Source organism: Erithacus rubecula (assembly GCF_903797595.1).
Source record: "Erithacus rubecula genome assembly, chromosome: 3".
NCBI lineage: Eukaryota > Metazoa > Chordata > Aves > Passeriformes > Muscicapidae > Erithacus > Erithacus rubecula.
Genome location: NC_136689.1, coordinates 69,268,140 through 69,396,950, shown reverse-complemented (window position 1 = coordinate 69,396,950; position 128,811 = coordinate 69,268,140). Strand labels below are relative to the sequence as shown.

Genomic DNA, 128,811 nt, shown 5'->3' with positions numbered 1-128,811 from the left:
TGCTTAAGCTGTCAGTCACAGACAGATCTTGAACTGAATGAGGTAAGTTCCCTCTGTTTCCCTGAAAGCAATGAAGCTGAAGTTTTTTATACCAGTAAAGGATTTGGTTCTTAAGTTTCAGTGTTTTCCAAATCCAAAGTAATTTTAACCACTTTAATAATTTATTGTCATAACCTATTTTTCATTAATCTGACTATGCTTTTGTTCCTCTTGGGGTTGGTGTGTACAGCATAGCTCTACTGCCAAAAACAACCATGTGAAATTAGCACTTTCTTACTCAGCAGATCCCTTTCCTGTGAGAAGTCAGAAAGAGTGCTGCTTAACTTACCATGAAAAGTACTAAAATCTCTCTTTCGCCCCTTCCCTGCTTTCCGCCCAGCACAGTCAGTGGAGCCAGGGGGAAGCAAACAGGTCAGGATTTTTGGCTCTTGTAAATATGTGACAGTCAACCGAGCTCCAGGGCCACCTGGGCAGCCTGTGGGTCTCTGGGTTGTGACCAGCACGACCCTCCTGTTGCCAGCAGTGAAGCTGTAGCTGCCAGCAGAGCCACTGCCACTGATGGCAAGTGAAAATAACATGATTTCCCACTTCCAGCTGATGTTCTCAGCTCAACAGAGACAGACAATTACGTGTTTAATATTAATCTTAGGCATAAGGATTGTAGGACAATGGCCACTAGAATTCTAGGGACTGGAAAACAGATGAAGCTATTGGTTGATGTGCTGTAAATCATCTCTGGTGTGAGCACTTCTGTGCTAATTCTGAGGAATTTGTTTCACTAAAATAGATTCTGGAATTAGACTGGGGGCCCAAAAATCAAGTAAGATTTGGGGATGATTTCTAAAGAAACTTATTGTTAATACAGAGACCAATAAATTAACATTACCATAAGTTCTCTTGAGAAAGACAATACATTTTGAGGTAATACTCCCCCAGTGTATCCAAATTATTTTTTCAACTTTTCCAGATAAGTCCTTTCTAAAACTCCCACTGCAAATTCAAGATTAGTTTTCCCAAGAAAGCATACGAAATACATTGTAAAAATAGGAACTCTCAAAAGAACTTTGAATTTTTCTTTGCCATTGGACATCACTTATTACAAGGATGTTCTTCAAATTTAGACAGTCTCTAACATATGACTAAGTCTGAAGTCACTTTGTCTGCCAAAAGGTAAAGGGCGAATGAGTTATCAGGGCAGCTGGATCATCAGAATTCATTCTCTTTGGACCTAATGCAGTAAAAAATATCCTGTCTTCCAAACAACTGAAGTCCCAAAAGGCCACAAATCCTTGCTTTGCAACAGGCCAACTTATCCAACACAAAGGTCAGCATCATTAAGCAGAATAAACAAACCAATCCTAGAGCCAGAAATGACAGATCTGCCTGGGAGGGGAAGGAGTCATGCAGCTGTCTCTATGGGCCTCCTTCATTCCCACACTTGCACAGTCCCAAATTCTCTGCACACACACTTGCTCTCCTGTGTTTCACTCCATCCACATGTGTGCACACATATGCACAATGGGTGCATGCATGGAACCAGGTAAAAATCCCCTCAAAACTTGGGAATCCATGAGATGGGCTAAACCCCATTCTCTTTGCTCTGCTTGCAAAGGCCCAGGATGTGTTCCCACCAGCCCTGGTGCTGGCACACAGCACTCTCAGCTCGGGATCATGCTCCAGCCCACACCTGCACCTTCCCTTGCTGCCCTGGAGCCAGCAGCCACCAATCCTCCTGCAGCAACTAGCACACACAGCAGCACAAACTGAGAGGGGATGCTTCTCTCTTTTTGTGATGTTTACCCATGGCCCCCTCTACCTATTTACAGCCCAAAAATCTCTCAAGCAATTAATTTTCTAGGAACCAAGGAAGTAACTTGGGCCCTTTGAAGCCAAGTATTCTTCACAGATGAGAGCACAGCTGTTTGCATGCTTATTTCCTTCTGTCACCACGCTGGAAATACATCCTGTGCTTAGAGTCATACTAACCTCTAATGGATTTGGTGAGGATACAGGCTTTAAAAAACTACAGGCATTAACAGCAGGCTGTGAATGCAGAAGGGAGACCTGCTTTCTCCTGCCTGTGTCTAAGGGGGCCCAAGCTCAGCTCCAACACAAGGTGACAGTGCTCTTGTCCCTAGCTGAGTGACGCCTGTCACACGCTGTCCCCAGATGCTGAGCAGTGGCCTTGGAGCTACGAGCTCCAGATGCCACAGCAGAGCTCAGCAGCAAACAAGACCCTGCTGGCTGTGGAGAGACTCCCACCATGCAGGACCAGCCACTGGAGTTTTCTGTCACTTTTTAAAATTACTTTTATAAGATTTCAGTATGGAAGAGATCAGGTGAAGCCCCATTCTAGGCTGCTGTGCATGAAATTTAAAATACCCACATTAATGCAGAAATAAACCAACTAAAACATCTAAAGCCAAATGCTGTAAATAAGTAGCTATGCAGTATGAGGAGAGGACAAATCTCAGCTGGGATGTGACTGATTCAGGTTTTGTTCTCATTTCTACCCTTGACCTGTTTGGTGACTTTGAGTAAGTCGTTGCTTCCTTTCTATTTCTTTCTGGGTCAGGGACTGCCTGTCATTTTGTGTTCATAGCAGCTGGCATGAAAAGCCCCAGCCATAGTGAAGACTTCTGGACACTACTTCAAATAAAACAAATATCTAAATACCTGTTAAAAAAATAACACAGAGAAGTCTTTTTCTTTCCTTGTTAAAAAGGTACTATGTTGGAATAAGTGAAAATTTCAGATGCTTTATTAAGCAAATAAATATATACATAACTGCATTTACACTGAACACATATATTCAACTATGTTCCTAATAAAAATCTAGAAAACTATTTCAACTCTACTAGATGACATTGCACCTTTGTATCTCTAAGATATTAAAGTTTTATCATCTCACTTCTAATAGATTTGCTATATTTTACCAGTAAGATTTATTTCCTAGCTTTGCATAAAACTCAACTCCAAATGCATTTTTAAAAGCCATCATTATCACAAGCACATGGCACAGAACTGTATTTATGTTACGATTGTATTTTATGTTAGAATGAAACCTCCTATTTTTCAGTCTGTATTTGAAGTTAACATTTCTCTACCCTAATCAATCTGCTTCTCAGGAGCCAGTACTGAAATAAGGTTCTTTTCTAGTGTTTTAGGCATCTGTTCTGCCTTTTCTTACCTCTCTCTCCTCACTTACACGTATAAATGTCCATTTATAAGCTTCCAGTTGAAATAGATGCCAAACATAATCCAATTGCATAAATTCACAACATAAACTGCAAAAAGCACATCACTGCATGCCTCAAGAATTCACAGCCTCTCTTAAAATGTCTGACAGAATCCCTGAAATCATGCTGGAAAGATTCAGTATTTTATTCCCATGGATGTGCAGCAAGGTTTTTGTTCTCGCTGTCGGCACTTGTTTTTTCATGTAAGTGTTGAAGTACAACTTGCAAGGGCAAAGAGTTCAAGGTCATTTATTTTCTAGTCTCAGTGAGCAAGGAATTGATGCCCTAACTGCTAAGCAGAAGTAAGGGTCAGGGAAATAGAAGATAGTAGTGCTACAGATCACATTAAGAACAAACAAGCAATGAAAACATTGAAAAATAATAATAAAATATAAGCAATGGGAGAAAAGGGAATGGGAAGCCTTGAAAACCTGTTTTGGGCTAAAGCCATTGAGTTCTCTGAAAGTTTTGAGGTTTTATAAGGTCGGAAGTGTCACACTGTTTTGGATGGTAGGTCAGGCCCTGGTTCAAAAATCAGAAAGCAATAACATATTGATTGATTTTGATTGTTAATGTACAGACATCAACCGAGATGAGGTATTGGTTGTATAATCTGACACATTCTGACAGGTGGAACACACATCTAAAATGTTTAAGTTTTGAAAGAGGGAACCAGATAGCAGCATTAAATGACAGAAATTTTAAACATTGAGGATAAGTGAAAAAATTATATTTCTTTCCTTCAGATGGTATGATATTTATTTTTTATAAATGATAAAGTTCAAAGACCCTTACTTATTTGACAGTGTTTTTCATCACAAGAACAAAAGGTAAGAGCAGCAGTTTTGGATGACTTATTCAATGAGATCATTAAAAATTCCTATCTTACACAATTTAATTTTTAAAAATATAAATAAGAAATTTATATTTGGATACAGAATAGTATTAGTATTTTCAAATGCTGCTGGATTGAAAAGTGGCTGCTTTTTGTTTGTCAGTTCAAGTATCCCTCTGGAAACAGTTGCAATATTTGAATTGTAATTCTAGTTGGCAGCAAAAACTGGTCACCATGTCAGAACTGTTCTGACAGAGCAAATGACTGAAGGAGGAAACCTGCAGGGAAGTAACTTTATTTTTTTATAGAAATGTTGGCTGAGCTTGCATCAGTGGGGTCCCATGGGTTCCCCTGACCACCATCCCCATCTTTAATAAGTAACAAGCTACCTCCAGTGATAAACACTTAGCCACCCATCACTGCTGCATCACTTCTGGACCACTGATGTATGTGCTGCTTCTGCCACCAGTAAAAGTCCACAATTTGTCATCTCAAAAGCCTGTCCTTTGCTAATGCATTTTTGGAAATGTCTGCTCAAAGTGGAAGGTTTTTGGTTTGTTTTTTTGTTTGTTTTTTGCAAGAGGTGCACAAGCAGCACACTGTTTGGACTCTGGTTTCTTGCAGTAGAGTCCCCAGTTTCTTGATCATTGTTTTCCAAGTCTCCACAGGAAAAGGTGATGAGGGTGCCAGTGCCCAGCCTGCATGGCCAAGCTCTTCTTTCTCCCTTGAAGACCCTCTGAGGTATGGCAGCAGAACTGTAGCAGGCTTGCAAGGACAATTCTAAAGCCACAGACCAAGGCATCCACTGGATGAGACATCACTGCCCTCCCACAGACATCCTGAGCCCTGGCCCCCAGTGACAACTTCATTCTTTTCATCTCTCAGTAACAGAATAAATAGTCCCTCCACAAAGGTGCTGTGAAGAGCAACAAAATTACACGACTGAAACATTCAAGTACAATTGTAAGGCACAGGCAAATCACTTATACCCTTATTCAAGAAAGGCTTTGAAATTCTTTTGAGGAATGCAGGGATGATTGAGGCAAAGAAAGGCCCTCTAAGGTAAGCCTGCTCCCTGATGGATAGAGGAATATGCACAGCTAATTTAATCTTAGCACCCCAGAAAGAATGTGAATCTGTGCCCTGGCGAGTGGGCAAGAAGGGGGAGAAGCAGGGTGGATGTATGGGTCACAGAAATTTCTGTCGCAATACCATCCTCATCAAAGACAATGCACAGTGGCAAATGATGCAGATGAACAACTCCCTGAGCTCTCACAGGGCTTTACAAACTCCACCAAAAAGAAACTTTTTACAAGTGAACCACTTATTTCATTTAAATATGTAGCCTGTATAATCAGAGTCTTTGAAGTAGGGATGAGACAGATGATCGGGATTTGCCTTTTGATCTTTCCAAATTGTTTTAGCAAGTAACAACTGTGCCTGAAGTCTTTTCTGGGAAACTTTATTAGCAACGATGTTTACAACAATCTTAGAAACCAAGGTTCTCTTAGTACTGCTGCTAAATAATCTTTCAGAAACTGAAATCTTACAAAGCAAACTTAGGGTCTGCAAATAATATCACGAATTTTATGCAAATTCAGTTAAATCCCCAATCAAATCAGCTACAATTCTATTCAATGCTTTGTACATACTCACATTAAAAACATTCACAGGACCTGCTGGATTTACACAGATCTCAGTCTTTTCTCTATTCATCTACTTGTACCCAACTCAAGTCAATGATCTTGCAAGAGAACTTTTAGCTCAGAGAATAGTTCAGCTGTGAAGCAAAAAAGGACTGACTTTATCAGTAAACCAGAGACCCCTCACACTTACAAAAGAGCAGCACAAGCTGCCTAGTTATAAGCTACAGCTGTTCTAATGATTAGTACAAGTGCAATGATTTTTACCAAGGCAAATTGAAGAGGCTTCCCCTCCTTGGTATCTGTTGTAAAGGACTCACTTTTCACATTCTACACAACTCCTGAAATTAACAGGAACATTCACAGCCACTGCTTTTGGACAGCCCATATGCAGAAAGACACTGTGGTTTGAATAAAGGAAACAGATTTGTTTTACCTTTTGTTTTTTGCTCTGAAGACAAGGAAAATAAAATTGCTTCAGGCAATCTTCCTAGCCCACACTTATGCAGCAAAAAAAGGGAAAATAGCCCACTTGTAAAACCACAGTTATCTACATTTTATTGAGGAAAGCCTAAAATACATTAACTGCAGTAACTGGAGTGTAGGAATTATTTTGTTTTTTCCAAGCAATTTCTGGGTCAAAGAGGAAAAAAAGAACAGTCATGGGTTCCTCCTCCAAAACAGCCTGACAAATTCAATAGATTTTAATGAAAATATATATGAATATGACTGCAGTCTTCTTACAGCTGAAAAGTGAAATTATATATAGGAATAATGAAAGTAATGTTAAACTATGAGCTAACAATTCCACTGGGATACTTTGGTGATGTCAAATACACTGAAATTTGCTAAGCAATCATACACCTGAAAATGAAGTAATTTTCTATTCGTTGAACATATGAAACTGGTCACAGTTAAGAGGGAAAAATAAAATAATGGTGTACACAATTACACTTGGCCCTCTAGCACTGCACCATTTCACCTTACTGCCAGAAGCAGATGGGCAATTATACAAAAGAATTTGAAATACAAAAGGCTTGTGGACAGGGGACTTGCTGGTGCTTTTCAAGCTTCCGACTCTTGAGAAGCATTTCAGCTTTTATTTAACAACTGAAGCTGTAAGAAGTTACAATCACTTCTCTAAAGTCAAATGGCAGCAGCATTCAGCAGAGAGCAGCTCTCTGACTTTACCTTGCTTTTATTCCCTCTGTTATGTTTTAATGGTTTATTATCACTCTAAATCACAATGTGTTTGGTTTTTTCTTTTCTCTTATCCTCTGAAATGGATTTTAAGCATCAATCCATTAGGAAAAGGCAAATCATAGAGGCTGGAAGAAGTGAGGTAGTGTTGTGGGCTCAAGTGTAAAAAAACCCCCCTTACCTAAGTGCATCTCACATTGCAAGTGTAGAAAAGTATGCTTCTGAAAATACACATATTGATTAGCTCAAAAGTGAAACTTTGGGAAGACATTTGTGTAGTCCGAATTTTTCAGCTTCATTTGGTGCCTACTTTGGCACCTGCAGTGAAGTGCTTTTCCTGATGTCCATCCCACAAAGAGGTGCTTCAGACAATCACTGAAGGAGCTGCTCAGTGTAGTGTGGCTGTCAGGCAAAAGTTTTCTTCCATGAGTCTGCATGAATTCCTTGGGCCAGACTTGTGCATGCATGCTGCCCCATACTTTAACACATACACCTGAAGGACATCAGAAAATGCATAAATGACTAGCCAAAAAGCATCTTTTCTCTTTCAGGAAGAAAACTTGCAGCTAAGGAAAATAAGGGTTCAACCAGTTCCACTTATGAGAAAACAAAGATAAAAAATGAGTACACAATACCTACCAAGGGACTGTACGAACCAAGAACCAGCTTAATGGAAATGAATGGCTCGAAGCAGCAAAATTAAAAGAACAAACAACGCTAGTAAATAGTGGAGAAAATTACCAACAGACACAGTGGATTTTCCATTTCTGGTGCTGTTCAGAGCTTTTGTAGAAGAAACTGTCTAATAAATGCCACAAGCACCAAAAAAATCAAGGAAACTGGGTGACTTAAAACTGCATGCCACCTTTGGAATGTATTTTGGGGACAAATTCTACCGTTCTTTTTACAAAAAGTGTTTTCAATGAGCCCCTCTGGAACAGCACCCATACAGAGAGTTTCTAGTACACCATTTCACAGTAATGGCCACACTGGTATCTTCTTGTCAAAGAGATCCATTAAAGCAGACACCAATCTGACAGAACAAGAAGCTGAGAAAGAAACTAAACTTGTTAATGTAAACTACATGTACATTCTCTACAAAAACTGCCATTCTCTTGCTTCATAATTATCTTCTTCAAATCTTGTAACAGTGATTTAATAGCAAAACACCTCAATCTTCCATACACATCTATGTCACATTTCAGATGTGTCATCCACTGTTCAAAGCAAAACTGAGTATCTCCTTTTAATTATTGTACTATTTTCTGTAAAAAGGGCTTGAACTTTAAAGCTCTGGTTGAGCAGACTCAAGAAGCAAATTTAGCTGCAAAACTTAAATTAGGTACATGCTTAAGTGCGCAGCTGAATCAGTTTCTCATAATACTTTCTTCCTCCATATCAGAGTTCATGCAATAACTTTGCTGGTCACTGACAATACAGCACTTAGACATAGGAGACAATTGTTAAACAGCTTTCCCTCCTATTAGCTTTTGAAATGAATACTTTATTAATTCATACAAGACAGTAAAAATAATAAAAATAATCAACAACTTTTAATAAAAATTAGAAGGGTTGAAACCCAAATCTTATTAAAAAGCCAAACTTAAAAACCAAACTAAAGAAATACTATATTTGCACACACTTTAAAAGGAAGAGATTACAATTTTCTTTTTGATATCAACAGGCACTCTTCATTCATCATCTGCAAAAAACTAGGTTAGGTCTCCACAGGCCACAGTCAGAGTTATTAAGTAAGTAAACATGCCACTGCTTCTGTGCCATCCTTTTATTTCCTTGCTTCTTCAGTCTCCTCTGACTCTCTCTCTTGATGCTCTCTTTCCCACCTCAACTCTTTCAACTCTTGTCTGTACTTCCGTTCAATGAACCGTTTCTGATGGGCCATCTGGGGAAAGTTATCTGACACAAGGAGAAATATTTTACATTAATAAATAAACTGGTAACAGAGAAAGCCTCAGCTCATTTTGGTTTTGATGTTATTAAAGGTAGAGGGGAACAATGTTGTTCCCATTTTTACTCATTTATGTCTTGTAATACCTAGTAAACCAGGACTATGTTATAACACTTTGGTTTCTTCATGATTTCTTTACATCTGTTTCTCCTGCTATAAAGCACTGCCAAATTTAATACACTCAAAAAAATAAAATATAAAATCCTGTATATATAATATAAAAAGCAACATGGTCAGGTATTACCTGGATTTTACATTCTGTTCCCTTAGCAACAGGTGGTCAATACTGAAAAATGGATGTGGAACTACTGTCAATGCTGTCAGGGTTTTTTGCCTTGTTCTCACTCCAAAAAGTATGAGCCACGGGTTTCAAGCATTGTACAGATGTTTCCATTATTTTTATTATTGTTTTAGACCATGCAGAATCAACTATATGCCCCACACTACAGCAGGGATCCTAACGGGAAAGTAATAGTGCAGCAAGATGGAATGCAGTTAGGTCTGTTGCTGAAAAAGTTAATGCTTGGCTATGTACCAGAAGAAGCCTTAGTGTAGTCTAAGAGCATGGATGAGTGAAGACTGCCTAAAACAGACTGGACAAGGTTGAGGTGATATAGAAATAGCTGGGGAGATGGATGCTTCTGCTTTCAGGCATTTGTCCATTGGCTGATGTGTAGGTACACATTAGAACTGAGGCTGTAAAAGCAGCTTATATAATTGAAGAGAATTGCTCTCACTTTAGTGCACTGCTCAGAGAATGTGATGTTTTCTGCATGACCAGGGTGCTGACATTCACATGTGTGCTGTGAGATCTGTGAGATCTGCACCCTCCAGCCAGTCAGAAAGCAAAGGGCTGGTAGAGTATGTGACAGGCTGCAGTTGGTGGTAAATCCTGCTGGGATCACACAGAGCTCTGGGATCAGCACTGGCTACCTACCCAGTCTGAGATGAATGCAAAAGGTTACTACACTGACCTTTAAAGTCATAAACAAATTTGGTAGAGGTCTCAGCAAAGGACTGCTCTCTTTCTCTCTCTCTCTGGCTATTCAGAGAGAATTCAGCTGAGGCTTCTCAGGGACGAGTACCTTGGCACCAAGCTATTTTCTCTTTGGCACCAAGCTTTTCCCTCCTTTTTCTGGGTCTCAGGCAGCATGGATTCTCAGCTAGACATTATGGTGCAGAAGCCACATAAACTGCAGGAGTTTGTGGTGGAATAGAATAACTTTCTACTGCCTTGTTTTATTGGTCAGTGAAATTTGTGTCCTTTATTACATATACCACAGGAATAAAAGGTTTATTCATCAGTTATTTACAACTTGGGCATAAGAGAGTGTATTTATTTAAACCAGAAAGCAATCTAAACAAAATTGGTTTTAAATTGCTGTTGTTTTTTAAAACACTAGTGCTTTGTTTAATGGAGTTCTGGGATATTTTGTTGCTCATGTGCCCCATAAAATGAAAACCAGATTTTCAGCACTGTGCCTATAACATGATTCTTTAGTAATTCAGCTCGGTAGCAACCTGTTCTAATATGTTTAGGATGGTAAGAAGGAAACTCATGTAATAAATTCATCACAGCTATCATATAAATAGTTATATGAAAACTACTGACTTCAGGTTAACTACTTATGCATTAAGAAAACCAACAAACATACCAAACCAAACAACTGCACTGAACAACCATATACATAATAGAACAGGGGCTCTTAAAGGTTGTGTAACCTCCATCCCAAAAGACAAAACTTGACTGGCAAGGCACAGAGAAACTAACTTGAAAGTTGGCTCTGTTTTGAATTGAAGGGCATCAGGAGCACAGACCTCTAGAGTTCTGTGGTATTTAAACAAATACATATGTCAGAAGAGAACTGTGAAGTCCTTGGATTGATAGCCAATGAAACTCAGAGCTCTCTTGAGTGGTGATACTGCCACAAGAAAATTCACTCAAAGAAAATTTCAGTAACATCTTGCAGATACTCAGCAGAGAAGTTACATATTTTTACTTGTCAAATTTACTGGTGGTGAGAAGTATATGCTTAGCAGATGGATATAAAAACATATTTGAACTGCACAGATTCTGAAATTTTTAAGCTCTTGAATTTCCAGATGCAGAGATAGCAGATTAAAAACCTTTGACATCTGAAGAACTGCATATATTTTCTTTGAATGAAAAGCCAAAAATGTACTACCCATGTTCTTCTCAATAGAGAATTTCTGCTGCACAAAATGCTTGTAATCTATTTGCTTACAGGTCACCCACACCTGGCACTTGAACCCAATTGACTGAAGTTATTTCATATAAGAAGCTTGCCCACATCATTCATATCTGAGTCTACATTTCAATGAAGGACTGCTCCCATGCCAGATATGCAGCACGTAATTTAGGCAGATGTATACACATATCCCTGAATCTGCAGCTGATATTAGCCCTTCTTGACAGAAAAATAATGATTTAAATTGTTGGGGATCTGCCTCTTAGATTTTAACGTAGTGTACTGATAATCTGAGACAAAATTTTATTTTCGCAGGTCGCACTTTCCTCCTCCCCTAAATTAAAGGGTGAAACAACCTGAGCAATGGAAACTATGCAGTCTTATCCCACTGCATCCATAAGCATGAAAAACCTCAATGAAACTTTACTGCACAGGGTTCCCTTGAAGTTGCATCCTCTGTAGCTGATCAGCTCCTGTTAACAAATACCTGTTGGGATGGTATTAACTTCAACTGCTACAAAACTGTCTTGAAAGTACTAAGAAGAAAACTTGCTGCTTAGAAACTTACAGCACTTAGTATATGTGTTCTGTTCAAAACTTATCCCCCACAAAATCTGCACCTTGCCTCACTAAACAACAAGGAAATAAACTACGAATTCTTAGTTGCCCAAATATCTTACATTTTTCAAGTGCGTCCATTGCAGCTCCCATTTCTGCTTGCTGAATACTGTGAAAGCCAAACAAAAACATGTTACATGAGATCTAAGCTGTACAGAATAAACTAAAGTTTCTGACAAAGTGGAGCACTAGTTACTGTTTTGGAATGAAACTTTCTGAATCACCAGCAGCTAGTAATTCCCAGAGTGTATGATATATCAGCCTTTCCATAAATATGTGAGCAATAGTACTACTGCTCCCATAGAATATTTCTTAACTTAGATCAATAACAAAAATGAAATATTCCAGTCCATTCTTCACTAAAGTATTTGCTTTTACTTGAGGGAAAAAAAGGAATACAACCACATGATGCGTGAATGATTAAAAAAATCAAGGATTTTTTATAACTACCACCAGATTTGGTAGCATAAAATGAGGTTTTTGAGCTTCATGGTTGAAGTTTTTGATCCCTTAAAACCATTCCAAAATGCCTAGAAGTAGTAACCTCAAAAAAAACCAACCAAACAAAAAAGCATTATAGTGCAGCACTCTTAACTTGCCAGTGTAAGGTGCACAGCAATCCAGTAGCAAATGCCTAGATAAAGACACTATTTCCTTGGAGCTGTTCTGCTGTTTCTAGTCTAAGAGCCACAAATAGATGGTCATTGCCAGCAACCTTGAAGACAAGTTCACCAAAAAAAACTTAAAGTCCAGAATTATGGCAGCACAGAACCCTTCAGGTATTCCTGAAGCAGAGAAGTTTGAAGAAGGCTCTAGTTTTCCTTTTCTAAGACAGGCAATACAGTGATCTATCTCCATGGCTAATCATTTTGGACACCATCACACCCTAACACCATGTGATTAATTTTTTACTATACCTTGGACCTTTACCACATCCTATTCTTTCCCCTTTGAAGTAAACAGCAACTGTGTATGTCCTGGCATGAGAAGGTCCCACTGTCTGCAAGGTCCTGAAAGAAAAGATATTCAAGCAGGGAGTATTAAATCTGTTTGTGGCACATAACTCACCAAGCTTTCAGTCTGGTCAATACATACAGTGCAATTAATGCAAAATACAGAGCAAGGGTTGAAGGATGTCTTTGTAGATCACATTAACCCAGAGATTACTGGAAAAGTATTTATATTGATCATGTTTATTACTCCAGGTTCACTCAGGAGCACCACATGAAAATTAAAACTTTATTTAACCTATAAGTAAAAATGCAAACTGAAACGTGAAGTGTTCAAACACTGAAAACACTTTTAATAAAGTAATAAATTATGTATAGCTGTGCATTTGCAAATAAACACACACATACAATTATGTGTGCACTAGAAGTTTATCCCTGAGAGTTTTGCAGGTAGCAAGGTTTTACAAGGACTCTGTATTACACGTGGTAGCTCTCTACACTGAATTATCACAGTACAAAGAAATTTTACATCAGCTTTGAAAAACAAAACAAAACAAACTTTCCATTTGACCTGAAGTCTAGGACATACCTCAACAACCATCTAAAAGGGAAAAGGTAATTCCCTAGATGTGCAAAGAACTGCTTCTTTGGCAGTTTCTTACTGCTGTCCCAAATCCCTCTCCACTTTCAGATCAAGTTCTGTCCACTACTTTGTTTCTTTTTAGAGGGAGCACGAATTTCGCATCAATTTTTAAACTATCTAACTAAAGTACTCTATCTCTCTGTGCACTGACAAGAGCAAATAAAACCCATCCTGAATTTAAAAGCAATAGTACTGACTGCAGTGAAACAGATAACCCCAAGAAAAGGAATTTAACAAGATAATAGGAAGATAACAGAGTATTACTAGGTCTGAGCTGTACTATAAAAATCAATTTATCATCACAGCAAAACAAAACAAACATTTGGTACTAAGTGTTTTTTTAAAAAATGGGAAATTGTTTTTTACTGAATTCATCCCCCCACCCAAGACAAAGCCCTGAACCCTCCCACAGAGACACAGAGGAATCAGAGCTGTTGAGCACTGGCTGCAGTGTTAAGGGGATGGCACTTCCCAAGTTCAGTGTGTGTCACTGTCACTGAACTGCTGCATTGCATTGGAAGCCTTACTTTAGTATCTGTGACAAATGCACTTACACTCTCACTCTTCGTATCTTTTTGATATAATAATCCCAACAACATAAACCTTGAATTTTCCTCCTTTCCCTCTTGCTTTGGGGCTAACATTGCACCCTTTCCTACATTAATTGAATGGATATGGATGCAACATACAGCCTAAGGTTTATTATTTATTATCTTTTTGAAGCAGCTATTCCACTATTTAGAATCTGTAAGTGAAAAGGGAGTTCTATCCCATCCAGCTTCAGGTATCTAACCAAGGTACAAGTACTGCCCTGAGTTCTTTGTCATTGAGCACAGGAACATTTGTGACCTGAACTGCACAGCAAAAATGTCCAAAACTTGTGCTTCCCTTCAGTGCCTGCCTGTGGATGAGAAACAGTGCCTATAATTAGGAGGTGTAACATAAGGCACTCTTATGTTTGCATAATAATACCAAGAAACTTAATCTGCTACTGAGAATAGAATGGAGATATCCTGACCTCATAAGAAAACAGCCATTTGTTTAACTCTTTCTTCAACAATACTGCCTTTCCTTACATTAAAAGAAAAACAAATATAGAATTATGCCAATTAAATATTCCAAAATAAAAATTATGTTTTTCCCTTACAACTGTAAAGGTAAAATGCTTAGTAACTCTTCCTTGTAATGGCTTAAAACACCTAAACCTTAGAAGACAGTATTTTCCATCTTCAAAGAGAGTAGAGGGCATGGATAATGACAATGAAAACAAACCATGGGACAAATGTAGGGTGACTGATCACATCTTGCTCAATACATAAGGAAGATTTATAATTAGCTGGCATCCATAAGATGCCGGTTCTTACTTGTAAAGAGGAATGTCCGGCTCTTTTCCTTCTGTCCTGAGAGTCAAGCAGCACTGCTGAAGCTGAGATTTAGGATCATTCCAATCTTGATTTAAAATAAACTCCTGTAGGAAGTCCACAAAGATGCTTTTATGATTGAGAGATTGTAGTAAGAGTTGCAAATGCCGCAATGTGTTAAAACACAGTGGCAGGAAAGGGAAATTGACTGAAAATTGACTGATCTTACCTTTAGCCGTGGAAAAAAGCAAACATTCATGAAAGTGTGAACATATTCCAAATCTTTATCAATGTACAGGGCAGCAATAAAGGCTGGGGGGGGGGCAAAAAGAAACTGTCACTCATCCAAGGAGAGCATTATTGGCTTGCACTTTTAGAAACAAGTATCTCTGAGTCCTTTAAAGCCACATTCAATCATGTTTCAGAGCAGTGATGGGGAAATTATCCTGCATACTTGGGGAAAAAAAACCATCAAGTTGACCAAAAGATTAAGTGATTTACCCAAATCCACCCAGTCATTTAAAGTGCTAGAAACAACACTCTGCTCCTAATCTCACATTTTAACCAGGAGACCACAAATACCTACAAATAAATCACTACTGGGTACCATAAAATAATTTAGATATAAATCACTCCTGTTTGTGTGCTATTTCCACTTGTTTACAGGATTTTGCAAAAGCCAAGTGGTCTGAATGGCTTGCAAAATATATCAAAATATACAAGATAGAGATTAACCTTCTTTGCAGAATATTTATCACTGTTTCCATTTCATGGGAAAGAAGGTAGCACAAACTTCCAATAATTGATTAGAAATAGTTTCATTTCCCTGTAGCCTTCCCTCTTATGGAGTGACCATTTAAAAACCTGCTCAAGTGCAGACAAATGAACCACAGAAATATTCACCTGCTGAAGGAACTATTTTGTCTTCCAACAGTGTCAAGAACATACTAATTAAACACTGAAACTGCAAGAGTATAAGCTTTAACTTGGAAGACATGCTTTTGACCTGGTCATCTCAGCCCTGTGATTTCTAAGCTTTCAACTTTCTATCTGCAATTATGCCCTCTTCAAGTTTTTATACAGACTTCAAAAATCTAGGTAGTCTTCAAAAATCTGGCTTTCAGAGGTATAGGTATAATTCATTTGGAAACCTGAACATACACTTTTAATAGAAATTTAGGGGATTTCTAATGGCTTTCTTAAACAAGCCCCAAGGAAAATAGAGTCATTAAGTACTAATTATAACCAAATCAACTCACATTCCAAGAGATCAGCCAAAGTCTTAGTTCGAAGAGTTACAGGTCTTTTTGTCTTGTCATTAGTGATGGCAAACTCTTGCATGCCCAGCTCTTCTGCCACCTTGGCCTGTGTCCTGTTGTTCACCAAAGAGCTTCTCAACAGCTGCAAAAGAAAAAAATTTCATTCCATAATAACAACTGCCAATAACAAACTACAAAACCTAGGAGAGCTGGGGAGAAAAAGTTACTTCTATCCTTGAGGTTTCTCACTTCTCTCAGTTTACTGACATTTTGATTCAGGATGCCTCAAGTGATTCATACACATTCTGTCATTCTTTCTACCACTGATTTTTCTTTCTGTTTCAATTCTTCTCACCAATCTTTACTTATCCCATGGACACATTACTCCTGTATATATGTCATGCATTAAAAATGCTTGTTTGTGTGCTTCCTTGCAATTATATACCATCTCTTCATGAGTCCTGTACTTTCTCAGCTAATCTGTAGCTTTCTAGTTTAAGTAATACACAGTTGTATACATTTTCCCACATGAAGTGTAAGTAAACAATATTCTGGAGTCCATGGAACAGTCCCCAGTGTCCACCAAATAATAAATTAATAGGTGGTGACTGAAACAAATACACAGTAAAGCAAGATAGTTCAGTGTTTCAGAATGAGCAGATGAGGAAGCTGTTCCATTCCTTTGGCCAGAGAAGAAAATACACAGATGGACAGCCTGGATATACTATTTGCTCTGCTATAAGCTCTGCAAAATGCCAGTGCATCCCAGACACAGATCTGCCCTAACATGTTCCATATATGACAATGTCAAGGATGTGCAATGCAAATACTTAACCTTGGCTCCAGACAGATTACTCAAACATAGAGCTCTAACAAAGACATAGAGCTGGAGTATTTTGGAATTTTAGGGAGAACTTCTGAACCTTTGGCAAGGTCAGCGTTTTTCCTGCTTATTTGATTTTTTGCTTTAAACAGAAGAGAGTTAAAGAAATTAGATCTACTATAAGAGGTAGGGGTGAGGAGTAAAGAATGTCTCTCTTTTCCACAGTTTATGTGCAATCTAGAGTTGAGACTCTACACACACATTTTTTTTTCTCTCTTTGTCTCACATATCACATTTGCTCAGCTTATTAGATACAAGTTATATGCTACCTGGCTCCAGCATGTCAACTGAGCTTATGAAAAATCAAGATTTATTTGCTGCACTTGATACTTCATCTCTCACAACAGATAAATAAAGAACAGTATGTTCATAATTTGTTTGTCAATGATGTATGAAGCAGATACCCACAACCTGATCTTTGTAAACTAGGCAAAATGCAGATAGCATTATTACCTGCCTCCTTAACCTCTGTTTTAAATAATTTACTATTTATTACCACTATATATTATTCCTTCCCAAAATTTGTTCTTTTCACATCCTTAAGATAAATAAACTATACTTTCCCCAACAATATCCTAAGTACCCTAACTACAATATCCTAATATGCAACCTATGAGACAGAAGCACAGAGTCCCATGAGAAAAATCTGTTTCTTGTAATGGGAGAAGAAGGATTTCTTTTGTTGCGTTTGCAGACTATTTATTTTGATGGGATCCATAATCATGATTAGTAGTATCATAAAACAAAGAGCAACATATGCACCACCAAGTGAACTAGAGAGAGAGAAAAAAAATGCAGTTATTCTCTTAGCACTGTGGTTATCAACTTCCTCTGTATCAGAATTTGCCTCCACTACAAGTGTGATCAGGCAAGAAACTCAATTCCTCTTAATGACAGAGAGAAGACACAGTTTCTGTGCCTTGCCAGCAGCTTTTTTAGAATTAGTCTCTACACTGGTAACACACAGCCTGTATCACTGCAGATGCTGTGACATATGATAAGCTCAAGTGAAGCTTGACTCTAATTACATAGTAGATTTTTTCTTAATTCTTCCACCTTCACCCAGCATACCACTATTCATAACTGTACCAGAAGAATGTATCCATAACCCAGTACTGGAGAAGCTGTACCTTCTAACATCCAACAAAATGTCAACCTCTTTTCTGGTACATTATTTGGCTATCTCCAAGTAAATAGACGAGACTATGTTCTCTTTTTTTTTTTTTTTTTTTTTCCTTAAATATAGTCTATTTACAGACATCTCTCCACAAGTAATCCGTCCACCCTGGGAAGCCACTGCATTGCCAGTCAAGTGGAACCTTTGACCAAAACTGCCCTCAACACAACAGACACCATTTAGTTGATGTTCTACTATTACTTCAAATTTAACAATGTTCACAGATGACAGGAGAAAGAGCTTAGTGTTTGCTGTTTCTCTTGAGATTCCACTTTAGCACTCTACTTTCTCATGTCTTATTTCATGTGTCATCAAATTTAAGAACATTTTAAGATAATTTTCTTTTTGTCTACATGCACATCTTCAGAGTTCAAATTCTATTTCAGGCCATTGCCTGCTTCTTCTTATCTTTACATGGTTTCAGCATCCACTCCACTCTAACTTTGCAGTTTTGCCTAAAAACTGAAGTGTGCTTGTACTTGTACTTTCCAAGTCACTAATCATTACATTATGTGACAAAAAGAAATCTCTGAGCATTTACACCCATTAACAGCAACATTTCATATACTCCTGGCCAAAGAGTTCTTGCAAGAGTTATAAAACTATGGATGCCTATATTCTTAAAAGTCATGTACAAAGCAAAAAACCCACCCGGCCTTACATCCTGTCTCCTGAATGGTGCAGAAGAATCCATACAAATGTAACTGAAACTTATGAAAAGGTGAAGAAAAACTCAAGTTACTTTTAGCAACAGCATGTAATTTTTTTTCTCTTGTAAACAGGTTTAGCTGAAAAGATTCAAGAATCATATTCTTGGTAACACATTGCCTGCTAGAGACTTAGCATGGTCACTCCTTTATTGAACTGAGGAAAGCACTCTAGAATTAGGCCACTTCCTACCTAAGTAGAAAACTTGACTCACATTCCCTGATACATGTATTGCTTTGCTGTTCAAGTAAACTAAAAAAATTTAGTAAGCCCAAGAAAATTTGTTATTTGCAAACAAAGCCACAGCTCTCCAGCTGCAGGGCTAAATGAGTCAATCAGGAAAAAACTACTCATACTATCATGCTGTGTGTAAAGTACAGTAAATTGTTGAAAGATCCCCAAACATAGCTGTTCAAAGCCCAAATAAGAAAGGCTAAAATGCTATAGCAATCAACAGATGACTACAACTATAGGAAAATGTAATTCAAAAGGTACCCCAGGAACTCCAGATTGAAGACAAGAGGAAAACCAGACCAAAATAAATTGTAAAAACTTATCATCAGGATGCATAACCCTGCCTGTATGCATGTTCAACAGATTACAAACCAGGAATAAAAAAAGACACGTGATGCATCTATTTAAATAAATGGTTTAAGACAGCCATCTTTAAAGAATAACTAGTTTTAGTCCTCAATTTCATTGCTGACATCTTCAAAATTTTTGATCCATTTTACAGACTGAACAGAAATTATTGCAGTGGGCTCATAAATCACCATTTTCTATTCATTGCAGTGCTCATGACTTAAAATTAACAAAGCTTTATTAAGAACAGTGGTTGCTGAGGCTTCTTTTATTAATCAAACTCAGAACAATTCACTAACTGTTCTGATAATTTCAGTCTCCATCCCACTCTTGCACTTATGGAGAATATGATTGATGGCAGTCTCACCGTTAAGTGCCCTTCATGATGATCAGGGAAATGTATGAATAAATACTCTGTGGCTACCAACTGCATTATAGAGTCACCCAGGAATTCCATCCTCTGGTTGTGGCCTCTGAAAAATGAGACATCAATGCAGCAAAATCAATAAGCACTCATGAGGAAAAAACCAAAACCAGCATGCACACACAAATTAAAATGAAGAGTGATCTGAAAGTGAGCATTGCTCATTTCCAAACACATTTAAGACAATTTTTCAGTGTTAATCAGGTGAGATGAAAACACAGCTCATTACCGTAGTAACACCAACTTACAGGCAAAAAGCAAATCAGGATAACTTCAAATAAACACAATCATTAGATTACAGACCACAGACTAAATGAAGGAGAAGAGCAGCTGACATCAAACCTGTAATGGGATAAGATCTTTATCTCAAACTTGTTTTAAGAAAATGAACTAATGAATACAATGACTTCAACAGAGAAAAATGTCAATTTGCAAGAAAGAAAAGGATCAGGGCTTAAACTCATACAAGATCCTGGAAAGGGTAACCACTGATATGAAGTTTAACAAGGGCAAGTGGCAGATTCTCTTCCTGGGACAACCCCAATTGTGTGTATAGACTGGGGAAATGAGAGGCTGGAGAGCAGCCCCACAGAAAGGAACCTGGGGGTCCTGGTCAGTGTCAAGTTCCATGAGCCAGCAGTGCCCTGGCAGCCAGGAGGGCCAACCCTGTCCTAAAGGGCATCAGGGACAGCATCACCAGCCAGGCAAGGGAGGGGATTGTCCTGCTCTGCTCTGAGTTAGCCTCACCTTGAATATTGTCTGCAGTTTTGGGCTCCACAACATAAAGACAACATTAAACTGTTAGAGGGTGTCTAAAGGTGAGCAACTGATGGTGAAAGGTCTTGAGGGGAAGCCAAGAGGAGCAGTGACCAAGAGGTCACTTTGTCTGTTCAGCCTGGAGGGGACTGAGGGGAGACCTCATTACAGAAGGGAATGGTGGGGCATTCTGATCTCTTCACTTTCATGACCAGAGACAGGCCTTAAGGAAACAGCATGAAGCTGAGTCAGGGGAGGCTTTTCACCCAGAGGGTGGTTTAACACTCAAAAGGCGCCCCAGGGTAGTGGTCACAGCACCAAGCCTGCCTGAGTTCAGGACGTGTGTGGACAACACTCTTAGGCACATGGTGTGATTCCTGGGGTGTCATATGCAGGGCCACAAGCTCGACTTGATGATCCTGATGGGAGCCTACCAACTCAGAATATTCTATAGCACTGTTTGCTTGAAAACAGGGCCTGGCAGCTTTGCAAGCAACAGAACACAAAGGTTGTGCTTGGACCACAGAGCATAATTTTACTTCTTTTCTCTGCCCAAATGTACCCTCCAGGTATGTTGTGTCTCAGGAGTGATGTACAAACATCAGTCCTGCAGAAAGCTGAAAATAAACACCAGGATAGATCTCTAACACCTTCTACAATCTCTTCCAAGGTATTTGCTACTGACTACTGTCGGAGCCAGGCAGGCTTGTGACCATAGCTGCTCTGTTCCAGGAAATAGAGGTAACACAGTTTGTTTACAAACCAGACAATCTGGAATACTCGTTAGGGCCAGCAGAGCTACATGAGGACTCTTTCTCTGTACTCACAGAGTCAGATGGTTAAAGCCTACTGTCCTCAGAGTGAATGCACGTGCCAGAAGCCGAACGTGAGTAAAGATGACTCCAATTGCCTCCTCAAACTCCGTAAGCTTTTGAAGAACTGGAGAGGTCTCAATGAGTTGCCTGTCAGTATTGGACTCCTGCAGCTGCAAGAAAAATGAAGTGTAAGTAATGATGAACTCAGACTGCTGCAGAAATTTTCAGAGAAAAGCAAGCCTTCTCCAAATCAAGGGCAAGGAATACAATGAGCAAGTTCCATGGACAGCTGAACTGAGAAAACCAAGTTTCCTCTGCCTTTTGGTCTTGGATAATCACCACTCAAAGAAGAGATGAGCTCTGATGTATGCTTTTTTAATAGCTGAGGCATTGAAACACATCACTTGCATGTCTCTACATGTGGAGGAATTGTAGCACAATACAAACTTTCAAAAACATGTACAATGGTACATTTCTGCTTTTTCTAACATTATCACATTGTTCGCAACTGAGCAACAGATTCAAAAATTATTAGAATAGGACTGGCAGACTGACAGCATGTCAAGTTGAGAAAAAATCCAAATCAATCTCTCCCAATTTCCTTAAGAATCAAAAATCAAGAATAAATACTTTGAATATGAAATTCAAAAGGGCACACTGACACAAGAAAATTAAAAATATTGCTTTGGGTCAATATCTTTTCTTATCAGTTTTTTGTCTGATGTCTTTGATGTAATGACACTGTTAAATGCCATTTCTGTGGAGCTGGGAAATGGCTTAAGCATTTCCTCCACCCATGCTGAGCATCTCTTGGGTATGGTAATGCCTTAGAGGAGGAATTATCCAGAAGAGGATTCCTAAAAGAAAAGTAAGAATAACCACAGCTTTTTAAACTGGCATTGAGATACTTTTTGGTTTGCTGTCTGCCCCTTTTCTATTAATTGATTACATTCATTTTGTCTTTTTTCTGTAGTGAGTGTTCAGCTCACACTTTTATAGAGCTGCATATCCTTGCACCAAAATCCCAGCTTGAGTGGTAACTGTCATTTTGGAGTTCAGCTGCATGTGAAGCTGAGACTGCTTTTTGCTTCCTCATGCACAGCCCCTTCTATTTACCTACACAGAATTTCTTCTGCTTTTCTAAACTCCACAGTGAGTCACCCTTGCATTCTCACAACCAGAGTGCAACTCTTAAGTCTACTGTTACCTCTGCTACCTGAAATAATTTGGTACTGTCAACAAACTGCCACCTCACTGCTCATCCTGTTCCCTAGGCTGTCAATGAGAACAGCCTGTACTTTAGTAAAGGTCCCGAGGGAAATCTGCCAGTGATCACCATTCCTTGCAAGACATGGTCATTTCACTCCTATTCTCCATTTCTTATGTTTCAGCCATTCCTTTAAATCTTGTAGGGACTGACATTTTACACTGGAGTTGCTTTTTCTTTATTGCTTCTTAAAAAAAAAGATAAAAATTTTAAAAGCCTTTGCTGACTTTCCAACAGCCTCTGAGGAAACCCAGCAGACAGTACCATCTGCATTATCACATGCTGTTTTGTCTCCTAAAATTTCTCATACATCTGTGAGGCAGAACTCATCTTTACATATTGACTCTTTCTAGAAAGTCCATATGCATCCAGATGACCATTAATTATTTTTCAGAACCATTTCTACAGACTTGGCTACTGCCAACTACACAGAACTGAGGATCTGTAACTCTGTTATCTTACCCAGAGCTATTTCTTTTTTTTAATTGATTGGGATCTCATCTGGCATGTTGTTACAGTGATTTTTAGGAATTTTTAAACATGCCATTCTTCAGGCTCAAAGGCCAGAATGAGTTGCCTGCATCTCACCTACTGACAAAACCCCCTAGGATGGTTCTGGGATGTGGAATAAAACAATTTTCATCACACAAGTCAAGGCAGTAATAAGAAATTATAAGCTTCCTACCAACTGTTGTCAATTTCTAAGCAGAGTGCATGCTTTCTCTGTGAAAGCAGGGATGAAAAGATTAAAATAAAGTAGGAGAAAAGAAAAAAAATCAGAGTCAGAACAATCTTCTTTGGAGCTATGTGTGCCACCACACAAGACAGCTAGTGCTGTATCTCAAAATGTTACCTCTCCTATTAAGAATATTTTGTATTTACACTCAGAGGGATGCAGTTGCAAAAATTCTTCACATACACTGATTGGTTGCTGAAGATTTTGGCTGTGCACTCAGTGTTGCTCTTGCAGCACCCCTGCACACTCCTGCTTGCACTAAAGACAAGGAACTACAGTGCAAAGAGGCTCTGAGATTTGCTTTATGTCTGCCCATGAAGGGGGGGATGGACTGGGACATCAGTCTCCCAACTTCCAGCCTCATAAACTGACAGCTTGTGAACTTGTATCCTTTGATACACATAGAATAAAATAAAAACTTTCAGGGCATTCAATTAATGTGTTTTCCTATTATTGAAGTTTCAGTCCTAATTTCAGGTAAAGAAAGTATGTTCATAGATTGTTTTTGCTCCCTTTTTCTGCAACTTAGAGAAGACAAACAAAAAGCTGTCAAAACATTACCTCTCACTGGATTTATTTTATAGGCACAATTATACAACAAACATGAGGCCAGGAAAGGTAAATTATTAATTCTCAGAGAGGCAGAAACTCACTACTTATTGTAAAAAAAAACAAAACAGCCAAACAAATCACAAACCAAACACAAAGGAAAACATATATATATTCCTTTGGCTACTCTTTAGCACAATTTCTGAGATGACATCACAATGGAAACCTATGGAAAAGCATCCCTGAAAATGAAACAGAACTGTGAAATTTATTACAGAAAGGGATACACTTACTTGGAGTGGGTGTAGTGGATAATTAAGCCATACATCCCGCAGGTCCTGCAAACATTGAGAGATGCCTTTAATGCTCAAGGGAGTCATTTAACAAATTCCACAGTACTAAATAAAATGTCATTACTTGAAATACTGAACTATTTCAGATGCTGACTCTGCTTATTGCAAATTCAATAGTGCTGGCAAACTAATTTTTAAAATCGTGTATTTGCTGTTCAAACTGCCTGTAGTTCTCCCAATTAGCTTGTGTCAAAGAGGTGGAAAAATCCTTGAACCACATAAAAAGTGGTTAAAGGAGGAGGAAGATTTGTTTAAGCCTCAGGACTAACTTTATTTGCAAGTACTCCTCAGTAGCAAGTTTGACTTCTCTAAAGGCAAGGACTGAAAAAGAAAAAAAAAACACATTTATTTTCTTCTCTTTCATAAAGGCTTCCTTCACTACAGCCACCGAGCAGCCCATAAACACTGAGTTACAACAGGCTTCCAAATACTTTTATTTCTAATAAGCTCTGTCATTTCACAGACTTAGAGGAAGGAAAACAATATAGAATTCATCCTCTCACCACTGCCACGTGTGCTGTCCCAGTGATAAAAGTACCTACTTTCCTTTATACAGCCTGATCTATTCTTGCACACTCTAATTGTGCAATTGGGTAAATGCTGAATGAAACATCCTCCTTTTTTTCCCCAACTGTATGTTTGAAGTTTATAGGGTAGGATGATTTAACTGATGAAACAGAATGGTTGCTTGACATGTGCATCATTCCCTCAGAGCCTGATGCCTAGATTCACAACACCCATTTCTGTTTTCAGTGCAGTACTTTGAATGGAAGCCATCACGTTTTCCACACCATCCACCTTCCCTACCTGAGCCAAGCAACCTAAAGCACACCTGAGAAAACACCATAATTGGTTTTTTTTTGCCTGGATCAGTACAGCTTGCTGTCCTAATTGAATTTTCAGGAACTAGATAAAATAGTATTTCTGCTTATTTGTGATCTGTAAGTAAAATAATGGACAGGAAAGCACATGAAGTCATTTTTGAACTGGAAATTAAATCAAGTAAGTACATAAATACCTTTTCATTGAAGAGCAAACGTCCAAATAATTGTTTTGCTTCTTCTAGGCTTCCTTCTAGATAAACAGCTCCTACATGAGGGGACCAAGATGTCAAAGGCCAATAATGCAATTAGTACTTAGAAAATTACAAAGCATGAGAAAGTCAAAGATCTTGGACTTCTTCATCTCCAATACAATCATTTTTAAAAGTATGCTTTCTGTAGCAACACCTGTTTTTCAGAGAAATTTAAAGCACCTTAAACACCAGCATAAATGAACAGTCATAAAATGCAAAGAAAAACCTGAAATAACCATTTCAGTGATAGAAAATGATATTTCCAAAGAGCAATATTTAAACAAATTAACCCAGTTGCAATGTATTTTCAAAAGTTCTTTTCAGTAAACATCTAATTATACAACTGTGCTGGTTTCAGCAGGAATAGAGTTAATTTTCCTCCCAGTGACTAGTACAGGGATATGTTTTCCATTTTTTGATGAACACAGGGTTGATAATACAGAGATGTTTTTGTTATTGCTGAGCAGGGCTCACACAGAGTCAAGGCCTTTTCTGCTTTTGGTACTGCCACACTGGAGAGGAGACTAAGGGGCACTTGGGAGGCTGGGAGGAGACAGAGTCAGGATAGGTGACCTAAACTGACCAGAGAGATACTCCAGACTGTATGCCATCATGTTCAGAATACAAATTGCAGGGAAGAAGGAGGAAAGGGGTATCCTTGGAGTGATGGTGTTTGTCTGCCCAAGTCACTGTTATGAGTGACAGGGCCCTGCTCTACTGTAGATGGCTGAATACCTGTCTGCCCATGAGAAGCAGTGAAATGATTTCTTGTTTGGCTTTGCTTGTGTGCACTGCTTTTGCTTTCCCTATGAAACTATTTTCATCCCAGCCCATGAGCTTTTTTCAGCTTTTACCCTTCCAATTCTCTCCTCAATCCCACTTGTGGAGGAGTGAGTGAGTGGCTGTGTAGGGCTTGGCTGCTGGTTAGAGATAAACCACAACAACATTTGCAGATAGGGAAAACCATGAAACACATTTCAATATTTAGCAAATAATCACCACTTATTCTATACTTCCAACAAGATTACACTTGGCATATAAACAATGTATCAGGATATTGCAAAGCTCAAGGTCTTCCTTGAGCTTCCTTCCTTATTGGTTATAATTTACAATAATTTATTGTCTGAACTGGAAACAGCATCTCTGCATTTCTCAGTTTCTGAAGATTGTTTTTTTTTAAACTTCACACACAGCCCTCACTAGCCCTCTCCAACAAGCTTTGTAAAACTTGTGTTAACGTGCTATTAACATATTATTATAATGTATATATAACATATTATATATTTGGGTGTACCCTATATACTCTATATCTGCATAGACCCTTCTTAAATTTAGTATCAGCATTTTGTCCTTTAATATGCTTTACAGGGGAGCTTCTGAAAATCTCAAACTTGTTATGGTAAGCATAAAATCAAATGGAATACACAGCTACATCAAGAACACAGAGAAGAGAGTGCATGTTTCCAGACACAGGAAGAACATGATTTGCCTTGCTTTTCCTTCCCCTTTCCCTTTGATTCCTCACTAGGTCAACTACTTTCTTTGAAGTTTGGGGGTTTATAAGAGTAATTTTGCAGAGAAATATTAAGAGAGCACAAAAATTTAAACAATACCTAGGCAGCCTGGTCATACTTCTGGTTTTGGTTTTTTTTTTTCCATCACAGGGACTTTATCATGAAGCACCATATTTGGAAAAGAGCCTCAAGTAGGAGTTCCAGACCCTAGATATACTTTTATAGTTCCTTAACAAGCTCCCAGATTTTAGCTACAGCATTGACAAAATCTTATTGCTCAATTAACTTTCTGAACAGCTTTGTATTGGAGGTTAAATAGCAAGCCTGCTGTCTCAGCAAATCTCAATGCTTGCCAAATAGTTCTCATCACTACATCCTAGACAAGCTGAAGCCTATGAACAAAGACAGATACATATCTAGTGCTCCTCTTCTGTTTGCTTTTTATTTTTAAATTAAAGATCAAAGCGTTCATGGAAAGCAAAGCAGAGTTAAAAAGAAAACTCTTATTTTTTGATAAGAGGAAATGCAATCTGGCCCAAGGCAGAATGCACAGAACTGTTGACATCTAAGCCAACTATGATCTATTTTTCAAAGCAGGACAAAATGCTTTAGGAGTTTGTGTAGTACATAAAGACCTGCATCAGGGCTAAACCATTCCCATAGCTAGTAATGTGTACAGTACATCTCAATGAATATGAAGTCAAACCAGTGAGATTAACTTGCTTTGTGCAGTCAAACAAGTAAAGGTTCATAAAAATATGCTATTTGAAGGAGAGCTTGTGCAGCTGTAACCAATGAGATTTCCACCCTTCTGCTTGGTATCTGTGGTCAGGCCCTGATTTCCTCTGCAATATAAACCTATAGACCAGTGCAGCATCTTAGTGCCCAACAGCAAACTTGACACAACTCTCTATCACCTTTAGCTAGAGGGCAGCTTTATTAAACCAGCCATGGCATATTGCCATGCTTTTTACCTGTAAGAAAAATGCAAAGACTAAAAGGTATTTACTTTGTAAATTCATAGAAGGCTACCAGGGCACAGAGGAAGTAGTCTGGTGACTCAGTTGGGAGTGCCTGATGCATCCAGAAAGCAAGCTGCAGTTTGAAACTCTGGGCTGAGGCTGCAGGTCTGTTCAAGCACTACTGGAAACAGTGAACCTCTTATCTTCTGCCAGGCCATGGTGACTGAACTGCTCTCCTCAGACAGGGGGCAGGTGTCAGGCCATGTTACAGGAGAAGTGGAGTTCTGCAGTGACATGAAACAGCTTCACCTTCAGTGTGTGGGAGCCAGGAAACGGAAGATGAGATTTTCATGGTTGTATGTGCAGGAGAGGGGAAGGGACAAAGATGATGTAAGAAGCTCTGCTATTGCCTACTCCTACTAGCACTACTCAGCAGGCCCACATCTCCTCCACCACAGTTAACACAGCACACAGACACATCCAAAATGTAACTGTGTGCACACACAAATGCAAACATGTTACCTATTAGGGCTTCAAAGCAGTTGGCCATGGCATGGCGGAGATCTGACTCCCTGCAAAGGTCTGGGCCATGAGCATACAGCATGAATCGTTCCAGCTCCAGCTTCTGCAAAATATGTACAAAGAGTTAAAACCATGGCTGTAGAAGTAAAAGAGTACCTGTTCAGTCACCAAAGTTCAATTACACTGTCATCATTTAGCTACTAGGACTGAAAGAACTTTGAAGCTTTTCTCCATAGTTTCAGTTTAGACACAGGTAAAATTTAAAAATTTCCTTTGTTTATCAGAGGTAAATAACTGGAGTGTGATACCATGGAAAAATTAGAATTATCAAACCAAAAGAAGCTAAAGCAGAACAGTGAGGAACAAGAACTCTGGTGACACAATCCATTGAACATCTGGCTTTTTCCTCTAAGACCATCAACAGGTGGTAGCCTCTGGACACTGCAATATAAGGCTCACATTTTAATCTGCAGTGCCACCTAGCTTCCTCCTTCCTTTCAAATATGCATCATTGACACTCATATGTTGCCTAAACCATAGTTCTGCTTGCCAGTCAAAATCTCAGGTAGTAAGTCAGATATTTTCTATAATATATGATAATTCTGCTATAGAAATGCAGGCAAGAGCTCCTAGATACTCTTTACATATTCATCTTTTTGACACAAAACCATTATTGGGATTTTCAAATAAGAGATTTGTGCATCTTGCAAAGTCTGTATGAGAATAGGCTCTTCTCAGCTGGGTGTAAGTTTCTACTGATTAATTTCTTGTTAACTTTCAACTTCATCCTCCCAGAGTATATTTAAGAGGCAAAGCTGGAGAATAAATTGTTTGAGATGCATGGTTTGGACATGTTTCAATTGCCAAAAAGAGATTTCCATTTTCAATGAATGGCAGCCTGTTCACTGCTCCAAAACACAGTGAATTATGACTTATAGTGTTCCATCCTACTTTATAATGCACAGTGAGCACTTGCTAGAGTCAACATAAAAATATTGTTTTGTATAGAATTTAAACTTCTTATACTCATCATTTGATCCTTAATTATGAACAGCATTCCACAAGTTCAAGAGACATTGAGAAGCTGAGAATTATATTAAGCAAACTGAATGCAACATGACACTGCAGGGGATGAAACCAGGAACGTCATATAAGACACATGAGAGGAATAAAAGGTACATTGGAAAATTTGGAATATACAGATATCTAATATTCACAGCTGTATCTACAGTTTTTAAAATACTGCAATAAAAACATTTCAAAAATTGTCCTTGCAAAATGACAAAAGCTGTGAAAAGACTTGAGGAATATTTCAGCTTTCCTGAGGCAGGTTTAAAACTAGTATAATGAATTAAAATGTCAGGCAATACCATATTTGTAAACCAAGCCCTAATATGAAATGTTTCAATCAATTCATGCTTACCTAAATTAATAAAGAAAGATGTGGAAGAAAATGATTGTGTTCACTGTCTACCCTATGCCTCTCTTGAGAGCTGAGCAAAAAGATCCTGCAGTTTTTGCCAAAATCCCAAGACTGGATATACTTGTTTAGGGCACTGTGTGATTACAGAGAGGAAAGATTAAAAGAGCAACTTGAAAATTATCAGCAGTACACACAGGACAGTGTGTGCACATGTGTGGCATAATCAATTACATCAGTAAGTCTCAGACTGTTTCTTAAAAAAAAAAGCTGACAAAATCAAGAATGAATAAGGGAATATCTATCCATTTATAAATAGAGATTGAATCAACTTTCTGTATTGTAATACTATGCACCAGTATTATATATAGAAATATAAAAAGCTCTGTCATTCACAGAACTAAATGAAATAAAATTCTAAGGCACTTTAATTTTTCCTAGGAGATAACATAACTCTTCTCCAAAACACTGTTTAACATACTTCTGACTACTCTGACAGTCTACAGTGGACCTTTAGGGGTTATGGAGTAGATGAAATTTTTCCATCTCCACATTGCCATATTTTCCCTATATGTTCTACCAGAAACACGTTTATAAATTGGAGTCTTTGTCTTCACTTTATTACTTGTGCAAATTAATGGCAAGTATAGGAATACCCTCAACAAAAGCTAAAAACTTATCTTTATGCCTGCAAAAATCACTTTTCCCAAAGAAAATGCCTTGGAGAAAACACAAAGTTGTCCTTTATCTTTAAAATCTACTTTCAAACTGAAAAGGGTTCCTGCATCCCAAATCTTACACACAAAACACAGCAAAAAAGGTGATGTTCAAAGCAAGCAGCTCCCTCAAGCAGCAGTCCAGGCACACAGTATTCTCCCCAGGGATGTCAAACACAGACACAGAGAGCTGTACCTTAGCCAGCATGGCCAGGTGCTGGTTCTGCACAATGGCAGTGCGGTACGTAGCTAGTCCTCCTTCCTCCAGAGTGGGAAACAGGTAGTATAAGTGGACACTGGCAAAACAAAAAGCAAACCAGGTGCTGTTAGCATTTTATTAATACATAGATGCACCTGTGGAGAACTGTGCCCTTCTCTCAGACCCTAGTGGGTAATACAAGTCCCTTCCCATAGTGGAACTCAGTTTGAAGTAAGGTAAAGACAGAAACATTCAAACAACGCCCAATCCTACATGCAGGATAGCACTGGCAGCAGAGGAGCAAGAGTGCTGTTTCCCAGCCTACAGCTCCTTCATCTCAGGCTTCTGTCTGTCAGCAGCAGCAGAGGGTTCAGCAGAGCTGACACCTAGAGGAAGCTGAGGAATAAAGCACAAGGGGAGCCCCAGCCTTGAGAAATGCCGTGCTGTGGGTACACACTGCTTTCAGGTGAGGCTGCTGCCAACGGGATATCTATCTGTTTATACATGCTTCTTAAAGTACTTTAACAGATGTTAATGAAAACAAAGAACAGAACTCAACAGCCTGGATTTATCAAATGTGTGAAGTCATTATACTACAAACCACAAAAAAATGAAAAAGAGGTAAAAATCGTAGGATTTTAACAGCCTTTAATGATACTTGGCATCATGCTAGCAAGGTACTGCAAAAAAACAAACAAAATAAAACAAGTAATTCACTGATCCCATCAAGATCTGAGTAATGAATAAATGATTTTGGATACTTTCATGTATGACTGTCAAACCCATGTTGAAAATAGTTAACACATAGATGGCTTTCAACATTCCATAATTGAAGCACTGTATGGCACTAATTATTAAAATATTTTATTAAGCCAATACACCGGGAGAAAAATGCAGATGGATGCAAGATTATTTAAGGACAAAAACTGCTATAAAACTTAGAGGCAATCTTAATTCACAACAGCAGGCACCTGAAGTTAAAAAGGTAGGAAAAAAAATCAGACTTAAATAGGTGCTTGCATGCTCTATTGAACAGAAATGGAGCTTATTTTTTTTTCTGAATCGAGACAAAAGTTAGCTCAGAAAGTGAACTGATGGTTGATGAACAATGACAATGAAAAATGCAAGACATTTTAATCAGCAAGTCTTCCATCTTGTCAGCCTGTACTGCTGTATGAAAAGGCCATGAGTTTTAAGGGCAGTGGAGACCTTTATAGGCTAATAGTTTTTAATATCATGTGGCTAATGGCTAGTAAAGAGATATAAAAGCAGTTTCATTGTTCATGTAACAAACTATCTTAAAGAGCAAATTAGCAATAAACAAGACTACACCTCTATTAAAAACAGTAGAACAAAGCAGATGAATATGGATTATAATCCTTATACTGTGCAGCCTGTTTGCCTCTACAAAGGTAAGGTAGAACAATGGAGATAACTAATTATGTGCCTGTATTTTTCACTGATTTCAGAAAACTCAAGCCAGAACTGGAGCAATTTTTGATGAACCATGGGGTTCTTCAATTACTTTTGAATAAATTGCATTTGTGCTTAACTATTTAAGCTGTTATGGAAGCTACAGCCCTAATTACTGGAAATACAAGAACAACAACATTCAACATCACCTATAAATGCCTCTCCCTTGCAACTAGACAAAAAGAACTCGTGGAAACAAAATAGCATGCCAGGAAAAGCATATTTCCTTTAAAAAAAGGGTACAAAGTTCAACTTGTCTGTAGCTGAATAATCTCTAACCCAAATCAATTTGAAATCGCACTCCATGAAACAGAAACTCTAGCTTTTTATTTTGCAACCTTTCTTGTTTCATCACAACCACTGAAAGGATTATCAAGAGAGCTGTCTGCAGGTGTGCAGGTCTAAATATCAGGCAGGACTGCAAACATACACAGTGAAAGTAGACACTGAAAAGTTCAATAAACACAATATTACAATAATAACATACAAAGGTGAGAACTGTTGAAGAATTCCCCATTTACCTTGTTAAGAACTCCACCACAGCATCTCCCAGAAATTCTAAACGCTCATTGTGGTTAATCCTGAAAAAGGCATTTTAAAGTTCACCGTAACCTAAGTAATACATGCTGGTTATTTACACAACACAATTAAAACAGAAAAAAAACCAGAGTTGATTGCTAATTAGTCAATCATCTTTGCAGCTCCCCACCGTCTCCTTTCCAAAACAGAGTAACAATTATACAAATTGTGAATCTCAGGACTGACACCAACACCTTTGAAATTTCTGTATGTTCTGTTCTGAGCCATTGTCATAGCTTCACAAAATGGGGAAAGGAAACAGGACTGCTGCCTGGCACTGAAGTCAGGTTTCTCTGTCCATCAGAGGGCACCAGGTGATTGAAACAAACAGCCTGTTCCAAGCCTTGTGTATGATACTAGGGGAGCTGTCTGTAATTACCATCAACTACTGCCGGGTAGGACCATCCTGCAGCAGATCACTGGTATGGCAGAGGGAGTCAGAACTTGGATTTTTCACTGCACCTTTAAATGCCTTGCTTTCTGTAACTTCCTCTGAGCTCCAAAGAAAAAATGGCTGTACCAGGAGATGCATCCAAAGATGCCATTAAGTTATTAGAATCTTTTATTTACTGTTTTCTTTCATCACTGGTCCTGATTTACCTTGTTTTTGCATAAAGTTTCATTTCCTTAAGCTGTCTGCCTGCTTATAGTCAAAAGACTAAAAGGGCAAGCAGCTGAAGAAAAATGTGAGCTTGTCTTCAAATACAAATTTCTGCTCTAGACATCAAAGCAAGTAAGCAGCAACATTTATTTCACACATGATTGCAACAGAATCAAGGCTATTGCCACAGGATTTTATTTTTTTAATCCAGAAGATCCTTGTCAAGTTTTTGGTAGCTTTTATTGTGATTTTCACTCCCCCAACAATTATATAATTAGTGCAATTTCTGAAATAGGAGGCCTTTGTTAAGGCCTGAAAAAATTCAAGCACTTCTGCTGTATAAAGCAGTAATGTGTGACCAAATCTACAACAACTCTGTGTAGCAACATAACTGGAAATACACCTCTCTCAGAAAGGGCACTTTATATTTTTGTGTTATTTCACAAGAATTAAGGCTATTTAGCCTTATGTTATCTTTAGAAGACTCAAATAAGCTCGAAGAGAAAAACCCATGGTCTAGCTGAAACAGCACTTAGGGAACAGTGCAAGAATAATTTAGGCAGAATTAAATTTCTCCCATTCCCAAGCTTCTCCTAAAATGATGGCTCTTGAGGTTTGGCTAAAGCACTAGCTGACTAAAATACACACTGCCATCTAGTTCATGCACTTAAGATATTTTATATGCAACTGTTTCTTGCATTAGCCTTATGCACTTTGCGTATTCAAATTCAGCTAAATATGGTGCCTGTGGCTGTAAACCACATCTTAAACTACATTTATATGCACAGAATTCTTAGCGGTCATTTACGAATTATTGCATTACAACATTAATGGGTTTTGCATCTGTCTTTAAATTGGAACAGTAAATCAGCAAAGCCCATGTTCAGCACCAAATTTCTGTTAACAAGGTGCCATGCTAGGAAGATAGTACTGTGAGAAAATGTGATGAAGCACCCAATTTATGGCACTGATAACAACAACAACAAATCTTATTTTTTATTCTGCAGAAAGCAAAAATGTAGCCTTTTAGTCCTCCTCATTTCAGGGATTAACAAAAATGATAGAATTATCTGTTAAAACCCTCCTCAGATGTTTTCTGCAGGCATGACCAAACATTTACTATGTCACTGCTAATGGAGGCTCAGCACACCTTCATAATATAAAAGTCAATTCAAAATGACTTTTCACTTCAACTATTTGCCAAAGCTGCTGCTGCCAGTAAGTCGGTTGTTTCTATTAAATATCTCCCTCTGCAGCAGCTTCCCTACTTGCAAACAACTATTTTCATTACCTGGAAGGAGCTGGATCATCCTGTCCCAAACGGGACATAATATTTATCAGGGTGTTTATCCCTAGAAACATAAACAATGCACTATTAAGTAAACAGCCACTAATTCACTTTGAATAAATGCAGTAAACAATTACTCAAAATGTTACTTTGCAATTGCTGTACACAAGATTATCCTGTTATTTACAGGGTTTATTGCATCAAGTGTAATCCTTAGCAGTGCTCAGTGCCTAACTGACCACATCCCCATTACAACAGTATTGAATTTTTGCATTCAGGGAGCCAGATAAATACCACCTTTGCATGAGAAGGACATTCTAAACATTACATAAGCAACAAACAATTTACTTCATTATTACTGATTATACTTTAAAGAGGTGAGGAATATTTAGCAGGAGACACACCACATGGTCACATTAGTCAGACACATTTACAAAATATATTCCAGTTTGTTCACCATGTTGAGCAGCAAATTAAGAAAACAGAACTTGCCAAAAATCTAAGCAAGTACATCCTCCCATTTATTACCCTTGCTTGTTCTCAGCTCTTTACTTATTGACTAATTTGCAAAATCCAGTCTTTACGAAAAACTTCTCCGGTGTCTGCATATAACTGAAATCCTCTACTGAAGGCACCTCTCCAAAGAACAATGGCCAAGGAAATGATGATGGAACAAAGGGTGTTCTGACTCATTAAGTGTGAGGTAAGAGAAAAATGATAGTGTTGCAAATAGCATACCTTTCTTTCTCATGTGGATATGGTGAACTTTTCTATCTCCATACTTGGGCTGTCGAATCCCACAGTTGGATAAGGAATTTCTGGCATGATCTGGGTTCATCCCAAAGTTTAAATGATGGCTTGGGTGAGTCATTGCAAGCTATAGTGTATCACATAGAGGAAAAAAAAGTATTAAATGCATTCTTACAAATGAAAGCAAAACATTTTAGACCGGTAGCTACTAAGTTATTTTTCAGTTCGAAGAAAGGTTACAAAGTGATGTAGTCAATCAGAAACTTGGATCCAGCAATTTAAATGTAGGGTAAACTATTTCAGATGTCAGAAAAAAGCAGCATTTATGCTCAATCATCAATTCAACTAATTAACTTTCATCATTTTTTTCTTTAAAGAAAAATTAGTTTAGAAGAAAAAAAACCATGAACTGTCAATTTGCCTTAAGACTTTTGCTTACCAGCTTTGCTGACCTGATTTCAATACATTTGCTTATTTAAAAATATCTTCACTCTAACACTGATCTATAAATATTCATATTAAACATATAAGCAATTAAAAGAGTTTCTCAACCATGCATATTTACATTACTTAAATACCCATAAAACTCTCCTAGCTCAAAAAATGAAACAACAAAAAGTACCTTATTCCTGGCAGAGTTAATCACAGAAATCTCTCATGGCTATAGAGGACTCACTCTTCAAAAAGAAGAGCAATGACAGTATTGGCCCTCTGTTTTACCTTTGTACCACCAAGGATTACCAAAAGCTTACTCTGCTGCTGACACCACCACTGCAGCAATGGCAGCAGCAAATAGAACTGCAGCTTGTTTTTCAGAACTCCATCCTGCAAACTCACACATTTTCTCCCTTTTTGCACATACAGAGATCAAAATATTGTGCTTGTATAAAAAGTCTGTACACACAAAAGTCATTTATAAAAAAGAGCAAACACTGGAAAATGCAAGCTGAAGAAAGTTACTTCTGACTGCTGCTGCAGACTGAGCAAAGATATCCAGTAATTCATTCAAACATTGTCTGTTGCTTTCTAAACATAAAACTTAAGAGTAAAATTATATTTAATCAACATTAAGAAATTTCTCCAAGTCCTTTTCAATTCCTTCATAGTATTACTAAGTTTGTTATAATTGCACATTCTCAAATTCTGCTCCATCTGGAGAAGATGACACATTACAGCTTTTCTGAATAGATAACTTGGTGTAATCTTTTTTTAACCTGCTTGTACTTTAAAAAGAATACACCACAATAAAAATGGGTAACAATCAAGGCAGAATTATACATCTAACATTACCTATGCTCAAGCAGATGACTGATACTGTATACATTTTTAAAAAGCTCTTTGTCTTATGGAAAATGTTTGTAGGTTTTAAATAAATGAGTGTAGGGACAAAGCATTACAAAGCACATTTGTTATGAACAAACAGGACTAATGCTTAAACCGTTGATTTTTATGCTTTCATCTGTTTTTGATTAACTTGTTGGTTTGTGTGTTTAGCCTCAACACTTTGAAAGTTTCTGTCACTGCATTTTTATCTTTAACATTAAAAAACCAGCCTGCCAACAACCAAATCCTAGAAGATGCTCAATGTCTAATATAACTTGCAGTAGGAAAAGGCCTAGAAAACAAATTCTAGAAACCAGAAAAGCTGTGAGAAAAGATATTTCCTTAAAATAATTTGGGAGTAAAATCTCTAAAGAAATACAAAAACCGCCATGTTTTGAACTTAGTCCAGTCATTGGAGAGAGATGACACTCACTACAGAAAAATTCTGAACAGAGGTTCCCATTTTCCTTCAGCAAATTCATAAAAAGTCTAAGAGGAAAGGGGACACCACACCAAGCATCAGCCTCAGAGGTAATCAGTTCCAAACATGCACTAACATAAAAGGCTGATTATGTGACATGGATGCATCTAAAAAAAGTAAGAAATTCTCCTCTCCAGTTCCTGCTTGCTAATAAAAAAATTTAATCACTTTCAGAACTCAAGATCTGAACACAACTTTACAGTCTTCTATTCACCAGCTACAAATGCAAAAAAAGGGCAATGTTTTAATTATTGTGTTTGGAACAACTGGCTATAAAAACAAAAAGAAGGGCACATACACTCATCTGCAGAATAACACTGCATTCTCTAAAAATGCCTGAAAAAAGGAATTTACCAGAAATGAGTACTTGACAGGCTTTTCAATGACTGCATTTTTGTCTTGCTACACATTACAAGCAAATTCAGATCTACCATGGGAGCAAAGGTAGGTGTAATATCTATGTGACAGTAACTATCTCTTTTTGGGAAAGCAAACTTTTGAAAGGTCTGCAGCACAAGTAATGAGGTCCATCCAAGCTGTGGCAATGCCATGCATTCCAGCACTATGGATGAACTCAGTAATATCATGAAGAGAAACCAGCAAGAAGTTGGGGTTTTCGTCTCACACCTTACCTGCAGTAAGCACCTATCTCGGAAAGTGTAGCCTATCAATTTGTCCAAGTGCATCAGACACTGATGGTAGCGCACATGGTGGGTCAGGACAGGAAGCATCATTGCATGCTGAGAAAAATGCAATAAGCAAAGTCATTCAACTTCAGTGTACAGAGAACTCAGTCGACTAAGCTAAAAAGACAAACACATCTCAGTTGTTGCAACATTTAGTTTACTGTTTTGGTTTAAATGAGGAAAAAAAAAAAATTGTAGTTTCCCATCCTTCACTTATCAAACACTTAATTGACCATATGTTTTTATCTCCACAGCCCTGCCCAGATAAAAGGAATAAATACATAAACCCAGTCTTCAACACAAGCAACTTCAATGAGGTAAAAAATGTCTGGCCACCAGTAACAGCAAATTTCAAGAAGCTATGACTGTGCTATATGTTTGTATCTCTTCATTTAACACCTACTTCAAAAATGAAGAAATACCACTTCCCCTCTGCCTCATTACATTAAGGAAGAAACACTTTAGACAACTTGCAGCCAGCTTTCACCAAACAACAGTAGCTACTCAATTTTCAAGCACGGTTGTGCCTTGCTTCACTTCCTTTTGAGGAAGAAGGATGGCATTTTTGAAATGCCTGGCATATTTAATGTGCTAAAAAATATCAGAAAAGTTACTTTTGTCTATAAAACAGACAATGTTTTCCTGTTGGGGAAAATGTCAATGAAATTGAAAAAAAATCTACTCTATTTTGTAACAATGGCAGACCCCTTCTCTCAGTGTTTCAAAGAAGGAATTCTACCCTAACATTGACTTTTGACACGTCTGGGTTGAAATAAGCAAGTAGCAGTATATTAGTAGAGTAGTATAGCAAGTATAATATCAACATCAAAATTCTTGCATAAAAATGAAAAGAGAAACAGGAGAAATGCAGGATTTAAAGACTTTTATGTATGGACCATTTGTGAACTATTTTTCCCTAATCGTTCCTATTCTGACATGAAATGAATATATTCAAAATAAAGGTGTGTTTTAAGGGCATTAAAATCTGAAGGCTGTCACAATTAATTCAGAAAGAGGATTGTGTATGATTAGAGGAAATGAGTGTATAGCATGGAGAGAAGCAAGAAAAACAAGCACACAAAGTAGATGATGTATAATTTACAGAACAAATCATGTCACAGGATTTCTGCAGCTAGCAGGGCAAGGCAGAGACTCTCTCAAGTGCCCTCAGACAGCGCCATCATCCCTCAGGACAGCAGGTGCTTCTGACCTGAAGGTACTAAGGGGAAGCAAATGAGCTGAAATATTCTGGAAGGCATGAAATGCTGAACACTCTACATTGCTGTTGAGGGCTCACAGGCAACAGTGGTGTGGGCAAAGAGGTGGAACAGAGGTGGTGTCTTCTCAGCATGGCCAGATCCTGCCACACTTAATCCTGTGTACTGAGTGCTGCTCAGCTCAGTGGCCAAGTACTGCACTTGACATACTGGGTAAATTCCAGTGAGCCTGTCAGAACTCAGACACTTTACACTTTTTTTGAACGTTTCACTCACCATTTTCCCTCCCTTTTCAAGCAGTTCATTTCCAAGACAGCAATGACCACTGTCATTAAGGCTACATGAAACTCAGACCAACTATAAGCCATCACAAGTGACTTAAAAGAGTTTCAATCTTCTAAACTGCAATGCCTTTAAAAACAGTAATTTTAAATCACAGCACTTGAGCTCTGCCCCCAGAGCTTATTTATGCGTATTTAGTTTTGGTCTTCTTTAATCTGGGAAAAAGGATGTAGCAACAGTGGCAATCTTTCATTTTACAGACACACAGTTGCCTATTCCTGGCCTCTCAAAGAAATCAAATCAAAGGACCTTCATACCAGAACTGGCTGATTTAGATGCAGATGGGCACAAATATTGTGAAATAGCTTTACTTTTATCATTCTTTGGTGTTTTGCTGCCCTTCAACAAACTGAAACAGGAATATCCAAGACATTAGGAGATGAATCACAAGAGATAATATGAATAACACAGAAGAGTATTGAAGTGCCTAAATTGGAAATTTACACTGTTTACTTAGCTGTAAAAATAGATAACAGTTCACAACAAAAATACAGGAAAGGGCTGTAATTTTCCTCAGCTATGTGAGAAGATACTGTGCCACTATTCTCCTTCTACTTCAGAAGCAATAGTAGAATCACAAAAAAGTTTCAGACAGAAGAAAAGCAATTTCTAGCATTTCTCCCACTCCAGAATTTCCCCCTTTGGCCTGACCAGAATTCTAAGATTACAACAGAATTTCTACCTATACCTTTGCCTAGCGACCTCCCTAATTTATTCACCAATAAAGCTAATTACTAATTTGCATGTACTTAACTCTTAAATAACATCTCCAAAACAACAGCTAAAAAAATAATGCAAGTGTATCTCTAGTATAATTATTTGACTGTCACAACTACTCAAATTTTATTAATACAAAATTAAGCAAAAATTGCATTTTAATTAAATAAAAATTGCATTTTTATCATATCACAAAGCTCTCGTTACTGTCAACTGCTTCAGAAAAGGATCTGACAGAGATATGCTCTTTGGAGATGTCAAGCATATGAAACAGAGTATCTGAAAGACAGATTCTGAACAGTATCTGAAAGACAATCTTTGTATTGAGGCTAACCTGTTTTAATCCAAAATTTAGTTGTGGCGGGATTTTAGGTGTTTCTTTTACTTTCTTTCAAGTAAAAAGATATGTCTTCATGTTTTACTGTAAAATTCGGAGTGTTTTTAAATGCTATCTAAATTTTAAAACATATTAAAATATCTAAAACCAAACCAGCTGATGGATTAAGAGTTACACATTAGAATGAACATTTGGCAAACCTCCAGCCTCAAGCTGACCATTCCTAACCTCTCTCCCCTGCACTAATCAACTTCCGGCAGAAAATTTTAAATTACCTTTTTTGTTTGTATAGAAGGGGTAGAATAGTTTCCTAGCTCAATAGATACTACTGAGGTATTCACTTCCATTTGGTTCTTCAGCCCAGAACAAACCCTTGCACAGGTAAATGGCAGCTATAAAGAAAGCAAATACATCTCTCTGGTTCAGTCACCTGGCAGACGTCAGAGCGTATCCCTGTTTTCCAGAATCCCTGGCTGCTCAGCTCCACAGTCACTTCACGTCTCATTGTGTTCTTCTGGCGAATTTTCTGCAGTGCTTCCTAAGCAGGGAGAGACCAGAGCTCCTGTGAAGAACCTGCTGCAGCAAAGCACAGCAATGCACACACCAGCATGTTCACAATACCCACGTAAGGTTCAGCTTTGGTGAGCAGTTTCTAAAGCTGATACAGATCTGATAACTCTCAGCCACAGACTGCAGATGTGCTGGAATACAGCGTAGACAAGGAATTTTGGTAGACAAGGAGAGAACAGAAGTGACTACTTTGCAACAGTTCCTGTTCAGCTATGTCACTATACCCAGTCCAGGACAGGGGTCAGCATTCACCAGTCCTAGAGACTATGCTGATTGAGATCTACCAATTTTATTTCAATAAAAAAATGTAAGAATATGTTTTACCTTTACCAATGGCTATTTGGTAGTGTGCAAACAATTTGTCTCTAGAAACCATGAAAGGGTCAGAATCATTAAAAGCTTTTGACAGTATAATAAAAGAACATATTTTCTGCAAAAATGAAATGAAAAAAAAAAAAACAAAAAATAAATGGGTCCTGGATTAGAATCTCTTGGTTCCAATACTACAAAGCCCTGGGGTGTGCAAGCTCCCCACACAGCATGAACTAACCATAAAGACTCCCCTCAGTGCTCTACCTTCTTCAGACTACAAAGCTCTTCAAAGCTGCACCTTATCCTGCCTCTCCTCTTGCTTTTCATCACCAGGGCATTTGCTCAAAGCTGTCTCTTCCCAGCTCCCAGTTTGAAGCCTGTGAGCATTATCTGGGCAGGAACAGGCTCTGTTTCCTGATTTGCAGAGACTCACAGAGCAGTTCCAACAGGTGCATCTGTCCAGACATAGATACATCAAACCTCAGACACCTCAATACAGAGGTGTCTAGGGTAGGACGCTAGTTAGCCCTGGCTCCTTTTATATTCAGTGAAGGGGATAAATGGCTTCAAAAATGCATTTCTCCCTCCACTGACTTCAAAGTGTGCCTTCAGGTCCTAATTTATGCACCTGCTGTAAATGCTCAAAGTTGGGTTAGAGGAACCAAGCCTCAGGCATGACCTTGTCACAAATAATATCATTGTACAACCTCACAGTGGTGGATGACTGATGGCAGAGGGAACAGAGATGCTGCCAGCACTGTACCCCTTGTGCATTGCTGAGGGTGTGTCATTGAGTTTTTCCTGAGAAAGGTGCTACACCTGGCTGTATTTCAGTCTGACTGGCTCAGAAGCACTCCGTAATATATGATTCATAATTTTTAAAAGCTGATGTACCAGTCATGTACAATCCTACAGCTCCTTCTGATTTACTGACAACTCCACTGGCAAATATATAGATTATCCTCACATAAAGTTTCTGCTTCAGCCCTATATGCTGCCCTCTTGGCAAACCACTTGTAAAACTCGTTATCCTTGATAATACAGTCTAGAAACAAAAATCAGCAGTCCACAGCAAGTGCTAAATAACAAAGCAATGTTTTATCTTCTGGAGAAAAATTTGATTACAGCTTCACAAACAATCCACTACAATTTTACAAATGAGCAGTCCATTACCCCCTAATAAAAATATGTCCATAAAAAAATGATCTTCTTACTCTGTATGCAGCTGTGGCAAAGAAAATCTTCTCCTGTAGGGACAAATCTTTTTCTTCTTCTATGACTGTGGCACAGCTCAGTCACAAACTTGTGAGTTCTCGTATTTGTTTTTTTTTCTATTTACAACTAAGGAAGCCAAAGGCTTATTTAATATCAGAATAAATAAAATGTTTACAAACACTCTTGCTTGCACAACAGCATACTATGATTTGTAACAATTAAAAAAATCAGGTGCAATGTCATACGTATCAAACACTTACTGCAACTGAAAGTAATTCCAAAAGTGCAATTTCTGAAACTTCCCAAAAAAACCAGTGAAGTTTCAGGAATCACACTCCATGATTCTCATGGGTCCTTCCCAACTCAGGGTATTCTATGATTTTATGAATAATTAGTGTTTCTAATCAATAAATAAAAATACAACACCGCTTAATCAAATACCATCCTGCACTCAAGAGGTTAATTTTTCCTCTATGTATTCTTTACCCAGGTTGTCAAATTAAGAGTGCCTGATAGACAGGCACCAGACAAATTCAAAGCTTCAGTCAGTGGGTTTGCAGAAATAGATAAGTTGGTTTAGGCTAGATTTAGGAGTCTTTGTTTTCCTGCTTTTAATTCCCTATTGGCTGAGCATTTGCACTTAGGAAATGCTTATTGCTCATCAATTTGTGGGGAAAAAACAAAAAGAGAAAAATATCTTGTCTATCATATAACAACCAGATGATTTCAAGTCAAAGATCCTAAGTAATGTCACTATATCACCTAATAAATTACCGTTTATAGACACAAGTGTGGCAGTTTTTATCTCAGAAGAAAAATGTTTAAAATTATGAGCCAGTTAAAAGTACATTATGAAATAAAAAGTCCTTCTCTATGCTAATTCTTAAAATCATTAATGGCAACAGCTACAAAGAAGTTATGGTTCCATAACAATAATTTCTATAATTGGGTAAAAAACTTGCAGCAGTTTGACAGCTGAAAAAAACCAGAAACCTCCATTCAATAACAAGCACAGATAAAAATAAAATCTGCGTTAAGAGTCTGGAAAGAATATCATTATAAAGGATTTATATTGTTTCCCTAAACAGGGCAGTCCATCCCAAATTATTCCATCCCAAATTCTAATGCTCAAATATCAGTCATAGGAAGGTGCAGATTACCTCTCTTTGTGATAACTTCTGTTTATCAGCCTGTTTGACTTTGGGACTGTTAGCCAGTAGGTGACGCAGCTTCACGTAACTCTTCCACAGCTTTTGGTATCTGAAGGACAAAACCAGAAAACAAATATTTTGGTCAATGAACAGAATTCTCTCCCTGTTTGTCATCAGGAACACACCAACTGCTAATAACGCACACAAGGTACACAAGTAATGTCTACAAGCACCTCTTTGCTAATCTCAAAGCATTTTCTAAGAGGTGAAAGTGCGTGGGCAGCTGCTACATCAGGGTGGGTCAAGTAGCAGAGAGAAGGCATTACTGTGCAGAGTGAGGCAAAGAACAGCAAAGATCAGCACAGACCCCAGGTCTCCCAAACACCCACTCATCCTCTCCAAATGGGCACTTCTGCATGCTGAAAAGATGTGCCTGCTCCTTAAGGCAATTCAGGCAAGTGAAAACTCCTTCTCCACACAGTTTACCTATCACTCACTGCAAAGGTCAAGCACCCTTCCCCAGAAGTGTCTGTCCTTACACCTGCTCAAACACTTCCGTGAAGCACATGAGGAAGAGCTCTGGAAGTCATATGCAACATGAAGTTACTCTGTGAGAAGTGAAATGAAAGTTTTGCTCCCTATGGGTTTGTGCTGAATGGAAAGAGCAATTCAAGTTATTTCTGTGACTGGCACATACTTAACCATTCTGGTTTTCTCCAACCATTTGGCCTTTTCTTATTTTGGTGGTGTCTAATTACACATGAACCCCAAGTACAGCGTTTTCCTTGGTGGGAGTCCCTCACTGATCTAGCATGAATTTTCACCAAATTTGTAAGAACTTACTCCATTTAAAGACAATATCCCACCACTATATTCAGCTGCAATTGATCAACAGGTTCAAAAGTTACAATGAGAGAAGCAACAAAGTGAATTATGACAGGGACCCTGTGCCTCTTAGGAAACAATGCTACTTTCAAAATATAACCTCTGTACTCAGGACAATTCATACAGCAGACTTTGCAAAGGAAGCAGGGAGTTAGAAACCAGAAGAAAAAAGTTTACCCAAGTTAGTTTTTACTTGTATTCACATTATAAAAGAAGATCCTACCCAGCAACAACCTGAAGCAGTGGTTTGATTAGGAAGTTTTCATGTTAGTGGCTTAGCAGTCAATGAAGCAGCAGCTCCTTTACTATTTCATAATCTTCCCAGCACCCCACATTCACAGACACATAAACAAATCTTTTCTTATTGGCATTTTTTCTCCAGCTATTTCTCTGCAGCATTCTTGAATGTAAACCCTCAGCCTCTGGAGATACTGAAATTTTTTCAGTCTGCAAACACATCTGAAATGGTCAATCCATAGATTTTTCACATGCTTCGTTCACTGCACTTTTGCAATCTGCAGAACAGCACATCTATTTTTGACAAATCACCACCCAAAAAAGAAAAATGAGTTAATGAACAAATCAACCAAAACAGAAAGAACAAATGCCTTGAGGAAGTTTCAATCCAAAAACAAAAAACCTGAAACTGTGATCTACAATACACATTTTTCTACAAGTGCTGATAAGGGTAAAACAAGCTTTGTTACAGCAATTAAGTTTGAGAATTAATAAACATATTACCATTACAAAAAGAAAAGACACATTAAAGGAAAATCCCTTCTGGGTGCACATACACCAGAATTAAGCCTGACATTTATAATGGCACCACAGAGGTCTTTCAGAAAAAATGCTTTGTTACTTTGATAAAACTGAACACACCTACATTCTGTAAGCAGCTCTCAGGTTAAAACCCAAACCAAAAAACAAACCCAGAAGTAAATTTAAAAGAAGAAAAAAAATGCGTGGGAACAATATTTTCTGTCTTTTTATACTATTTTCAATGAAAAGCACTAGAACTTTTCAAATACTAATAAATTCAGCATCAAAGTAGAGATAATTCTTATACTTTCCTTTTAATAATTCTTATAATTTCCTTTTTATGGAGAAGAAAACTAAAAGATAAAGAGATATGTTTTAAAGATAAAACGAATATCAAAGCTAAAAAACCCCATTTTATTATCTGGATTAACACTCAATATTCCCACTTCCAGCTATGTTGGATTTAAAGTTCTCAGCAAGCAGTTGCAAAAGAATACAACTGCCACACATGCACATGAGTGTTTGGGCTCAAAACTGCAGACCTGTTGAGAATTTTGCACATAAATCATCTTCTCTTTCTACATTTTTGTTACTAGTATTGTGTTTGTTTTCTTGACTCATTGCTCTTTCCAGTAAATCATTCTTGTCTCAGCCTGTGATCTCTGCCTTTTTGTGTCTCTCAGTGGAAGGGGAAGGGAGTGGCTTGTGGGTCTCTTATTAGAACCACAACCAGGGAATACCATTCCTAAACCACTGCATTGAGAAAAAAGACAACCTTAATTACACATGCACCAGAAATAGGCTTTATACAGTCATCATGCAGAAAGCAGATGTCCCAATCAATGAAGAATTCTCTGAAATGGCCAGAGGTTAAGAAAAGAGTTGGGAACAAAATCCAACAATCACTTTTGCATCCCTTGATCAATCCACACTGAAACAGTATTTCGTGCTCTGCCTGAAGTCCTGATTTACCTTCCACTCCTTCTCCACATTCATCCCAAACTCTATAAGGATATAAAAAGCACAGAAAAATAGCATGGGTGCAAAAGCTTCCAAGCTAGGAAACACAATGTAGAAGACATCACTCTTCAGAGCACAGAAAGAGATGATTAAGTAGGATATGGCAGTATACAAGAAACAAACATCACGAAGTAATAAAACTATATTATTCCTTAATAGATGTGAGACCTGAAGAACAGGTCTTAAAAAGAATTAAACAATCAAGCAGCAGCTCTGAAATAAAAATCATTACTTTGCATATGATGCACAATAGTACTGATTAAGTGATTACCTAAAATCTTCTCCCTGTCAGTAGCATAAAAAGACTCAAATAGTGATTTGAGAAATTTAAAAACATCCATTCAGGGCTGTTTAACAAAATTACCTGAATACATCCTCTAGCTCAGAAGTCTATATGCTACAGACATTAAGTAGCTTGGGTAACTCCTTCTCTGCCTTCCTGCTGCGCTATTCTCCCTCTGAAAACTCACCACTGGCCTCTCAGAGAAATAATGTGGAGCTTGAGGAACCACCTTTTGCTGGAGCCAGGAGAGCTGTTGTCAGGTTAAGAAGTTTCATACTGCACATGCATGCATGTTTACTTCAGCAGATGCCGAATTATTCCAGAGAAAAAGTTATTCCACATATTTTCTAATTTGCAGGAGCTTGTGTCCAATGTTATAAGAGCTAAGCTTTATATTGGACTCAACTATGCACATAACCAAGCCCTATTTAAGGCACAAATGACAAGAGTAATGAGTTCCTGAACAAAAGAAATTAGGAAAAGCATCTTACTGAGGATCTCCAGCATAACTGAGTTGAGCAGGTCGTATCCCAAAGTGCACAATAATAGGGAAAGTAATTACATCGGGATTGAATTGTTCGCGGTCTAGTTGATCAATACGAACTGAGCTGGGTTTCTAGGAGAAAAAAACAAAATACAACTAAATTGACAACAGCCACATGGAAGATTTACTGCCTCAAATTCACACTATCCAGGAAATGTGAAGCGACAACATTCCAAAGTTAGTAAGATGCACAGCACATTAAACCAATCACTAATACTTTATAAACATCTGGCAACAACAATACCTAAAAATTAATTGTTAATTAATTGTTAATTAATTGTTAATTAATTGTTAATTAATTAAGTTAATTGACCTAACACTTAAAGAAGAAAACAAAAAACTTTTAAATTTTAATTTTCATTTTAAACATCTGGACATTTACTTTGACTATTTCTAAGAACTTAAAACAACTTTCTCTGGTCAAGCATGACACCAAAAATAAAAATCAGGAATAGCATTCTGGCATCCAAGAACCCAGATGCCTGAGCAGTTTGCTAAGATCAGGTTACCTCCCTAATCTTAGTTCATGATTTCCAAAGCAAATGAAGGCATTATGAGATCCATTCAATCACACTGACTAAACAGCATCAAAAAAAATCTGCCACGCTACTCTCAGAAAAAGCTCCTAGGCTGATGTGTACAAGGAGGAATACAGTCTTGTATAATGAGGAGACTTTTGCCCTTTTTACAGTTCAAAACAGAAGTTCTTTTCATTGTTGAAAAGGACAGTGCAAATGAAGGCAACTTTTGCTTCAGCTCTATAAACGTAGAAAGTAAGTAATTGCACATCACTGTAGCAGACATGCTGCTCACAGAGCTTTTGATCACTTACCCAGCATATTTAAAAACTCAGCTGAAGGTGCACAGTTTGTCTCCAAGTAAACAACTTCTCCATTACCTGTCAAGCTGCTTTGTAACGTGCCTGCCTACTCTCCACTTTGCAATCAGCTGGATGAGGCCAATGTGTTTTGCTTGTCTTAGGTTTCAGAAAAAGGGCATTACTTCTAGTTACCTGCATCTCAGAACTTCTCATTTAGCAATGTAAAGATGCAGTCAAAGATGAGTTTCAGTGTTACAGAAACAACTCCCACCATTCTCTTCACAAAACAATAAAAACTGTGTCAAAAACAAAGTTTTTACCCTTCAAACGACCTTGATGAAACTGTTCACAGGAATAATTTTCTGCATGGATAAGCAAAGCCAATTCTATATATGGCCACAATTTCTATCTGTTCTAGAAAAACAAAATCTTACTTAAAAGCTTGACTTTCAAACACAGAAATATTTTCCAGGGGAAAAATGCTTATCAGCTTCCCTTTACACAAGATGACTGAACACAAAGTTTTATCCCCCCAGCAAAAAAAAAAAAAAAAATTAGGTGAGTTAAGAGTTAACTTACTTAAATTAGTTGAATTTTAAAAATTAGTTACTTAAAGCTGCTGGTTTCACAAAAAATAAAAAAATAAAAAATAAAAATTAAAAAAAAAAAAAAAAAAAAAAAAAAAAAAAAAAAAAAAAAAGGTCTTCCCCACAGCACTTCTTATAAAAAAGGATCAGAACAAAACAACTCCTAAAGAAAATAATGGGCAAGATTTCTAGCAGACAGAATGTTGTTTCCTAAACAAGAGCCTAAAGTCCTATTTTTTAAGGTTTAAGTTTATTTTTTGAGGAGGTTGTTTGTCATTTTGGGGGGGGATTGCACAAAACCAGCCTGAGAAGTTGTTTGTGGTTCTCCCCACTCTTAATAGTAAATTCAAGAACTTCTCCCATCTCTGGACCCCTTAAAAAAGCAGCCTTGATGCACCAGTCCTCTGAGAACCAGGTCAGCAAAATATAATTAACAGAATATTAAACAACTGTACTCTATATAGCATATAATCACTATATTAAAATAAAATACAGATACATTTTAGATATTTAAACAGAGACAATGAAATATTTGTAAGTGTAAAAAGAACATCTTTCACTATGCCTATAGCAGGGTCTAAATGTGTGACCTCAGGACCACTCAAAACCAGACTCCTCTCCACTTCAGGACACTGCCTTGCAGTCTGCCAGTCAGTTACACAGCTGTTCACAGATGGCTGATAGCAACCAGGATAAAAGAACTTCCCAAGACTTAATCACACCTGCTCCCTCACTGACAGCTACAGGTGTTCTTCCTGAACACCTCTCCTGTGCCCTTCTGAAGGTCACATGAACAAACAGCAGCATACAGAAATATATTGAGTATATACACTGAGCATAAACTGCACACCTGCAGACAGGATGCAAGCAAATTAGATGTTATTCTTCCAAAGTCTCATCCCTCTTTTACAAGCTTTTGCTCTTTTACAAGTGCTTTGATAACTATGCAATAATCACAACCTTGCCTTTAAAACCACATAAAAACAAAGAAATTATAACAGAACAGAGGCCTGTTATTTTTGTTTTCTACCTCAAATCTCATCATCCAATGCTGACATTAGAACACAACATGAAATAGCATGGAGATGTAGTATGTTAAATACACATATATCTATGTAGTAGTGAGAAAACCATCAATATTTTAGGAAGAGCAAAGTATGAAAGATGACTGAAATTTGTGAACTTTTAAATCTATTCCAACATGAAGTTTAATTGAACTAATGAAATACCAAGAATAAGTGAAATAATTTTAAATTATGCTGAACTATTGTTAGTTGTTTAAGTGGGATTTATATATTACTAAAGTTTTTTCCCTTCTCCATATTGCATATATATATACCTCACACTGAAAAAAATAGAACACATGCATAAAACCTAGATTTGATCACAAGAGGAATTATTATTTCTGAAGAGATGCTGTGCAACAAAATAAAATTCAGTGGTTTTACTTTGTTGTGTCAAGTGGATATAATTGAATTGAAGAGCTGTCATTTTCTAACACAGTTTCATATTGTCTCTCCAACAGAACTGTTTTATCTTCTAATGTTGTAAAATGCATAGGTAATAGTTTCACACTCTGTTTTTCACTTACATTCATAATCAGTACAATATGCTGCAATGCACAGGAAAAATCCACAAACTAAGAAGAATGTCATTGCAATCTTGAGAGAAAAAACATGTTCTAATGATGTCATTATAACATGACATTTCAAAGCACTACAGATTTCTTTTATGCTTACATATTTTAATGTCCACACGTCTCTAAAAACACTGCCTTGTAGAATGCAAGATTGCCAGTAAAAAAATCACACAAGATCTCAGAACTAACACTACAGCTCACAAATCACACTGCTTTGTACAGACATTTAGGGTTCTTCATTTAGAGGAAGGAACATATATGCATTCCTTCATGCTAAACAAAAAAGCAAGTTTTCAGCTGGCTGAAATCAGCACATCTTCAGCAAAATAACTGAAGGTATGCCAATGTTTAGCATTCAGATGCTGGCAGCTTGTGGACCAGCATGTACCTTGTATCACAGAAATCACAGGCAAGTTAAGGCTGTTCAGGTTTTCTAAAAATTTCTATTATGGGATTCTGGTTTAGCAATCATTTAAAGCAGCCAAGGCAGAATTTTCCATAGTGAGAATACACACGTATTTTTGTATTTCATGTTCCCAGAAACAGCCTAATTTTCTTATTGTTTCAAAAGCTGTACTTCACTCAGAGTGAAATTAAGAGGAAAATTATCTGACCCAAGTTGTTATTAGCTTACTAAGTATTGTACTAATGTTATGCTACGATACTTAAAAATACAAACTGAAAAAATATATTTAACATGTCACCCTGGATGCAGTTTGGGGACAAGATTTTCAGTTGAAAAAACTAAATTCCTCCTTAGGCATGGCACCAAGTTACACTTTTTCTTCATAAACTAAGAATTTGAGCTATGAGCAAAGGAGGAAAATGAAGTCAGAAAAGGAAAAGTATTACTACTGATAAAGCAGCATGGCAGTCTCAAATATAAGGTCCAAAATATACCTCTACTACTCAGATACCCTTTTGCAATACTGACCAAACTACAGAAAGACAACCCTGAGTTTTCAGTGGGCATTCATCTATTCTTGTGACCCAAATTTCTTAAAAGGGAGTCAGAATAATGGGCTGAATTCACATACAGACCAGAGTTGAAAGGAGCTGTGTTCAGAGAACATATGCTTTAAAATACCAATTGTTCCAAAAATAATAAGGCCATAGGGGTTTCAAACTAGGCACTGAAAATTAATACATGCATTAATTAATGTACACAAAATTCCTCAGTGTGAGTGAGAGCAACACAGAAACAATGTGTAAAAAACTACACAGGCAGAAAACACATTTTCCATGTTCAAGCCCGTGTTAGGAAAGCACACGTTAGATAGAGATGTCAATAGGGGGTCAAAAGAGGAAGAGGAAAGTAAATAGCAAATAGTTACTATTTCTCTGGTGCTGTGTCTGGGAAAGAGAACGAGATCATGCACATAAAAACTGAGAAAATAGGAAAGTTTACATACATAAAATACAGCTGTTCCTTTTAACATGCACATTGAAACAGTGCCCCTCTGAAAATACACCCTTCAGTACAGCAGCAGCGGGGACAATTCAGGGTTGGAACCAGTCAATAAACTGTTCCTACTGCAATCTGCAACTGCCACTGGTCACCTTTTCCTGTTCTAATTCAGCCTGTAATAAACTCTCTGAAAGAAGACACGCACATGTCACTGGATTGTCCAAAATACCAAGAAAATATTTATTTGTTCTACCATGCCAGGGCTGGTAACGATCATCCCTTTGCACTCTTCTGCATACTTCTGCCATTCCAGTTCTTCCCACTGAAGCATGTTGGCAATCTCCTCTTCAGGCACCAGAGCTTTACTGCACCGTAACAAGTAGAGAAGAATCTGATGCATTGAGAGTACTTCTTTTCCTCCATCTTAAAACCACAAATGAAAAAAACCACATTTCAGAGATCCACTCCTAAAGCATGAGCGTAAGAAAAAATATGCAGAACAAAAACCATTTGTATGAGCAAAATAAAATCCAAAATGCTTAAGTGATTTGACAAATATGAAAGCAAATACTTTACTGATGAATACTGCACATGCATAAACACTTTGCTAAGCTAAAGCAGTAACAGTAATGGTGGTGGTAACAGTTCAATCCTACTGTAAACTTGAAGTTTCTAACTTGCCTGAATAAACTTCAAAATGAGTAAGCAGAACAATCTGTTATGTTGTTCCATTGTATCTTCCTTCTCACAATTTTATAATTCCTTTCATAACAGCAATTAAAAACCCTTTAGGTGCTATGCAGCTCTTTTTAAGAACACTCAAAATTTTACAGGATACTTCTGGATGAATGTAGCAAGCTATCCCTGCATTTCAAACTCATCTGTAGTGCTTACATGCCATAACTGCAGTAATGAAGACTAAAGAGCCTCACGCTGTCTTCTGTCACTAAATGAATCAAGGGCATGTGAAAATTACTAAATACCTCTGAGACCCCAGGAAAAACACAGGAAAGGCTGCCTGTACCAAAAGAAAACACTATAATCTAACTGGCTTAAGGCAGCCAGCTACAGATGTGAATATGCAAACAGGAAAGGTGAGTGATGGTCCATGCAGTGGTCATTCAGATCACTGACTATTCAAATTCAGTATGTCTGGTCATGCAAGTAAAAAGTCACTGCATGTTCCCAATGCTTTAATTTTGACTCCCTCCCTTAATAGCAGTGTTAATTTGCAGGTGTGCAGGAATCTTCAAGCTTCAGCCCCACAAAACACACTCCCACACTCCTCAGGGAGCAGAAACAATCTGGTCCAGACACTCAGTATGTTCTCTCTATCACTATGCCTACAAAAGAGAAATGGAGACAAACCAGAAGCAAAACCTTAGAGCAACATGGGGGATGACACCACAGCACAAGGAGAGTGATCCCAGCAAAGTAGAAAAGCCTTGCAGAGCTGCTGCTCAACAGCAGCAGTGTGTAAGATGATGTCCTCAACAAGACATGTGAGGAACCAAGCCCTTCTCTTACTTCTGCTGGAATCACAGCACTCCTGCTCAGAAACGATGGCAGGCAATGGTGTAACTTGGCCTGTCAGAACAACTAACTCACTCAAACTCCAAGACGGAATCTTAGGTGGGGAAAATACACCCCAAACCTCACTGGAAATAGGAAATGCTTCTAAATATCTACAGGCACAGATTTTTAAATGTGCAAAGTTTTCCTTCAAATTAAAGAAGGACTCTACTTATAAGACTGTTCTTTGTCAAAACTGGATCATACTCTTTTGCAAGAGGTAGCCCACACCCACCAATCACTAAAATATAAGTGTATCCCTACCCATTGAAGATTATGTACAGGTTGCTACACAGACAACTGTGCTCAATGAAAGTCAGAGACCCTTTCTAAATCAGAATATGCAGTAATTAGGACCTCAAATACAGGTTTTTTTCTAGTCTTTTACTCTCTGAATATATTTATCATTCTGAATATATTTATCATCATAAAAAAACCTATGAAAATGAATACAGTACAGCAACTGTTGTGCATGCTATGCATCTCAGTAAACCAGATATGAGTAGGTCAGAGCTACCTCAAGGCCCGTCTCTAAGTAAACCCTCACAGAAAACCTGACATCCCAAACCTCACTATTTTTAGACAATGTTAGGAAAGTAAGAAAGAAAAAGGAGAAGGAATGGGAAATCAGCAACTCATTCCTATCTTTAAAGAGACAGCTGATGATGTGTGGAGATCTGATGCACCAACATCTTCTTTGATTAAACATAAGAAGTGTTCTGCAAACATACCTGAAGGAAATAGTTTTTCTCCACTCTCTGAAAATTAAAAATCTTGAAGGACACTTCAAAAAATAATCAATAAAAAATGAAAGCTTGACTAAAAAAAAAAAATAAACCTGTCAAAAATATGCTAAAAGGCAACTATATATGCAGAAATATAATGAAAAAGACATTTTTAAAAAAAGGTTAGAAGGCTGGGAATGTTCAAGAAGAAGCAGCACACAGGAATACATATTATAGAGACTTATCTCTCCCTATCAGTAAACAACCCAACAGCACAGAAAGAACTGAAACTCTAAACTAAAATTAAAATAAAAAAAACCAAACCAATACCAGCATATAAAAACCCTGAACAGGAAAGCACCCTCAAGCTACACAAACTAGGCAGGACAAACTTGTTCTCATTTTGTGATGAGGTCAAGTTAATCAGCCACATGTGGCTTGATGGCTTATTTTGTAAATTGCTTCAGAAAACCAAATCAATGTTTGCTAGCAAGCCTCAGAGCTCTGCTTCTGATTGAACAGTGCTGTGTATCCAGGAAGGAAGAACAATTAGATATACAGTCATCTAGCCATCAGTACTCTCCACAGTAACAAGTCAAAACTCATTTTGCTCCAGCTATAATTAATATCGCAACTAAGTTTCAAAGCCCAGACCAGAAAGCACCTCCAGGTCACAGTCACAGCCCTCTTGATGAAGGTTGTTCAGTTTCATCTGCACCCTAAATCCCACAGCTGTAACACATCCTTCTGTCCACACAACCTTCCTGGAGCAATCATTGGCAGGATCTCAGCAGGACATAATTTCAATGGAGTCATGACATTTACATCAACTGAAAGTCTGTCCTGGTGTCTTAGGATGTGTTAAATGCCTATGTAAGCTGTTCACTCATAATGAGCACAACGCTCCACATGGAATCTTGTCCTTGGCTGGCAGGCCAGGGCTGAACTGCATTGGAATGATGGCTTTTGTCTTTCACTATTTGCTACAAGGCCTAAGCTTGCATTAGAATAAAGAAATAATCAGAAAAACATGTACTCAGAGATGCCAATCATGCTGACCCTTCCACATTAAGATTGTGATCTAACCACATGGTACCCTGAAGAGAAGGGGGGACATGAAATGTGTGAGATTAGATAACAGCACTCCTCAAATGTTACAACTCCCTCACAGAGCATGCCAAAGAGGACCCAGTACTACCTAAAATGGCTACAGACACAAAATCTGGAAGCAAGACTGCCCATCAGTTCTGTGTAAACCAGTGCAGCAAGCACTTAAGACTTCAGGTCGAAGCACCACATCTCTGCACTGAGAGAAATACTTCACTTGCAATAAGGGTTTCTTTTTGAGAAGGATTTTTTTCTGGGGGATAGGGTTATTTTCTATTTTGCTGGGTTTTTTAAAAGTTTCTTTAGATCTAATTTGTATAAAGCTACATAGTACAAACATTACCTGGAAGAAATCTCACAAACCGCGGCATGAAGTGGTATCTGGGACAGGAAACAGAATCATTTTCAAGTGAAGGACCTTAAATACAAAAAAAAAAAAAAAAAAAAAAAGGAAATTTATGAACAGCAACATATTTCCAAAAGAAGAAAAGAACCAACTTTGCTGCAGATGAAATCAATGAATGGTGATTACATTTCATAGGGCTTAAGTTTCAATATAAAAGTAACAAAAAAAACCCCAGAGAGACAACTTGTAGTGAAAGCTGAAAGATTTCACACAGACAATTTAAAAGAAATCTAAAATAATTTAAAAATAATAAGAACCTAACAAAAACCCCAATGCTTTTAAATAAAACAGTAATAGAAAAATATTGGTTTATACAACCAATTAATTATTACACTTAAGCCTTGCAAGTACAAGCACTAGTTTATCTCCTGCCAATTAGTGGGGTAGTTTTTGTTCACTGTAACAAAGATAACATGGAAATTTCCACAGTACTGTTTTATGGTTATTTTTGTTTTATTTTCCTATTCACCATATAAAGCTTTACAAGAAAATAAAAACTAAACCTGTAAGTAGCTGGTGTTAAAAAAAGAAAGAACAATCAGAAGCAGTGACAGAAGAGACAACACTGACATTGGAATACATCTAGTATCAAACCAAGTGCTACATAAAATGTATTAAACCTGTGTGCTCCTCTGTTTAACTGCATTAAGTGCAGAGTGCAACGCCACAAAGTCAAGACACCCTACAGATACTGAAAGCTAATTCCTCTGATACTCTCATTTTTCTTTTAGACCATGAGCAGCATTCTCCTTTGTTGCAGTCTTCAAAAAAACAAGTATTTTCATCTTGTCAAAAGACAAAAACATTCAGCTATAATGATAACGTTAACTCTCCACAGCTGTCTGCATGACACTGCTTTCTGAGTTGACTGCAGAGAAATACTGCATGAGCAACTTGTTACTTTGTAAAAGGAAAGAATAGTTTACCTGACACCTTGGCTTTCAAAGTACCATGCACATGGTACTCTGTAATATTAAACACACAGTAATATCTACTGTTTGATTAAAATAAAAGTTCTGGATAAAGGCAGAAATTCAGTTTATTTGTGAGAATACAATGCCAAGTTTGTGCATTTTCATTGCTACAGCTCACACGACTGAACTCTAATTTCATCTTCTTGAATAACAGATTGTCCTTCCCATGGAAATCAGCAGCTACCCTGCTATTTTGAGGACCCTCTCAAAAAGAACGTTACCTTTAAGATTCCAGTCATACAGCTCCAAAATATCTTTGAATAGATACGAAGAGAACAGCTCAAGGCCTCTCACACAAAAATTCTGGGGAAATGAAAAAAATAGACCAAAATTATAAATATGTAATTCTCCAATACAAATAATGCCATTCTTATATAGTTAAATAAAACACAATATAAAAAAAAAAAAAAAACACCGTCTTTATATCTGCCAACCACTAGATACTGGGTTCTGGAAACTGTATTGAAATATTTGTGATCATCTACTCTAACATAGCACAGTGGTCTCTTCAGAAAGCATTGTCAAGAAAGAATGGTATTGAATCCTCTTCACATAATGTCCCAATCAACAGTATAGGCAAAATTATGAATCTGCAATAATCTGCCAAGCACTAAAACCCCTTTCACCTGAACAAGCTAAGCAGATGACACATTTCTGAGTAATATCTTTTTCATAGTTCACTTTTTCCCACATGCTCATAATAAATGTTTATAAATCACCATCTGTGGTAACACTATCACTTCCATAGCAAGTATGAGTACAACACAATTGAGGATTATGACCAAACTAGCCAATAGAAGAAGAAAAAGGATGAAATGGAAAAAAAAGAAAAAAAGAGACTCTTTTCATGAAGTGAGGAAGTGGCTCCTTCAGCAAATGAACATATAAACAAAATCAAGCCAGATAATATAAATTGTGCATGTATGATATCAGCCATAAATTCCAAACTCAACACCACATTCTCTTTCAAAAATCATTAATAAAGATGTTCTGCAAATAATGCTGTAGCTATTTATCCAGAAGCCCCCCTAAATGGTAACTTCTTATATTGCCTGGTGGCCATTTGTTGTTTCAGTTCAAGATTTGCAGACAACATAGTACATTCACTCTCTTACAAGAAATTAATTGCTTTGATCACATCATTCTTTCTGAGGCATTTCAAGGCTGTTTACTTCAGGGCTTTTTAGGCATTGTATACATTTAGATGCCATTGAGCAACCAAAAAAAAGAGATAACTAGAAAGAAAAACATAAATACATATGACCAAATTAAATACTGATCCTATCTTCACAGCTGATATGCAGGGGTGTCTCTGTATCTATACACACTGTTCCACGGCAGCAATTTACTTTTCAAACTGGCTCCACCAGGCATTAATTAGTAATAAAAAAATCCCACCACAAACAGATTATGAACTCAATATGCTTTGTTTGTATCCACAGGAAATTTGTTTTGGCAACAGCTTATATTAAGTACTGATAAGCAATCTTCAGAGCTTCAAACTTCTGATTAAGTTTGAAGAAAAGTTGTGCCATTGACTTCTGTGGTCCTGACAAAGGAACATGCCTTGTTTTTGTCAGAGGGAAGAGAAGGGTAATGCCTAATTTACAGTTATTGCATATAAATTAAAATGAAAGAAACCTATGTATATAAGCACTTCTTACTATTTGATTTTAATACATGATAGCCTAGGTAGATGGATTTATGCTAGTACCTGTAAGTGCAAGTTCTTTTCCAGCCACTCGTTCAGAACAGAGCCAGTCTTAGAGACTTCACAAGGTGGGATACTGAAGAGTTTAATCCATTAAACATACCAACAACTCATAACCCATTCTGACTTTTAGACTGATTATCCATCTTACCTCAGGCATCATCTCCTCAATGAAATGAATTGTATAGTCAATGTTAAACCTGATTACTTTGCATAGAGGAATCTGGAATGAAAAGAGAAATTCAGCATTAAAAACTATACAGCATCAAATGTATAGTTAATACAATTTTGTATGCAAAGATATTACTGTCTGCTGAAAAGGGCACTTACTAAAACAGCTGCTCTGGGGGATCATGCAAAGACAAGAACACAAGCATGTGTAAGGGGAGTACCAGTTCCAGCCTTCACCTCAGTAATAAAACACAGTGATGACAGGAGGGATGGTGAAAGAAGGTGAAATAATGCCATCTACTGGAGATGAAATTTTCTTTAGGAGAAAAAGTACACTTGTAAACTTCAATCTTCTCTTACTTGGATATTTGTAAGGAAATTTGTTTTTAGTGGCACATGTCAGAGTGACAGAGTGATCTGAAAGCAAGGTGTTTTTAGCACACTGTCAGCTGCGTCAGCTGCACTGTCTTAAAATGCAGTTTAAATGCATAATGTTATATCTTAGGGATAAATTGCAGTTTTATACTGATTTCATACAATAAATAATCTCAATTTCCTCTGACTAGCTAGCAAGACAAACATTTAATTTCTTTTTCTCACCTTTTTACAGTCCATAATTTGCTGAAAATGTTTCATTTTTAATGGGATTTTCAGAGAACAAAAGCTAAATTACCAAAAGACTACAAAAATGCCTAATCTTTCCCTTACACATCTACAGCTCTTACCCAATCTTACTACTCACTGGCCTCAAAAGCATGAAAGCATGTTGCAACAAATCCATGATCTGTGCAAGTGAAGCAACCCAAGGTTATTTTACATTTGTAAGCACACAAATAAATATCTGAACAGCACCAGGGTTGCAATGAAATCAATGTACATGGCAGAGGTGCAACATTCTGACTGCATCTTCTTGCAGCCCACTGTCAAACATTTGATTATTTTGACTACAAAAAACTATTGATATCTGCATGATAAATTAAGAAGCTGAAAACAAACCAAACCAAATGAACAAACAAAACTGCATTTCTGAAAATTTGATACAGTATTAAATGTAAGTACAAACCCCTCTCAAAACCTTGGAAGTTGAATATACCATTTAGAATCTGAGCAGATGCAAACCTGCCACATTTTAATCAGTGAGGCTTTAAAAAAAAAAAATAAACACAGGGATTGTTTACTTATTTTCTAACACATAATTTAAACTAGAAGTTGGATACTTTAGAGAAGTGACCACAACCAAGATCTCCATGAACTGGAGTTCCATGGACATAAGCAAACACACACTAAAGGAGCACACAGATGGTACTGTAAAATTGGTTGGGTATTGATAATATGAAAATAATTTTTTCTGTGACTGTACTAACCACTTGAGCTGCTCAGTTATTACTGAGTAGTAACAGCAGTAACTCAGTAATAACCCTAACCATGCAAACTTAAGACTTCATACTACAGAAATTTGATTAATGCAAAGATGTTGGTGTTCAGATCTCTATTTTTACTACCTTTTGCTACCTCTGCTTTATCAAATATGTTCCAAAGTGTCCCTCAAAGAGCAGGGTTTATGTTGTATGCCAAAAATCATCTCATGACATCAAGAGAGTCCTTCCAAAGGGCTTTTTATCTTTTAGCAACAGGAACTGGCACCAATGTGGCTTTGTATTCAACTCTGTAAAAAACATTATTTGTAGCTCATCTTCCCCCTACCTCGAAGTGCATGTAAACATGTACTTCACAGTAAGCTTAACAGCTTCACTAACTACTCATATCAAAGAAGAGTCTTTCTTGTTGTCTGTATATTGAACATTTCCATAACTCTCTGCCTTCCTGTCACAAAATACACAGAAAAATTGTAAAGACAAGGGGTCTCTCTATTATTTAATATGAGTCAAACAAAACTTCTCCTTTTTGCTCATTTGCATAGTGAAAATGTAAAGCCTTGAGATAAATTTGCCTTGAACTCTGAGGCTGAGTTAATGCTACTGGGCAGCAGTGCTTCCCACTGCCATGCCAGAGGCTGAACTCCACTCTCTCACTGACTTCTCAACAAGCCTCCCTTCCCCTCACCACCAGAGGTAAAGTGTTATCATATATCCATTATGTAAGCAAACTGTCAGGGTCAAAGTAATTTCTTCTCAGTACCTCTTAGTTCCAGTATCCTTACATCCCAGTCCTGTGCTCATAATCATTCTTGCACTGAGTTGTGTCATTGGTGATGCAGCTAGTAATAGGTATAAAAAGCATAGAAACTAACATACATTGAACTTTTTGAGAAAACCTCAAAATAACCAAGGTAACAAAAAAATCTTCAAGTGTACAGAAATTAAGGATCTCCTATTTTCCATTCACATTTGGCTAACTCAGCTTATACTGGAAAAGCAAGGCAGTCAGGTACCAATCATTTCCTTTTCTTGTTATGCCTGCTTTCAAAACACTAACATTTGTACATACCTACAGCTTTTACAAAAAATTATAACTTGCTAGATCCTGAAGAAGCTGAACAGCTGTTAGAAAGTATTGGATACATCTAGGTAAGTTTCCTTAAAAGAGAAAACCCTTTAGAGTGGATCTCCGAAAATTTTCATTTGTCACTTAAAGGGAAAACCCTTTTTTGTTATTATTGCTAGTTTTTAAACTTTGCCAATTTAATAAACCCACTCAGACAATTTAAATCCAGTTAGTAATCTTAACAAGTTGTTCCATGGTTTAATTCACTTCCAAACTGTGAAACACATAAAAACATTTCTTTGATGCACATCACAGCTTCAGTCACAGTTCAAAGATGTTGCTTACCACAATCAGTCAAGACAAAACCTGAGATTCGTTAGCACAAATATACTCAGTGCTGGACAGATGTTTGTAGCATACATGTATCGTTGTTTTAGAGAAGTTTTGCTTCAGGGAAGAATAAGTACCTTCTAAAGAAATCCCCTGTATGAAACCTATAGTCTGCATCAATGACAGTACTTACGTTTGTTAGTGGGGCATGTGCAAACATGGAGAACCCTTCAAAGATATATTCATGGTCATCATACTCAATAACAGTAGGTCTGTCTGTCTTAAAAAAGCAAACAAAACCACCACGGAGTAAGCAAGAAGCAGTACAACTTTTGTCACCAGAAACAAAAACAGAGCCTTAGTTCAAATTATTTATAAAGTACTTACTAAGAAATTTGTGGGAGGTGACACAGTAATTCGGTAGTGGTACAGTCTTCCAGCATTGTTGGTCATGGGGCGACATGGTTTAATGGGCTTAAAGAAAGAGATAAGTAGAATTATGTGTAGAGTCAAGGCAAATTTAGATTAAAAGAGAGAATAAAGCATTTCTAATAGCCATGAAATATGCATTAAGAAAAATTAAATAAAAGCAGGTAGTCATAATTAAGCATTCTGGGAAGGAGGAAAGTGTGGCCTTACCTCCATTTTCACTTAAAGAAATATTTTTAAAGCTATTAAAAAGCAAAAAAAAAGGTGATTTTTTTTTCCATTTTCCATTTAACTCTCCATCTCTCTTACACACAACAATTAGCTGTTTATGTTCCAGGCTGATTTCCTCTTATATATAAATTTGTGTCAGGAAACACATTTTAAAAGCTTACAAAGAGATGCCTGGACATCACACAAGAAGATCTCAAGGTACATTATCAAGACAGGTATCAGCTCATCTGCTTGGGGTATATCTAAGGCTTGAAGAGAAGGAATTGGTCTATCCCCACAGATAGAGGGGTTACCCTCTGGTAACCTCACTCTACCTCCCAGGCTGTAATGCTTGACTTTGAGGTCCAAAGGCAGCCAGATAGCTGCAATTTCATGTTTCCCTCCAGCTTGTTCTGAAGCAGGCCTGTGTAAAGACCTAAACTCCTCAACAACAGTTAAAAACCAGTTTTTCATATGTCCTACATACAACTTGCAGCAGTTCAGAGGCTGCCACCAGCCCGTTTGGAATACACTGGGAAAATACACTGCAGTGAGCAGGGTACTATTCTGAACTGCAGAACAAAAACTGGCCTGTGGCAATGGCAAGACAGCTACACCACCACACTGCTTTGGCCACTTTGCAAAACTTATCCATAAGTAAGGTGATTTTGTTGGCTCTTCACCCCAAAATAAGCTTCTCAGTTTATTATTAAAGCTGCAACAAGGCAGCTGCAAACAAGCCAGCTGGTAGTTTCACCTGCAGGACACTGTGAAATGTATTATATGCAAGGAGATTTTGTGTGACCTGGGATTCCCAGATGGCAATGTTCCAGGGAGCAGCTGCCTTCATGCAGTAAGTTTTATGTACAGTAGTTTTCTACTCCTAAATATTCTCCCTTTTCTATAAGAAGAAACCTAGATACAACATGGGGAGAAACAGATCCTGAAATGGAGAAATTCATACTAAGCTTCAGATCAAAGCCAATTTTCTGAACTCAAATAATTCACAGAAACGTTTGTAACTCCTTAAATGAAGAGAAATAAACAACTGTTCCAGTAAATATATGTATGAAGGCCAACTGAAAACTAAAATTTTTAAAGAAAAAGTATTAAGGTAATTTGAAAAGCCTACAAAAGGCAAGAATGCCTTCTGACAAGCCTTCTGCTTCAACAGTAGAATTATTACTTACTTTTCTTTTAAAAGCAATCAATTCACAAAGTAGGCCCTTCACAACATATTCATCCACTTGAAGACAGCAGATCTTTGATCACAAGTTCTTTTCTATTAACACAATCATGTTATAGAAACTTTAAAAAAAAACAAAAAAAACCCTAAAACTAAGCAAACACAGGCCAAAGTTTTCTATAGTTTTCAGATGAATTTCACTACCAGTATTGCATTTTTAATACGAGGTTATGTAACTAAGGATTTAAAGTTGCAAAAGAGTTTTTTTTTTACTCAGCCTGTAAATTATGGGAAAACCCCCTCAAATCAACCCAAGCTGCAAATTTGTATTCATAATTGCAATCCTTAGAATTACTAATACCTCTTCACCAGGATAAATGCCATGTCTTATTCCTGTTCGCCGGGCTTTAGCACTGCACTTGCACAAAGGTCCATCATTCATCTGTCAAAAACAAAATAGGATTCTCGTTTTACTGAAAAGTAGTTTTGGAAAAGTATGTTGGTTTTAATGCCCTGAGTGCTGATGCTTCTAAAAGCCTGTCATGCTTAGATTAAGTGGATGTTCTTAAGCCAATAAAACTGAAAACACTGTAGACTAACGTAAGAAAACTACACAGCAGCATTAAAACTTTATCACTGTTTCAGAAGCACAAAATGGAAAACACAATCAGCAGAATTGTACCACCCTGCTATAATATAACCCTTTTCCCTTTACTTACAAACACAAACAGCATGCTGACTGCCTAAAATAAAATTCATGTCCCAAACGTGTGTGTCAACATTTACATGCTGAATTCTCCATATTCAAACAGTTCCACTAAGTTCTCTGACTGAAAACCCATCTTCAAGCTCTCTTCCATGGAACAAAGTTATCCTCTAAAATGCAGGCCATTCAAAGATTTTACTTGATACTTTAAAGAACTGATGGGAACACTTCAAATCCATCCTACAAACAGATCAGTAAAAAAGATAAAAGAGGACAAAATATCCTGCTTGAGTATTCTGTATTGGTGCATCAAGTGCCTATACCAAAAAGGGCCAGTGCATACATCATAGAGCTCAAAGTCTTTCTTTTCACTTTTATGACCAAGATCAATGCAGACTACCAACTACTGCAACAGCATTAAGCTTTGTGCTCTTACATTATGCTTACTTCAGAAATCCAACAAAAGAAGCCCAGAAACAAACCAGAGAATCAAATTAAGTTCCCAACCCCAGTTTTAAATCAAAGTTTAATCCAAGAAGTTAAAATTCTTTTAGACTTATGAAAAAAAAACCCCAAACAAACAATAGACTTGCAATGCAATAGAAAAATGATCAGAACTTTTCATGCTATTACAAGCAGTCTGAAAACATAAACAACATCCATGGCAGGGCTAAATGGCATTATCACATATTAGATGGAATGTGAAAATACCACAGGAAGCAAGAATTACTACACCACTGTTAATGTTAGCTTTAGGCAGCTGGCATAGGGATGCAATCTTTGGTTTTGATGTTAATTTCAGTTTCTTCACACTGGCACAATGCATGTGTGCAGAAGAACATAAGAAGCAGGGCACTTCCCTACTCCTTTGGAAACTTAGTTACACAATCTTAACAATGGAGTGATGTGACAGCTTGCTATTCACACAGTTTTTGCCATACTCTGAGACCCTCAAGGAAAGAACAGGTTCAAAGAAATAGTCATGCTCATAGGTAGAAGCATACTTCCTCACTGGCTTATACAGCAACAAGAGAGAAGATAGTTAAAAAAGAAGTCAACAGTTAATTGTTCATCAGTGCTCCAAAACAAAGAATCTACTGAGACTATTTAAATAATCATACATATTTTTGAAAATCTCATCCTTACTTCTGAGTACTGTTCAGCACAAATACTGCCCCTGTTATATTAACTGCAAAGGCCAAAACTGAGAAAGATGTGAATGAAGTACCTGTAAAACCCAAGACTTGAGAAGCAATCAGATACATACCTATCTTGTCCCTAACAACACCGCTCATGGTTGCAGGAAAACAATCATGAATTGATGGTAAAAAGATGGTGAGAGATCACAAATTTACACAGGCAATGCCTTCTCTGACCAACAGAGCAACACAAACTAGCAGATCACGTTTGTAAGGCAAAAGTCGCTGTGGTGACATTGAATTATTTTCTGGCAACTGTCAACGCTGATGGAGATTATCAAAATTAACAGACAAACTTCTCAGACTGAAGAGTTGGGAAGTTCCATCCTACAAATCTAGTTCCACGTCGGATGGTACTTGTATATGTCAGAGTACATGGCAATCATTCCTGTTTTATTTATTGACAGAAAGCACTTTGACGCATGAGATAAATACCTAAAAAACTTCAAACCTTTTCAAACAAAATCTACACAGAAGTAGCATAGCACTGACAGGCTCACCATGATTGATTTTAGCCTTTTCAAGAAAGATGAAGAGACAGCCTCAAGTAAGATTTTGGTAAAGACCATTTTTCAGCAGGAAACTCATATACCAAACATTCCTGAATCTATTCTTTCTACAGTTATTCCACTTCCTTTTTCGTTAATATTCTTCATAGAACATTACTTTGAAGTGTGCCCAAGAGCTACTCAATTTTTTTCTGTTAAATATCTAAACAGTTCACTAATTTTGTTTTCCATACAAATAAAAACAGCTAGCTATGCTCAATCATTTTTTTAACTACAAGCATAAATATGAATCTATAATGGAATATTCAAAAGACTTTTGAATTGCATTCCAGTATCTTTTCACATTATGATTTGTTGCATGCTAAACTCATACATCACACAAAGTGAAAGGAAAATAAATTTACTGAGGTGCCACTTGAAATTAGATAATAGATTGTAAAATATTTAAGTAAGAAAGATGAAGATAGTGAATTTGCAAACAAAAACTAGTCTTCTATGTAATGTGTACATGCGAAACAGCACTTCTTGAGCTCAGCAATTACATTTAATGAGAACTACAATCTCCATGCAATTACAAAAGAACCATTAGACAAGAAATTAGAAGCATTAACTGCATATTTAAAACATTATTTATCATTATGAACTGAGAGCTTAAGGTGAAAAATCTGTCAAGGATGTAAACATACTGCCTTTTCTCCACCACAGAATTCAGTTGTGTACCTTTATCTCAGGGCTAAAAGGACAGTATTAGCACATTGCTAGCATTCAGTTTTTATTAATTCTGTGAGGCATGATTCCAACCAAATAATCCCCAGGATTAACTAGCTGGAACCATGCTCTTGAAATAAAAAGTGAAGTGCTTTGAAGAAGATGAGAGTGAAAAGGGAAAACAGGGGTAAAGAAAGCAGTCTGAAATAGAAGTCACTCCGCACGTTTGACAACAAGGCAGAATTTTCAATTTATTGGGAGAATAACCTTTGGACACCCACACCCTACCTGTCCAGGATCATTGTACCACAGCTCTTCGTGGAGACGATCAGGGTGTGCTTTTTTTCCGCTTAATTTCTGCAATGACGTCAATGACATCCGAATCTGAACTGCTGGAGCAGCTGCTGTCATCTTCAGAGTCACACTCTGACTCACTGGAGCTCTCTGATTCACACAGAAGAAATAAAGATGGCTGAAAAACACTTCCACATGTTCTCTTCTCCATAGCAATGCATTCTCTAACATGAATTCATGTCTGGATTTAATATTAAAAAACCCAAGTCACAAAAACCTTGATCTCAATACCTCTAATCTCCTGTGGTACTGTGGAGTGACTCCCTTTCTTATGCACATAATTTTAGTCACTCATTTCCACAGATACCCTCAGCTTCAATTTAAATACATGCCTTCATAGCCAAGACATATACTAGTATGCAAGTAATGCTAATCTCACTCTTGGAATAAAATGCTAGGTTTCTTCCATCTTTTTAAATTTCAATTTAAGAGAAAATATATTACTATACTGTCAATGCTTTCAAATACTGCGGAACTATGGTTGTAAAGTACACATTTTTACTGACTCTCCTTAGTTGAAAGAAAAAGGAGAGAAAATGAGAGAACATCACTAGGAAAATGCTTCCCTTTTTTTTAAATCAAGATGTATTTTTACACAGTTCATGATTTGGTATTATGCGCAATTAAAATATGTCCTTGGAACACATGCTTTACATAGGTCACCTATGCTCAGATGAAATAGTTTCTTCACAAAGTGTGCACATGTATTCCTACAAATATTCACAGACATAAGTTTCAAAAGTTCTCTGCTATACATCTGACTAATACTGAGTCTATTTTCAGGTGCAAAACATGCATGGAACCTGTGAGAGTAAGCTGGAGTTTCAAAAGACTAACACAGAACTTCTGGACATATGGACATATGGAAAGCATAGAATGATAGAATGGTTTGGGTTGGGAGAAGCCTTAAAGACTACCCAATTACATGGAGGTATACATCCCACTAGACCAGGTTGTTAAGTACCCCATCCAGCCTGACTTTGAACACTGCTAGGGACAGAACATCAATAACTTCTCTGGGCAACCTGTTCCAGTGCCTCACTGCCTTCACAGCAAAGAATTTCTCCCATCATCCTTTCACCCATCAGCCTTTCATGACTTAAAAGTGCTCCTGGAACACACTGCTATCCCACTGCAACATATGATTGCTGCTAGCACAAGCCAGAACAGAGACAGCCTTTACTAAAGTACAAAATAAGACAAACTACTAGACACTACACGGCTGTAGGAGGAGCTGGCATGGACACCAAGTTAGCCCAGGGGAACAGTGAAGACAGAGTCTTTGGGTTCTCCAGAAAGAGTGGAATAAGGAAATGCAGAAGTTGCCCTTGGTCCTATGATATTTTACCCAGGAGTAGCAGGCTTTCTTCCTCAGACATCTAAGGAATGAGGGCTTTACACAAGGATGTTGAGTGTAGCAGTCGTGCTCTTGATTCATCCACATGAAAAAACACATGCTAAAAAACCCTACAGTTAACTTCAATTGTGATTCTTGAAGGAGTTTAAATACATGCAAATTCACTGTTCAAAAAAATGTGAAGAACTACTTTACAAAGGTGAGTTCACATTTTATTTTATCTGTATTTATTTTTTTCTGTCCTCTTCACTGCATCCTTTTATACCATCAGCATGTAACCATGTCATTATGCCTGTATTTCAGGTTTGGAATTTTTGATATGCGACTTATTAATGAGTTACTAAGATAAGACCTGAGAGTTTCAAGAAGCTCATCTGGCCAAAATGAAGCAATAGTTAAAAAGCAAGCCCAAGAGAATATCTAAATTACTGTGATATGCCTACAAATTTCTTGAACTAAAACAATTGACTAAAAAAACACATTATGAACACTGAAATGCTGAAGTATGAAAAGAACGGCAGTTTTCACAAAACAAACCAAGAAAAATATCATTGACTTCTGAGCAGACAAATTGCTATAAAAACCTCTGTTCTGTTTTTCAACCAGTATTTCCCTAGTATTTGATGCTACTGGATGTATTTCACTGTCAGAATATCCATATGGGTGGGACAAGATAATGCACATAATGTATGTTATGAAAACTGATACTTTTGCAGGTGTCAGACATACCAGACAGAGTTGCACAACAAAAATACAATACTGAATAAAAACTCAGATGTTTGTTCTTACAGCACTGAGTCTGTCACCACTACTCCTGCTTGCTCTTTAGAAATATAAGACCAGGAGCTCCTCAAAGCCTCTCATGTGCCATTCTCTGGAATCATACTTAGGGTGTTTTGTGCCATAGAAGAAATTAGCATTTGGTAGTGCTGAATACTCTCCATTCCCCCCTAGGCTTTCTGGGTAAAGAATCTTGCTCTACTTCCATCAAGAGCTACAGTAAAGCTCCCATGGATATGAAATACAAATGAGGGATTAAAAAAAAACAAACCCTACATTATTAAACACATACAACTGCCAAAAGTGCTCAACTACAGATTATTCCATTTCAGAGGTTTGTCATGATTTCAGCCTACCTAAATCTTCATCCAGCTTGGTTTTTGGTGGCTCCCATGGTGGCCTGGCTGCTTTGGCCTTTGCCTGTCGCTTTCCTAACTCCTCATCAAACTTTTCATACAGATCCCGGAGCTTGCTTGTTCCTACCACAGTAGAGTCTCCCTGTTAATAAAAAAAAATTAGAACAGAACAAAAAAAGAACAGTGTTAAAGTAGCACAAGAACTCAACATCTACCAGCACTTCATATAAAGGTCAGAAAGACAGATCTTTCATTGAAACATAGGAATATCTTTAGCATATCATTACATTGCTTCACCAGGTGAACAAGAGAAATTATCATTATTTCATTTGCTGGTATAGCACTTCTCCAAGTTTGCAGGAATATACAGTGCCTGAGGTATCTCTGCTCACAAGTTAAAACACAGTGTAAACAGGGAAAAAACAGGTCATTCCCTCCTGGAGATAAAAAAAGAGTACCACTCTTCCATGTATCACTTATCTAAATGCTAACAGACTGAAGGAACTGATGAAAACAGAGAAGAACTCTAACAGGGTTAAAAGTCTGAGTTGATTGGGAAAAGAGAAGAATTAAATGACACAAAATGATGATCCTGATGAAGAGTTCATATTATAAAGGACTGTTTGCAGTCATTTTAGAGTTCTCACTGACATACCACTTGATCCATAGGGTCATTGGAATAATAGCTTTCAGAATGGGTACAGCGAACCCAGACTGGCTTAAGCAATTCCTCATCTTCCTCTTCATTCTTCTCAGAAGCATTCTCTTCTGATTCTTTGTCTTTGACAGCAGTATAATTTTTCTCTTTACTGGAGCTCTGGTTCTCAGACCACCTTTCTCTATCCTCCTCCCATCGGGTTCTCTTTCTTTCTCTGCTTGGAGACCGGCTTAGTGGGAGAAAGGAAACAAAAGCAGTTCTCTTTATTATTTTAAAATAAAAAAGTTTGCTTCAGATGAGCAAATCATTCTGTCATATATATTGCAGCAAAATCCAGTTGCCTTTCCAGCTTTTAACTTGCACCATAAAGAGTACAAGAATAATTTTTAGTTTTGAACTACTATAAAAATTACTTAAAATTCAATGTGCTTTTTATTTTAAGCCATATTCAAGAATTAAAATTTAAAAATGCATGTAATTTTAAATTAAAATTTCTACTTGCATTCTAGGTGAATGTCTTTTAATTATATTTTTAAATTAGGAACTCATTGGTGAAAATTAAATCACATCAGTCACAACTACAAGTTACAGTAAGAAGTTTCAAAGCACAACCCACAAATTATTGGTATGACAAAAGAACTTGAGTTTTATTAAAAGGATTATACAAAACCCACACTTCTGTTACTCCAACACATCTCTGAACAACACAAGATGTGATATTGCTAGTGCATTGTAAGAGTAATGTTTTCAAAAGAGGAGCAAGGAAACTACCTACTCTTTTTTGTCTCCTCTGCCTATAAAACCAATAATGTTGCAATGTTTTCAACTATCCAGCATTCAGAAAGGAGCAGCAATAAAAGAAAAGCCTCTAAAAGATAATCTAAAGATAGAGCAACTTTAAATAATTTTGGTACTTTACAGACTAGAAAATTTAAGAGAAAGTCTTCAGGACACAGCAGTGAAACTCTCTCTCTCCAGAGATTAATCCTGTTTCTACCTCTACAGGGTCTTGAGATAACTGGTATTTGCATGTATCAGTAGATGATCATAAATTTAAGACACTCATTTTTTCTGGCTTTCATATATATACACAAAACCTCATGTGAGTGGATGCACAGAGCCTCAAATGCTCAAGAGACCACACTGCAGCCAGCCTTACCTTCCTGCTCTCTTGTAATCCTTCTTGTAGGATCTGTCTGGTGATGGTGATCTTCTGCTGTCACGGTGCCGATGCCTCTCCCTTTCCCGCTCCCTTGAAAAGTTTAAAAAGTAAGTTAAATGGAAATCTGGCATTTCATACATCCTACACCTGAAAGGAACACAAAAGCAGCCTAAGATCATGTTATGCAAATCACATGCTGGCTGCTAAAAACCCAGACGTTCTTAACACTGACCTTTAAGAAACTTGTAAAAGACAGTCAAGTCTCCATGTCCTCCACCTTTTTCACAAAGCCATCTATCTCAAAACGAGAGTTAATTCACACCATACAGAGGCAACATTATGAATTACCCACAGGACTTACTATCATTTTTCCTCTTCTCCTGTTATGAATGGTAAAGGGTAAGATTATTGTATATATAACAATTCTAAATGCCTCAAGGAAGGAAAGGAAAACCCATTTCAAGCACAATAGCTTTGTAAGCACAGAAGTCATTCAAGTGCTTGAGGCAAGCCCTCTCTTCCTTACAGTGACCTCAAGCACACACAAACACCAGATACAGACAATCTGCATAATGTTGAAACTATGACAACACACTTCTTGGGTCAAAGAGCTTTAAATTAAATGAAATCTTTGGGAAGAGTGGCTAGAAAGCTGTCCATCAGAGCAAATGAGCGTGGTGGTCACAGGCAGCTGAATATGAGCCAGCACAGGCCCCAGGTGTCGAGAAAGGCCAATGGAATCCTGCCCTGTATCAGCAAGAGTGTGGCCAGCAGGAGCAGGGCAGTGACAGTCACCTTGTACTTGGCACTGGTGAGGCTGCATCTTGAATCCTAGGTTCAGTTTTGGGCTGCTCACTACAAGGACATGGAGGGGCTGGAGTGAGTCCAGAGAAGGGCAATGGAGCTGGGGAAGGGTCTGGAGCACAAGTCTGATGAGGAGCAGCTGAGTGAGCTGGGGTTGTACCACCTGGAGAAAAGGAGTCTCAGGGAACACCTTGCTGCTCTCTACAATTTTCTGAAAGGGGGTTGTAGCCAGGTGGGGATTGTCCTCTTCTTCCAGGTAACAAGAGACAGAAGGAAAGTTAACAGCCTCAAGTTCATTAAGGGGGTTTCATTTGGATAGCAGGAAAAAATTCTTTACCCAAAGAGTTATCGAGCACTTGGACAGGCTGCCCAGGAAAGTGGTGGTATCACCATCCCTGAAAGCACTTAGAGATGTTGATGTGGCACTTAGGGACACAATTAAGTGGTGGAGTTGGCAGCATTAGGTTACAGGTTGGACTTGATGATTCTAAGGATGTTTCCCAACCTAAATTATTCTACGAAATTACTGTATTTGTTAGGCAGGAAAGATCACACAGGCAGCTTTTATACTCTTCTGCTAACAGCTAGCAAATCATTATGTATCTGTTAAAACTTCTAGTCTGCTGATAAACAAGGAATTATAAATAGGTGCTTCAAGTGGTTTGGTGGATTAACAGAATGAGTAAAAATTATTTATGAACATATATGTATGTTTGTTTCCATTCTCAGAATATGGAGCAGAATGCAAATTTACAAAGCAAAAACTTCAGAAAAATTATCAATTGTTTCTTCTCAGCCCTATTTATCCTTGTTTGCTGGAGCCTTGTTCAAGCATGGATTTCAGTCTTCAGCGAGAACATACTCTACGGCATCTGATTTGCTTGGAAGATGGATGCTACACAAAAAAAAATCAACCTCAAGTCTGGCAAACAGTTCTGAATCAAAATAAGTACATATATTATCAAGTAGATCTGGAAGCTGTTGGCCTAAAGCAGCAATCCAAAAGTGTTTGAGAAAAAAGCTACTGAAAATATGCATTTTCAAAACTTAAAACCGAAGCTTGAAATTATGCAGAAAAAGGGAGAAAACTCCACAGCATGTCATACAGAAAAGGCAACTGCCTTAATGCCAGCTGCATTCAGCTTTAGGAAAATCCTTTTTTGAAAATCAAAGTAAACTTTCTGAGTGTGAGGCTCGGGTTGTTTTTTTGGATCCAGGTGTCTACAGGTCTGTAATTAAGTCTCTGCATATCCTAATCAAAGGGGCTTCATTTCCACAGGCTTTATGCGTAAATTCATGTTCCACACATGGCATGAAAATATTCTGAGCTTTTAAAATTAAGAGTATGTCATCCAGGAGCCCTGATAAATACTTAACTTTCCAGTAGCTCTTTGAATATTCTGGCAAGGCTCATTAGACACATAAAAAGCTACAAACAGAACAAATCTAAGACATGAAAAGAATTTAATTGATGGGTTTGCTCTAAAACACATCACAGCAAATTGCATCAGGTCAGCTCATCATTTCCAAGTCATTTGTGTCCATGACCGACACTTCATGATAAATCCCAAAATAAGCAGCACACACTCATCCATCTGAATGATGTCAGTGAAGACTACAACTGGCCCATGCTTATTTTCACCTCAGTCCTCTCCTGAGGTCAGGCTGGCTTGCTGAGATCTTCACTGATCTATATTGCTGAATATAACACACTTCTCACTGCAACACCTTACTGCAAGTATTAGCTATGGGCTCCTATCAGACTACAAACACAAGGCTTTCTAAAAGGAAGTAACACCTGGCACCCTAACTCTGGTACCTAATTATTGAAATTCAAAGTGCTGGGGCTTAATTGTTTGTAAGACTCAACTTTCCATAGTCTTAGAGTGCCAACTCTATTTTCCTGCCACATGTGCATAAATTTCTGAGGTAACTACATTGAGCGCTACTCAGCAATCCACTCGTTGGGACACAAAGAAGCTCTTGCTTGAAAACTGTCTCCATGGATGACAGCAACAAGTCTGCCAGCTCACAACTGTGAGGCAAAGCAGTGTACCTGAACGGTGTCTCAACAGTAACTTTTTCATGACACCTGGCTACTGACAGAGGTACAGGGACTAACAAGAGCAAGGGAAGAGCGTTGATGCCAACACATACTACGGGACAATGATGACATCCCTCCCCGTGCAGGCAGGTAACAGTTACCTGTTTCTCTCGTAACTTCTGTGATGAGGCGATATCCTCCCTCTGTCATAATCCGCGCGGTGCCGACTGCTCTCCTGCCTCCTCCTGTCGGGGCTGCGGCCGCGCTCCCGCCGCTCGCCATGGCCGGCGGAGCGATGCCGGTCACCATGCACGTGGCCGTGCTCGCGGTGCCGGTGCTCCTCGTAGTGCTTGCTCCTGTCCGGGGAGCGCCGCTCGCTCTGGGGCTTCTCCCCCGGGTACTGCCCCGCGTGGCGGAAGTGGCTGCTGCTGGTGCTGCTGCTGGCGGCGCTGCTGGGGAAGGAGCCGGAGCCGTGCTGGTAGCTGCCGAAGCCGGGCGGAGGGAAGGACTGCTGCGAGTAGCCCGCCGAGTACACGGGCTGGTAGCTGACCTGCTGTGCCATGACTGGGGGCGGAGGAGGGTGCGGCACCGTGGGGGGAGGCATCATGTAAGGAAAGGTGCTTTGCCCGGCAGGTGTTCCCGGCACGGGAGTGTTGCTGGGATTTGGCACTGGTGGAGGAGTGGGAGGGAAACATGGGGGGACCGGGAAGCTCTGCCTCATCTGGTGGTTTGGAAACGGAGGCCTCATGGGACACTGGCTGATGGGATTTTGCGAGGAAGGGGGCACTGGAGGAGGATAGGGCACGAAGTCTGGCCTGGGAGGCATGTAACCGGCGGCTGGAGGGCTGGAGTAGGTCGCTGGAGGCGCGGTCTGCTGCTCATACTGGTACTGCACGGAGGGCTGCTGCGGGTGAAGCTGCCGCAGGTTCTGGGGGCGGTACGTCTGCGTCGAGGCTCGTGCTCCTGGTCCCCCCTGGCCACGGGGACATCCTCGCCCGGAATGGAAAGACATGGCTCACCTTTATTGAGGAAAACAAAAATCCAGTGTCACACAGTTTTTGTAATACGTCCTCGTGTATCTGCAGGAACTACTCCTGAAGTGCTGAAACTGCAGCTTCCTTTAATGGAAGCAGTTAATGACACCCACTGTCACTGGGAGCTTTGTGCTCCTCAGACCTTTGGTACAGGTCATTTATGCTCCTTTTGATTCCTTTAAGCCTCTACTCCATGAAAACACTTACTATCTTTAAGCCAGAACTCAAGCTGCACCATTCTTTAGGAGTTAGAGCAATGTAATTTCAACAAATTATTGTTATGATGACAGGTCAAGGATACAAGCACTTCCACTAGTGCTTAGACCCTTTGATATAAACCTTTAGACAGTCTGCACCAAAGAAATCACTAATCATTAATAACTGCAATGCGTACCCAGAGTTGGATAACAAGGAATTCTTTTTAGAACACAATTCTAAACTTTGGGCAGAATGGCTTGACTAACACCTCATTGCATGCTGCCCAGCCCGACAAATCATGTAAATTTTAAGTGAGCTACTAGCAATTTACATTCACTATTGAGCCCCCAAAGTACTAAAGGACTGAATTCAACAGAACCTCTAAAGGACTGAATTTGACAGACCCTTCGAAGTATTTTAAGTGAAGCAGGCATATTTTTGAGGAAATACAGGCTGCACATCTTACAGGTTGTGAAAAATATTTCATGTAGACTGTGCTACTCCTTAATTTTCATTGAAATAAATGGTTCCCAAAAAATCCCTCAACTGCCTTCACAGCCCTGTTACCCTTGAGAAATTATCACTGCTTCAAATAGGCGTAAGTGCTATTTAAGGCATAATGTTTATAAATGAAAGCATGGTGCTTCATTAAAATTAAAATAGATTTGTTAATTACAATGTTAAGTTTCAAAAACTAAAAAAAGGGGAAAAACACCTAAGAAAATTTATGGTTGGAATGGAAGGAGAAAACTGATCTAAGCACTTCCATAAGGGAAAGTGAAAAAGAAAGGGGAGACACACGCAATTGGAAAGATCACCAGAGAAAGGAAACAAAGCCTCCCTTTCACTGAGGCTCTGCTGATGCTGAAGTATTGCACAGAATATTCTCCCACCTGCTACAATGCAACATGGCCAATCTGGACTGCTCAGAGCACTACTCTCAGCTGCATTCCGGGGACACTGCAGCAAAAGATGGAGCTCTTGCTGAGAGAAAGTAGACAGCTTCTGGTCAACTGGAAGGACAAAGGAAAAGTAACACAAGAGAAAAAAACTCAGATGAAAGAGCAGGACCCTCCTTACATATGCAGATTTTAGAAGCCACTGGAACTGATGGTGCTCATTCCCCCTCCAGAACAGCCAGGGGCCAACGTGACTGAGAATCCCACACTTTGGGGAGACAGCAGTCATGATGGTATAAAGCCACTCATTCCTCCCAGTCAGTCTGTACCTGCTCAGTACCCTCCAACTTCATAAAGCCTCTCTCTCTCTTAAAAAAAAATTAAAACAACAAACAAACAAACGAAGACAATGTCCATTTTTTCCAGCAATAGTGCTCCCTTTTGACATTAACTATAATCCTTCAGATGCTGAATTAATTTTGCTTTAGTTCTCCTGTGGTGCTTTTACACACCTCAGGCTAATAACAGAAGACTGTTTTAACTTCACTAACATTCACACACACATTTTATTTACCATATTTTATCTGTACCACAGTGCCTTCTCTTTAAGTGTCTTTCTAACATGTCATAGCATTCAAACAAAGGGTCTCCCTCATAAGCTCTCAGATCTCCCTGATGCCAGAGAACTGCTCTTGTTCTACTTTAATTTCAGTCCTTCAGAATACACAGAATCACAACTGGAGAAAAAAGATTCAAAAATACACAAAACTAGTTTACATGCCCAAATTATTTTAAAGTTCCCTCTGCTGCAAAAGCAGAAAAGGGCAAATACCCTTTTCTGTCACCTAAAGGGGAATGTTACTGCACTGACTGGAGTTATTGCATTCTAACACAGCACTGATCCCCTAAAAAACACCGAATAAACTCCCTTCTCCCTGCAGATGCTCTGCTGAGAGCGACAGAGCAATGGCACACGGAGAAGAGAGCACTGGGAGGGGACACCCCCAATGTCTGTAAGCGCCTAAGAGAGGGCAGAGAAGAGGATGGATGCAGGCTCTTCCCGGCGGTGCCGCGCAACAGGACGAGAGCGAATGGGCAGAAACTGGTGCACAGGAAGCTACACCTGATGGTGAGGAAGAACCTTACTGCAGGGGTGAGCGCGCTCTGAACGGATTCCACAGAGGGGCTGTGGACTCCCCTTGGCCGGTGACACTCAAAAGCTGTGTGGACACAGTTCTGTGCCATGTGCTCGGGAATAGCCCTGCTGGAGAAGGGAGATTGGACCGGAGGACGCACTGTGGTCCCGTCCGACCTGACCCATCTAGTACCACCCATCCTCACCCCACCGCCGCCTCTTACGGCCGGGGGCACGGAGAGGGAGCGGCGCCGAGCCAGCCCCGCCGGGCCCCGCTCCCGGCTCTGCTCGGCCGCACGCCCCGCCCGCCCACGGAGCCGCCGCGCCCCCGACCCCGGGACCTGCGCCCCCGGCCCGCCCCGGCCCCCAGCCCTGCGGAGCGGCCCCAAGGCAGCCCGGCACGCCGAGCCCACCTGGCCATGCCCCGCCGCCGCCGAGGCCAGCGCCGCCCGCAGCGCCCGGCTCCGGAACAGGAAAGCGGTGGGAGGCGCTGCGGGCGGAAGCGCCGCCCGCCGAAGGGAGCGGGGCCATGAGCGCAGCGGGGCCGGCGCCCCGCGGGGCGGCCCGGCGGCTCTACCCGGCCCTGCCCGTCTGGGTGGTGGAGGACCACCAGGACGTGAGTGCCCCGCGCTGGGCCGGGGGTGGGGGCTCCTCGGGTGGGCCGTGGGGAGGGGTTTGCTTTGCTCCTGTGCGTGTGTGCCTGTTGGTCCGCGGCGCGGGTGCTCAGTGAGGCAGTGGAAGCGAAGGGAGGTGCCCGGTGCGGTCCGCGGGAGCTCCCCGGGGGCTGCGCTTTCCCATCGTGTGTGCGGGAGCTCCGGGCGCTTCCTCGGGAGCGCCGCCCTCCGCAGCCGCGCACAAACCTGCCTGCCTTCCCTTCCACTCAAACCCCAGGGAACTTCGCTGCAGACACGATCTGCGGTCACAGTCAGAGGCTGAGCCGCTTATTGCCGTGACCGCATCTCGGCATCTTTTAAAGTAATTGTTGCCGACTGATTTTTTCTTCTTTGTATCATTAATTGCTATGGTTTAAAGGAAGCTATACCTACATTACATTGCTGTTGTAATTTGCTAGCTATTAGTGGGATGCTTGGAAACCCAACTCTACACCCAGTGTATGACATGTCAAGAGAGGATAAGTAAATTCTGTAATTCTTCAAGAAGAATAGGTTTAATGGTCAACTAAAGTTTAAATCATAGTGGAGTCAGTCTATATCAGTTAACTTATAAAACATAAGGAGAAAACTTTTTTTTATCGCCATAGCACCAGTACATGGTGAGGAAGCTTTATAGTATGAGGAAAGAAATGCATGAGCAACGATCTGCCAAAGAGGAAAGGCATTCCTGGGGTTTAGTTGTAAATGGAAGAAGAAAATCTAGGAATTGAGTTGAACGGGTAGTGAGAAGAGCTACTGCAAGCAAGACTTCCTATAAAGAAGGAAAAATGGGGTAAAGCTGTTACTCCTCAGCAGTTTCTCATCTGGAACGCTTGGACTTATAATGAGTACTGTTCATGAGTTGTCTTGCCACTGGAGTTATTTTCCCTTTGTATTGTTTTGTGTCTCCCCCCTCTAATCCAAATTCTGAAGGAGTAAAAGTGATACTGGTGGTTTTGCTGCTAAAGCCATTGCATTTTTCAGCCCACTGGTTATCATTAAAATGTTTTCATTCATGTTGCTTTAGGTGCTGCCTTTCATCTATCGTGCCATTGGTTCAAAGCATCTTCCTGCCAGTAACATCAGTTTTGTTCATCTTGATTCCCATCCAGACCTTCTTATTCCTGTGAATATGCCTGCGGACACCGTATTTGACAAAGAAGCTCTTTTTAGGTAAGCCCTGGGTACTGCTACTATCAGAGTAGACTTTACTTCTTGCTGCCTTTGATTCACAGTGAATATTGGTATGACTGCATAGGAAGGATGAACTATGAGCTATAAGTCAGATTCTAGTTGTATCTTTTGTCTTTTCACTTTTGCTGAAGCTTGATTTTTTTAATGCCAAAAGTTACAGTGCATCTCAAGCAATTTGAGATGTATGAGTTTTGCTTTGTGTATTTGTTCAGTGTGTGTGATGATGTTATCCCAAATAGTTCCTCTGGGTAACAGGAAAGCACTCTGCAAGGATGCTTTATCTGAAAAGCTGTAGTTATAATACAGTCCTTCTCTCTTCACACTGAAAAACTGACTTGAGATTGAAATAACATATGCTTTGTTGGCATGATGGATATGTGAAATAGAACAAGATATTCCTATTGAAATCATAAAGACTAATCTTTTCCCCCACCATCTAAGGTAGGTAGATAATAAGCCACGGTGATCTTTGCTATTGTTTTATTCTTCATGTTTTAAAATAAATAATGTTTGCTTCAGTACTGTGGTGATTTACAGCAATTACAGGCTGATGCATTTGGTGTACTTAAATCACCTTAGCCATTGTCAGTATTTTGTTCTCTTTGTTGGATGACTAAAAGGTTTTGTGAACTTTATCATAAAATCATTGAATGCTTTGGGAGGAGCCTCAAAGATCATCCAGTACCAACTCCTCTTCCATGGGCAGGGAGACTTTCCACTAGACCAGGTTGCTCAGGTCCCTATCCAACCTAGCCTGGAACACTTCTGAGCATGGGTCACCTACAACTGCTTGGACAGCCCATTCCAGTGCCTTAGAGTGAAGAATTTCTTCCTAATATCTAATCTAAACACACATTCTTTCAGTTTAAACCCTTGTCCTCTCACTGCATGCCCTTGTAAAAAGTCTCTCTCCAGCTTTTTTGTGCTCTGTTTTGAGGTATCGGAAGGTGTAAGATCTCTGTGCAGCCTCCAGGCTGAACAACCCCAACTCTCTCAACCTCTCCTAACAGGAAAGGTGTTCCAGCCCTCTGATCATCTTTGTGGCCTTCTCTGGACCTGCTTGAACAGGTCCATGTAATTCTTATGTGGGGTGCCCAGAGCTGGATGCAGCACTCTGAGTGGTCTCACAAGAGCAGATTAGAGGGGCAGAATCCCCTCCTGTGACCTGCTCATCCTGCGTCTTTGCTGCAGCCCAGGATACAGTTGGCATCATACACCTAAAAAAAGTAGGGTTTTGATAATGAGGAAAGATGCTAGTCCTGTGGATGTGGATTGACTCACTTTAATTACTGGGATGACATTTAAAATATACTTGGAACAGTTTACAATAAAACACTCTCATAAGTTCAGTTTGAAGTTATTTACAACAATGTTGATGATGATCCTTGCACTTTCCTCTGTCTATTGTGTCAAGAGAAAAAGGGCATAGTATCACAGGATCATTAAGGTCGTAAAGGCCTCTAAGATTATAGAGTCCAACCATTAACCTAACACTGCCAGGTCCACAACTAAGGAGTTTATAATCAAAGTGCCGTGCTAAGGGTGAAGCCGATTCCACTCTCTGTCCAAATTTCTTTATATCTACTACCGACATTGTTGGTTTGTCCTATGAATGAAGGTTTCCCTCTTTTTCTTTCTTTGATGATGTTACCCTTACATGGAGTACTAATTTTAGATTATTTCCATGGGGGCCTTCAAGATACAAGATGTTTGTGGTGTTCTTGACCATTTTTATTTATAGGGAAAATAACATTGCTATCTTCTGTCTTTCTCTACTGATTATAGTGAATTAAGTATTGAAAACTGGATTATGCCTGCTGTTTATGCTGGCCATATTTCCCAAGTAGTGTGGCTTCACCCATGCTGGGCTCAGCAGATCTCAGAAGGGGAACACAATTTTCTGATTGGGAAAGATGTATCAACAACAACAATCAGGTAAATTGTTTGCTGACATATACTAGTAATATAAAAACCATCTCTATAATTTTTCAGTGGAATCTTTCCTGTTTTCTTGGATAAAGATGAAAATTTAATTTATATTTATAATTTTCTTAGAACCTAATGCAGTTACACTTATATCAGTTTAGTCTTTGGTCTAACTACTAAAATTATAAATTGGTATCAGCCATGACTTTTTCTAGTGTGGGGTGGGTTTTTTTGTTTGTTTGGGGTTTTTTGGTTTTTTGAAGTTAACCTAGTTAAGTGCTGAAACAGGTACTCAGGTAATGAATTCTCCATCATTTGATAAAGGATGATTGACCTGAGCAGCCTCATGTAGCTTTGAAGTCAGTTCTGCTTTAATCAGATGTTTGACTAGAGACTTATAGTTGTCTCTTTGAATCTTAATTATTCTGTGATTCAAGTTTGAATCAGAGCCCCTCATCATTCTGCAGGATGCAGTCCATAATGATTTTGCATTCACCATATTCACAGTGTTGTGATCTTGTGCAGCTTTAATGGTTATTGCAAATCATGTCTCTTGTGTGCATAGCGAATAAATCTTTTGAAGCAATTTTAACATAAAACAGAAGAGAAATGCTTTGTTTTACCACTTTAAATGAAACACTTTAAACTCTGCAATTCTGAATCTGAAGCCTGAAGGGAACCTAAATTTTTTTTTTCAAAAGCTAGTGCTTTCTGTTACATTTAATCATTTAGCCAATATATAGGAATAATTAGTGATGGTTGAATAGCTCTCTCACTAGTGGCCTTAGCAGTCATGAAAACAACATTTAAAACTTCCTTTTGAAGCCAGTTGGGTACATTTTCTTCAGGTTCTCGGTTTACCAAGACCATGAAGAGAAAAAGGGAAAGAGCCCTCATAAATACAAATGCTCTAAAAGTTTTGATGACAAAAGATGGATTGACAGTAGATACAGCCTCTTCATTAGTGGACACTGATGTACTATGAGCTCATGGTGAACCCTGCAGAATTTCTGGGAAGATGTGCTGTGAATGCATTGTCAACAAAATGGAGTTGTAATCCAGCCTCTCACCTTGACAAACTGAGGATAATCCATCCACAAGACACTGGGGAACTGAGCTTAAAATTTCTTCTGTTTAGGAAATTATTTGTCTTTGTGGTTGACTAATGGTGATACTCTGTATTCAAATGAGGCCTTATCACGAGTGAGCAGAAGTTCACAGTTCTTAATCTTACTTGGAATTTGAGTTTATGATTCTTAAGGTTTAATGTACTGTAATAAAGGATGAAAATTCTATTCTTTAAATTTTCACTTTAAGTTTTCATGTTGCTTTCTGTTGGTTAGTTGTTTTGTAGGATTTTTAAGTGGATTCAATTGACAGTTAGCTGTTTATCCTCTAGTTACCATCTTTATCACTTAGGGAATTTTGGGGGTAAAAATAGTGGAATTCTACTTAAAAATTTATAATATTGTACTTTCAGTAAGTTAATATTTATGCATTTCAGGGCATTTTTCAAAGCCAACTATCATGATTTTTCTAGAAAATTATAAAACCAAGATGAAATGTCCATGGGTTTGCAGTCTTATGTTGTCTTTAAGATGCAATTCAATTTCAAATTAATCTTAGTAGCACATAATGCATCATTTTCTTATTCATTAAAACCTTGTAGGGATATAATAAAAAATGGAGTGAATTTTAATATATTCCACAATAAAGAAGTAGAAAAAACTGCAATATCATTTAAACTTGAGGGTTAAAAGAAATTATTTGTTTACACAGTTTTACTGTTTTCATTGCCCATCAAACATCGATTCATTCTTTCCTGAATCTCTAAAGTATAAAATGCTTTTTCCTAAGCTCTTTGCCAAGATGTGTATTAACTGTGAGTTATTGTCAATTGTAGGGTTACAGGCACAGATAATTACTTCTTAAGTGATGGTCTTTATGTTCCTGCTGATCAGCTAGAAAACCAGAAGCCTTTAAGTTTGCACGTCATTCTCATCAATCCTACGGAATCATCAAACAGCCATGAAGGAAATGGTGAAGTAGCATCTGCTAAAAGACTGAAGTTAAATACAGATGATACAGCAAGTGCCACTTCTGCCTCTTCGATGGCTTCTGGTGACATTGATGATATCATCCCAAGTGTGAAGAAAAAGGAAATACAAAATGCAAGTGCCCTGAATGGGGCAGAAACCTTGGCAGAGGGCTCAGCTTCAAACTGTCTTAAAAACAGTGAATGCCCAATAAGGGACATTGTTAAAGATGTGTGCCAAGTACTGCAGAAAGGGGATGCATATGTTTTAGACATCGACTTAGATTTTTTTTCAGTTAAAAATCCTTTTAAGGAAATGTACACACAGGTTAGTATGGAAATTGAGTTGCCTTGTACCCCTCACAAGAGTCCCAGCCTTACTATTTATATCTATGGAGAAACTCTCATCTAAATTAAATTAGCAGATTAGCTGATTATGGTTAATAATTTATGGTAATATTTTAAAGAGATCTTTCCATTTTAAAGAAATATTTCTAAGGGAGCGTATGTGTTAAAAAATTACAACCACCGAATAGGGACACTGCCTTATACTTGGTATCAATATTGAGTGTATATTCAAACTCAGAGATGTATCAACTTCTGCTTGTTGCTTGGGTCATAAAAGCTTTGCTTGGGTTCCAGAGGTTACCTTCCAAACACCCACAGCAAGATTCATCAGTGGGGGATGAGAGACTATCATTTTTTATCCTCTATAACCTGTGCTTAGAAAGCCATGATGGGTATCAGGAGGCTGCCTTTCAAAAGGCACAGTAGTGTTGATTATGCAAAGAGTGGTGGCTTGTCCTGATGAGGGGCTGTTAGGCTCATTATTGTGTGGAGTATTAGAGCAGGGAAGTTATCTTTTTTTGAAGAAGAAAGGTTTTGAGGATTGGGTTTGTCATTTGAAGAGTCATTTTCTTCCTCTCTTTTCTTTTTCAAAGACAGAGTATGAGCTTTTGCAAGAGTTGTACAGTTTCAAGAAGCCGCATAAAAATGCAACAGAGGTATGATTCTTCCTTGTGGAATGTATGAAGGAATGATTCTTTTTATTTACCCAATGAAAATGAGTTAGGACAACAGGAAAGAACCTATCAAAGATGCTTAATGAAGTGGTCTCACATTAAGCTATGCAGCCAAATGCTAATCAGCAACATCTTTGGAATTTTTTTCTATTAAATGTTTTGATTAAGCATGTGAATTGCATAAATATTTAGCACAAGTGTGAAAATTTGTTTCTGTGAACAGATGGTAATTGGCATGGCAGGAATGAAAATATAGTAAGTCACCAGCAAGCTTGTTCTTTTTATGGCTTAACAGGGCTTGGGTTTGATTTTTTGGTGGCTGGTTCTCTTTCCTTTTTTTCTGTTTTTTTCCCCTACCTCCAGGGTCTCCCCTTCCTTCCTTTGTTGCTTCTTGATAGTCAGAACTGTTATGAGTGTGTAACTGGTATTTTGCCTTTTTGTTCAGATATAGAAAGGATTATGCCACTGTAATGTATTTTCCATGTTATGTGCTGTATGCTTCTAACATGGAAATACAAGCTTTTGTAATCTCATCCGATCACTAATGCAGAGAGATTGAACACATTTAATTATCACAAATAAAGGAAACCTAACTAATATATGTGAATAAAGAAATAAAGATATGTTGCATATTCACAGATTGATTTTTATGTTTCTTAGTCAATCAGAAATAAAATCAGGTAGATATTTAAAAATTGGCTTTTTAAAATTTGCAGTGGGAAAAACAGAACAAAGTGAGGTGATTTGTTCTGAAGTTGTAACAATTTCTGCAGGCATTTTTCCTCTGGAAAAGATGTCCTGTAGGAATGAATCAGTTGTTTCTGATTCCCCACTTCCAGTAGATAGGTCATTGCAAAATTTAAACCATAGGAAAAGTCATGATGTTCTTACCTCTTTTTTTTCCTAACATACTTTTGTGTATGCTTATTTAAAGGAAGACTTGCTGGATTGTGTTGAAAACCGTGTTCATCAGCTGGAAGATCTGGAAGCAGCATTTGCAGATCTGTGTGACAGTGATGATGAAGAAACCCTACAGAAATGGGCTTCATATCCTGGGTAGGAGATATCTTAGAGGCCTAAATTGCAAATAGAAGTTTGAGAACTGATGAGTTCAGTGTTTTGATAACAGAAAAGGATATGATCTGTGCAAGTATGCACTTTTTCCTTTAGTTCTAGAGGAGAAAGAGACAAAATAAAAGGAAAGGCAGTCTACTATCTTCAGCACCACTGTAAACTTTGGAAGCTCAGTCTTGTACAGCTGCATGCAAGATTTGTTGTCTATGGATGGAGGCATATTTGGTGACTAAAACCTTGGTCACCACCAGAGCTCTCAAAAAAGGCAACAAACTAAGGAGGACATGGAGAAGCAGTTCTTTGGTGTTCCCAAAGGTTCTGCTTTCTTTGGAAAATGGAAGTTAATGGAAGTTTATCTGAGCAACAGTCTATTAGTGAGCTGTGTCACTCTGCTTTTAAACTAGATGTTTTCAGATTAAATGTTTTCAGAGGAAAAGAGACAGGAAAAGTCTGAGCTTTTCCTTGATATGAAAATCACCCATTTTCCACATCAGGTGCAGCAGTTGCTGTATGACCTCTGTAACAATGACAAGAAGTATTTCCTGTAAAATTCATATGACTTTTGAGCTGCAACAACTTCTCCTCAGAAGAACCTACAGTAAAAGAAGCACAAGGACTTGCTAGAAGCAGGTATAAATATAGGGACTTTATAAGAAAGACCTGGTGAAACAGTGCAATAATGCTGATAATTTCTCTTTTTTCAGGTGCAAGATGACACAGAGGAGTAAATTTCCATTTCAAATCCTAGGTCATGATTTCTGCTCCCTTTTTTTTCTAGCCTTTTTTTTTCTAGCCATTGGAGGTATATAAATGTTTCTAACTGTTTGTAACAAATCTTGGTTTTTTGTTTTAACTGTAGAATGAAGCCACTCGTTCAACTAGTTCACAGTTTGAAAACCAGGATGGAAAGCCCAGACTACGAAATGGTAGGTGACAAAGAAAGAGAGCAGAAAGAAGACAGGTGTCAAAAGCATAGCTTTGACAGGGAGGGAGAGTCGTTCTTCCTTTCAGACTTGCTTCTTGATTCAGGACTTCATGCAATTTTGGTAATTTTCCTCGGGTTTTATGTCTTATTACTTAGACCAGCTTTTCCTTTCAAAGCTGCTTAAATTCTAGTCTCCTGTCTGTCTATATTTAGGCAACTGTAGTGTGATCTTTCAGGACTGTGATGTCTTGGGTTGCATCCAGTGAATGGAGACCAAATTTCACCAGTCTGTTGATCTTCATTGTAGAACTTAAAATAAGATACCTATTTATATAATGTATCAGAGATATATCACCTACAAGGGCTGCAGCATGCTCTGAATTCATAAGAAGAGGTACAGCATACTGGAGATAATGAAATAATCCACACAGCCTCCAGAATTTTACTTGTTTAAAGAACAAGCTGGTAGAAGCCCCCTCCCTGTCTGAAGAGGTGCAAGTTACCCGATGTGCTAGGGATGGTATCCTAAAGACTTTTTTCATGTATAAGCTGTATGATAATTCATCAACAGAAATCAAATCTCTCTTAATTTACCTACAGGTCCATCAGGCTGGTCTGACCTGTGATTATGTGGAGCTTCCTCACCATGTTAGCACTGAAGATGAGATTGAAGGTCTCGTACAATCCATTAAAGTTCTACTGACAGATCTGCCCAAGCCCACACTGGTGACAGTTGCTCGGTAAGGCTGTGCAGATACTTCTACTTTAAAATGTCCAGGCTGTGCTCATGAAGCTAAATGATCCTGTCAGTATAGCATTAGTTCTGTCTTAAGCTCTGTTAAAGTGGAAGTCTTAGAGTGCTTCAGCCCAGGTTAATAAAGGCTGTGATGAGGCTTTGGGTATGTTTGGATCTGTCACTGGAGTTCATACATCTCTACTTGTGTTACTTCAGCTACTTAGAGCAAAGCTGGCTTGGATTGAAATCCCCCCTTCCTTTTTCTCTTGCTCTAGGGTTTATTGTACTACAGATAGGATTTCTTTTTTTCAGTGAAACTTATGCTGGAATGAGTTTTCATTAGTAGGCTGAGAGGCATTTATATTCTTCAAAGCTCTAGTACGACTTGGTTGTGGGGTAAAAGTTAGGCTTCCAGGACTGTAATGGTGTTATTTAGAGTTACAGAATGGAGTTTGAGACCAGGGACCTGAAAGCACCAGAGAACTGGCCTGAAAAAAAATTGAAAACAACAGTGTGCCTCTTGACACATTATTGCAATTTTATCAGTCAGAAATACTAATTGTGCCTTTAAAGGGCTGGCAACAATAGCAGAAGCTGATATGAAACTAATTTTGGCAACAACAACTAGTAGGGCTAACAACTGCAATAAAAGAAAACTCTATTCTATGTGCCAGTTTCAGGGTTATTATCCACTGTTGTAGCAAAACCAAAATTATCTCTCTGTAGATCTTAACAGATAACAAATTCAGGAAGTCAGTTTATACTAGTATCTGTTTGAAGTTCATTAATAAATACTGTAAAAAATGGTATATGCCAGGTATTGTGAAGATCTGTTTTTCTGCCAACTTTACCAGTATCATTTCAATTTTTTCAATCTAAATTTTCCATGTGTCTTTTAATTAGATCATTTGCTTGAACTTGGACTGCTGATGTGTTCTGTGCTAGATTCAGGAAGAGAGTAGAACTGGAAAGATTAGATGAAGCTCCTGATCTGCTGCAGACTTTCTATTGAAGTGTAGTGATGAGAAGCACAGCACTATGTTCAAAGGGATACTGGGAGGCAAAACATGCCACAGTTTGAAAGAAGCTTCAGCCTAGCCACAAAGCATTGCAGGGATACACAATGTGCTTATAGTGATGATATCTGTATTCTCATGCTGCTTTTTTTTTTTTTAATTTTTTTTTTTTTTTTTTAACAGATCAAGTTTGGATGACTACTGCCCTTCAGAGCAGGTTGACATCATTCAAGAGAAGGTTCTCAATTTACTACGTTCAGTGTATGGTTCACTGGATGTGCACTTAGATTACTCAAGCACTTCATCTTCATGACCTTTCCTCTTGTGTTGCTGTCTAATGCAGAGGATTAATTTAAATTGTTCACTAGCTGTGATTGCAAAGGGACAGCTGCTGTTATTTCAGCAGGTGGCACTAGAACCCAAGCTGACCCAGCTAGTGTTTGAATTGCATTGCTTTCTCCAAGTCAGCTGCATCTGAACTGACTGTTACCTGTTTGGCTTTCTTCAGATTAGGGCTGTAATTATTATTTTTACTGGCTTTTATCTTAAAATTTATGCAAGAGAAACAGCTTTTTGTCTATAAATTGAGGGGGTTTGTCCCATTTCTTTGGTCTGTAAAAAAAAATAAAATGTATAATTTCTTAACATTTTTGTTTTCTGTTATGTATGTTTTTTTGTAATTCAGTAACAGATTTGCTCCTGAGTTGTATTACATATTTTAAAAACTGGTCTTAAAAATGCCTTTAAAACTGTAAATCTAAGTAGTAATCTTTTCTGTCTGTTAATACTTGAGATGATTCTCTAATTTCTTTAGAGCAGCTTATGGCTTCTTGCCTATCCACAGAATATCATCTATGTTTATTTTCTGTTTCACTAATATTGTCTTATTTTGCCTTGGAGGATTTTATTGGTAGCTTAGATAATACAGGCATTGGGCTTAGTATTTTCACTTTTTCATAATTTTGAGGATAAAAAGTATGTGTGCATGTGCATGCTTTTACATTTTAAATCCTGTAAGGAATTGATGGCTTCTTCAGAAACAAAGATTTGCTTCATTGAAGTCAGCAGCAAAACATTCTGTACCAGGTTTTCACTCATTTCGGTATTGCTATTTAGGAAATAACAGTTTTAGAATTATTTAATTTAGAAATCAATATAGTTATAGAGAAAACTGGCACTTTCAGAGGAAAAATCCCCAGAAGGTTTCTTGGGAATGAAACAGAAACAGGAAATACAAAATGCCACCTAGAATACTGTCTTTTATTAGGAATAAATTTTGCTTGTAATTTCTTCTGAAATAATGGGGTTTGTTTGCTAACTTTACTCTTAGCTTTACAGAGAATTTCTGCACTTTTACAATTTTTTACTACTGCTGTTGATATAAGTTACTATATTATAGATTGAAAATATATAGTTCCTTTAAAGTATTTGTTCCAGTAGAATAAATTCCATGACCACGGATCTATATTATTGGCATTTTTGTGACTTGTCTGTCACAAGGATGTGCTTTGCCTTGGAGCCAATTTCCTTAATACTTTATAAATTATAAACAGCCATACGTTGCATACAGCAATGAAGTGCAGTCAGATTATGTGCTGCTTCTGTAAAGATAAAGATTGGGGTTTTTTAAGAGCTAAATATCTTTTGTGCTGGGTAAAAAAACCTCCTGGGTGGGCAGGTGAGAGCCTGTTTTCCTTGGGGAAAGACTGGGCAAGGGAGGACAGAACACTGCCTGGCAGCCAGGGCTGAGGGATCCGAGTGGGAGGATCTTCAGTGTGGACCAAGCTCTACAGTGCCTGCATCTCTGCCTGGGTGCTGCTCTGGGTGCCTTGTTAGCTGAGGTAGCAAAATTAAATTTACTTCTTTGGATTTTATCTGTGGTCTTGTGGTTGTTCCTGTGCCCTGCTTATGCTGGCTCATGCACATGTGTTGACGGCGGTTCTGCAGAATCAAAGTCACATCCTGAATTGTCTATTTGTTACCTAAGTTATTTAAGAAGTCTTCCTTTCAAGCATGGTTTTTCTTTATGAATGTCAAATTGTTGCCATCTGAAATCTCTGACTAACACAGGCTGTGTATACACCAGAAAATGCCAGTCTCACATAATAACAAAGACATTAATTTCTACATTAAAGTCATTTGCAAGGTTGTTTTTTACTTCGGTGAAAAGTAATCAAGCCAAGTCAGAAATAAGTGTCTCTTGTTTCTTGCTTCTGCCCTATGTGGCTTATTTATTAACCAGATGCACAAATCCTCCATTCCCTGTGTCTGCTTCATTTTCCTCTCAGCTTATTTCAGCATGTATTATGCAGAACAAGACAGTGAAATTGCAATGCATAACTCCTCTAATCAGCACTGCAAGGATGGGACATGAAGGCCCATTAGAAATAAATCCACTTGTGCATATTAGCAAAGCAGCACCATGTAAGTCAGCACAGAGGAGTAAGGATGCTCTCTTTGGAGGGCATTTGCAGATAATCCTCAGTGGTAGAGGTAGTTCTGTTGTGACTTACCTTTCAAGATGAACCATCAACCTGAGCATTTTAATGTAAACAGTAAAACTATCACACATTTGTGTGCAGAATGAAATAGGGCCGTAAGATGTGCTGAGCAGCCTCCGTGTTCCCTGTGCATCATCAGCTCTGCACCCCGGCCACTCTGTGGATTCCCAGCTGACCAGTGTGGAACAAACTGAGCTTTTCCAAGAACAATGAATGGGGATGAGTCAGATGGTAGAGGTTTCTGTGCGCTCTGTTGCCATTTCTTCCCCTCCTTGAGGCCTCTGTCTCCGTGTCTGTGGCAGCTCTGTCCCTGGTCCTGTCAGCTGGTAATGATGCTGTGAGTCAGTCACCCTACACTTGGTCAGAGCTGGACTGTGGGGACTGAAGCAGCTTTCTGCTGCTACTGAGGAAGAAGAAGATAATTCTCCAGCAAAATCAGTCCTGTGGGAGGATACTTCCCTGCATATGTGGTACTTAGGGCTATGGTTTAGTGGTGAGCTTGGCAGTGCTGGCTTTATGATTTGACTCAATGATGTTAGAGGTATTTTCCAACGTAGACAGTTCTGTAACTATTTCTAGGAGACCCAGAATATGGGTCCTTTCTCCTTATGCATCCAAGGAACTGAAAGGTTCCCTCCTGTCCTGTTTGATGGCCCCTGTTGTACCCATCAGTGCCACAAACCCTTTGCATGTCCCAGCCACTCTCAGGGGGAAGAATGAAAGACATCAGTTTTCTGCCTTCAGCTCTCAGTGTCTCTTGCAAGTGGAAATCCTCTGTCAGCACAGGAGACAGCTCCCACACCCTAGTGTAGATATCAAGTTAGGGTTCTAGCAAAGCCTCCTGCATCAGCACAAATTCCCTCACTGTCATCAGGTTCAGCCACAGACCAGTTCTGGGATAGAGGCAGTCTGGCTTAGGTCTAGAGTTACCCCAAGGGAGAATCATATCAGCCCCTCAAAGGTATTTTAATTCCTTACTTGTCTTCGAGACTGTGGACTACTATCTGCCCTGCTTCTCTGCCACAAGCACAGCTCTGGAAGGTGCTGGGTTCCTTCGCCTGTGCTCACATCCCCACAGACTTAAAGGGACTCCCACCTCCCTCCCCTCTCCTTCTCCTGAGATAAGGAATCTCCCATCTGCAAAGGAAAGCTTTACTCACCACAGTCCCCAGCATTCAAGAAGTGGCTCTGGTCTGAATTTTTGTCTGATTTTGTCTAGTAGTTGGGAATTATTTTTACGGTTTTATTGCAATTTCCTTTGAGCACAAATAATTTCAAACAGGGATACTTACCCTCTCAAGGAAGGAGCCATCTCACTGGAGAGAGACAAATCATTCCAGCCCTCCCTTGCTAAATGCTAGTTATGTATTTTCAGCAACTTCCATGTATGCCCTGATGGTTTTGCATATCTTCTACAACAGGGGATTATACTGTCTGCTGGGCTGCATTTTTATGGATTTCATGCCTTTAGCAGAATTGTTAGCATACAGTTTTACTCAATGTCCTTGGCAAAACAAGTGCATGCTTGTCCCAGTCTGGGGTTTCTCCTTTGCCCCGAGATCACCCCAGAGGGACACAAAGGTGGTTCAAACCCTGGTTTTCTCTGAAGCAGCCGAAGAGATTGCCAGAGATGGTTTTTTCTTTTTCCAGGGATTATTTATTATTCCTTATCTCTGGGACCTTTTGCCTGGCCAGCAGGGTCTGCTCAGCCTGGCATCCATGGTGGAATCTGCCTGGTGAAGGCAGGGCTTATCTTATATAGTTAGTACTATGTATTACATGTTTACAAAATTTTACCAATACAATACAATTTTATTAAATGGTCCAGCCCTGACCCCATCCAATCCAAGAGTGCCAACGTGTCACCCAACATGGATGACATGGAGAAGAAGGAGGAAAAGGTGTGCACCCCCCAAATTCTCCATCTTGGCCACGTGTCCCTTATCATAAACATTAGAAAAAACCTATTTATCTATGTTCTAACAATCTAATTTACACTTCACTAATTTTGGTAGCTTGTTTTCATTCTCCTTGTGCTGACAACTTCCCCCAGGGGTTAGAATTCAGCACCTGTGACACCAGGGTCTCACTCAGGAGCCTTTGAGACCCTTGCCAGGGGGGTTTTGAGACCCCCAAGGAGGCCAGGGGTACGCCCTGGGCTCCCACACATGCTTATTTCTGTTTGTCTTTCACTGCTTTACAGAATTAGGTCCATTATTGCAAACTTAAGGCTAGGTCTCCCAAAACAAGTCTGAAATATGTCCATCCCTTGCCTTCCCTAGGCAGTTCTAAGTCTTAGATTCATTCAGTGTACAATGTCACAATGTACACTCCAGAAATATCTCCCAGCAGAGTTAAAAATATGGAGCTGAATATTATACTAAATATCACTGTACTACAATCTTTTCTAGTGCTTATGTCCTTTGTACTCTGCTTGCCACCCAGCATCTCTTCCAGCCTTTATTGTAATTGCTTCTAAATATGTTTGGACAACACAAATTTAATAAGACTCTAAGGTGCACAAAAGCCTTCTGGAACACAATGCCATGCACCAGGTTGTTCTTCCCCACTGCTTGATTTTGCTCAGCTCTGAATACTAATGGCCAAGCTAACTCAAATGCCTGACTTTAATGTATCAAAGCCTGCCTTGGGGCTTTCTTCTTATTACTTCAACTTTATTTATCTTCTCACTTTAAGTACAAGTCACCAGCTACCCAACTCCCACTAACACTGAACTTCTGATATCATTTGTATAATTCCAATTGCCCAGACTTAGATGCTCCCTTGTGTCAGGAAGATCACTAGGTTCTTTGAGTAACTCCCTATCTTGGCTCTAGGCCAGTCATTAAACTGAGACCTGGCTGACCCTCCTCAGTAAATCCTGATTTAATTTTTTTTTTGTAAGTGGCATTTTAGAAATGTCTGTAACTGAAGTCAAAATATGGATGCATTAGTGACTTCCATTTCCCAGATTGTCCCAAAGTGTCAGTGCAGGTAACAATATCATGTCAGACAGAAATACTTCATTTATAAGACTTTTAGTTTCCTTGTTTGTAAGTTGCAATAATAGAAATACATTTGAAAAATGCATATGGTACTCTGGTTTTTGTAGGAAATTTGACAGAATAAAATTTGCAGATTAAAAGTTCTGCCTTTGATGAGGTTATGGATGCTGCTTCTTTTCTAACAAGTCACTCCATGCATCATTAGACAGTGCAGAAATATAGAAGTAGTTCCCTTTTTTCTCTGTTTCTCAGATTTCAAGGAGGCTAGAAATCCTAGTTTAAAAAAATCTATTCCCTCCCCTCCCACCTACTTATTCTTGGATTTTTTAAATCTACTTCCTTTTGCCTTGATTCTCTCTGTTTTTTTCCTTCTAAGCCTATAATTCTTTTGATATTTTCTCCCTCTAGACAGCAGATCAATACTAAGCTTTAAAAACACATAAGGCACAAAACACCTCTGAGCCCTTAATGCTGTGGTATTAAACATTCTACTTAGCCACCTCTAATGTCAGTGTTGCATATCATTCTTCAAATCATAACCTTGTGCACAATGCAGAGCAAGTGACACTAAAATCATCAAACAAGAAGTCATACTGAGGAACTATTTATAAAGCTGTACTGCTTCAGCCTGTTGCCAAAATATCCTCATAAATAGGTCCAAGAGCTGAAAATAAGGATCAGTCAGTGAACAAAATACCTGGGACTGAAGAAGAAACACTTTTAAAGCACTGAATGCTGTTGGGAATGAATTCCCACTAGTATGTTTGTTTTCCTTGCTGCCTGTGATTTATCAGGTTTCTGAGGAAATCCTGGTAAATGCCTGGCACAGGCCAATAAATGTTTGAAAATTGACGAAACAAAAGAGAGTCTGCTTACTTATGGATATTTTAGGTGAAAATTCCAAATAAAAATGTGATTCATAATCCCTTTCTTTTGTGAATTACATCTTTCCCCAGACTACCAAAGATACTTCCTGAAATTTCCATTTCTCCCTTTTGTATTTTAATGTTTAATATTTGATGTCTAATTTTATAATTAATAATTGGTAATTATTGTTCAGGTAACTTAAAAAATTTACCTCTTCTTTGATTCACTGCTAGGGATGAAACTTTTGCATTTTTATCTGTAATTATATTAAACTGTAAAATTTTTTCATACTGGGTTGGTCAACATTGTATATGTTTTTAATGTATTTGCTTCAATGTGGAGTCTAATTTTTTGTATGATTAAATAAATGTATGAATATAAATAATTTAATCTGAAAAAATAGGTATATTAATTGAAATGAAATCAAAATGTTCCAACTTGCATACTTCAGAAGAAAAAACTATTAAAAAAAAAAAAATTCAAACAGTAGCTAAGAACAAGAGTATGCCTGGGACTGCTGACCCAAAATGGCCAAAGGGCTATTCCATAACACAGAATGTCATGCCTAGGATATAAACTGGAGGAGTTACACAGAAAAGAGTCTGATTGATGGTCAGGGATAGGCTGGGTATCAGCAAGCAGGTGCTGAGCAATTGGTTTGTGTATAATTTTTGTTTCTGTTGAGTTTTATCTCTCTCTCTTCCTCTCCTTTAGTATTATTATTGTTATTATGATCTTTATTATTATAATATTTTTCCTTTGTTATAATTATTAAACTGCTTTTATCTTAACACAGGACTTTTTTCCAGCTTTTCCTTCCCATCCTGTCATGGGCAAGTGGCAGCACTTTTTATGCCTAAGTATACAAAGAAAGTGATCATTGTGTTATATGGCATATTACAAATCAATTATGACAGGTAAATATGCAATTTAACTTGTAAACATAGGGCAGGCATGACAAGTATGTCAGCAATGTCTCTAGATATTTTCCCATAGAAAGCATTATAAAAAGTCATCAACAGCTTAATGGTTTCTGTTCCTAGAAGAACCTTTAGCTAAATTCCATAGCTGTGCACTGCAATCCCTGATGTGCACATCAGTGAACTGTAACTATACTTATAATCTGTAATGATACAGTCACGACCATGCATTTTTTGTTAAGACTAATTTTAGATGTACATCAATCTTCATCAGCCTGGACTTCATTGGACCTTCACAATCACTGTGAGTGTTCCACTGAGTAAAGGAGAAAAGGAAGAGGGAAATGTAATAACATTATTTGTCATGTTTGTTACTGCAAAATTTTTGTGACAATGATTCTTTATGTATTTGTGATTTAGCAGTGAAAACACAGGACATAGTAAGTTGTTTATGAAAGATGATTGCTAAGTACCTTTGACATTATCTCAAATTTGTTTATTCTTTTAGAGTTCTCCCCGTGGCCAGTAGGACTAATGCTGTGGCTATGCTTTGATGGTACAAGTTTGATTTTCAAAAATTATGTATTTCCTGAGGCTGGAACAACATTAGATGTGATCAGTCTGCTGGTAAAGGTCAAGTTTTATATATATTTCTTTTCAAACAACGATGGCTATAGAGAGGGAAAACATATTTCCTTTCTTTAGATGATAAGAATGTAAAATGAAACACAAAAGGAAAACAAAGTGTTGTCTGCATTTGGCACACTGGGAAAAATGATTTTCCAGTTGTAAAGCATAAGCCTGAGAAGAAATTTCTGCACAAAATAATTTTCTACTTTTTCCCGGGAGCAAGAATTCTATATAGTCACACAAACAAGTCACATTGGTATTTGATGGGGTAGAATCCCCAGTCTGGAAGCCTGTGTAATAAACCATCATGCAAAAGGATGTGAATACACACTTTAAATCCTGTTCATCCACAGATGGAAGACAAAGAGAAACAATTTAGTATGGAGCAGAGCTAGAGAAGTTATGAACATGTGTAGCTTTCTAAAGAAATGAGACCATTTATCACCATCATATGATGGAGTTGAATGTGACTATTGTTCTTCATCTTCCCTTCCCCTAAATGAGTGCTGGCCAGCTCTGCTGATCTGTTTCTAGTAAATTCTGGGGTGGATTAGCAGAGGTGAAAGAGAGATTCATGGATCAGCAAACCAGAGGTTTTTGGAACCAAAGACAGCTCCAGAACATCTCCATCAAGAAAACAAAGTTAAGATCAATATCAGCAACAACACGTGCAATTGACACAGCTGTTCTCTGAAACAGTTTGCCCAAGATAAGACAATTCCATGCAACACTGAGTCTGTGAGAAAGACGTGCTTTGATGTCACTTATCTGTGAATATATTTTTACTAGGTTTGGAGGTTTTCCTAACAATTGAATAGTGAGATGCTAGAAAAAAATGGGGGCTCTTACATAGTGTTTTCCAGGTAATCTGAAATGGATGAGTTTCACATTGCTGGAGATTGAGAATAAATTGTTTGACAGTCTGAGGAAAATCAAGACAGTATGCATCTTGGGTATTTTAGACACAGCACCAGCGAAGGCAAAACCATCTGAATCAGCCCTTTACTGCAGACAAGTTATTTTCTATGGGTTAAATGAAGGTCATAACCAGCATGATCCTTTTGAAATTGGAGCCATTTAGATATTTTAGAAGGCTTTTTTATTGGAAAATAAAACAGCTGCTAAAGGTTGTCTTATGAATTTGTCTTGCAAAGTGAAACCTGGGACTTCAAGAAATTTAAAAGGGTTGGACATTACCTCCTGCAAAATTAAGCAATCAGTAATATGTACACACAGCGAATTTAATTTCCACTAGTTTTTAATTGCATGCTGAGACCCAAAATTTGGGAAGAGATCACAAAAATTATATAAACTTTTTTTTTTTTTTTTCATTCTCCTGGAATATTAAATTATTGTGCTACTTTATGTCAGGCTTTCCTTTTTTATCATTTGGGACCTTCTAGATCTGTAAATAAAATTACTTTCTTTGGTCTTATACAATCATATACCTCTATGCTGACTTGAGAAATGGAAAGACTTTTCATTCATAGCTTAATGCTTCATTTGCTTTCATTTGCAGTGCCCAGCGTGCCATTCAGGGGTGTCTAGCTACTAAGTAATTCAGTCATTAAAGCACCTGCTGTAAGAGCAGCAGCTGCTTCACCCAGGGGGTATGATTTTTTTTTTTCCCGTTTCCCAGTTCAGTGTAACTAGTTATAGCTCTCTTTTTAGTCTTTTTGCACTTGGTTAAATGTGTACATACTTTAATATTTCTCTGATAGAAAGGAGATAGCATATTAAGAATGGTGAGAGACCTTTCAAAGGGAGATGGCCCAAGCTCTAAATCATATAATTGAGAGTCCAGGGAGTTCAGCAGGTGAATTGGGAGTGACATGAGTCAGAAGTGATGTTTAGTGGCTGTAACAAGTGGTAGCTGATGAGGAGGATGTGTGACACAGTGAGAAGGGAAAAGCAGAAGAAGGTAAAGAAGCTGTGGTGTGGGTCTCAGGAGCTGCTTGAAAGCCAGCCTCCTCTCTGGCTGAGTGGAGTGAGGGGCAGAAAAGATCCTGACACTGTGTATATACTGCTTAGGTGTCCCCTACCTGGAAATGTTCCAGGTCAGGGTGGATATGGCTCTGAGTGACCTGAACAAGTTGAAGGCGTCCTCTTCTTTCCAGAGATGCTGGAATGGAAGACCTTTAAAGGTTCCTCCTAAACCAAAGTATTTTATCGTTCTATTCCATGAGGGGAATTAACATGAGATTGTTTCACAAAAGATTTTTCATATATTTTATAGTTAAGACACTTGATGTCATATACCACTAAATTCGTGATAGAAAGGAGAAATGAGCTATTGTTTGCAAATTGTGTGCATTGTGCCCTTGTCACTGAGATCTCTCTCATATTAATTGTATCTAACTGAAGCTTTGTTTCCTGTACTACTTCATCATTTTTGGTCCTAAATTGCTCTGCCTGCTTTTCATGCCCTTGAACAATGGCATATGCTCTTCACTTCAACTGCTCACTATTAGCTAGGGGATTGGCCAGTATTTCTGAAGTTAGAGAACTTCAACCATGCAGAGATTTTGTATATGAAATCTTCTAATTCCTGTTGAGGTTAAATGGTACTTAATGTCTGTCTTCTCAGGCAGAATCACTTCAGTATCACAAGTTACAGCCTTATTGTTCGAAGAAATTTTGTCTTGTATTAATCCATCCTGATCCATCTGTGAAAAATGGTGAAACTGAGAGTTTAAGCCCACCAAAACAGACAAGGAAACTCAACAAGAAATATGGTAGGTTTTTTTATTATTTAAAGCACGTGTTAAGTACTGGTACAGACTGAGTTCAGTTGAAATGGCTCAAGAATTGGAAAAGAACTGTCATGATGTAAAAACGTTTTGCTAGGAAACATCTCTCCTGGTACCCAGTTACTGAGGCAATTGTCCCCCCAGGAAGTAATGTCTTCAGACACAATTTTAGCATTCTGGATTAAACAGTTCTTGTTATCTTTCTTCACTGTTCAAGATGTTCTCATCTGAATGCTTATGAGAATAAAATTGTACTAGAATAACAGCAGCAAATTACATTCAAATAGAAATGTTAAGAGTGTAGAGTAGCTTGAGACTGCACACAAAAAGTGAATTACTCTTTAACACTCATTTAACTTTCATTGTTATTTTGAAATCCATATGTACTGAATCTCTCCTGTTGAATGAAGCTGGCATTTCTCAATTCTACAGTTACTGTACGAACTTACTCTCCTCTCTGAGATGAATTATTCTTCAGGATAAAGAGAAAACTGCCTTTAATCTTACCAATTTTTGTTCAGTTTCAAGTTAAAGCAATTTAATACCACCCTTACATTCTGAAACAGAACAAGTATGAAAATCTTACTGGAATCTATAAAATTGCCAGAGTAGTATTAGATTTTCCCAAGAGAAAAAGAAATTCAGATCTGTGTTGCTTTTTTGAAGGGATATAACATCCAGCAAGAGGCTATAGCAATTAAATATAAGAATAAAAATAGAGGTAGGATTTCTTTCCAGCAATATATGGAAGGAATAACATTTTTAGGATGTGCTTTTGTAGGAGTGGGGAGAGATGAGTACTGCAGAGAAAAACTAAAAATGGGCTGTTTTCACTCTTCTTTTTATAAAATATGCTGTTGAATATGAATTGTCTATTTAATTGGCATTAAATTCAACAGTGAACTTTGATTTCTCCATGGTATAAATTATCATAGTTCTTGCCCTGGACAAAACAGCTTTATGGATTTTGTTCTCTCTACAGCTGTGTGTAGATGCTGTCTCAAAATTGATGTTCTTTATGAGTTTTGGAGCTGGGCAGCAAGTAGGAGCAATGTTGTCTAAATCAGAATTCGCTGCTATGTGGACAGAAGTTGACTCTGGGCATAGTGTCACTAACTCCAAGGGAAAGGCAGCCAGACATCCTGGAGCTGAAGGCTATTTCCCAGGCTAGAGGCAGTTCCCAAGTGCCATGCCGCAGTGTTAAACCCTCAGGATGGTCCTGATCTCTATCCATGCAACTTCAATTGAGGTTAACCGTTTCTGACCTGGACATTCTTGCTTCATGAAACAAACAATCAAATGAAGGAAGGTTAAACAAAAATCTTTTGAAGTTGTTTTTGAATTACTATGCCTGGGGAAAAGCTGTTCAAAAAAGAATCCCTGTTCAGGCTCAGATCTCCCAGTATCCAGCCTGTCAGGAGGGCTATGATAACTAGCTGCAGTTATCTTTGGTGAACAGGGTTTTCTTCATTACTTTCTGCTTATAAAGTTCTTCTTCAAAATAAATCTGTCTGCTGTTGCATTTCCATGAAACACGTGCAATAAACATTATCTTGCTTTAACAATTAAGCAGTATCTGTTGCTCCTGAAGATAACATGGTTATATATCTGCAATCTCAACATTTCTGTGCATGCCCTTTCATTATGGTAAATATCTTCCTCTTTCAAATCTACGAAGTTTCCCTCTTCAGTTAATATTCCTTCTTCATTTCAGGAGTTGGAATTGATTATCCACTTGGTTCCCTTCCAATTCAGGATGTTCTATGATTCTCTCACAAGTAAGCAGAAATTACAGAGTTCAGAAAACTGTCTCTACAAACTCTGAGTTTGGCTGTGCAGATCTCTAGCTGACAGTCACAGATACAGTGTCACATTTCCTCATCTAATTTTGTTCTCTGTGAACAAGGAGCTATTCTCCATGCTACCTTTCTGTTCAAAAGCATCTTTGCAAATTATCATCTTCTTACTCCTACTTCTGGGATTATTTTTTTTATTTCTGAGTAAATTTTTAGAAAAAAATTCAGCCATTTCTGATTCTATTCCTTATACTGAAGCATATGGTTTAGCAGAGCAAAAATCATTCTGCACTTCAAACTTCATCTCAACCTGCATTTCTGATCCCTAGGTGAATTTTTTAAGCTGAGTACTCTGTGCATTTTAAGATGTCTGCCAATTGCCATGTGCAGGTCTGAAAGCAGTAAGTGATGGATAAAAGCGGTAAAATGGTGAATTTGCTTATACGAAAGTGAAAGGAAATATTCATGCTGCATAATCATTTTTTTAGTTATTGCACAGAACTTAAATCTCAGTGTCAGTGGTGCAAGCAGTAGGTATACTGAACTTAAGAATGTAATATATGTGGCATTAGCGGTGGTCTATAAGTGCCCTCATGTTATGGGTTGAAAAAATTGCTAGGTATGAAATGGATTGTTCTTTCTCAGGTATAATATTCAACTATACCTAGAATACTGTATGTGATACCAACATTCTCTTTGGAGGACAACACATGACTCAAAAGATAATTGACTGCTTAGTAGCCTGTTGTATTTGAAGATCTGAAATAAATTTTCCCTCACACTTTATCAGCTAGAGCTGTTTTAATTGGAAAAATGTTTGTTAGTTCTCCAGCTGTTAATATTATAAATGCCTAGGGCCTTCTGTGGTTTAATTTATCATGCTCTCATTTAAAGTTCACCAGAATGCATTTTAAATAGTGACATCTGAATCAGGGGGGAATACATCACCTCTTGCAGAAGATTCTTCGAAGACTGAACAAAACCACGCTGCAAGCCCTGACAAAACTATAGAGCAGGGACACTAAGAGCAGACTATTACCTATGGAGGGGGACAGATCTTAAGTCAGAGGAAAACACCCCGGTTTGAAAAAAAGTTATTTATTCTCAACAGAACCCATCTGAATAGAGGTCTTCTTGTAACAGAAAACATACCTCTGGGATGCTGACATGTCCTTGCTTCTGTGTCTCTTGTAAAATAAAAATGTCTGCAAAGTTTCTTTTTTCATTATCTTAACTTTGCAAATGTTCAGTTGGGGTTTAAATCTGAAAGTAGCTAAAATATATGTGAAATGCTGTAGAGATGAATTGATTTTTGCCACGTATCAGCCAGTTCTTTCCACACATCACTATTTCCACACATCATTATTTATTACAAAAATAATTATTTATAAGTAAACCTCCAAAGCCCTCTTGACTAGCACAGACATCTGTGATTGAAACTTATTTCACATTTTTGGTTCTTGATAAAAAATGGTGGGATTTCTAGAGAAATATCAAGCTTGTCAGAGCTCTAATTCATCTACATTTGTGAATTGTGCTTCAATTGAATGTGCTTGAACTACAAACTTCAGGGCAGACTTTCTCAATATCATCAGGGCATTTACTTGATCACAGAGAGCATAAAAATGCATGGCTTTGTTTAAATACTAACGTTGTGGTTCAACATGTGTGCTTACAGCAGAAACATCTGAATCTTTAAGTTTCTGTATCATTTCTTATGCCTACATGTTCTTTTACAGTAAAGTGTTAGTCACAGTGTACATTAAGGAAAAGTGACTTTGCTACTCTCTCCAGTAGAATCCCCAAGTCAAATAAGTCCAGAAATAGACTTTTCAAAAAAAGGCATAAGAACACATTGAGTAAAAGCATACCTCATGCATTTGCTGTTTCTGTTGACAAGACAGTAACCGTGTCCATGGCCCTGATAACATTATACATTATAACATTATAACATTACAACCTTCCTAAATCAGTTGATCCATGCAGTGAAGAAAATGCATAATCCTTTCCTTTTTGCTGCATTATCTTCCCTAATATGGAGATCTTTGAGCAGCAAACGTGGATGTGATTTTGATGGGCTGGAGTATGGGTTCTTCAGCACACAATAAAATGCAGAAGATTAGATATACAATCATATTCAATAAACAAGATAATTAAATTACAGGGCATCTGTTTTGCAAGATATACATTCTTTACTGTGCTTTCTGATGTTTTGCTTTTAGCTTTTCAGTTGTGGACTTAGCATCATTACTTGCTTTGGAGGGAGTAGAACTCTTGCCTGAAGCTAATTTAATCAAGTGTCATTTCAGGCTTCTCAGTAGAAAAAGTGACATCATTTTGTAGCCAGCACATTCCCTTGAAACGTATAGGTCATCCTTCAATTCCCAATTGTGCTGTCATTTGATTTACAACAGAATCACATATACTTATGAGAAACAAAATTAGCAGCAATCCTCAAAGGCAGTTGAGTATGAAATTGTTTTTGCTTTTGTTTTTGTGGTTTTTGTTGGTTGTTTGTTTTTTGGTTTTTTGTTTTTGTTGTGGATTTTTGTTGTTGTTTTTGTTTTGTTTTGTTTTTTCTTTTTTTTGTTTTTTTTTTTTTTTTTTTTGAGAGGCATGGGTTAAAGAGGCCATTTCTAGAAAACAGTAAGTTGAAATTATTTGTATTTATGCCTAATGGAACATAATTTCCTGCCCATCATCCTTGACAGAAAGAACTGCATTGTCTTTACTGGGTCAGATGTCAGAAGCATGAAGCAAGAGGTTATAATTTACTTGGTGCAATTTATTTATTCAGAAGTTGGGCTACACTGTAGTACTTCAGTGTAAACAGACTGAGACAGGTCATGCTGTTGATTTGTTTTTCTAATGGAGAAGTAATAACTTTAGGTCAATATGCTTTTGCAATGGATGAGCTGACTTCTTAGTGAAAGAAACCACTCAGGAATGAGAACCTGAGGCTTGATGAGTAGATGAGTCTGAAACCTATTTATTATTTCTGAAGGAAAATATGGGCCCCTAGCGGTTGTATTTGATGCTCTGCTATGTGGTGATTTGTCAATGCCATGACAATTGCTTAACACTTTTGGGATCATCAGATGTAATATATGTATTTCAACATTGCACACAGTCTGCATTGAAAAGGAAATTGTGTTATTACAATGCACTGAGCATGTCCAATTTCATGCAAAACAAATTACTCTAAACATATTTGCAACCCCTTGTAATCTAATTTTACAGCTACCTCTGGGTATGTACTGAAAAGTATCATTAAAAATAAAGGGAAATAAAGTGTTCATTCTCACCAAGTTCTCACATTTCAAATGGTCTTTTTCAGGGACACAAAGAATGTTTGTAATATGTTGCTGAACTTAAAAAAATACTCATCTTTCCATGATTGCTTAAATAAATAATAAATTGTAGATATATTTAAACATAATACTGCTTTGTATAAAAGCACAGAAAACTTCAGCATGAAAAAGATACAAACCAAAATTATGATCAGAGGCAAAACATAGCAGAAGTTATAAATTATATGTAAAATGCAGATTGACAGAAATAATGGGTATATTAGAGCTTCTTTTCCATGTCCTGTGGCACTTGGAATTAACAGTATCCCTTGCTGGTCACTGAGAATTTAAAATATTAATGAAATGTGTGCTAAATGTCATGTGACAATAGTGTAAATACTGCAAATCTCATGATATATCGATTGGAAGATGTAACCTCAAGAAATTATCCTGATAGTCCAAATTTCACAAAACAGCTTAAAATTTATCATCAAAAAGTGGAGGTTTATCTGACCTTGAAAAGTTACAGTATATTTGGACTGAGAACTTAACAGATCCGTTAACTAAAACTTCCAACGCAAAAATGTTGTCACAGTCTTTTCTAAGTGTATTCACGTGCCATGTTGTGGCAAGGAAGGGGAAAAGGCTCACCTCAAAAGTCTATTTGTCAAGTATCTCAAATGTACTGAGACAGGGTATCATAATTTTAGTTTCTAACTTCCTGTCTGAACTCTTGAGGTATGTGTCAGTCGAGTAAAACAAACTCTGTGGTTTGGTTCATGTTGTCACCGCAACATCTAAAAACACTAGGAATTTCCAAAGCTTCTTGGAAAAGAGAAAAATCCTGTGTTGCTGTCTCCTTGCCAAACACCTTAGATCTAGATATCCTTTTCCCTGAGCTGAAGCTCCCTGCCCAGGCAGGAAAAGATCATGACTGAGAATTGACCCTATCATTCGTTAAACACGGAAAGTTCCGTCATCCTGCTCTTTGTATTCTCAGGTTTCTGAGCAGAGGTCGTAGAAAAGAAGCCATATCAACAACTTCAAAATAAAGTCTTTAAGAACCAGTATTGACATTTTGAAAGTGAATTTTACTGTTGCTGTGTTTGTTAAGAAGTTCTTCTCTTAAACTCTAGTTGTTCGTACCATACTTCTGAAGGTTCAGGGTCAAAACCTGATTGCAATGGGTCTTTGAAGTCAGGGAGGAGGTTTTATAACTGCATCAGAAGAGGTAACCTTTGAAGAGATGAAAGTAGAATGTAGTTGCTTCTCATATACCCTGACATTCTTTCACAAGTGGTATCAAGTCCATTTTTTTGTAAGGCTGTGAAAGAAGGACATGTACCTTCCTCCACAAGAAGAAAGCATTGCTGCGTGTTCATAGTTCTGTATTTTTGAAAAGTCTGGGATTTTTCCCAGCAGAAACTTCTGATAAATCAAGGCTAAATAGTGGTGTAGAAGCCTAGTGACTAGACTTCTGTCAAACTGTTATCTGAAGAAAAGCATGTGATATGATTAAACTATCTAAGGCATGAATTGCTGTAAAAGGCAGCCTTTGGCAAGTCATCAAAACTGGTCCTCTGTTTTCTTTGCATTTCTGGGGATGTAGCTGTAATGATGAGGAATTGAGATTCTGAAGGATCACTTTCCTTCTGCATATTCTTCTTGCAGCTCTGAAAAATGGCAGTAAAATGCTCTCTGTTAGTATCTCTCAGTTCCACTAATGAACAGGCACCCTGCTTCCCAATAATGGTTGCTTAGAATCAATTGATTTGGCTTCATAGTGATGCATTGTGCTACTGCAAAGTCTACCAGTCAAGAGGTTTTTGGCAGCTCTAGTCTGAAAATCTAGATATCTTTGTAGGTCTTTCTTGACAGTTCAGAGTGCCTCAGTGAAATGTAACAAGCTCTTAAGAATTTTTTAAATGTCACACTTCTATAGAAGTTAGAAGTCCATTGGAGCTGGATATAGAGCTGTCAGTTTACCACAATTTAACTTCTGTTAAGATTCATCTTTAATGTTAAGACCCAGCTCAACTAGAGAGTACTGTATTACTTGAACCACAAATTAACATCATGGATTCAAATTCAGCTAAACCTGTGTGCTTATACGTTTGAATACACTTTCTGACCAACGGAAAGGATCTGTGTTCTGGGTTTTAGTAGAATTAAAGTCAGGTTGTCATGTTTAACTTTTCTGTACAGTGTCATCCTTGTGTGTGTGTGATATGTAGTTTTTAAAAAGCTCTCCCAAAATTATTTTACTGACAATATGTGAATTCATAATGATCTAAAAAAAATCAGTAAGTGCTATACAATTTATGTCCTACAATTATAAATTCTTATGACTTCAGTTCAAAAAGAGATTGTTTTAATACATCAAAAAAACCCACATTGACAAGACTATGTAGAACAGTCATATTAGTGACCTAGCAAACCTAATAACAGGTGTTAATTGTAGCACAAACATGATTTTTAATACTGTGGGACATGATAACAAATGTGACAAACCCTCTAGTTTAATACTAACTACCACTTTGGTTAAATGCTCAAGTGGGGATAATAACACAGAAGACCTGGCAAAAGATGATGAGCAATGGTGTACAGTGCAAACTAGGTTCAACTGTGCTGGAGATTTATGGCTTCCATCAAATACTATTTCCCAAGGATAGAAGCACTCAGACACATGGTAACAGGGGAACCAGTGACTTTCAGGACTTTGCTACGGTCTGTGTTTGTGTCAACAGTGCTATGGTTCTGCCCCAGCCAGGAACTTAGCACCATGCAGCTGCTTTCTCAATGTCCCACCAGAGGGATGGGAGAGAGAATCAGTGAGACAAAAGTGAGAAAACTTGTAGGTTGAGATAAAGACAGTGTAATAGGCAAAGCAAAAGCCACATATGCAAACAAAGCAAAACAATGAATTCATTCAACAGTTCCCCTGGACAGGCAGGTGTTCAGCCATCTTCAGGACAGGAGGAATTCATCACTGGTAGCAGTGACTTAGGAAGACAAACACCATAACCCCAAATATCCCCTCATTTCCTCTTCTTTCCCCTGCTTTGTATTTTGAGCATGACGACATATGGTCTAGAATAACCCTTTGATCATTAGGGTCAGCTGTCCCAGCTGTGTCCCCTTCCATCCCTTTTGCATCCTCAGCCTCCTCACTGGTGGGGTGGAGTGAAAACAGAAAAGGCCTTGACTCTGACTCAGCCCTGCTCAGCAAGGACAAAAGCATCTCTAGATTATCAACACTATTCTTAGCACAAATCCAAAACACAGCTTCATGCCATCCACTGTGGAGAAAATGAACACTATCCCAGCCAAACCCATCACAAACACCCACTGTGTAAATGCTTACTCTGAGTTATTTCACTGGATGAGCATCTCTCAGATTAATCCATACAACCTGTATTATAAACACACAGATACTAATAAACCAGAAAGCTGTGGTGTTCTTTGTCATTATTAGCTTCTATCTGTCTGTCTGTCTGCTCAGCTTCCAAAGCTACAGACATATGGATCACAAAAATATACTGTAGCAAAGCTACAGTTTCATAGCAGAAAATCACTTGAAATAAAATAACTTGAAGTCTTCAAATAATAGTTCTTTGACTCTGTGAATCACATAGTCATAGCCAACAGTAACATTTCAGCTACTTTATCACTTCACAAAGATGTGATTTTACTCTGGCTTTCCTATACATCCTTGACCCTGGCTGCTGGTGCTTTGTTGATCTAAAACTTCTATATATATATACATAACTGTAACCTTATACCAACCTGACACAGCTAGAAATGCCAGGCAGTTTGTCTTTTGTCATTTGTGGTAAGTTTGTTTTTTTAAATTTATCCTAATTTCAAAAGACCTTGCATTGTTCAAGAAAAGCTTTATATCAACTCTTCAGGAAACAGAATTTTTGTTATTATTCTTCCCTGTCTGTTGTTACTTGTAGAGCTTGATGAAAAGTGACACAGGGTTGAAAAAAACACTTTATACTCAAACTTCAAACACCACTCTGAAGGCAAAACTATGAGAATTTTCTTCAAACATTTACAAAATTTTGGCTTGTCATTTATCTAATAGGTTCAAAAAAATAGCCTCGGTTGTGGTTTAAACATGCTCAGCTGAGATACCAAGTAAACCATTATTCTCAGAATAGATAAGAAGTACTTGGTAATTCTTCAAGCCTATGAAGAAGATTTTGACATATCAGGCAAGCACAAAGCTTCTTTCACAACGAACAAAAATGAAAATCAGTTGTCACAGAGCAGTTCTGGAAATCCAACTGTGTCTGGGAAAGTATAAAATCAGGGAGGCTGTATTGCAGGGGAGATAAATTATGTGCAAATAAAATGGACTTAACTTTAAAGTCTGGTAAGCTCAAAGGTAAAAAATCGTGTTGGTTCTCCAAGCTAGTTCTACACATGTACCTTGCATACATGTTCTAAGAGAACCTTAGAAATTCACAGTATATATTAGTCTAAACAGAGAAATGGAGACCCCACCTTTAGTTCACCTTTCAGTCTCTGCAAAAGGGGTTATTTCTTGTGCACATCGTGGTGACCTTTCAGTAAATGTGAAGGTCTAGGAACAAAAGCTGCCTTGGTTACAAAAGCTTTGTTATTGTGCATCTTCATTGCACTGCAGCAGGGGTGATTCTGACTACTTCTTTTACTTCTGGCAGTGGAAGTTTATCTGATACTGACAAACACTGGTGATGGTGGTGAGCTCTCACTGAGACCAATATTTTCTAGAGTTTAGTTCTACCAGTTAAATTCTCTGGCCTGCATTATACTTAGAATCTCTATACCTGTTCACATGGCAACACAGGTCAGTTCACAAAAGCTAATTATTTCTGTGGCTGTGTCAATAGTCATGCAGAGCCATGGGTGATTTACTCCTTGTTACATAGGCCAAAAAGCAGGAGGAGAGATTAAAATGAATACATCAGCAACTGGATTGGTACGTGCTTCTGACCTGCCACCCAGAAGCTGCAACTAAATCTATGAAAAGTTAATCTTGTTGTGAGACTTTGCATGTTCTTCTACCCCAAAGGCACTACTGGAGTTTTGATATCCTTCACACAAGTCTCTTGCTGAGTTGTTGCTGAGGCTTAGTGCAGGCTGCACAAACCTCCAGTGCATTTCATGGCACCAAGCTGGTCAACAAGTTTAGAAGCTGAAGTGTACACATTTCCTACATTGTCTACCTTAAAATTATCAGTTATCTAAGCAGAGAGATATAGAGATACTCTAGGGTGGGTGTGTGTGTTTTTAATGGATATTTTGGCATATGGTTCATTTGTTTGTTTCTTAGTTTAGTTTTGTTTTGGTGTGGGGTTTTTGTTGTGTTTTTTTTTGTTGGTTAGTTTTGTTTGTTTTTTGTTGTTTGTTTTTGTTTTTTTGGCAGCTAAAATTAACAAGCCTTGTTTTGAAAGGAATACAAGCTCTGTGTTTTATGTTGAGATGCCACAGCCCTACCCGACCATTGTGAGTTCAGCTGAGGCACCCAGGTGCTTCCAGGTGGTGCTTCTCCCCACTGCTACAGCACATCCCAGGAGATGGCCAGACATCCACAGCAGGAGAGGACCCATTTTCCTCCCTCTGGCACTATTCTGGAAGTGCACCCTTGTGCCTATTACAGGTTGGTGAGTGCAGATCTGATTGGCACACTGCAGACTGCAGTGCCCACTGACTGCTGCAAAACAGCATTTCCAAGTCTGCTTTCTTTAGGTTTTTAGTTAAGTAGAAAACTGTTCTTCCTCTGTCTCAGTTGCCTGGAGCAGTTGTTTAATGCTGTAGCTCTAGCTAGACACAAACCATGGCTTTATGAGTTACAGAGTACAATCACATTTATTTTCCCTTTTTGAGCTGCACTGGGAGCTCCTTTCTGAGCTGCACTGGGAGCTCCTGCAGGCACTCATCTTGCAGCAGCAAGACAGAGGTGACTGCACCATGGCTGGACTTCCTGGGGCAGGGAAGGCACTTTATGTTTGGCAGATGCCTTGGAGCCCCAAGCCCTCGTCCTGTCCCAGCCACTGGGCTCCCTGATTGTCAACCTGGCCTGCACCCACCATGCCATCATCTCACCAGGACATTCCTGCATACAGGAAAGGCCAATGTGACAGCTATATGGGAAAAGGTGCTGAACTGCATCCCACTGAAAAGGATTTTCAGGAGGAAGAACACATCCTTTTTCTCTGACACCTTCCGCTCTCAGCAAATAGGAGTCTTGTTCAATCTTCCCAAGCAAGTCAGCTGTCCTAGCTCACCATCTTTTCCTTTCTCCTGCCCATATAATACACAGACCATAATATGTAACTCATCATTCCAATGGAAAATACACTCAGATGGCTGTGGTTGGCTGCTTTACTTCCCTGCTTCCTCAGAGTTGGAATGAAGGTCCTTTTTCCTTATAATTCAGAGAGAAAACAGCCAGAATCAGGGGCAAAATGCCATCCTAACACATCCATGCTAGCTTGGGAGTGGGAGGATCTTGGCTTCAGCACATCTGGGCTGCTGCTCTAAGTTCCTATGTGGGACACTCATGAGTTGCTTGATCCACAAGAGAAGCCTAATACACAAAGTTATGTCTCTGATTTTAAAATCAGGATGAGGGAACTGGTGGTTGTTGTATTTCCTTATCAATGATTTCAATGACTACATGTGGGTTGCCTTTTCAAATAAATTGCAGTACTGAAAACACATGCACACACGTATTTACAAGTGAAAAATAACTTATTTTCAACTACTGGTCAAAGGATTATTATATTAGACAATAGTCTTTGATTATCCTGAGATTAAATACTGAGCTTGGTGTGTACTCATGCAAGCTGGACAAAACGGAATGTTTTACTGCAGTGGAGGAAGAAGACCAGTAATTACACTGGAAGTGTAATGAAGTACTGTCAGCCCAAGTTACAGCTTTGCAGCTCTTCTGAAATTCTCAGGTTCAAATGTCTAGGTACGATGGACCCTTTGATATTCTGAGCCTGCATTCCAGAATGCCCAGACTGCTGAAAAGTAACTGCTCTGCTTTGAACTGTCTCGGTCCTGAATGGCTGTGAACAAAACCACTCTACTAAAATCTCCATTTACTTCTAGTATTTATAATCATCAGGCAGCTCAACTAAGAAAACAACCAGAGGATGGATGTTAAATAGCCACTACTTTGCAGGGAGATATTGAGAAATACTCTGAGATCAGATTCTATCAATTTTATGTTCCATCATGAGAAAAATTTGCCTGATTGACCATCTTCCTTGTTGCGTTCCTCCAAAAAGTCCTTAGGCTCTCTTGATAACACTGAATTTTCAAGCCTAGTGATTGGAAAGTCAAGCATCGCTTCTCGTAGCAAAGAAGTAGAAAACTGATGGATTGCCATCTCTCATGTTCCAGTAAGTATTCTTCCAGAAAGTGAACTTCATGGACTTTTTTCCAATTCTCCTAAAATTTTTGTAAAAGAGCCACTTGGTGAGATGTGTTGGAGATGTTCCTTAAAGGAGTAGAGCACATTAAAAGTTGACTTGATAAATAATGTATGCTTGTAATACATCAGTCTGTCTGAACAAAATGAACCACTGCAAAATGATTACAAGATTTCACAAAAGTTGTCTTTTTTTTTTTTTTTTCATTTATGGACTCAAAGTACAATTTTATTGATACATTCCTTTTGCTTTGAAAACTTTCGTCATGATTAAGATCACTGTACTACCTCAATGCGATTGTCTATGAGACAACTATAGAATATCCAACTCCCATTGCTGATAAGCCTCCAAACTTCATCTGTGACAACTTGCTGGTCAGAAATGTGTCAAATTGCATGTTTCTCTTCTCATTTAATCCTCTTTGATGTATTACATCAAATAATTCCAGAAACTACAGTGTCGACTCTTGGGCCTGAAATTTATTTTTTAATTGTACTGCTAGAGCAAAGGTTGAGAAGGAGAAAAGAAGGAAGTGAAAGGGGAGAAATTAAATGTATTATATATGTGTAAAATATATTTTTGTCATTACTGGAATTCATAATGGCTTTACAAGAACAATTTTGCTTTCATTTATTATACAGTTTTATGTAGTTGACACAGATTTACCTACAGTAAATGGGTATGTCTTTTTTTTTTTTACCATAAGCATACAATTTTATGTGACAAATGAATGGAAGGACAGAGACAAGAATTAATCAAAGTTGTAAAAATGAAAAGAGCATGTGTGTGATGCATATTTGTTCATTTTTTGACAGTTATTGTTTGATAAGGTTATTATAATTCTAAATTGTACTGGGAAATTCAATTGCTTCACCAAAGATCATGAAAATCCACTATATATTATCATGCACCAAGAGACAAATATTTTTTTTCTGCTCAGCCATTAAATATGTTTGAAATTAGTTGCCTTTGTAATTGTAAAGCTTGATCTCAGACTATTAAGAAGGCAATATATGGTAAATTGAAAGAATATATGGTGTGGAGATTGATTCTTTGAATAATTGGACTTCAGCCTTTACCAGTAGTTTGTAAGGCTGCATGTAGAAAAAAAATTGACTGTATAGCCTCAGTTAAGATTATACAGTTACTACTTTTCATAGAAAAAGTTGCTATTGTGTATACAGCTAATGCACAGTTATTCTACAGCCTTTTTCAGTGCTGCTGAAACATGAAAATCAAGAGAAAGATCACTTGCTGATAAAAACAGAGGTCCCATTTACTGAAACTTTGGGAAAGCAAAGTCCCATATCCTTTATTATCATCATTTGATCTTTACTTGATTGGATATAACAGAGTTTTTAAAAATAAAATTGCTTCTATCAGCCACCCTGAACTGTCTCACAATCTTCTTCCCTAGCAGTCCTTTTTCAATTGTATTTTGAAAATAAAGGAATAAGCTACCATATTGATTTTAAAGGATTGCATATATCCCTTTCTAACAGTTTGAAACTGAACTTAGGTCAGAGCAAACCCTCATTTGTTTCTACATGTTAGATAAGGAATATTTTCTTTTTAATGTCATTCTTTTACTGTCTAAAACTAAACTTACCCTACATAAGTCTTAGCCTTCATTATGATTCCTTTCAGTTTTCACTCAACAAAATGTATTTTTAATGCATTTCTGTATCATACAGCAGGCAGTCACACCAGTTTAAATCCTTTACAAAGCATCTTAGTAGCAAACATAATGGCAAAGAATGACTTCAGGCTGAATATGTCAGTGTTTTACTACAAGCAAAACTCCCAAAAAAACTCCCAAAAAGCTCCACAATTCCACTTCCCTAACCACAGAAGCAGAGAGTCTGATTCCCCTAAGGTGTTGGCAGAGAACAAAGCCCATGAGCAACAGTATGAATGGCAATGACTTAATTCACATCTGATTCCATTCACTGCCAATGGAAAGATGGACATGATGAAACATTAGTGATTTTTAATCTCTTAGTATATCTAGTGTTTCATTCAGAATTTCTCTCTGGGGAGGGAAAATGTGCTGGAAATTTTCTATCATTTGCTCACTTGCCTTGCTACACATGCAACTGCCTGATTGACACTCAGCTTGGCTGCAAACAGGAATGGTCATTTACGTGTATGTCCCATCTGTTTGCAAATGTGACCATTAGCTATGACTCCATTTGCAGGTTAATGTCATGTAGATGTAATAGAAAACGTTCTTACAGCCCAAAGCTCAGCTTTTCAGGTTGGGACAAAATAGCAGCTGTTCATGATTGGAAGGTAGTCTTTTGTAGCCAAAACAGACAAGCAGTTTTCTCTCTCATACATACTTATTACGGAAGGACATGATCTATAAAACATAAGGCAGTTTTAAACTGAGAGTAACAAAAATCAGATTATTAATGCAATTCCAATTAATCTTTATTTATGATCCTTACATAAACGGATCATATCCTACTTACAGAGGGATCACAGGCTTGTTGTGGCTCTTGTTTAGAATATGAAAGACAGATGCAGTAAAAAAATCTGTTGGACAAAGTTCCTTTTTGATGTTTGCTTTGGAATCCATCTACAATAATACAAGAAGGAAAAAGTTATTTTGGTTAAAGAGGCTACTAAATGCCCCTCTGAAAATTCTCGTTCTGTGTCAGAGCTCCTATAAGGTGTTTGGAAATTTCTTCAAGTATAAGTATTTTTGTGAATGTTCACTAATAGCATATTCCCTGTATTCTGTGACTAAAACGATCCAGTTACATTAATGTTAACCTGAGCTTCTCTAGAATTAAGAAGATTTTGAGTAAATACAAAACATATTTTGCTTAATGAAAGTGTTCATAACAGTATCAGAAACATAGTTCCTTTGTTGGAAGACAGTTGCAATCGGCTCACAGACTACACCTTAAAGTCCTGTTAAGTAAATAAAATTTGTAAATAGTGTAACAAATTAGATTTTGCACTGACAGGGATAGAAGATGTACAAAACTTTTAATATGTATTATTCCAGCCAGTAATTTCTGGATGTTCTGTATCAATACAGATGGTTGCCTGAGGACATACCACCCAGAAAACTCTTTTCTCAATAGTAAAATCATTTAGCTCACTTATTATCAAATCTATTCAACAAAGAACTTGTGGCTGTCCTCCCAGTAAAAAGGAGCAACCCTGATGTAAACAACATATGTTGGCTGACATTTTCCACAAGTGTTATCAGAAGGTACTTTAGAAATTGTGCCCAGCACCAAGGATACCAAACCTTATTTATACAATACATTATCCACCTACCCAACTGCCACCCCTCCTCAAAATACTTATTAAATTTCTGTGATGCATCAGCTATAAAGTATGAATTTTTCCAATTTCCCTTAGAGCATTTACCTTTAATTTTATATTAATTATAATTTTTTTAATACTAGTCTTTTGTACAGCAGTGCTTTTTAAATACTACCTGAAATAGAAGATAATTGGAAACAGATCAGGAAGCAAAAGTAACATGAAGATTGCCAGATATTATTTCTACTGTGTGCTACTAGGATTTCAATTAAGATTCAGTGCAGAATATTAGCAACTGGGAAAGCCAAACTTCTGAGATTGACTTCACCATTGCAGCAGCTCTGTGTATGTTACCATGGAAGCATATTTGAGAGGGAAAGCACAGCTGGAGAGAGGGAACTAACTCTCTCAATATAGCTGAAAATAATTGTTACAATACTGATCTCCTTCCTCTGTAAAGCTCTTTGCAACATGGCAAATCCAGACCAATAACCACTTCATGATTAGCCCCAGTCATGAGAGCAATAATCAACTAGCTGTCTATAGAATTGAGCTCATTCTGTAAAATGGACCTCAGACAAAAGGCTCACATTTGGGCCAAACAGGAAAAACCACTCTAGCAGAAAAGTGCAAGGCCAAATTGCAGCGAGAAAACAACATGAAATGACAATTTAATTGGTGAGGTATTCTGGACAGGGATGGGTGGACAACATATGTGCAAGAGAGCAGTAAAAGGTGCTTTTGTCATTTGATTCTGTCTCCTCATGGTTTCAGTTAGCTTTGGGCTTGGAAAATTTAATATATATTTTTTTCTTACATATATATACACACACATATATACATATATATATTATATACATGTCGAGTTATTAATGGGTTTAGGTCTTCAAAGAGACAAGAGCAGCTGCTGGCTGCTGTAAAGTTATTTATTACAGAAGCACATCAAAGGCAGAGTCCAGAATATTAAAGTCCATATTAAAGCTTTCTGGCATAGAGTCCCAAGCAGAAGCAAGTGCAGTAGCTCTCTGCTCTTTTGTTCTTTTCTTCTGTCTCTTCTTCCATGTGTGGTGGTAGTGATGATGATGATGGTGGAGGATGCCTTTTCCACCCCAATGCAGGAGGTTTTTATTCATAAATCATCCAATGAACCAAATCATCCAAACATTCCTCCTAAACCTATTAAAATTCTAGTTCAATAGTATGAAAGTAGTGTTAATTCTTATAGCTCTATCTATTCACGTAAATGGATCTATCTGTTCTATCTCAAAAATATAAACAATATTCTTATTATGCTTTCATTGTGTCTGGGGCTAAGTTCTTGAACTTTCAATAAGGCCTAAACTTCACACTAGATTCTAGGGCTTTTTACTCTCTTGAAGCACTTAAAGCATATTCTTACTTATTTAAAACTTAGACTTAGACTTCTGTTTTATATACTTAATATACTTTAATTTCTCTAAATGTTTTAATTCAATCTCTGCATTCTGATCTCTCTCTGAGGGGCTCAGATAGGTTTCTGCTTTACACACTCCAACATATATATATATATATATATATATATATATATATATGTATATATATTTCAATAGTGTCTTAATGTTCTGGGGATCTCATACTTGTAATAAATTAAATTTAACCTGACAATTAAGTGGCTATTATATACCTAAAGGTGCAGAAGCAGGCTTGGCATATTTTCTTCAAAAATACAGTAACAATTAGGCTTCTATATGCTTTAAGATGACTCCACTGCCAGTCCAATGGAACTTTGAAAATAGTTAAAACACACTTGAATTACTGCTCTGTAAAAACGGTGCTGAATAATTCAGTTTTGATTTGTGCTGGTGTATCACATTTCTCATTTGTCATTTACAATATTTACGAAATGCTCACTTATCTTTGGGAGGTGCTGAGTATATTTTCTTAGCATGGGTATCTTAGCTGGTAAACCTTACCATTGCTAATGTCTCATTATATAATCTATTATCTGAGTATTTAGTCAAGAGGTTTGAAAATGACGCTTACTTATTGAAAACCATTATGTCTCAAAAAGCCTTTTCCAATACAGTCCTGTTGTTTGGAAGTTGCAAAATAAGTCAATTTTTGATTCATTGTGTATGTTATCAGTGAGAAGAAAGTGACAACTCTATGTCAGGGTTGAAATCTCACTAAAAGCTGAAGAATTTATGGGAAAGGACAGAATGTAGACCTTAATTGCCATCAATTAGTCCACAGTGTATGTAGTACCAGCCTATGCTAATAGATATTGATCTATGTTCCCCAGTAAATCTAATCACACATCCTAATTAAAAATAAAAAAAAAAATCTTTTTCTCCTATCTATATCTTTTATTGCAATGTGTTTGCTTGTCTGAACTGAAAATAAGACAGAGTTTAAATAACTACAAAGAATAACTTAATCACCCTTATAGCTTCATCAAGAGGAACCAACCTAGGCAGCCCATTAGCAAAGGCAAATGAATAACAAGCCAAAGCTTAAAACAACTGAAACACAGAATAATGGGGGGGAAAAAAGCACCTTTCTCTCCCTACCTAAGAAACACGAGAGTGAATAACTGATGAAGTTTTGAGATGTTTGGCAACTCAGGATATCTTTCTACCTTAATTATTGTCTCTGTTCTGATATTTCATTCCATTTGTTCTGAGTCTATCACTAAAGCTGAGTTAGGGGTCTTTGTGGCTCACAGCATTATCTGCTCCCTAGGAACTGAAAATGAACTTTCTAGCTGGTGACTGATGCTGGCATAGCTGAATCAAATCTCAGGTCACAAACTGAGTACTGGGGGTCCTATAGATCAACCTCCTGCTCAAAGCCAGGACTGCTGCAGAGTCTGGGTCAGCTGTCTAGCCAGGTGTTCCAAAGCTTGAACAAAGGAAATGCCACAGTCTCTGCATAACCTCTTTTTGAGTTGCACTACTCTGTCAGTGAAAAGGTTTTTCAGATCTGAGTCTGTGAAGTAGCAGCTTGTGAGTGCTGCTTCCTGATGAATCATTTGGTGCTGCCGGGAGGCATTTGGACCCGTAATTCTGGTTTGGCTCTATAAATAGAACAACATGTCCCTTAATTCCCTCTCAACAAATTTGACCAATTCAGCTCTCTCCACCTGTCCTTCACGAGGGGATACCTGCCCACAGCCTCTGTCCATCATTCTTGTTCCCTGCAGGGCCTTTTCCTATTTCTCCAGATCCCCTTTGAGGAGGGATTCATGTGACTGGTTTGCAGTCTGCCAGGGCAGTCTCACCTGCTGAGCAGAGTGGGGATAAAAGCTTTCCTAAGCCTGTTGGTCATCTTTTTCCTAATAGAGTCCAGAGTTTGAGTTATATAATTTGCACTGAGTTTAATGCAATACATAATAAACTGAATAGATTCAGAAGGATTTCGGTATGGATAACAGGAAAGGAACTCTAACTAGCTGTGTGAGCAATAACTGGGATAGCAGTTCAAGGATAAGAGATGGGTTTGGCAGGAGTTTCACCTGCATGGAGTAACAGTGGCATCTGTGCTCAGAAGGTGACAGGGAAGATATGAAATGAAAGTGAGGAGACTGAGGAATTCACTGAGATATGTTATTAGAGTTCTTTTGATCAAAATTTGCACAAAGCAGCTATTTAATTTGAGTGACTCCTGTTCAAATAATGGAAGTGTAAACAAAAGAAACTAGACTAGTCAAAGCATTCTCAATACAAGAGGTTCAGCTTTTTTGAACCTAGAGAGAGACCACTGAAATAAATGTCTTTAATACTTTGCCATTATGTAAGGTTACTAACTACATGATTATGATGATTTTAGGTTGGGCTTCATTTTGATGCCTTCTATTCCTGTATCCTTCTGTGAAGTGGTTGGAACAAGGACAGGGAGAGAAAACTCACCAATTACCCTCAGCAGCAAAACAGACTCCACTTCAGAGAAATTAATGTAACTTATTACCAATAAATTAATCCTACCAGTGTAGGATAGTGAGAAATTAAATACTAAAACACCTCCTGTCCCAGCTTTTCCTTTCTTCCTGAACTCAACCGCATTCAGAATTTTCTGTGTCTTCTCCTCCTCTGTGACAGAGGAGTACAGGAGATGAGACATCTGGTTAGTTTATCACATGCTGTCTCTGCTGCCCCTTCCTCCTCAGGGGGAGATTTCCTCACAATATTTCCCTGCTCAAAGGTGGGATCCTCACTGGGCTGCAGTGGGTATCTGACCCTCCATGGACTTCCATGGGCTTCCATGACCCACCATAGACTGGAGGGGCACAGATGCCTCACAATGGTCTGGCAACTCCTTACAGAACCCAGCCCTGTAGCCTCACCATCCCCTCATTATCAAAACCTTGCCATGCATCCCATTGCAATGAAAAATTAATAAAAAATACAAAAATATAAAAATATCTGCTACCCCTCTCTTTTTTTTTTTTTTTTTTTTTTTTTTTTTTTTTTTTTCTCTATTACATTTCTACCCAATCAAAGATTAAATGAGCAATAAACAGATTAATACAGGTCTGGAAAAAGAAAGAGAGAAAAGTCTGAACCCTTGAAGTGTGAAAGTGGGATAATTCCATAGTTCCTGTCTAGCACATGCCTAAGGTTTGTGTTGAGCAGAAATCCACTCAAGACCGTGGGTGACACAGGTGTTGGTAGGATTCATGTTTTCTATTTAACTCCACTGAAAGGTTAAGGGTTCCTCTAGTAGAATAGTCTAGAAGATGTTTTCTGGGTCACAGTTCACCATGCCTCTCTAGTCTCTTAACAGAGCCATATTCACAGAACTAGTTACATCACAGGAGAAAACTATTCAAATAAGCAGTCATTGACCTAAGTATCCTGATCCCTCTGAATGCTGGAACCAGAGAGGGAGTTGCTAACACAAAATGTTTGCATTTTTGCTTTGTTGTTGTTGGTGTACTATTTTTTTCACCCACCTGAAGTCTCTTGAATATTAATCAAGTGCTTTTTGCTTGACAAATTCAGTGTTGAATTGGGTATACAGAGAATGATTAACCTTCCTTCACATCCAGTCAAGAGTTGCAGCTAATTGTGACTATGATATTGAGACTATTAATTCATGTTCACAAAATGTGACTCAAGCAGCTAGATTTTTCTACCAAATCTCATACTTTTGAGATAAGTTATTTGATACTGAAAGCAGTTAGGTAGGAATGTTATTATTTTGCTTCTTTTTATCTTTTTTTTGCTGTTATCTAAGTCTTCTTGCCTCTCTATGCCAAATACCATCTGAATAAAGAAAAAGTAGTTGAAAGTTTATGTGTAGAGACTAAGATAACAAATAAACACTTTGAAAGAGATTACTCAAGAGAAGTGAAACAACAGCTTTATCCCCACTTGTGTATGGATGAGCCATGGAATCCAATGAGAATTATGTGACAGGATTTGAGTGAGGCCGCTGAAATGGAATTAGAGCCTTAGAGGGCTCCTTCCACTCCATGGTGCCAGTGCAGAGACAGAAGATTGAAAATGAAGAAAATTTGGTGATAATAACCCTCCTCATGGTACAGAGGTGATGTTCAGGCTTTTTCTGTATAACACCATATCCACCTAAGTTAGCCCGTGTCTGTACACTGTTATATGAAGTATAAGAGAGCTTATCTGAATTAGGTCATAGAAAGTTCAATAGCTCTCTTTCAATAGAGTAAAACAGAAGTGGGTAGAAATGTATCATTACAGCAAATGGAGCAAGAGCAAGACTGACAATGAATGCCTAAAACAGGAGCAGGACATGATTTCATGTAAGTGGCACGGTGTGAGAATATGTTGTAATGAGTTGTAGTTCAGCAGAAGCATTCTGCAAGTGAAACAGCACAGTCCTTTACAGTCTCATCTTCTTTTACAGTTGCTTATATGGGTGGCAGTGTACCAGGACAGAAACTGATCTGTACTTCCACAAATACTGCATTCTGAATGCAGAGTCATGAAAGAACTTGTCTGAGCACTGCTGACAAACTGCACACCGTATCTAATGCTGCAAATGTTGTAAAGAGTCCAAATTGGTTTGGTGCTTCCAGATTTCAGGAGTTTGTGCCAACTGAATTAGTTTGAAAGGGAAACTCCTTTTTACCTTGATACAGCTTGCTGAAGAGGCACTGGGGATGAGACTTGGGCAAAGAAGCAAAGCCTATTAAAAATCATTAAAATGAGCAGACTTGATGAGGAACATGTTGCTTCTATGAGCTGATGAGAATTCACTGTGTGGGAAGAAATCTGCGATAAAGCAGAAGATAATGCGTTCTTAAATGGGAGATGAGGAGTCTGCCTAGTGGAACAGGTGATGATCAAAATTTGGCTATTAATCTTTGAAACTCTTCTCACTTTGAAAACAGTTTTCCATATGTGAAAATGCTTCTCTGCGTGGCCAGTTGTGGTAGAAGTTAAACCCTTCACTTCTCGGTATTATAGGAAGCACTGAAAGTTTCTGTCCTGGTTTCAACTGGAGTAGAGATAATTTTCCTCTTAGTAGCTGGCACAGAGCTGTGGTCTGAGCTTAGGATGACAGTAGTTGGAAACATATTGATTTTTTGGCTGTTGCTTCATAGAGCTTACCCTAAGCAAGGATTTTCAGTTTTCCGTGACCTGGCAGTGAGGAGCTGCACAAGAGCCTAGGAGCCCTGACAGCTTTGGCCAGGACAGCTGAGCCCAGATGACCAAAGGGATGTTCCACACCACAGAATGACATGTACAGTATATAAACCGGGCTAGTTATCCACTGATGGATGCTCAGGGGCAGGCTGGATGTTGGTCAGCAGGTGGTAACAATTGTGTTGTGCATCACTTGTTTTTTCTTGAGCTTTATTTCTCTCTCCTTTTCATTAAAATTATTACTATAATTTGTAATAGCAGTAATAGTAGTATTTTATTTTAAAGCATTCTTATGTTAACACACACAATTTTCCCTTTTCTTTCCTCTTCTTCTCTCCACCATGAGTGTAGTGGGGAGTGTTTTAGTTAGAGGCTGTGGTGCTTGTTGCTGATTGGAGTTAAACCTCAACAGTTTCTCACCTTGCTTCTTAAAAGCACAGTCTGGGAGAAAATTTACAGGGAAGGAACACAGCTGGGTAAATCAAATACATTCTGTATTGGATCCTACTGCACAGCAGGGTCCTTTTACCCTCTGCTTATTTATCACACTGCTCTAACAAGAAAAAAGGTTTGTCTCCCTCAGGCTGTATCTGTTTGGGAAGGAAGGTCAGGTTAGTTCAAGACCTGAGATTTGACCATGAACAGTTCTAACTCTCTCTGCTGCCTATCAACCTCTCCTACCCACGAGTGCCTGCCTTTGCATTGCTGGCCCTGACTTTGTCTTGCACTCCTTGTTTTCTGTCTTGAGAACTTATGGCTGCAGTTTCACCTGGCGAGTGCTGAACTGAAACCAACCCCGTGCCCCAGCTGTGGCACCAGCCCTCCTTAACCTTGGTTTACTGGGGCAAGGTGGGGCTGTGCCTCCTGGGAGAGGAGAGAGGAAGGTCCTGCTGCTGTTGGCATCTTCTGTCACAGCTGGCCTGTGCCCCATGGCTTGTGCTTAACTCTGACACCCACCTGCTAGCAAAGCTATTTGTGTGAGCCCCTCTTAACTAAGCAAAAAAAACAGAGAAATTGTTTCAAATGGGAAGTCTCTGGTGGTTTGGTTCTTCCTGGCTGGCCCAGCTTAGAGGAACAATGAGCTCATCCTATGCAGAGCAATGTTCCTTTGGATGAAGAAAGTTGGTGAGCAGCTGGTGGTACACTAGAGATGAAGATGTCTTTGCTAGCAAGTCTGTGTTGAAAGGTTGAAACTTGCCTATATTCCAGTGTGGATTTCTTATTCCTGACCCTCCAAGAAGTGGTATACAAGAAGTATGCAACAGTGTCACTTTCTGTGAATTACCTTTAAGCACAAAAACAACAATATTTTTTTCCTTTTCTACCTACCATCTTACTACACCAAGTAAGATTTGTTCTGATAAATCTGAAAGTAGGGTATCTTTCCTGGTATTGTGGAAGAGTTTCAGAGGCTCTCAAAGAGAAATGGGCAGACTGCTTATTCTCAGTGGTGCAAAAATGCTGGGAAGTGTGAGAATTTGGTCTCCAAAGGAATGTGTGTGAACTTTTGGACAAACATCTTGAAGCAGAGTTTGTGGTGTATCATCTACTGGTGTACAGTAAAAATAACTACTTTCATTTAAGCTTCTTTTCACAGTAGAGATGTAACAGTCCTCCAGTGTACATCTGAAAGAAATATGCTGAGAAATTTTATTTTATTCAGAGGCGAAACTCATATGCTACTTTATTTTGAATATCTAATAAAAATTGGTTTTTTCCACCTTATTACATTTTAATGTCTTCCAGATAATTTTCCCTGTTTCAAATTCTGCCATGTACTTTTTGTCCAAGTTTCATAATAAAATTCAAGCCATAGTGAAATGTTTCTCCAGATAAATAGGAATTGGAAACAAGTCTGGTCTGTTGCACCAGTACTGCACTCTCTTATAGGTATAACTACTGTGTTTACATGTTGTTCAGTAAAATGAGAATTCTAAAGGGAATAATGTCATTTCCATTACCAATAAGTTCCAACTGTGCAGAACTGTAAGTGGCTTTTCAGCTGTCTCACCAATAATAAAGGAGCTTTATTTTAATCAATATTTATTTTAATCAATAGAGCTACCTCAATGAAGATAAAACAAAACAAAGGTCTACTGAAACAAAGTCAGTCAGGTTTGTAGAAGCTTTGTGCAAACATACTTGGAAGTTTTGATATTATTAGCACCTACTGTCCTTCATTCTTTGGCATACAATTTACATAAATGAAGTACAAACAAATTGCTTATTATCAATATCCATAATGCACTGTTTCCAGCTGTTTTATACAAAAGAACACCTACAAACATATTAGTCTTCTTCAGCTTTTTATAAAGTGATCTTAACTCTTCAGGTAGCAAACAAAATTATTTTGTTTACACTCCAATGGATGAGCTATTGCTGTGTGATAGTTGGCCAATGCACAGGGAATAAAAAAACTGGTTTCCTTCCAGCTCATTGGTGTCAATGTTGAGTATATTGCTATAGCAACAACCCAAAATTAAGAATTCATTAGTTCCTCCCACTGGCATCTCTTAAATTACTCAGTGTTTTGTAGAGGAAGGAGATGGATTTTATTGATTTTGCTCAGCAGCAGGTTATTAGCCCCTTTGATATGATCCAACACAAGCTTGTGCATATTAGTGCTACCAGGCTTCAAACCAAGGCTCTGAAAAGCAATCAAGAGCCCTGTGACTGCTGGGCCACTGCTGAACCCCAGAGAAACCCAAGGCTTGTTAAAGATTGCATTTGGTAAATACATGAATAGATGAAGATTTGCAGTCCTGAAGAAAATGATGTGGCTTTCCCATTGGCACAGCCCAGGGTGATGGAGCAGCTCTGGGTCACAGAGTTATTTATGCAGCAGTATTGTTGCAAATACACCTTTTGCCCTGGTTGAGTACAGTTCCCTCTCTTGTTTGTGAAGATGCCCCAGAAGCCTTTGTGATGAAATGATCTGCTGTGCAGAATTCACCACTCCTCTCTAGAGAGCTCATCTGCTTGGTTCACTGGAAAAATTAAACACTTGGTGGGTGAGCCAGACTCCTCCAGACAATCTTCTGTCTAGCATAGTCCCTTAGTGTAATATTTGGAGATGTCCATCAAAATGAGAAGCAATTGGAAAACACAAGCATCTGCAGATTAATCAATTATATCTTTTTGCTCAATTCTTTTTACTCACCTCTTTTTAAAATGCCCATGAGCAAGATAGTTGCAAGAAAACACCTAGTTTAGAAAGGAAAAGAGAAGGGCCAGATTGTTAACCTGTAAATAAATGAGACAATGGCTCTGAATTAATATATATGATTGGTACTTGTGTCACATCTCTGCTCTTTGTCAGGAGCACAGATACGAGGTTCTTGAACAAATCTTGACTTTGCAGGTGCCTTTGTTAGTTGAAGTTATCTTTTTCCACTATCCACAATTTCAGGGTGAAATCTAAATCAAAAGAGATAATCACTGGACCAGAAGTTTCTTGCCTTTCCATCCTTGTTGAAGAAAGGAACATTTTGAACTCCATGCAAGAGTTTCTTTAAAAGCACCTAAGCAATTGGATTCAAACCTGGACATCAGGTTTTGAAAGACATATATTGCAGTTTCTATTTAGTATAAAAGCACTGACTCCAAAAGCATGACAGTGGCAAGGAGAGCAGAAATCCATGTCTGACTAACCCTGGAGAGTAGAAGACTGCTGAGTACAAGACTGTTAAGAGTTAAATGAACTGCTGCAAGCATATTGTAGTGTCTGCAAGGACAGTGTGACAGTGGGAGAGAGACTTTCAATTTCAAAATATGAGGCTTTGTACTTCAGGGGACATCAGGGCCAGACTATTTCCTGTTCTGTTACCTGCTTCATGTTTAGATCAAATGAGCTGTGTGATAGATCTGAGCCTTCTGTGCTTTCTCTCACACTCTTCTGAAATAATAGCAGTTCTCACACTGGTGGAGAAATTGGTGCTTTAACCTGTGTCGGGGTTCTTCCACCAGAAGAGAGATAGGAAATATCAGCATGTTCAGTGATGTTGTGTTAAAGGAAGAGACCAGAAAATGCTTCATTAGATGTACCTTTTTGGGGGAAATGTTAAAAATAAATTTTTTATTTTAGCAGTTCAGAATCTCTAAAACATATCATTCTGGGGCAAAACTGAATAAAGACATTTCATTTAGCAGTGTATTCTTCATACCTACTCTGCTACCCAGTCAGTGGGTTCCTACTGAATTCAGTTAAAAGCCTCAGTCTCTAAATCCCTTGTTACTTGATGCCTATGCTCATCACCAGGTGCAAAGCATGTGGAAAATTAACTGCTTCTGGAAAGCTTTGCAGTATGAGCAGCAAGTCAAATGACTTTTAATGCACAATAAAATATCTCCAAATAAATCTATTAAACATATAAATTTTAAAGAGCAAACTGAAATAGATACTCAGAAAATAAAGGGATTTTTCTATCCAGAATTCTTTCACTCACTTTCATGACATGAATATACTAGAAATATTCTTTCCCCTTTCCAGCATGTTCTTAACCAGATACATCTGTTTGATAACAGATATTTTATCTGTTCACTGAAGCTCCAGTCAATATTTGTTTAAAGCAAGAATAGAAACACTTCCATAGGATTAATTAGTAGTTTATGTGATTAAAGTACTGAGTTTAACAAGGGTTGTGAACACAAGTGGGAAAAAGGATGCTCCCTGTTGTCCTAACCAGCCCACTCACTGCACTTAAAAGAGTTGCCTTGTTTGCTCAGTCTTTAATCCATTTAAAAAAAGATCTGAAAATGAACAGGTCTGCATGGAATGATTGACATTAGGTCATATTTTCTATTTTTTCTGATGTCCTTAACTCATGTTATCCACTTAGCATTTATTTAACTCTCCTCTTTTTCACTGAAACACTGCAGTTTCATCCCATATTCAGAAGAACTGTTATGAAATTCTTCTTGAGGAGAAAAAAAGCTGGACTTGAGTATTTTATTTGTATAAGTAAGTCTTTGTAACACAAATGCTATACACTTTTCTCTTAGCCTAGACAAGCACTTTTTGTAGAGAGGAAGAAGAAATTTTGTTTTTAATTTACAACTTCTGAAGAGTGAGTTTTATTAGATTATCTCACAGGTTGAGATAATCTATATATTGTCAGTGTGAGTGCTTTTTGATCTGCAGAAAAGTGTGAGGAAGAAACTTGATATGCTGCTGTTGTGGTTTATCCTCAGCCAGTAAGTAAGTACCATGCAGCTGACTGCTACTATCCCCTCCTGTGTGATAAGTAGGAGAATCAAAGTGTAAAATACATGGGTCAAGATAAGAGCAGTTTAAAAATTGAAATAAAATAAAATATTCCTTGTTATTGGTATTATTAGTAGTAGTAGTGCTACTACAATTACTTCAACTACTACTACTACTACTATTTAAAGGGAGATAAAGAGACAGAAAGTATTAAAACCAAGAAAAATAAGTGATGGTCAGTATAATTGCTCATCACACACTGACTGATGCCCAGCCTTCCCCATTCTGTCATCCTGTACATTCTGTCATTCTGTCCCCATTCTGTCATTCCTGTACAACTCTCCTCCATTTAAATACTGGCCATGACACTTTATGACATGGAAAATCTCTGTGCTGCCCAACATTGTTGCAAGATAATGAAACAAATCTACTGTTTGCATTTCATCTGTGGTTTAGTGGTCACTCTGGTTAGCAGTATGTGTCTATTCACACAATGACCAAGTTTGGATATAATTACTAAACGTGGTAGACTCTTAAATACTGAACTTTTTCCAGAGAAATAAGCAAATACTCCAACCTTGGACAGGAACAAAAGGACTCCAACTCATTGTATATGGTTAAATGAAGGAAGAGAAAGAGGGAGAGAGACATGCAATATGTAATTTTCTGAAATACTAGTTTTATGCTCAAAGCACATTTCAAGTAATTTATTAAGAGAAACTGATGAAGAGGAAAAGGCATCAAATTTTACTCAGTATCTGAGCTTGGGAGACTTTTTGTTAAGTCTATTGTTAAGAAACAGATTCACTATTTTGAAAATAAGAATATGTTAGTGGAGAAAGAGGACTAAACAACTGAAGGGTGGCAAAAGAAGGAATTCAAGAAATTGTAGATGAGTTACTAGATCTTTAATCTTTAGCTCAGTAATTGTGGTCTGGGCTAGCTCTGCATTGATCAGAAAGTAATTACTCTTTGACACATCAGAGGGGTCAGTGGTGATATGAATTAAAGGTCTGTGCCAAAACCTAAGGGAAAACTGTGCATGTTACAAAACTTCAAATACAATCAATTTAAACAAAAGGCTGAAAATACCTATTAAAATGTACAAAATTGATTTTATGGAGAGAAAATAACAAATCTGGTACACGCCCTATTTTTGTCAGGAACACAGGCGTTTCTCTCAACATCTGATATAATGAATTCCATGCTCAAGACCAAGTGTTTTATTTTCCTGTGCTCTCCATTAATTCCTGTGACTCCAAACCCTACCAAAAAGGACTTGGTTCAAAATCTCTAAAAGGTAGCAGGGAAGAAAACTTTACAACCACCAGTTTTGTTGGGTGTAATTACTTGCCCAAATAGAGCTGCCCATTTGATTCAGCACTTTTAACCACTAACTCACTATGAGCCACAGAAACATGAGGGCTGAATATGCCTTCTGTACCTCCCACTCCTTGGTTTCTTCCTCTTCACAGATTTTCTTCCACCAGAAGATCTTTGACCAGACTGATTAATAGTACAGAGTCTGGAGGGGATTTATATGTCCTATGTGCTTTGCTTAAACGTGTCTCTTTCTTCATCTACTTAGAGAGAATGATTGAGGAAAATGTGACAGCAAGATAAACTGGAGTTACAGGAATCAATGAACTGTGAGATAGTTTTCTGCATTTTACAACTGGTGATTTAGACCAGTCAATAAATATTTAATTATATTTTTAGGTCAAAATTAAATGGGGCACGAGAAGGAAGGAAAAGTTATGCTTTTGATATTTGTTTCCTATTGCATGATTACACCTTTGCATCAAATGGAAAGAAATTTTCCCCAAAACTGTATTTCTCTATGATTTCTCACCAATAACACTTGGAAATATTGTACAAAGCTATAAGAAGAATTATATGGCTGGATGTACTTGTTGCTCTTGAGGTATGGTTCTTCCTCTTTCTCAAAAAAAGAAAATTATAGCTGCTTGCCTAAAATGTGAATGAAAATTGTCATCCTGATTCTGTAATGTAAATTTGTGTTGAAAGATATTTGTTACACATTGTGATTTGGCAGGAATCTATTCAATCCATTAGCAGCTACACTATTGGTGTGTCTCCTCTGGGATGAAAGGAAGCAGGTGGTTTTTTTGAGGCTGCAAAATTTTGCATTTTGGCATTAATAGAACTAAATTGTAGCAAGTACTCAATTTCAGTTACCTGTCCAAAAGGTTACCTTCTAGCCAAAGAAAAACTAGTAAAACTACTACTGAGGTAGTTGAAGGAAGCAGATGTAAAAGTGGAAAATTATTTTTTAAGCACAACTTCTCAGTTAGAATAGGGACTGAAAGTGCTGTTAGACTTAGTGAGTTGCACAAGATTGGAAGCTGTGAAGAGTTTACCTCAACTCCATTGTCCTGTGGGCATGTTTGGGCAGTGACTCATTAAAAGCCAGCTCCTTACAATAAGGAATTGCTTTCTTCTCATTCAAAGAGCTATTATTTGCTTTCATAAAAAGTGATGTCACTTATTGCTACAAAAGGTATGTCACCAATGATCATACTTTGGTCAAAAACAATTGCCTAAAGCCCACATTTAAGTCAGGTGAAAAGAAGAATATTACTGAAAATGGTTACATATATATACAGACCTGTTAAAGTGCCTCAGCTTTTGTGTGGGTTGCTAGGTGAGCCCACAGATGGGTCTACAGATACTTCACATCTTGTTCTCCAGACAGATTCCCTCCTTTCTCTTTGAAATCACAATGTCTGGCAGAACAAAGCACAAAGGGCCCTAGAGTTCTTCAGATATTCATAAACCACAGTGGTAAACATGCTGGTTCACTCAGTCCACTTTTAGGCAAACTGAAACATTTCAGAAATGTATTTTTTCTGGACTGGAAACACAAAGCAGATACCACATTTAATCAACCATGCATAGAGCAGCAGCAGCTGGCACAAAAAGAGTCAAGAAAAGTCGTTTTTGCAAGAGAAATATTAATTGAAAAAACCCCTATCCACATTCCCCCCAACAAAAAAAAAACAGGAAAAGGAAAAGGAAAGACGTGCCCCAAACCCCCAAAAAACAAACACCAACCCTCCAAAATTTTGCAGGAACTGTAAATCTAAAGAAGTCTGAACAAGAAATAAGGAGAAGAGCACGAGGTCGTGGCCTATGATGGAAGCCACCATGGTTCCCAGACTCCAACAAATTGCCTACCAAGCGATAGAG

At 38.2% G+C, this 128,811-nt stretch overlaps 2 protein-coding genes across 2 annotated transcripts; one reads left to right on the top strand and one right to left on the bottom strand.

Moving 5' to 3' along the window:
* Positions 1-8,400: 8,400 nt before the first annotated feature.
* DROSHA (drosha ribonuclease III) lies at positions 8,401-75,724 on the bottom strand. The gene is given in 33 exon segments (XM_079302924.1): positions 8,401-8,834; positions 11,777-11,823; positions 12,632-12,724; positions 14,672-14,775; positions 14,898-14,980; positions 15,928-16,069; positions 19,645-19,750; positions 21,285-21,442; positions 24,118-24,162; positions 25,196-25,266; positions 28,251-28,353; positions 30,583-30,682; positions 32,580-32,639; positions 34,530-34,590; positions 35,265-35,403; positions 37,713-37,820; positions 40,810-40,917; positions 43,637-43,736; positions 47,066-47,190; positions 51,826-51,995; positions 55,320-55,394; positions 56,578-56,659; positions 58,219-58,290; positions 61,207-61,293; positions 61,401-61,487; positions 63,200-63,280; positions 66,249-66,305; positions 66,307-66,404; positions 68,808-68,949; positions 69,463-69,694; positions 70,625-70,717; positions 73,637-74,494; positions 75,601-75,724. Coding segments are annotated over 32 exon segments (4,011 nt in total). The 5' UTR covers positions 74,488-74,494; positions 75,601-75,724; the 3' UTR covers positions 8,401-8,703.
* A 1,491-nt stretch (positions 75,725-77,215) lies between these two features.
* On the top strand, positions 77,216-87,967 carry LOC306800668 (UPF0489 protein C5orf22 homolog). The gene is made up of 9 exons (XM_079302925.1): positions 77,216-77,357; positions 78,422-78,567; positions 80,374-80,523; positions 82,418-82,877; positions 83,491-83,553; positions 84,506-84,627; positions 85,505-85,571; positions 86,171-86,310; positions 87,506-87,967. The coding sequence occupies exons 1-9, from the start codon at positions 77,271-77,273 to the stop codon at positions 87,633-87,635; spliced, it is 1,365 nt and encodes a 454-aa protein (XP_079159051.1). The 5' UTR covers positions 77,216-77,270; the 3' UTR covers positions 87,636-87,967.
* The last annotated feature ends 40,844 nt before the right edge of the window (positions 87,968-128,811 follow it).

What these genes read in the sequence shown, in the direction of transcription:
- LOC306800668 (XM_079302925.1), top strand. Translation starts at nt 77,271, where the DNA reads ATGAGCGCAGCGGGGCCGGCGCCCCGCGGGGCGGCCCGGCGGCTCTAC. An exon ending in TTAAGGAAATGTACACACAG is followed by an intron (nt 82,878 to 83,490) that starts GTTAGTATGGAA and finishes TCTTTTTCAAAG; the next exon opens with ACAGAGTATGAGCTTTTGCA. An exon ending in AAAGCCCAGACTACGAAATG is followed by an intron (nt 85,572 to 86,170) that starts GTAGGTGACAAA and finishes ATTTACCTACAG; the next exon opens with GTCCATCAGGCTGGTCTGAC.